At 35.0% G+C, this 144,179-nt stretch overlaps 3 protein-coding genes across 5 annotated transcripts; 2 read left to right on the top strand and 1 right to left on the bottom strand.

Annotated features, from left to right (window-relative positions):
- The first annotated feature begins 58,193 nt into the window (after window positions 1–58,193).
- Window positions 58,194–74,455, top strand: LOC149802795 (uncharacterized). Of its 2 annotated transcripts, XM_089952230.1 has the most exons (5): window positions 58,194–58,531; window positions 64,843–65,076; window positions 67,162–68,203; window positions 69,711–69,789; window positions 70,324–74,455. In XM_089952230.1, the coding sequence occupies exons 1-5, from the start codon at window positions 58,450–58,452 to the stop codon at window positions 70,345–70,347; spliced, it is 1,461 nt and encodes a 486-aa protein (XP_089808356.1). In that variant the 5' UTR covers window positions 58,194–58,449; the 3' UTR covers window positions 70,348–74,455. The 2 variants fall into 2 exon arrangements, with proteins under 2 accessions (XP_089808356.1, XP_089808357.1); XM_089952231.1 differs by lacking the exon at window positions 64,843–65,076 and having other exon boundaries at window positions 58,204–58,531.
- A 2,387-nt stretch (window positions 74,456–76,842) lies between these two features.
- On the bottom strand, window positions 76,843–95,637 carry LOC149802794 (prefoldin subunit 1-like). Of its 2 annotated transcripts, none has more exons than XM_089952228.1 (4): window positions 95,524–95,637; window positions 92,601–92,767; window positions 85,400–85,484; window positions 76,843–79,094 (listed from the first exon to the last, which is right to left on the bottom strand). In XM_089952228.1, exons 1-4 carry the CDS (start codon window positions 95,560–95,562, stop codon window positions 79,005–79,007), a joined length of 381 nt encoding a protein of 126 aa, XP_089808354.1. In that variant the 5' UTR covers window positions 95,563–95,637; the 3' UTR covers window positions 76,843–79,004. The 2 variants fall into 2 exon arrangements, with proteins under 2 accessions (XP_089808354.1, XP_089808353.1); XM_089952227.1 differs by having other exon boundaries at window positions 95,428–95,539.
- Window positions 95,638–124,444: 28,807 nt separating this feature from the next.
- LOC149802793 (uncharacterized) lies at window positions 124,445–137,679 on the top strand. Its single transcript, XM_089952226.1, has 5 exons — window positions 124,445–124,582; window positions 124,700–124,743; window positions 124,845–124,910; window positions 131,607–131,670; window positions 136,318–137,679. The coding sequence occupies exons 1-5, from the start codon at window positions 124,514–124,516 to the stop codon at window positions 137,242–137,244; spliced, it is 1,170 nt and encodes a 389-aa protein (XP_089808352.1). The 5' UTR covers window positions 124,445–124,513; the 3' UTR covers window positions 137,245–137,679.
- The last annotated feature ends 6,500 nt before the right edge of the window (window positions 137,680–144,179 follow it).

Genomic DNA, 144,179 nt, shown 5'->3' with positions numbered 1-144,179 from the left:
AAATATCACCTGAACAGGAAGGCATATTAGACAATAAAGTGAGATATGTTTACTGAAAAGATTGCTACAAAAATTGCTTTCTCTAATGTAACTGAACGTGTTACTGAGCCAGTAATATTTTTGCACCTGTAACCGTATAACTATGACTAATAGTTAACTCAGTATAGAGATGATGATATCAGATTTGAAAAACAAATACATGGTTAATCTGCACACACACACACACACACACACACACACACGTGAACGAAAGATACTTCTTGATACGTCCGCAAGAAAGGGAGTAGGGATGTATACTCCAGGAGACAGGGTCGTAGCCTGGGGAAGTCTTATGGAGGTATATATAAATGGCTATTAACTGATCATAGTTGACATATTTTCAAAACGTTACAAAAATGTCTATGAGTAATGAAAACTGGTGATCATTATAATGTTCGTAATGCGATAGTCATCATAACGTACAATCCATACACATGTGCCTGCTATACTTCTATGAACATATTCTGACAGGTTTTCACAATTTTGCCTAAATATATCAGCAAGTCTAGTTTGCTTTCATAGTTTAAAATTCTAAACATAAAAAGACTATCCAGGAATTTATTTGACTACATCTTTTTTCGGTGAATAGAGATAAGCATAATTGTTATCTTTCAGGCATATCATCTACTCGTATGAATTCGTTATATTCCTAAAGTCTTTACACAACCTTTATAGCACCTAGTAGGTATACACTTCGCTAGTCTATCCATTTACATTCAGGTCTGTTTGCCGATCATTGCGTCCTTGATGTCTGGGAAATAATATCGAATGTAGGGTGAACTGGTCTCAGTACCATATAAATTAGGGATACCAAATGATCTATATGTTTGTATCTCTAGTGATGATACATTTCGTTAATCACGGCAGCACGGCAGTCGTTGTAACTAGATTTAATTAATTAGATCATAACGGATTCAACAACTGTATATAATTGTAATGGCTCCGGCAGTGTATAATACGAATCCTGGTAAAACTAGGACCCGTTTGTAGCTGTTTGTGTGGACATTTCCTCTTCGCGGCGAGGAAAACTGCAATATAGCTCCATACAGAGGCATTAATGCGAAATAATCATGTAATACTAACACCTGCAAATATCACCTATCCAACGTTACTACATGATTATAAAATATGTTTAGGCAACGTTTGTGTATACCACTTCTCGTCCGTATCATTTTAGTGTTATAATAAATAAAATTATTTGTAATAGGTTTTTCATTTTTAGTTTTATTTTATACTCTATTTAAAACATTGCAAACAATTTTTTCTATGTATCGAAACCGCGTTTCTTCCAGCTATTAATTTAACATACCAGAAGTACCTTCCTTTATAAATATCATATCAATTTTTGTTCATTTAGTAAGACGGGACTGGCAACTAAATCAAAGGACCTGTATTTTGTCTTTGTTTGCAATGCGATGGATGATGAGAATTACATTGTATTAGAATACCTTCGTAATATGCCGTTACAGAAGAAATAAATACACTATAATGTTTGCTAGCTGAACATGCTGAAATTTTTTAAATTCCCGAATCCCATAAATTCTGCCTAAGTTAGAAAAATATTCGAAGCATTAATCGAACTTAATAATATAATGTTTGCGTCTTAAAAATACATAAAATGTCATCTTATCTCTAATTTGTTGTTTAAAGCTAGCATTATTATATATCCGTTTCACATTTAATGTTCGAATGTTAACACTAAAAAGCAATATTTGATAATCCCTTTATAGTGATGTTACGTTTTGCTTCTTCTTTCGACTGAGTTTTATTGAAGCACACAACTATGCTTGAAATATATATTAAGGCATATCGTATAAGTCACATATTGTGTACTTATGTTGAGTCATGAAATCATTTTGAGCAATAATAGTGGTATGTCACCTTATTATTCTTTTCAAGAAAGATATGGAGACATTCGCTCATCCAATTTTGTTTCAAGCACACAATATATGCTATTATATGTCTAAAGGGAATAAAATATTCTCATTTCCTAGTAATAGTGATTTTTGGCGCAGTTTCATTCCATTATGTCTTATCTTCTTTCTTTATTGCTTAAATAGCAACAAGGTTGCCACATTTTTCAACCCAGTCGCAGAACTAGCAATGAATAGAGATATAGTGGTTGGATCAGATTCAATCGCTAGATATAACTGACAGGTCGTTTCTATGGTCATCGGAGTTCAGCCTACGATGGTTGCGTAGGCGCCTAGGTGTCTGACGAGCAGCATTTTATTTTGTTACAAGTTCCATTTAATGGTTAGTGCTCATGCATAAGCTGTTAATCTACTTGTTATTTATAAACGTATGAGTTGTGAATGGTTCAAGAAAGACACAGAAATATGTTTGACCGACAGTAACAGATCAAATTTATTTAAAAATATTACATGTGAATTGAAACTTGTGCAGATTCATTATTGCGTCTTATGCGAACAAGCTGTGCAAAAATAAAAGGCGATAGGTTCTTATTAAGGTTGTGCTTATCAATAAAAAAGAAATTAACATCTGATAAAATATTACTTTTCAGAAGACTTTGAAACATACAGGGCATATATAACATTTGCCTAGATATGAAAGCTTGTGCAAATAATTCATCCTAAACTGTGCGAGTTATGAATTTCATTATCTCCTTCAATCTAGCCAATTTGGGAAACATAGAAAAAATCTACTACCCACACATTTCTATATCAGACTAAGCAGATACGGGTTAAGTACTTATTGTATTCTGAGAATGTTGGACTCCCAGGAAAACGTTCTAAAATGATCGGTGCCATTTTATCAAAATTTCGGTATATTCTAATCATCTTTCCTCCGTGTGTTGTTCGCCCCAAAATTGTTCTCAAGATAAATTCACCATATGTTCATCACTGTAAAGCAATGCGTGTTTACTCAGTCTAATTTGAGTTTTATTTACCATAATTTACGTCATGCCTTTCCAATCATGCCAACATATTTTAATTCACATGATGCATAGTGCAGTCTGAATATAATAAAGAATATGTCATTGTCATTGTCGCCTCAATGATAATCGTAGAACAAACAAGACTAGAACAAAAAGACATCTATCTTATTGACTTCCTATCAAACAATTTAAATGTAGATCCTTTTTCTGTATGTGTGATTGTTATTTGAAGTCACATATTATTGATACTAACACGGTAAATATTGTGCTAATAATCATAATTTGCAGGTAAACTATTATTTCGTGTAACATTGCGCTCGTTTTAAATAATTTTTGTTCTGTAAATTCAGCAATATGATTGACAACCAGAGACAACGAAGAAAGATCTACTCTAAAAAATGTGATTTGCCACAATAATAAGGAGGCACATAATTGGAACTTCTGTACACGTAATTATATCAAAATAAAAACAGTTTTAAAGGGGGCATTCAACGTATATGATCTTGCTGGAATGCAAAAGCAAGAAAACATGTGTACGAAGGACGAAAATGTTTAATTGATAGTATTAGAATAAGGCACGTATATTGGCAGACAATATGGAGAGAATACTTCCTTCAATCAGTTAAAAACCTATTCATGCAATGAACTGTGTAGTCATTTTTGCATTTAAGTCAGGTTGTGTATGCAAAGCGGCCAAACTTAGAACTGAACCAGACAAGCAAGCTTATGTAGCAGTTCAAAATTGTTGTTCGACGCGGCCTTGAAAATATATGTCGTATTTCACTTGCAATTATTTCACTTCTAAACTCCAGAATTTCATGGCCTAGCATAGACAGTTTAGCTATGTTTTGAACTACCATGCATATCATTATCTACTGCATATGATTTTGCCTATTTTTGTTATCTCATTTGATTGAATTTGATACCGTGATATCTGGTCCGACCAAGTGACGCTGAAAGCACTTTAAATGATTCAAATCAGTATTTTGCAACACATTCAAAAACAACGCCAGAGACATTCAAACTAAATGAATAATGAGGCTAAAAACCATTAGCTGTGTTTAAATTGAAATTCAGTTCACTTGGGATCATGGTTTTCCCCGTGAGATGTATCTTATCCAAAATGAAATGTCAATGTAAATATGCGTTGTAATAGAAATAGATTTTCGGAAGCATATAAAGGCATAATGTTTTACCATTATATGCTATTTTAACCTGAGGTGAATTAAATTATGCAGGGCAAAATTGTGATCTTAAATAATATATACAGGATTATCAATTAAATCGAAGAAAAACTGATAAAGGTGATAATGTTATTGCTTTTCCGTGTAGCTGTTACACAAAATAAGTCAACAAGATAAAACATATAGATCATTGTGATCTAAAAAGTGGCAATGATCAAGTTGAAAAAGATCAAGTGAGTACAAAAAACATAAATATTAGAGAAATACAGAGAGTGACGAGGATCACCATTTAAGAAGTCCAAACCTATTGGTGATATGAAAACCAATTTTATCAAAGGTTTATTCGTTTGCTTCGATTTAATGTACCAGCCAGTTTCTCTTTTTAAAAAATTCGTTAAGGCATTAGTTTGCTCCAAGACAGATAAATGTAATGATACCTTGGTATGAATATCAATTAGTGCTAACGCTATATAATCCCCATACATATCGTAAACAATGTGTTGATTTATAGCTTCTGTCTCTCTTTTAGTAGTAGGACCAATGGAAAGGGGTTCGCTTTCTTCAAGGCAGATATATTATTCTCATATCAAGCAGTAACTATTTAGTTTTCTTAGAGTAATTAATTCCAACAATTTTAAAGAAGGAACAGACGTCCTTTCCGATTTGTCAACGATATTTTTCTCTACAGTTAAGGTAAAACTTAGTCATCTCTTCTTTGGTAAACGCAGTATGTACTTTCATGGCCATCTTATAACCATTGACTATTCGATGGAAATTAAGTCACAGAGAAATTTATTTATCTCCTTTATATTTCAGACATTGCCGTGAAGTATGTAAAAACCAGACATATTTAAGCTGTATAACCTTTTTTGATTCACTATCAGTACTTCAGTCACTACACAATAGAACGCTGGGAAACACAGTATTGACCAATATTCAAATCAGTCCAACTGAGCTTTGTGCCTCTCACAATATCGTATTATATTGGTTACCCGGCGAGGTCGCTATTTAAGGTAATACAAGATCGTACCAAGATCCTGAAATGGCCCTATCTCTGCAAAGATCTGATCTTAAAATACACTGACTTTTAAACCTGGTATATAACCCCATCCTTAATAAGTAAATTGCAGGCATAATGGAATTATGTTGCTAATAACAGGCTCCATGTAATCAAATCTTTGATGAATGGCCTCCTTCCTACACAATTGTCCGCTGGATTGAGGTAGCCATTGCATTGATTTGCTTTTGTCATATTTTGAACGCACTTCTACATATTAAAGGACGATGATTCCCTCTAGTGCGTTTCTTACATTGAACGCTTTGCCATGAAACACTTCATGATAGAAAGCTTCGACCTCCAGCCTACAAGTTATTGTTGCTACAATGTCAAGCGCATGAAGGAACGTTTTATACCTTAAATGTGAATTGCACTTTAACTTTCATGAAGCAAGTTAACGTTTATATTAAAATAAAGTTTGTGTACAACCCCATTTCCATTTGATATGTTTATCCGATCTGTTAATCACCCTAATTTATCTTTACTTATTTAATTACAAGTTATTCAGAATATTTCCATCGCACGTTGAAAAGAAACTTTTATTAATTTTTACATTCTCATCTTTCTGTTCATGTAATTTTATTGTTCGTTAGTAACAAACCATTTTGATACATGCATTTTATCAACGAACCCTTTTAGTGGCTCTGTATAGCCTTACAGTGCTGACATTTCATTCTAGTAATACAATTTTTCATCTACAAACGATTTAAAGCAATAAACATATAACATTCTTGGCTTTGAAAGTTTATTAAAATCTCTATTCGTGCATAACTTGATCATAGTTTTCGTATAATAAAACAAAAAAAATCATCAATATAGCGTAGATAAATCTCAACATTTGCGCATCGTTCCCTTGTTGCAACAAGTTGATAACTTACGAAAGGAGTTGAAAAAATTAAAAAACATTAAAAACGAAATGCAAAACCTCAAAACAATCTTCATTCCCCGAAATAGCGTTCAATTCATATTGGAGAAGATAACTTGCAATATGTAGTTCTTGTCTCTACCGCTAAACATTATTACACTTGTTTTCCCGTCGGACATGACTAACATGACTGGTTTTGAAATCTCATTCCATTTAGCCAGTTTTAATGGTTTCCATGAAAAGTAAACATTTGCTAAAAGCCCAGTTTAGCTACACACGATACTGGCGATTGAAACAAAATATTCATACGTCCGAAGGATTATATAACCAAATATCGACAATTTACCAATTTTATCGTCACACTGGCGATATCACCTTTGGAAAAACTTTTTTCCTTTAAGGAAATGTATCTGCCTATATTTATGTTTTTACAACCAGTATTTCCATATTTTCGCCTGTTTCATTTTTGTTTTTCTTCTACCCTCCTCTCCCTTTTCACTCCAAATCTCCTTCTGTCTCTCTACTTCCTTATTATGATAAAATTCCCTTCTTTTTCTGCTCCCTTCTTCCATTCAAATAGTTCTCTCTCTTTCTCTCTCTCTCTCTCTCTCTCTCTCTCTCTCTCTCTCTCTCTCTCTCTTAACTAGGATTGAACATATCAAAAATAGGTCAGTGTTGCAGACCCTCGATCACACATCTAATTATACAATAAGACGGTAACATGTAAAAACAGTCTAGGAAACATCAGGTAATTCTGCGACAACCTTTTATCGATGCAGTAATGCAGATGTTCATCTCAACGGCACAGAATGGAGAAAGTATCATGCATAATGAACTGTTTAACATTAAAATATGTATGTATGTATGTATGTATGTATGTATGTATGTATGTATGCATGCATGCATGCATGCATGTATGCATGTATGTATGTATGTATGTATGTATGTATGTATGTATGACTGACTGACTGACTGACTGACTTTATTTCCTCTTAAAAAAGAGATTACATCAGATTAAACAAATTCATGATAATACAAGATTATAAAATAGAACAGAAAATTGACAAAAATACAATAGTAATACTGTGTCAGCTACCGTACTGACAAAACGAAATATCTCAATACCTGCAATTATGCAAATCTGCAGTCATTTGGCGGAGCAAGGCACTAATCTTTTAACAGTTGCTTGATGATGATAATATTTCGAAAAGTTAATACGTATATAGTGTTATGTGCTTAACATTAAGTTCGAGATAGTAACGAAAATGAAATGAAAAACTTATAACAGTGTAATTCTATATGTAGTTTTTTTTTCTTCATATGACGCATGTATTTATGCATATATATACTTGTTTGCGCGTATGCGTGCGTGCATGCATTTATCTATGACTGACTGTCTAAATGACTTAGTTACCTCTTCAACAAAGAGTATATCAGGTTGCTAAGATACATATTATACATATCATAGGATTATGAGACACATCATAGACGAGAACGCAAGCATGATATATACATCGTCAACTAATGCATTTACAAAATGAGATATATAAATACATAAAACCATATAGAAATCTCTTGGAAATAAACATAAACAAATACATAAACAAATACATAAACACACACACAAACATCTGTCATACAACAAAATTTGCGGATTTGACAAGAAGACTATGGCATTTAATTGTTTATTTTTAATGTTAATTTACTACTTACTTTTTATATCATGTTAGAGCATGTTAGTTGATAGTAGGGCACACATTTTATTGTAGAATGAAGCTATGCTGTTTGCGGTCACCAACATGACCCTATCTGATACGTCATCGTCAACAGACGACATGTATGTATGTGTGTATGTATGTATGTATGTATGTATGTATGATGACTGACTGACTGATGTATGATGCATGTATGTATGTATGTATGTATGTATGATGTATGTATGTATCTATGTATGTATGTATATATGTATATATGTATGTATGCATGTATGTATGTATGTATGTATGTATGTATGTATGTATGTATGTATGAATGTATGTATGTATGTATGTATGTATGTATGTATGCATGCATGCATGTATGCATGTATGTATGTATGTATGCATGCATGCATGCATGCATGTATGTATGTATGTATGCATGCATGCATGCATGCATGCATGCATGTATGTATGTATGTATGTATGCATGCATGTATGCATGTATGCATGTATGCATGTATGTAACAGAAAATTACATATGTTTAGGGCAGATATAAGGAAATATAAGAATGTAGACATAATGACATATTTCCTTCGCGAAGCGGAAACATATAGACTTGTCAAGAGTGGATTCCCATCTTTCCACTTCACTCGTGCAATATTTCGTTAGATTTTTATTTATCCATTATTTGTACTTTGCAATTTTTATATTAGTATTTCTTATTTGTACTACATGTTTTCACGGAGTTGTACTATACATATTGAACATTAAAAATGTCCAATTTAGGATTCTATAGGTAATAAACTTACCAGTCTTTTACCACATATCAATTGAACCCTAAATGTTCATCTTTGGATATTTTTAAATTCCTTGATTTTTCAATTTATAATTACGGAATTTTAATTTTTTTAAAACATTTTTCATTTCTGTATTTCTTGAATTCCTTATTTGCTTGTTTTATACATTTGGATTCTTTTGAATTTGTTACATTTGGAATGTTTCTAAAACCTTTTAACAATTTAGATAATTTTTGGAATTCGTATTTTAGGGCATTTTGTTTCTTTGGCTAATTGTATGTTTTCTATAAATATGCTCATGACTCAAAGAAAAACAATAATTGGGTACTTTTAAAATATTCATCTGATTTCCAAAAGTATGTGAATTCTTTTGTTTGTTTTAAATGGTATCAATGTACGTAATGTCTAAAAGCTTTTTTGTGCTATCGTTTTAATAATTTTCAGTTCTAAAGACCTGATCTTATTTTCATTGATTGTTTTTCGTTCTTTTTATTGTTTTTTTTTGTTTGTTTTTTTGTTTTTTTGTTTTATTGTTTGTTTATTTTTAAACGCATAGAAGGTTCCATTTTATTTTCTACCTTTCAAATATTCTATGTCATTTAAATTTGTAGTAGTATAAATGCTATTCATTATTTTAAAAATTCCTTATATCCGATTAGGATTATGTCCTTTCTCAAATTAATATATTTCCATAGATATTCTGACCACATTGACTATTGTGCGTTTTGAATTTTATCCTACCGTAAAAAGTCCACATAGATTAATATAAACCATCTGCTCTTGTTTTATTTTGCAGACTTATATGGGTGCCATTTTAATACAAGATATTTTGTATTAATATACTTAGTTTTCACTTTTGTCAAGCCGTCGAAATATATATTTTTTATTTGCTGTTAAATACTTCCATATTAAACTTTTGATAGTTGTATTAAAACATCCAACAACTACCGACTTTTGCTCAATAAACTTGTGGACAAATTTTCCCGTAATATTCTCATCCAGCCATTTTTAAAAGTTTCATAAGAAAATACATTCCTTGGTCAAACCGAAGCCTTCCATGTTTTCTTAGTTTTTTTTTTCTTCTAATTTCTTTAAGAACATATTTTATATTAGTTTCAGTTTTTATTCCGAGTGGTATTGCCCATATATATGTATTAAATGTATTAATAACGGGTACTTAATGTTGTTATTCTTTAATCTGCTTACTAAATTCCGGCATGTCAGCTAGATCAGCTTACTCATGTTGAATCTCTTTTATCTGTTATTATGCTGTCACGATTGAACTTTCGTATCACGAGTTTATATAATTCTTCAGGTAATTCTGTTATCCATTCCTCTTTTCCTTTCTTCTTTGACCTAAGAATAACCTATGCTATACCTATATGATCGATTTGATAATGAATCTTTTTCCACCTCTTACCGATAGTGTTAACCCGAAATCATTGTCTATTGTATTACGTTATATTTTACCATATTGTGATTTAAGGGTACTACTACTACAATTGTAGTCGTATTTCCGAATACGGCATTCAACTTATTGATTGCAGGGTCATTATCTAGTGGGTTTCCAGGTCACCATTATCGGTACTGGAACTGTTACACGTTGCAGAAAAGAGGTAAAAGTTTAGCGTGTATATCTATAGTAAATTCTTTGTATCGATTCAAATTACTTCCTATACATATTGAATTATTTATTATTTACCTAAATTATACATAATTAGCATCGGGTTCTTTATTGCATATATAACATGATTACATCTGTTGTATAATTAGGCTAAATTGTATCTGCATGTTGTTTTATTAGGTGTGTATTTAAACAACGATGTTCATGATCAAGTTCTAGCAATATATGTGTTGCATGTGCACCTTCTGTATATGTGAATAATATAACAGAATCACAATGCTATCTACTTAGTCTTTTTCAGAAGATTCGCAAACATTTTGCTTATCACTCACATAGTTCTTGATAATATCAAACGAAATCAGCCAGAAAAAATTAAAGCTTTTTATATTTGTGCATTTGGGATTATCGTAAATGACAAATCATTGTTTGCAATTTCCTTTAACACATGTTAATTCTTTAAATGTTGGCAAATTTATTCGAAAGTGATGATATACCTGTTTTAACACTAACCGGTGGAATGTATACAAAATCATTAGCTCCATCACCTTGTCATTGCTGACCGTGATTCAGACACCACGCTTCATTGACTAATGTTATCTATGCATCCTATATAAAAGGTATTGGACCACCGATTCATTTCCCATATAATTAAATACTAATGTATAAAAATATTGATTTCTTCATTACATTGGCACACAGACCACAAGTAATTCCATTCATTGGGTTTAGATATTATTTTCAGCCTTGAAAAACGGGTGTTTCGCAGCATGTTCTTGTGTTACTGAACATAACTTCCTGGTCGTGCTTGATAACATAGTCTCACACCATGGGTCCATATGATATTTTATCAGTGGGAATGTAATACATTATATAAAAAATAGTAAATATTGTATAGTCAACTACAGTACATAGATTCAAGTTAATATTACATTTGATCACAACTATTTTTCGAAACATTTATTATGAGGAGAGCATGCTAAATGTTTCAAAGATTTATTACTATATACTTTTTCTATGCTAAGTCTCTTTGTTTTCAAATCAGTCTAATCGTAATTTTGTTTACGAGACATCATATGTTTACTATTACTGTAATCATCTAGCTTCACTTTTAAGAACTTCTCTTGACCTATGTCTAAAAAGAAAAAAAGAAAAAAATTTTGGGATTCGTTTAAAGTTGTCGGTAAGTTAATTTCGATATCCCTGTAATATCTCACCATAAAACTTTTTCCATTTTACTCCCTTTTCTTTTCTTCTATCATTTCTCCCATTTTTCATTTTCTGTGTCTACTTTTCAAACAAACTTTTCTTACCGCTTCTTTTACTTATCACTCTTTTGCCACATAAGGCAGCGTATCACAGGTTTTTATAAATTCCAGCGACACCTAACGAAATTGTTTAAACTTAAAAGCTGCCTTGGTTTATGATATACATAAATCTCTAGAAAATTGAAATAGAGATTTAGTAAGAAAAAGTTCATAAACCGGCTCATCTGCAGACTGGCCAAATTGTTTGATTCAAAGAAGATTTTTCTAATAGTAAATACGTAAACTGCATCCTATTGTTGTATATACTAAAATATGGCTTAAAGGAAGAAGCTACTGAATTCTGATGCTGATGCGTTATCTTTTTGCTGTTTGAAATTGTCACCTTACATATGTCGAATTGCTCTCACAGCACTCATTTCAATACAGTATCGATGAAACGAATTAGGTTGGACGATATAGATTACTTACGATGCATCTTTGTAGTTGAATACTCAACACTATGATGTAAATACGTTTGTCTCGTCTCGAACATTGTTTGGTAGGAAAGTGTATAAGACAAGCTGAAAGTTAATGCCTTCGACCTACAAGCTGCATGGCATCTTTAACCCTGCAGGAAGCAGTCCTTTCAGGACTTCGACAAACTTGCAGTTTGTTCTCTCTATTAATAAGCTAAAGAGGTCACTAATGGCAAACATTTTATCTGTTAGGTACCTAGATCCATCATGATTTTTACTTGTGTAGATATAATTCTTTAAATCTTATTTTAATATTGAGTGATGATTCAAACTGCTTTGCATGTCTTTTATAAGTTCCACGTGCATGGAATTAGAGAGGACATTTTCCAAGGAAATTCGTATTTCTCTCAATAATTTTTTTGTTGAAATGAGGCTTTAACGTGATGATAATTCAATTACTATTTTACAATCAACAGAGATGACTCACGAATTGATCTTTCGCCTTTGAAACCATTTGCGTGAAAATCACAAATCACGCAAAAGGTAAATATGGACTATTAGATTTCTTTCACGTGGAATTTATAAATGATAATGTAGCATGCAACAAAAGCCAATTTGAAGTTTGATATCTTAAAAGCATTGCAAATAATAAATGATGTTAATATTAAATTGATCATATATTGCAACGTTTCACAGTAACGTAATGACAAATAACTGCAACATGAAATCATCATAACAGATTTTTTGATGTCGCTATTGACAAAATCGATACCCAACGCAGACCAAAAGGTGCTGAACTTACATTAAAATACTTTAATTTATTATATTCCAGATCATTACAATTTATATCCTGAGTGCTTAAAACCTAAACCACAGGGACAGAGAAAGTAAAGTTTAAACTGCAATTAAGCGGACCAGCGATTTTGGTAATGGCATTCTTCCCCATTAGAGGTGTCTAACTCACATTGACATGTGCCGTCATCAATTTAAAGAAACGAACAAAGGTTGGGATGACATTTTGAAAATTTGGAATCACTGAAAAACGCATTTATATGGAAAGGTTTTCTTGTATCTTTTTTTACTAGAAAGGACAACAAGGAGTAAATATGCAATTAAGGTACCTGGCAAGCGTTTATATATATTAAGCATTTCCATCGAAACGTATATTCCAAAGACTATGTACGAGATATGCGATCCCAAACTTGACCTATACCTAATATATAATTTTTTCCGATTGATCTTAAATGACATTAGAGTACTAAGGTTAACAGCCTTTGCTAAAACATAAACGAACATTAATAACACTCAACCAGGAAGAGCATCACCTTATACTGACTTGTTCTAAAATGTGTATATTTGAAATGTCTTTAATAATTACAAGCAAATTTGGGAGACCCGTCTTCAGCTAAGAATGTCTCCACGCCTCATGAACTGACTGAGTTTGTGTCATGTATTTGGATCCTGACGGTTATTTCTTACTGCGTTCGAAGTGTTTCAGGAATTGGTGAATTCTATTAGCTACTCATAACTCCAATTCTTGTTTCTATCTTAAATGAGTGGATATTTACACCAGCGCCTTATAAGAACTAAACACACCTCCACTCCATCGAAATTTGAAACCCCAGAAAAAATTTCACACTAGGAGTTTTTTACGCAACTGCTTTTCTGTTTTCCATTGTCTTAGTTTACCTTGTTCAATACGGACTTAGATGCTGATAGAGTTTCACCAATAGAGTGTAACATTGGGTCTTTACATGCGTTATTAAATAAGTGCACACTGTCACCTTCACAAATCGCGAAGTGCTTGGAAAGGTATTGTCCGCAACATTGCAGTGTATGTTTTGTCAATAAAGGTATAGTATGCAGTAAGTTTGGGTACCTATCAACTATTAAATCTGATTCAAGCAATGACCGAAACGTTTCCATATCTACACTGTTCAACTTCGACCTTTGCCATAACTATTGCGGTTTTGAGTGGATTAAGTAATACAAAAGTGATCACCTGCTTAACAAGATATGTCAAGTAGAACAGATGAACCGCAAATGATCAGAGCTCAGGAGTGATGGAATACTTTGGCAGGATGCGTGAATTTAAACGACATATCAGTAAATGCAGAGGGTTGTATTTTGAAGTAAAGTCCTCATATTTCTCGTTGAGGCTTTAAAGATTAATGAATAATGCTTGCTATAGTGTAATAAAGCAATCAATACGAGAATTCCAATCTATAGAAAAAGTTTGATAGGGTCATCAGATCCTATAGAAGTCTGGAAGATTAGTTCTTTCGCTCCTCGTTTGGTTCGGAAATTCCACTGGGACCAGCAGATGCATATAAACGATTTCAAATTGAACGGTTCTTCACGTTATAAAAGGGTGCATGATACAGACATATTTTACAAAAAACGAACGCAACAAAATATCAGCTTATTTATTAGCAGTGACTGGTAAAGTGATATAAAACTAAAATAAAAGTAACCAGAACTGAGGCATGTAATATATTGTCTTGTCGAGCACGTAAGACAATTTTATTTAACTATTTACACCTACTAGCTTTCGTTAATTAATCGCAACTATCACAGATGGTTGCAATGTCAGCCATGAGGAAAAACTGATTGCATACATTCAACAAGTTAATAATGCACTTTATTCTCTGATGGAAAATGTTCTTGTACAGTTGGAATTACCTTAGACATGTCTAGCATTTTGACCCTATGAATTCCAATGTGTTTAAGTATCTAAAACAATGTTTTGCTAACACAATATGAGAAAAGATCAGTGACGATTTGCCTGACATCTTTCTTATCTAACTTTTCAATAAAATAAAGTAGTTTGCATATCATTGAATAAATTATAAATTCAATATAGATCTCAAATATATCAATTAATTCTCTCAGAATGCCATAGTTTGATGGTAATTACTGATTGCATAACTATCTACTCTTGCGTAATTAAATATTGTAATATCTATAATTTTCGAAAAAGGTTTGTTTTACCATTTCCAGTTGCACCAATCAGCAGATAACGACTGTCAGAGTGCAAGAAGTGGTGCTTCGTTGTTGTGTGCATTTTTTATCGAGATAATCAATAATTATATCCATATAACACCTATTTATACATAAATCAAGTTTAATTTTCCTCCAAGCTATTGAACTTGTACAATTGTAAATATTTCTGCAGGATTTTCACTTGTCTGATTTTATTTCTTCACTCAAGCAAGTATGGCTTGTTGATATTAATATATAACTGGACTTGAAGGTATCAGTATTGCACTAAAAATGAATAATTTGATTGTGGTTCTGATCTTTTGCCTTCCCGATTCAACTAACTGTTTACTGTATTTCATTCTTGATCTTTCAGAATGTATATCTCAGATCCATTGCTATAAACGGCAAACAAATCAAAGGAATAACAAAAGCAGGAATGCAAAACCATACGTTTATTAATACAATAAACGAAGCGATATTGTTTTCTTTCTACGTTATCTCTTCTTGCGGATGAAGCTTATCGTTCGGGAAATCTTTATAGAAAAGGCTAGCACTGACAGAACAAGAAGAAAACGTATCCTGTTTTACCTGCAACATCATGTATATATACATGGATGAATGGATGGATGTATAGAGAGAGAGAGAGAGAGAGAGAGAGAGAGAGAGAGAGAGAGAGAGATAGATATATACATAGATAGATACATAGACAGATACATAGAATACAAATCATATGATGAGTAACAATCCTTTCGAGTGCACTGGGTCCAGAAAGGGAACACGTGTGTCAATGATTGATTAAGATAAATGCAATAAACTGACAACGAAACTGGCGAAACTAGCATCTAGCTAGCATGAGCGCTTTCGGCTCTTTAATGTGTCTTTTTCAAAGGCCAATTCAAAATATAGACAATACGAACAAGTAAAACAGAAAGACGGTTATGTTTTGCAAAACTTTACATGGAGTTTCCTACAGGATTTTTACGCAAACAAACCAGTTATGTTTGCGAAAAGAAGCTGAATCATTTTTTATAAATCCAGAAATAAAGCACTAAATGAAGTGGTATACTTGAAATAAAAATGCTGCCACTTCTTTTCGCAAACATAACCGTTTATATACATACATATATATATATATATATATATATATATATATATATATATATATATATATATATATATATATATATATATATATAAACTTTAATCCTTATTACCAACACAAGTTTTAATGTTACCAGGCTATTTATCTTGTAAACCAGAAATCCGTTGAATGAGGGCCCTCCAACGTTTAAGCTTGATTTATACGTGGCAAAGAAATCCATTAAATTTGTAGCAATATATCCACGTCACAATTTGATAAACAGATGATTTATGAATTAAATAGCTACCTAGTTTCAACAAATCCAGCAAACAAAACATAATTGAATGTCCAAATAATCGTTAAACCAATGTATGTGTTTCTTTCAGGCAAATCAAACAAGAATAATACGCTGAAGTGGACGACCGATCTGGCTGCAAACTTTGATAAAGCATTAATGAGAAAGCTCACTCAGTGCAGTGTGATGACATAAAACAGACTCAATATGGTTTAGTGAAACATGCATGAATAATGTAAGCATGTTAAAGTATATAAGTATTTGCTTTGATTGGCACATTTAGTAATTATGCGCGGGAATGCGCGGTAATTAATATGATTAGAGCTTTTATAGAGAGTATACAAATTAAAACCATACGACATTTGAGCTGAACAAGGAACACAGTTTCGTACTAAAATGGCTAAGGATTGGCTGATGATAATTTTATGAAAAGTAAGAAGGTTTAATTACGAAAACAGTGTTCATAAAATGTTTAATATGACTTTGGACAAAGTATGTTGAAGTACTTTACAAAATCAAAATAAATATTTAAACGAAAGACCTACAAAAATGATAAAATACAAGTTCTAGATGTTTAATGATGACGGATCGCTGGATGGAATGATTATGTAAATATGATATCTGAAGATAATTAAACAATGCTATTCCGTTTCTATAAAAAGCGTCATATCCAATAAATCTCATTCCAGTCTCATGCTACGCTCAGTCAAGCGTCAAATCCATTCCATCTTCAAGAAGATATGTATCAGGTTCAGTAGAACCTTCACCATCTCCAAACATACGGGTTCTCAAGCCACGATCTGCTTTGATGAAATAGTCAAATGACGGTTTAAATATGTTATGATTACGATATAAACAAGTTATCAATATAATAATGACTTAGATAATGTTTTAAAAGTTATGAATAAACAAATTGCAACAATTATAAAAAATGAAATACTGGCAGACAAGGTATTAAGATTAAGTACTTTCATGAAAATACGGATGTAATAATGGTAAACTTTGTGGGCAAAATAGACGCAGAAGAGGAATCTGATGTAAGTTTGGTAGTAAAGATGCACGTGTCTTAAATGTAACAATGTTACTGACAGTATCCTCCGTGTTCAAGATATAAAAAAGTGCCAATTAGATAAATTCGTTAACCTTGGAGCGGTTTGGAGTATAAGTTATACTCGCGTTATTTATCAATGAATCTCAAATTTGCAAACCATTTTCGGGAAGAAAATTACTAACGGTTATAAAAAGAAATAGTTTTGCGAAAAAGAGTTCCTAACTGTCAAGAAAAATAATAGTAAGAAATGTCTTCAATCAACTCTTTTTTCCACTTTTGTTTCCTGCTGACTACAACGTCCAACAACATATTCAAACAGAGAAATCATTTTTGATTCCTTGAAAGATAGTACCACCTTTGAAAAACTAGACAACAGTTTAGCTATCAATATTCATTGACGTGAAGACGGACTACAGCCATTAAAGATAGTGTATTTATACATTCAAATGTATACAAATAAACTATACGGTTTTTTTTCTGACATGCACTTATTTTATTCATAGAACACATGCTTCAAATCCTAGAATTAATTCCAAGTTAACATTGAGCAGACTACAGCGGAATACAAATACTGATAAGCTACTCGTTCTCATTTGCAACAAAACATTTCTCCTACGACAGTTTATGTGGTATTTCACAAACTTAGGTGATATGATGTCTATGCCATTATTTCTGCTGATGGAAACAAATAGAAACTGATGTATAAGATGCATAATAAACACCAAGGAAACAAATTTATTTTAGCATAGGCTACCTTAAAGTCATTGATCTATTTCAGTTTCGTAAAACTGGCCGGGTTTAGACATTTTAGCTGTACATCCATAAAATTGGATTTCAATATAACGAAAGCAATTTCAGTGAAAGAACAGTTCAGTCTTTTAATATCGATCAAATCTTGATCAAACATCATGGATTAGATCCTGTTTACTATATCACAAGCCTTGGAACGAGTTGAGATGCACTTTGAAAAGCGGCAGTCGTTGAACTGGAGCTACCAGCTTAAACTGATATAATGTAAACTCTATGGTATACAAAAAAATAAGTAATATCTAGCATTCCATTGATCATTCCAGAGCAAAATAATGGATAAAACTGTGTAACAATTTTAGTTCCTGGGTAGTAAGTGTTAGAAAATGGCTATTATTCCCCAAAAACTTTGCTTTTGTGACAAGGACAGTGATATTTTGATATTTACCTCCTTTTAACGAGAACACGGGTGTATTTGTGTGTGTCCTTTCACATCAAGAAAGACAACAAAAAAGCATATTAATCTACCTTAACATGTATTTATACTGAAGTCATACAAAAATCACCACAAAAGATTTAGAAATGAGTATGTTTCGAGATTTACAATTATACTGTACGTCACTTCCAGGAATCATCCCCCAAATGTAGCCTCCCATCATGATTTCGTTATAATGTACTTTTTAGTGGCGTTCAAAGTCCAGTATGTCCTGGTGGAAGTGCTTGCCGTGTTCCTCCGAGTACGATACCAGAAATGAATGTATCAGGATAAGCATCAAGGATAAGGATTTTGAGGGATATTCTGCAGCCCATTGTGTCGTAGTTCTTACCAGATTCTCAACCAGCTCCACTTCGCTTTCGGCATAGTAATTGCCCCAGAAGCCCCGAACAACTGGGACAAAGCTTTACCAAGCCGATTTATCCTTACTAGAAAGTTTTGGGGGGAATTCATTGCACTCCAGAATTTCCTTTATCTGTGATTCGACGAAGACACTGACTTTGACTTTTGCCTCAGACATCTTAGGGAAGAAGTCTTGAAGGTATTTTAAAGGTTGCTGACTCCGACCAATTGTTTCATAAGGCTAATTTTGATGTTTAGTGGTGGCACCAGCACCTTACAGCGGTCCACCAGTGGCTCCCACTTGACGTTGTTCCTACCCACAAAGAACTTGATCCGCTATGGCCAGTCTCGCCTGTGGTAGTGCGCCTAGGTATCCCTGCTATTCCAAAGGCAAGGAAAGCAGGGAAACTTGGTACTATAGCCTTTGAGACCTATCAGGAATTTCACCATTGTTAAGTTTCCGATGACCTCCCAGCCGAACTCATCATACTTCAAGGCATCCACCAAGGTCTTGATGCTGTTGTGATCATCTGTTAGGTGCACCGAGTGGCCCAAGGAATGAGACGGATACTTTTTCACATCTTGGAGCAGCACTGCTTTGAGGCGCGTGGATGAGCTGCCAATAAAAATGAGCAAATCAATCTGGTTACAGGGGATTCCAATTGCCTTAAACAGACTGGTCACGTTGTGGCAGAAGCAGAGCCTATCTTGACGGGTGAAGAAGCTGAATAAAAGCTTGGTGACGCTTCCTCTGATCTGTCACTTGAACTCTTTCATCCAACAAGTTCCATTGCTTGAGCCTATACGTCAAAAAGTTCGGCATTGGACTTGGTGAGACCAAGACCTCTGATCAAGTCGTTGAGGCATTTTTGGTTGGGTTATATGGGTTTCTGTCCTGAGCTCCACCTCTGAAATTGTCATATGTATCTTCCACGCTCACTGAATTGCTGCTCTCTTCTAAAGAAGGCTTTCCTTTCTCCCAAGGAGTGGACACTGATAGCTCAGGGCAGTGTGTCACCGGAGCGATGGATAAAGGAAGATCCGGATACGTGATAGCAGATGCGTTCTTGCCAGTCCGTCGTTTGGAAGTGTCAGTCATGCAGAAGTAACAGTTGCAAGTTTTAAAATTGTAAAACAATTTATATCATAAAATTCAAAGCAACAATTATCCATCTTATTTTACAAAGTTTTGTGCAGTGTCCGCAGGTGAAATAAGGTACCAATGGTTTGTCTTTGTCCCCGACAGGCATGCCGAAATATGCATTGTAGACATCACACATTTTAGCAGATGCTTCCACGGAGTACATTTTCGTTCTTGTCTTGATAAATTGTCCGTAGGTATAGCAAAATGCGGCTGCCGGATGCTTGCAGCCTCTTCATGCCATCTCCGAAACAAATGCAAATATGAATCCATTTATGCAGCTGGAACGAAACTGAACTAGTGGGCTTAAGGCCTCTGTATTTATACTACTATTTATATTACTGGAAAGTTCTAGAAAGTTCTAGAAGTTACTCCAAGTTTACTCAACACTGAATCTATCTGGAATCGTCTGACAAAATATGTAAATTTCAAAATATCACTGCCCCGGTCATAAAAGCAAATTTTGTGAAGAATAATAGCCATTTTCTATACTTTTAATGCATAAGCAATTAGTAAATAACACTTACTACCTTGGAACAAAAAAGAATGTGTTAAACGATGTAATGTTTCTTGGTAGTAACAGTTTATATGAGTAGTCCTATGATTTTAAGTTTGTTAATTGTAAAATATACAGGCCAATATTAATGATCATGCTCAGATATATATGTTTTTAAAGTTATCTGGATTATGCCAGTCAATTACATTACAGTCCGAATGTTGACAGCCCCAGAGGGAATGCAAGTCATGAGTAAATGGCTGAGTATCATTAGCCAATAAATCAGCACGCTTATTATTATAATAATATAATTCCAAATTTAATGAGTCAGAACAAGTATGTTATTCACTACGGTAACCTAAAAACCATTATGTTTATGTAGACTGTATAGACATTTAAGTTATCCTATATAAAATCTGAAGATATATCATGACTCAAAATTAGAGATACGTATTTGTTTCAATCAAGTAATTGAACGGAATTAATTTGGATCATTAATCCTATTACCCTTGTGCACATCAGCAGTTGTATGAAAATAATAAACCAATGTCTAACTCAAATATCTATATATGTACGTGTGACTATATATTTTAATTTGAAGGTATACTTATCTGGAAAGGGCGACTATCTCTTTAGTAAGCCGAGCACACACTGCTTATGATTATTATAATCTGCATAACTTTCCTTTCTCAGAGGAGTGCATGGCTGGGTAGTTGGGTGGTACGATTCTTAGTCGTTTCAAACAAAGTATAAAGTTCATTTCCGCGCAGTATCCTACATTTGCAAGTGCCAATATTCCTAAGGCAAAACTGATTAAAACATCGATAAGGAAGTTAAACTTATTATTGAGATATTTTGAATGGATTACCATTTATCAGAAAATAACGTACTTTATTGCCAACTTTTATTGCTCTATCAACCTCATTTCTTAGAACACTAATTTGCGTGCATAATGTACATAGCCTAGTTAGGTGGGATAGATATTTAGTCTGAAAACCTTTAAAAACCTATAGTTTTAAAAACATATACACATCTGAATCAGAAGAAGTATGTTATTCACACATCGTTTGCACTAGTCCAAACCACACTCACCCTGGAGCAAAGGTCAGTCCATTTTTTCTGCCTATACAGCCCTCCTCTTAGTAGAAAAAACAAGCTGACTGACTCTCCCTTTTTGGAGCAGTTTCCGAATCTCCTGGACTATGGAAATTGGATAGGTGGCAACTTGATTATTCTTGGAGATTTCAATTTTCACTTTGACTGTCCCGGAAACCCAAATACATCAAAACTCATAGAATCCATTAATGTTTTCAACCTCAAACAGTCAGTTAATCAACCCACCCATAAACATGGTCACATTTTAGACTGGATTCTTCATAGACCTGATGATAACATTCTACGGTCCTCCCTGGTATGCCATGAAATTTCATAAGATCACCTCCGCATTATATGCCATCTTGACGTATCAGTCCCTAACCCTCCACCTGTATCTGCTACTAAGAGAAACCTCCGTATGATAAATAGAACTAAACTAATGCACGACATCCAAGCTAACCTAACAACTTTCTTACTTCCTACAGCAGAACAACTCGATAAGTGCCTGCGTTCATTACTTGACAAACATGCCCCAGCTACCAAGTGCAGAGTATCAATTCAAAAGTGTTCTCCATGGTATAGCAGTGTTAGGGGCCAGCTTCGCACTGCTAATAGAGACCGCTGTAAAGCAGAGCGGCTTTGGCTCTCCACCAGATTCACTATTCATAAGCAAATCTATGAAGCCGCTAAGAAGAATGTCACAAATATAGTCCATTCAGCGAAATCAGCCCACTACACTACTAAGATCATGGAAAGTTCCAGCTGCAAAGAGCTCTTCGAGATTACTAACAAGCTAATGTCAACGAACAAATCTACACCACTTCCAACTACCTTCTCTCCAGTCGACCTTCCGGACATGTTTGCAAATGTCTTCCGTGACAAAGTACAAACCACTATAGATAATCTTGACACCACAATTTCAATTAACTCGTCGTCACCATACAGTTGGGATACAGAATTTGAGCGGCAATTATTAGCAGCATTTGAACCTGTATATATGGATTTCGTACGTACAATCCTGATGACGATTGGATCAAAGTCACGTGAACTTGATCCAATTCCAACATCACTGCTGCTTGAGTGCTTCGATTCAGTATCGCCTTCACTAACTGATAATATTAATAGCTCTCTCTCATCCGGGGAATTTCCATCATTTTTCAAAACTGCCATTGTAAAGCCTCTGCTGAAGAAACCAACACTAGACCATAACGATTTAAAGAACTACCGCCCAGTTTCTAATCTCCCATTCATATAAAAAATCTTAGAAAAGGTTGTTCTATCCCAGCTTGTATCTCATCTAAATTCAAACAGTCTTTTTAGCAATGTACAATCTGCATATCGCCCTTGCCACAGTACTGAAACTACTCTTCTAAAAGTAGTTAATGACAATCTCTCTGCGTTGGATAGCGAAAACATTACAGTCCTCACCCTCCTTGATTTGTCTGCAGCATTTGACACAACAGACCATGATATATTAATTCAACGTCTCCAGCAAGTATTTGACATTCATGATACAGCCTTACTGTGGTTCAAGTCCTAATTGGTCAACAGGACACAAATTGTATCTGCAAATGGAATACACTCCAGCCCAGTTGATCTATATTGTGGTGTTCCACAGAGGTCGGTTCTTGGACCTGTTCTCTTCATTCTGTACACTCATTCGCTCTCACCATCAAGTATCTCACCAATTGTAGGCTGATGATACCCAAATATACAAATCTAGCAACCCAGCTGAAGTTGATGCTACCATCCAAGGTGTCTAGAGGTGCTTTCTGATGCGAAATCATGGATGACATGTAACAAGCTGCAGATGAATGATGATACAACTGAGGCCATTCTGATCACAACACAAAGACTTTCTCATTCACGTCCCTTACCTCAAACAATAAATATCAGCAACACTAACATTAAATTCACGCAATCAGTACGAAACCTAGATGTTATTCTGGGCAGTACTCTCACATTGCACCAACATGTCATGAACATATGCAAGGCTGCATATCTTGAGCTGAGACGCATCAGCTCAATTCGCAAATATCTTTCAGTTGATACAACTAAAACACTTGTATGTTCATTAGTACATTCAAGACTGGACTATTGTAACTCAGTTATTTCTGGTTCATCTCAATATTTGCTCCAGAAACTTCAAAAAGTTCAAAACACAGCTACTCGGATCATACTTAGACTACCAAGATCAGAGCACACCTCCCCACTGCTCTGTCACCTACACTGGCTATCCATTCGATCCAGAATCAAATACAAAATTTATTCTCTGTGCTACATCAACATTGTCGGACTCTAGTGAACATACCTATCCGACCTCACCCATGTGTACACACCAGCAAGATACTTACGCTCCTCTTCTGACAATCGTATACTCATTATTCAAACTATGAAAACGATGTCATATGGTCAGCGTTCTTTTGCATACCAGGGTCCAGTAACGTGGAATGAATTGTCCACTGAATTTAGACACAAAGACACTGTGATCACATTCAAGAGGGTTCTCAACACTCACTTATTTCGACTGCAAGAACAAACTTAAAGACCTAATAATGTTTCCTACCTTTAATATTATCAGCATGTTTTTTAATGTATTCTAATTTCATGGTGTTTGTTTTTTAATCATATCATTACATGTTTTTTATCTCATAGGAGTTGTCTAATGTTGTAAAGATCTTAGAGCTTCTAAAGATTAGGCGCTATACAAAGTCCTCATTATTATTATTATTATTATTATTATTATTATTATTTTTATTTTTATTATATAGAGCGGCCTCTGCTTTGAGTATTGAACACTGTGCTACTTTATAATATGTCATTTGGTTTTAAGCTGTATCATCGAGTTGAGCGCATAAATCCATTTTTATTCGTTTTGTTTTTTCTTCCATTTTCTCATCATGCTCGAATACTTGACTCGAGGGAAAATTCTAAAACGCATGTCGAGACGCTTGGACTACTCCGTATCAAAGAACCAAAGAGGTAAACATCACAAATATGTCTAGTATATGTGATTGTCTGCTAGTTTTAGTAAAGATAATTTACGAGAAAACGCATGGTTCTTGGTATCTTGGCGACGAAAAAAATTGATTTATGTACTCTTGGGGAGTGTGTGATTAATGCTTACAGATATACTGGCCTTTCCTTACTCTTAATAGTGAAGGAAAGAGATAATCGGCTAATCTCCTGATACACTGAAAAGAAACGATCGATTGGTAATAAGAACAAATAAATATATACATAACCGGTCATTTACATCAGTTTCTCGCTGTCTCGCAAGTTAAGTGGATGTGTCTGAACAGCTTCTGCTAGTACTTTTCTGATGGGTGCGTTGTAAAAGGCTCTAAGTTCAACAACTTTCTTAGATGTTGATCCAGGAAATAACTGCATGATTTCTGATACGTTGAGCTACTGGTCTTGCTGAGAAAATAAAGAAAATTCAACATTATTCTCAAATGTTTTTTTTCACGAGTCTATGTCCATAGATACATTTCAAGATCGTTGCGGTGGAAGGAAGGATCTATTTTTTCCCGTTTTTGATATTTGTACATTACTTTGTTCAGTACTTACAACGTACTTTTAAATCATTTTGCGCACATGAGTGACGTTCCGTACTTTTTCACATTGTCCGTCAATCATCTCTTCTCTATAACGTTGCTTACTACTTTGCGGTAGTTCCAATAACAAGTTAGTTTCAAAGTAGGTACACTAATTACATGTGGCTTCTCGATTATAGACCGTATTCTTGCATTTTTTGCTTACCCTGTTTTTCTCCTTCAATTTGTTGACTATAATCAACAGTATCATAATTGTCATAACAAAGACGTATAAATATGGTGATGGCAGCTGCCTCGTTTAACTCTCCGCATTAAGAAATTAGTGTTAGGACTGGTTGGTATCGTGTCAGAATAACATGACTGGGTGTACATGATGATACATGTCTGCAGCTTGACGCACTAGTGCAAGACATCACTATTAACTGCCATACAGCAGACATCCTAGCGATATGACTGAAACAATTGTCAAAGCTACGTTAAAATCCACATTACACACATATACATGTCATGTATGTTAATGTAAATGACAAAAGCGGATTTATACATCAAAGATCATGGCCATACATGCAAGAAACTGGGATAAGCGAATATCATCCACACCCAGAACCATACTTAATATATTATTGCCCTTTGAACGGAGTTTCGATATGCTCCAGGCAGCTATGTATTGACCCAGTGAATGAACTCTTCACATCTCTGCGAGTGTATTCGCTACAAAATGTAGTTCTATGCATTTTATTGTTGTTCGCAATGACATATGAAAATTGATAAGTGGATTGTTTTCTTTTTGAGTTTCAATTTTTATTTATATTTATTAAATCAACATGAAACCTGGTTTTTATAAAGAAAGTGGTGTACTACAAACAAGGTTAGCTTTTAGTATACTGAACACGAACTCTCAGGCACTCAAAGTGTGGCGTGTGGAAATTAGCGTGGGATAGAAACTAAGCAAAATGAGGAACCAGCAAGAGGTAAGTAAAATATTTTAATATATTGACAGTTGCGCTAAGCCATTATTCTGCTTAATTAACATTTCTAAAGACTATTAAATTCTCTCTCTCTCTCTCTCTCTCTGTCTCTCATGTGGACGGTTTGACTTAACTTTACCATCATTTATAGGTCTGGAGACATCGTCGTATGAAACAAGCGAAAATCCCCAACGCTAGTATTTTCGTGGATTTTCGCCCGTATCTAGCTACGATAATCCAGAGAGAGAGACAGAGAGAGAGAGACATAGACAGAGAGAGAGGTTTATGAATATCATCAGCGCTTGCATTAAACACGTAAAAATATGTGTACCTCGTAAGCGACAAATTTAACTTATCGTATCGACAGGCTGTTGGAACTATGAATCATTGATATTATGAAGACTAGATAGATCCCTAGGAAAGTGTAAACATACGGTTACGATGAACCATACTCTTGTAGGTTACCTGATGTAAGTTCAGTCTTAATGTTTTCGTCCAGTGCAATTTGTTTATATTTTTCTCTTTCACTCCAGATTTTTGCATATTTCATTTAGAAAGCAGGGACTATTAATAATTATCATTATTTGGACATTTCATTTCTGAATAAGGAGTAGAAATGCGTGATTGATATATATGCCTGCAGTTGAAAGAATGTCTAAATACTCGTATTATTGTAACATGGACGGATCACAATTTGATATACCAATAGTATAAATATCGAACGTCGCCGTGACGTCACAGGGCATGATTACGTGGGGATTCCCTAGTCTGGTTGGCAGGAAGACCATAGGCTTACTCCATATTTGATTGAAGAACACCTGTTGCAAGAATTTTTAAATCTGATATAATGGTCGTGTCTTGCTGTCTTTAATTTTGCTAGTAGTAGTGTAGTAGTATTAACTTACGTTTTAAGTCAAAGGGCATACGCTTTTACCGCCTACCTAAGGATCGATATAACAGGCAGAAATGGCTTATAGTGTTTCACTGAAAAACAAACTGGATTCCAACTGAGCATGATCGAGTGTGCATGAGCCACTTTGACTTTATATCAGGTACAATAATCATCGAAGGTATGTATATAAATATACTGCTGTTTGACAGTGACGTTTATTGCAATAATCATTGATTCTCGTCACTAGTATTTCTGAAGCTGTCACGATAAATCATTATACAAAAACGTGCAATTAAAACTCTTCACAACCAATACAGCCACCCATGTTTTTGGTCAAACAAATTCCACTATGGAACCACGACAAGTTGTATCGTTTTGTCGTTGATAATGAGTAAAACAACATTAAACAATTCTGCCTCCTGCTATTTATGATGATACTCTTTTATAAACAAAGGAAATATAACATTCAATGATAAAACTTGGAAACAATTTACATTACCCTCCTCTTGTTCTACATAATGGAATTACAATGATCATGATGACGACGGTAAACGGCTAAGAAGAGATACGAGCGAACGTAGAATCGGTCAGCCACGAAACAAGGTCAAGAGGAATTGGAGGCACATATAATACATAATTTATTTGCTGCAGAAGCCCTTCTTGACTTGAGCAATACCAATAATGAGAAATTGATTCCGCCCAGTGAGAACAAGATACAAAGCTGTGACAATGATACAGGTAATATTTCCGGATAGCTTATAATAAAAACAAGTTAATGTAATATGAGAAAATACATATTTAGCTTGTAGAGAAACGCTCTTGTTAATCGTATTTATCATAGTCTGAATAGAAACAACAAAGTAACAGTAATGTTTTTGTAAATGTCCATGGCTTGATTATATTTTGATGAGCATGCAAAAATGGCTGTTATCGATTTGTTAGGTCCAAATTACTTTATGTTATGCATCCTTTATGTGCATCAAATAATTGTTATTTTCTTGCTTCACAGGTGATCGTCATGAAATTGCCTGCGAATGATTACAGAGCTTGGGATTAAAAATGAAAAAGCAATAGATAAGCTTATAAGAAGACAATTGCTCCCTGCGACAGCAGCTTAATGCTGTCACGTTTACAAACTCTTTTCTAGAGCATGAGGATAAAGATGCTAGGACAAGATTCTTTATAGGACTGCCCCACCACGTTTCCTTTGTTTTGGATGATTAAATACTTATCAGACATTCTTCCCAAGTGTAAAGCTTCGTCCTCTGCCTCAGTTCTTCTTCGGATTTTGATGAGGTTAAGACACTATTCAACCCCAGGATCTTGCATACAGATTCAGTGTGTCACAAACAGTTGTGTCAGATATTCTCTATCAGGGACTGCTACAGCTTGATAGGAACTTATGTTTTCTGGTTCAATAGTCAAATAGAGAGACAGTGCACAGCAATTTGCCCGAAGTATTCGGAGAAACATACAAAAAGTGTCGTGTTATTATTGACTGCTGCGAAATTTTCATAGAGCGGCCAGGGAACGTGATAGCACATGCAACTTCATGGTCAAATTACAAGCATAACAATACAATAAAGTTTATCGTTGCCATTACTCCAACGGGTTCCGTCACCTTGATTTCAAAAGCCTTTGGTGCCAGGACCTCAAAGTGATCACTTCGAGGTTAGGATTCCTGGATCGACTTGAGAATGGTCATCAGGTTCCGTCCGATAGAGCTTTCTTAACAGCAGAAGTTGCATCACGAAAGGCTCACTTGATCATGCCTTCTTTTACAAAGGGAAAAAACAACTAATTGCTAGGGAGGTTGAGAAAAGCAGAAGCAGTGCACGAGTGCGCATTCATGTTGAGAGTGCAACTGAGAGAATAAAAAAACTTTTGCTGTGTAAAATCGTTCTGATTTCGTTTACTCAATGCACAATCAGGAAATTATAATGTGCTCTAGTAACTCAAGAATATTTCAGAGACTAGATGGTAGCATTGTTTTTCTAACCATATGAGTGGTCTAGTTAACGTTCACTTAAAGCAATCGGATTGAAGACTATCACGCACATGTATCTGACTCCATTGTTTTCACCGTTGATAGACATCGTATTTTCCTCTATTATCTTTTATCATTTTTTATATTCTCTTTTAAATATCTTATGTATTTCATATTTGTACATTACGTGTATTTTCTAGAACCCTAATGGAATATCGATATTTAAAAGTTCTACCACAAAACGCTTCAATGCGATCACGATCCTTCAAGTAAACCTGCTACCTAATTGAGTAGTAGGTACAATGTTTGTATCTGATATTCCTTTATAAACTTTCGTTTGTTAATAGTTTAGTATCACAATAACAGCATTTCTCCTCTCCACTTATTATGTATTTTAATACAACAATAGTTCAGGCTACGATCTGTTATCGAAATGATTGAAATAAGTACGATTGATTAAATTTAACAGTTGATCATTTTTAATTATATCTTTTGGGTGTGCGAGGACTAAGTCTATGCCTAAAACAAAACAAAATATTATGCTATTTTATGATTCGCATGGAATTCAGAACTATCATAACCTTCCCTATTGTAGTGTCTTTGTCTACTGTGCGTTTTCTTGTAAGGATTGCATTGCCTACATCGTTCTAGTTTAAAATATTTTTCATTCCTCTTTGCTTGTTTTGTGTATGTACTGTAACCATTGTCTACTAAATATCCTAGTTCTATGAAAGTCCTCTCTCTCTCTCTCTCTCTCTCCTACATTTCGAACACGCAACATAATCCGTCTCTTTTATTTAGCCAATATGATCTTACAATTAGTTTTAAATATTCAAAGTAAACATGTAAATCAGCTTTTAACTGATCGTTTGAGTCCGTGTCATAGACAACGCATAATAGAAGGTTTTCACCTACAGACAATTGGTGATTCAAACAAAAACACTGAGCACACAAATCCACCATGAAACTATTCTCTTATAATAGCCTACGGAATACCTTGGATAAGTCCATAGATGTATTAAGTTGATCCAGCAGTAATCCTGTATAATTGATATGTATTTAGCTAATAAATCTATGTTCACAAAGATAATGTAATAGCAAATGTATTTTGGTGGACAAAAGCATACGATAAAAGGCAAAGATTATCAGAAGTAAAATTAGCAAACACGTCCAAAGGATAATTACAGAAAATTAGACGAAAGCAAAGCCCTCTTCCCCATCCCCCAACCTCCGGTTTTTTAAAAATTATAAATCGTGCCGATGACAGTCTGTACAATAGTTAAAAACCTACGGTACAGTCTTAAACAGTGGCGTCTCAAGCTCTGCATGCCACATCAGCAATATCAGTACAATTAGGAACAGTTTGACAATAAATATGTTATATATTTAGGTTATAAAATTCCATTACATCCAAATTATATTAATATTCCTCAATCGATATCATTCATAAATGTTTTGTTAACCTTTCAAATATATCAATGGATTAATATGAATATATCTTTCCTCCAAAAATGTTATATACTTATCCCGGCCGTTTCAGTGTTTCTGTACATCGTTTTCATTACTAAATACGTTTTCCATAAATTTATCCAAGTAATATAAAGGTATCGATGAACCTATGTGTCCTATCAACTGTTGGCTTATTGTTATGAAGCAATCAGCTGTAAAATGCAGATTTAATCAAATATAGCTTTCCTCGATTTTCGGTATGATTTTTACCTCTTAATCTAGGTCGTTTTTATAAATCGCTTGGTGAATATAATAATTAATTTATGAATGAGCAAGTGTGTGTTCTGGTTAATTAATATTCAAATTGTATTTGTTATAGTCTTGGCCTCTATATTTTCTTATTAAATAACCGTCTTCACACACCTTTTGATATATTGTCATAATATACACTTCGTTTCCACCTTCAGTGAGGCTCCACCGTTTGCGTGCTTTGGATACAAGTCCCATACACTCTGCCTTTCGCATTCTGTTTTTCACAGAAGCAGCATGTCTCAGTTAAATTGTAATATGTTTTCATATATTTATGTGAATAAGAATATTCTGTCTTAAATGTATATGCAATATTTTTCAATCTTACCAAGCGCATTATGAAATGCTTCAATGCCATCTGTTCTTCTGTAAAATATTATTTCCTATTCATTGTGTACTGATTTTATTTATAAACTCAACTCTAATGGAGTGTGTGTGACCTTTTAGTTTTTCCTGGATGTTTTCTTTTTTCTGCATAGCAGTATTTTCATTTTATCTTTGTGATACATTGATTCTTCTTTCAAAAGCTAGTGTTCGAAACTTGCAACTAGCGTTGATTTGTTTTAAATTTTACTTCTTAACCCTCCCTCTTTAATAAATATATTACGTTTTCTACATTGTTCTGATATTGTTACTGCTAAACTGAAACATTCAAGAATTAATACGGATATGTTTCTGTCCGTGACGTTTCTTTGTCAGTGATGACATAAATCTGGAACCAACTTTATTACAGCCTGGTCAAAATCTCGAACGTTGGAGTTATATGAACCACCGTAATTAAATATAATTAACAGGCCAATATGTATATGGTTTTCTACTTCACTTATTCTAACGAATTTAATTGAAGGTGTTTAACGATATAATACACATTAATCTACATTAAAATCATTATAATTATATGTAATCTCTTTTATTTATAACACATCACTATAAAATATGCTTTGTATACATTATAAATTATGATTGAAATAAATCTAATGAATTTTCTGCAGCAAGACTGGATATAAACGGTCAGGTGATACTAATGAAGAACTTATGCGGACTACTTGTGTTTTCTTATTGCCATGTATTTTTGTGAAGCTTTATCTATACCAATGGTTTAAACCATAAAAATAACAAGACTACCCAACCAACAACTTCCATGATTTCCAACCCAAATGTGCAACCATCTGATTAAAATGATAAATTATACGTTACAAAGATGTAATTGCAGTCATTCGTGCACGCTAGCACTCACCCCTTCTGCCAAAGAAAGCATATGACAGGGTTTACAAGCCAGTCTTCAGAAATTATTGATTTCCCTTCGGCAATATTTTCCACTAGATTATATTAAAGGTCAGGGTCATATAACTAGAAGGGGTCTAACTTAAAATGGATACCATTAGGATTTTGAAGGACCTAAATGCGTAGAAAGCACGAACAGTGAACGCTATAACAGCACGTGCTTACGCAAACGTAATTTTAAACAATCGATAGCCTGATTTAAGCAGCAGCTATCAATATTTTAATTTAAAAACTAATATCATATCAAGCTCCTTAGATCACGGGAATTCTCTGACAGTCTACCCTATTTACTATTATACGAATCAACAACTCTTGGCTAGCGGAAACACGGCCAGTTGTGTATTCTGTCACGGTGAAGACACTCATGAAACAAAACTTCGAGCGATCTAAAAGTGAATGCTTTCTTGAGGAAATCTAAAATCGGTGAGCAAATTATTACCTAATCACTCGCAAAAAGTTAAAATAAAGTCCTAGGACTTTATTTACTTTGGGAGTGATTAGGTAAACTTTACATATAGATAAATCCCCAACCATAATCATTTCATCTTATTACATAAGTTGTCATATGCTCAACCCGTTCAAGTATATATTTGCATGAGTGTAACCACGGCCGGTTGGTATTTATTTGCATTTATTTGCGTTCTTAAATATTCAATTATGCGAAATATCCATCTTGCATGAAGGCTTTTTTCTGTCCTAATCTGGAATGCAAAAGTTGGAAATAAAACTTAAAATGGTATGCTACTAAGCAGGGCATCCATCTCAGGCGTTTTGGTTCAAATGACCGGCCCACGATAAAACATTCGCTGATCTTTATCCAGTAAATTTGGAGAGTTGTCGCCTGGACATCTTACATAAAATTAGCCCAAATGTCACTAAATCGCTACAATGTCACCTTTAAATATAAGTCATATCTCCTCTACAATCCAGAGGACCTAAAGCTAAACAAACCGACAAAAGCTACGAAAGTTATTGCACTTGTTGGCATGGCAAAACCCTACTCATCGTGTGACGCGAAACATTGTGTCCAATCGCACTTTCGTAAATGCACGGCGAATCAGCTACGGTGAGAAGCTGTGTTTAGTTTCTATTAAGGACAATATCTCTTTGTGCCAGAGCCGAACATATCCTTCTGACATCCTTCACTATACTCATACACATGAGCCTTGCTTACTGACCCTGTAAAATGACAAATGTAATAGGAGATGATGTTTGGAGTTCGCTGCTTGCAAAGTAAGATTTAAACAACTAATTTACTGAATAATATCGTATAATATGTCATTGTTTGTTCTCTGCACACATGCTAAATCTATTATATTTCTTTGTAGCTCATTATTTGTGTTTGTTGGATAATACTTCCACAGCACTTGTCGGATGCTTTCTGCATTCTGCAGTTCGGAATGCTCGACTGCAAAGCACATAAATCATAAATTATATAATTCTTCTAACATGTACTACGCGACAACATATTAACTGTCCTAATAAATCTCACCTAGATTAAACACTCTGTATTTAATAGTCTGAATCACTAGCAGAGGATATTCCGTGATTGGGACAAGTGGAGGACTGGAAAATAACACGCCAGTAATGACTTACGAGACATAGCCCAGAGCTGTATCGTGTTTTAGAGGTGCATCGTTTATCGACTTTTTGTCGTTGGGCTATATATATATGGCGTTTGATAATGTGCCTGCTTTTGTTGTACGTCATTGATTACATTCTTGTTCATTTTAAGTATTTAAAAGGGGTATGAACCATTATGTAATTAGCAGTGTTCACTTATAAATTTTCCAACCCACCCTTTAATTATTAACCTTAGTACTAAATGTTTTCTTTTAAAAACGTCTCCAAACTATCGATATTGCTCAGTGCTAAAAACTATTATAATGACTGAAGCACTTGCCTTTTAGTGTCAATATTTTCTACAATACATTATCTAACCTCATTTATGGCGTATTGCTGTTTCTAATGGGTCAGCGTTCCTCCATTATTTCAATTCCTAAGGGACTCTGGTGTTTGCTCGTCATTCCATCTATCGATCAAAAGTGCCATATTAGCAGCATGATACGATTATGACTTGTCTCCTGAGGTACGTTTGATCCTATCCATTTAAACGAAATTCCTGAAAATAGGGACAATTTTAAATATTTAATACAAACGCTCTAAAATTCATAAAAAATAAAGTGATCTCTTTCCAACAGTCAACTACCGATCGATTTAATTGACACGAACTCTTACTCATCTCTGCCGCTGAAAGAATATTGTGTAAACGTTTAATGTCCATGGGGCTAAACATCAATAATTGGTTTTATGTTCTACCGTTCATTTTCACTCTGCAGTTTAAAACAAGAGAATTAAATAAATGTGAATATACTTTAAAATATTTAGCCTCATAATTTGACCGGGTTACAATAGTTCAAATAGTGATAGACGATAAAACAACTAATCCAATTTAGGTAAAAACAATTTGCAACACTTGTCTTTTTGCACGTGTCCCAATGCTAATATTACACTAGTTCAACATTAAAACCTTCAATCATATCTCTTGACATGAATAGACAAATTGATTTTCATATCAACATTAAATCATTCAAATATTCCTCCCTTAGATTTGATTTTGACTTTTATTGCGATTTGAATTCATCCGACTCTCCTACTGCAATTTAACAGCATGACAGATTCATCTTAATTGCTTTCGAAATTAAATGTAATGACAAGAAAAAGGTAAGGGGTAATGCAATTTATACAGAAGAACTTTACATTATACATGAATTTGCTATGATTTTATGCAGTGTAAAGTTCGCAAATGGTTTCTAAGCAAATCAAAGATTTCACCTTTGGCATTACGATAAAGCACTGTACTGCGTTTGAATCGAATAGAATATCTTAAAGCTTCAAAGCAGAATAATACCAGATCACAGAGACAATGTAGAGTTGAAAGAGTACCACTTCCATCTTCGGTGTTTCTTGTTAAAATGCATTTGTTGGTCTTTCTTCAGGTCATGTCAAAAAAGTTGATACTGAAAGTTACTGAAACTTACACATGACAAAATATAACTCAGAAATAACAAGACATATGTTTAAGAAATAGGTAATGGATGTTTGTTCTTAAAACTCCTGATGACAGCAAAGACTTTTAAACTAGCGTCAAGACCAAAGAATATCATTTGGAATTGACATTCCATGCATCATCATAGACTTCCAATCTATGTTTTCTCTCCGTGTTTGTCTGGGTATGTATCTCGGAATGTGCATGCGTGTGCTTGTCTGTCTGGGATATATAAGATAATCTTTAAAATCTGCTTAACGTATTTAGCTGTTCAATTCAGTCACATTTAAAAATTAAAGCCTAGTATTCGTATTGGACATTCACACAAATGTATTCATACTTTTCAAGTACAATTGCTGTAATAGTAGCATAACTATATTTGCTACATGATACAGTGGGCAATGATGTGAAGAGTTCTCTCCCTCCATAAATACACAATTTTCTGTAGCCAATAATAATTTATATGTATTTGTTTCTAGTACATATAAAATACATATAGAGTAATAGCGCTGTATCTTTTATAACTTTTCGTTTCATTGTAATTCCTTTTTATATAAGTTTAACAAAACATATAGCATTGTTTTGGGGTGCTTTGAATCGTTTTTCATATACTTTGTTTATATCTGTCACCAGCAGGATATCACCATAGTACAATAAATGTTGTGTCTATTTCGTGTTCCTGTGTCATTTATCCTTCCGATGAGACTTGGTCTTGCTAGAAATGTTAACATGTAATATTCGCGCCGTTACCATCACCTTCTCTTTTGCCTCTCTCTCTCTCCCTATATATATATATATATATATATATATATATATATATATATATATATATATATATATATATACATATATATATAGATATACATATACATATATATACATATACATAAACATAGATACATATATATACATGTATGTATATATTTATGTATATATGTATATACATATATCTATACGCATATATATAGATACATATATAAAGATATATATATATAGACATATATACATATATATACACACACATATATATATACATATATATATACATACATACATATATATATACATATATATAGATATATATAGATATACATATACATATATATACATATATAAACATATATAGATACATATAGATATATAGATATATATATATATATATATATATATATATATATATATATATATATATATATATATATATATATAAGTTTTCTTGGCTTCCGAAGAATGTCATCTGTATTTTATTTGTGGTTGGACATACAGAATAGGACATTACGTGACTGTGTTTTATGTTTGACGCAAAGATACTGATACGTCTTCTTGTTACTTCCTGAACCATCAAAATATGCAACTCAAGGGGAGATATCACAAGCTAAAGATATTGGTAGAAATATAATAAGTAAATTGTCTGCAGGGATTTCAAATAACTCTCGACGATTATCCAGAGTAACCTCAATATGCGTTTTTACAATCTCCGATGCTCACATACGTCATCAATAATTTGCTCTAAATGGTCAACAGATTACCCAGCCAATGATAGTTGATATATGTGTCCACTAGAAACCATCCCGGTGTTTTCCCGCTGGTCAAATTATGTTGTTTCATCAATAGAGCGCCGAATGCATGAACAGATTTAATTGTGAACAAATACAGAACGGCAAATTTTCTTTTGACGGAATGGCCTTGACACCTGGACGTCAGCCCGTATGAGACAAAAATATGTCCATGGGTGATCATCTGGTATTACATTTGTTCTGTCCTGAGAAATACTAAAGAGAGTTATCTCGGGTTGTCACTGCATAGACACTCATGTAATCGTATGGGATAATTAAGGATAGTCACCACCAATCACATGGGCGTCTCGTGACTGATTACGTGCGCTCGCTGAAAAATTATGACGAATGTCACGGTGCATATGGAGTGAAGGATCAGGAACTAAACAAAATTATAAGCGTGTATGCCTGCGTTCAGACTAGGTTTGGTGCGATAAATACTTCAATATATCGCAGAACCATCAAGAAAGACCTTGTAATAACATGGATAGTAGATATCTAAATTTCTTAACGACGACAAACCCGCGATTATTTTTTATATGAACAATTCAGATTCATTCAAGAAAAATTCAAATAAGCCAGTTACTTTGTGTTGTATCATCCGGAGGATATCCGCAAATATAGTATATATCTGCCAATGTCAAGTACAACAACGATACAGACTTGTGTTAAACGACATGTTGCACATTCATGTCAAAGAGGTTAAACAGTATTGGAATCACCTGATTGGCGTCTCGGTTACACAATTACTGCACACAACTTACACGAACTAGCAATATCACATCCTAAGCGTGTTTTTATGGTCGACTACCATATCGAAATGTCAAATTTAGCATATCTCGCTTTGTCTCGTGGTCGAATACATGTCAAAATTTTCTAAAGTTGTTCTTGACCACCATGACTCCCTCCTCTTTGATGACAACGTCATTGCTAAGTTAATCTAGCAGCAAATTCGTACGCTAATCGCAAAATATATTGCATCGTACAAACATACATAGATGAAAAACACAAACTTGTGTGTGGTCTAACAATCGATGATGGTATTATGTTGTTGCGTCATCAAATATTTTCATAGTGTAAAATTCAACGTTGAAATTACATAGGAAACTCCAGGCAGTTTACGATGGAACACATTAATACTCAGCGAGGTCATCGATATGATAATGTCGTTCTGACAACTCTAGACTGTAACCGTGGTATAGGTTTTCAAAATAAACTTTGCTTTAACTGTAATTCCTGAATGACAAAAGCCATGTTGATGCCAATATTGCCCTGGTGTATTACTACTACAAGTCATGGGTGAGAGTTTATGCGTGATCAAGCTTCAGTTAGGGTCATTAATTTTTCTTTGAGTTCTTAAAAGAAGCAATCAATATCGCGTGCGTAATATTTTAATGAAGAAGCACGAAAAATGATTCTCCAGGACTATGTTAAATGCGTTTAAACTCGCTGCATTAAAAGAAAATGGCATATATCACTAGAAAAAATTAAACCATTCTAGCCAGATCTCTAATTTAGATGGATTCACAGGGAGTCAACCTTTCAAGAATAAAGCAAATAAAAAAGACAAGAAATTTACAGATTTTCTAATTGAAACTACCAAAAGGTAACCCGAATTAAATGCTGAAGATGTAATAAGCATTTGGGCACACATAAAAACACACCAGCAACGATATGTATCACTCATGTCTACCTTGATTCATGGCTAGAATTATTTTATTCATATCTCTCAGAACTGGTAATAAATCTGAAGCAGTAATCAACAAACAACAACAGACAATTACTTGGCACGACATCATGAATCGAGGCACATATATAAGTCTCATGTTGGAAATCCTTGATGAAATGTACGACAGCAAATGATATAAAATATAGATATAAATTGCTTTGCGCAATGACCAAGCATTACAACGACGTGTGGCAAACACAGCACCAAATAGCACCCGGATGTTATTGATGAGTTCAACTAGGCCAGGATTCAACGCGATTGTTAATCCGGTGATGAAAGCTCCACAGGGAAATAGAGGTTCCACGCACACTTGAAAATGTACTTGCATCGTTGCTGGTGTATTACAGTTGATCAAAGAACCGATTAAGGCCATCCTAGGGTATATTTGAGAACAACTTGGCTTCCATCGTTGTCTAAAACCACTAGATGTGATCATGGTGTATTGCAAGATTTGACTAGAATCAATCAACGATCAACTTCGACGAAGAATCAAGGGTATTACTGACGCCTAATCTAAGGTGGCGATATGAGTCCACGCATCTATGGCAAACTCCGCGTAGCTGACGTATCAATCAGAATAGTTCTGGGCTGGCCTAAAGACATAAACGAGTTAACTGATAAACGCGTACTCAGAGGTGGTTACAAAAATCGCCCCCGGTATTGTCTAGATTCAGCTTACGTGTGAAAAGTTATCAGAGTGACCACCATGCACGATTCGGCATCAAAAGATATATTTTGCACATGCTTCACCTGGACGTGTCTCGAGTAATTTTATATTTTTCACGCCAACGACGCCAGTGTATCTAAGATGTAATAATTCAAGAACAGCTCGACTACGTTTCGCATTTATGGATCAACGTTGACATCTAATTCATCTTCAAGGAGAAATACACAGGCTCGATTGTATATTCGTGCCACCGCTGAAACTAAAACGAGAAAAATATTTTATAACCTAACAATGGTGCACGAGAAAGTTAAGTGTCATTCACTCATACAATGGAAAATGGCCATGGCGACGTTATTGCTTGATGGTTCAGTTGCTAAATTTGTTCCGTTAGCAAAACAAGCTGACGCGCCTGTCATCTGTGAATTCACGAACGAAATACAAAACTAATCACATTACAGCAAGACGTTTTCGGTTCTGCTTGGTCGTTGAAAGACATTACCAATAGCAGAACAGCCGATCATAATCAGTACATTAACGTCAATGTTAACCAGGATAATGTAACTCCTCATGCTGATCCAAAACCACTGCGTGGGCGGCTGGAACGCAACGCCTAGCTAAAGATCCACCCGCAATCCTACCTTCACTTTATTTGTCTCCAACCTTCTATTTTACAAAATTGTTTTTAAAAATCTAGACTAGTTATTATTCGACAACTATTTTCATAAACGTACTATGACACCAGCAAGAAATATTTTCAAAGAAATACTAAATCGCACACATTCTAAATGTTGTCAAAAGCTACCATAATATTTTATCCCAGATGAATTGCGTAGAAATCCAAGGCAACTCACTTATAGGTCACTTATACTAATGCCTGTTTTTCCCACACGTCATCCTCGACTACACCTAAATCAGACCAGACAAAAGCATTAATTACAAACTACAAACCCCAGCTAATAAAAACAATCGAACCTAGATATTTCATCAATCAGACTCGGATATTTGCCCATCAGACCTAGATCTTCACTGCTAAAATGCTGATCTCCCGCAATCAGGCTCCGAAGACCAATACTAAAACTTGAATATACAACAATCAGACATAGACATTCAATCTTACAGTATATTTAGTATCAAATCCTTAAAACAACGTAATAAGTGCTACTTAGCTAGTGCTTGCTTTTTCCCACCGTACATCAACATTTGTCAGCATTTCAGATCAATACAAACCAGCAATTACAAAACACAACAACTGAAAGACAGTTAGAGACAAATCTTCAAGACAGAATTAGATAACAAACACTCAGACGTAGATAATGAATACGGATATCCAGAAAATAGATTTAGACTAATAAAGCTTAGATTACTTAACTTAGAAATTATAGCTCAAACCACTAAAATGTATGGGTGACCAGTTTGAAGGAAAACGTACGCCACGGCCATGCACGATGTCACTATCACTATCTCAATATTCTTCATGTCATAACAAAGCTGGGTTGTCATTTTAATTCTAACACTATTAGACAGTGGACAATTGAGATGAAAAGTTTGAGGTGAATAAATAATGAACTTCAGATTTTACAAAATCAAATAAATAAAGGACTTCAGAGTTAACAAAACACAAAACGAAAAACAAAAACACTAACAAGCTGCTTTATATATGTCCATTTAATCGGTATGACAAATTAAATCTTATGCTTTTACCTTTAGCATGTTACCCAAAACTATGGAATTAACGAGATAACAATTTATTACACATTACAACAGTTTTACAAACACAAAACAAAACATTAAGCAGTTTGTGTAAATACATATTATATGTTGATAATGAAGATTCAGACAATATCTACAGGGCACGGTGAAATATACATTTTTGGAAAAATCAGTTAAACTCAGCAGTATGGGCGGCAACGATGTTATGTGGAATATATTATCGGTTTTTTAGCAGGCTAAAAGTATACTAGTGTTAGGAAGAAATTGTATTGGAAGAAATTAATATATTGACGCTAATGGTCCTGAAGAACATATCTATACATCTTCGGCTTAGGGAATATATACCTGCTTATGTGCTAAGTGCTTCAAAGTATAACTATCGTTGCGGATTTGGAAAAGCTGAATACTGGAGAACTTAGTATGCTCATAAAATTAGTGCATTATCTACGGTGAAATCTATTTCACCTGGTCATAACATAGGTTGGACTTATTTCATTCTGCGAGTTTGCAATTGACGAACAGGCGAAGGGAAATTTTTGCTAAAGTATCATAAGAGTTTATGAGATAAATAGTTTAGGTGCTCAAGTACATATAGAAAAAATATTACAGTTTGTTCTGCTGTTCAAGAAAACATAAAATAGGATCGGAAAAATATAGTTAAAATTCAGAAGCTAGATTCTTCTATGTAGTTGGAGATAATGGTATTTTTATATTCAGAGGTATGGTAATTTAAACATGCAACATATTAGGCTATGACAAGAATTTACACATGTCATCACACAAATTTCATCAAGGAACAATAATATTATCAAGATCGACATGATGAAGAAAAGAAACTCAGCAACTGAAAAACAGTGCCAGAATTCGCCAAATGATAGAGAAAACATTGGTAATAATAACATATGTTAATTGATTTGTCACATTGGATGAATGCTTTTCTTTTCTTTCTGCATTGTTCATTTACGATGAATTTGTACGACGACAGTTCTTATTTTCAACGTGAGTTTAAAATAGTGATATCTGAATGTTAGTTGAAACGGCTTGAATAACTGTTACGGAAAATTGTAATGTCATTATATTAAAGACGGTGTATATTGTTAATCTGTAATATACAAAACAATAGGGTCAGCGCGTGTATTAGCCGAGTACGGAAGAATCTTCGTGGATGTTATGGCAGACAATTGGCCATATGAGTCCACGAGTTGAATACCCGCGGAAATTAGTGAACGCCTTATTCCTCATTTATGTAATATTGTCTTGATTATGTATACCCCCTGATTTGCTTTTACAGCTCCTGCTCGTAAAATGATCCCAAGACAGGATCGTCCTTGATAGCATCCCCGGTTTAGTCTTTCATAGGTATGCTCCAAGCATATTTGCTAATAAAATAACAATGACATTTAGCAAGCCATTATATCTATCGTTTTCACATGCGAGCTCTAGCAGGTTGACCAGGTCTGTTTCATGGATATCGTTAACTACTTTGCAATGACTCTGCAGTGAGGACAGTTTCTTTTCTGGCAGGTACATGCAGCTTGTCTTGAAACACCGTGGTTTGACGCCATTTCCAAGCTTGTACCTGGCTCCGATGACCCCATGGACCAACGTCTTGTCAATCCGTTCGGTTGATTCATTTGGTTATATCGTCTTGAGCTCCTGGTGAGTTATTTGGGTGGTCTTTGTAGCAAATATTGTTCCGCATCGCTGCTGCGTCAACTTGAGTGTACGTCAGTTAGCCGCTAGTGATTCTCATCAAGCCGGAATTAAAACAGGCTATTGGGCCATTTGTATTTATGCCCATGCGGTCTCCAGCAGAGTCTGGGTGCTGGTTATTTACAGATCAAGCATGTGTCTAAGGATATCACAAGGCAGGCAACACTTACACACTCGTTGGATTTTGTTTCCTTGTAAACTGGCTACGTAGTCGCACTCTTAGCTCATGCTTCTCTTCCACTAATAGCTGTAATGGATTTGTCCGTCGGGCTGATCAGCGCAGCCACAATGTGTTCTTACAAATACTGAATTTTCCCAGAATGTCATGCATGTAGACTTGATTATACTGAGCCTGTTAGTCATCTGGAAAATAGTTTCATCGATGTTTAGTTTTGGCTCTGCAGTGTAGAAAATACAAGACAAACATAGCCTTATACTTGTGTTTACACAAATAGCGCTTGAGTCAGAGAAAATAACATCATATCGTTTTCTCCCGTTGGTCGCTGCGTGAATTTCACCAGGATGTTAAGTGGGGCTAGTCCGCAGTCTTGTGAGCTGATACAGTGGACGTAGTACGGCCCGCAGGTTATGCTGTCACATTGCTGTCTCTAAAGGGCTTTCGTGTACTTAAGATAAATCATGGGCAGCCTCTTGCATCTCTTTTCGTTGGATGGTCTTGCGTAATCTTAGTCTATGCTGTATTTTAATCGTGGGCAAATCCACCAGGAGTATACGTGATATTCAATGAGTGCTGTTTGACATCAAGAAAGACATCAACAACTCTTATGTATATTTGATTTAATTTATATTCGATTTAATTTTATTGTCAGCTGGTAATGTTTTAAAAAACATTTATTTTATTTTAAAAAATTACGTGTCAAAATAATGCATTTTTATCTACTAGGAATTTTATATGTTCTCAGAAAATAGTTTGACCTTGACTCTTTAGTTATAAACTCCTTAAGCTTACATAGGTCCCAAAATTGATTCAGAAATTCAGTGTGAGAAGTAAACAACCTATTATTTTTATATTATTGCTAGAGTAAAATTATTGGTTTTTGTCATGGTAATACTGGGGCTATGTGCTTTTAGACGTAAATACGTCTCGAAGATTATAGAAAAATGACCCTAATCCGGGAATTTGTTTTGCGTTGCGAGTTACTGTATGATTATTGTTTATATAACTTTTTCTCAGTATGGGCTTAAAACACTTGATGTCACGGTGTTCGTTTGTTTGTGACCAGTTTGATGCATTGCATTGAAATGTTTATTCGAATTATTTGGATTCTAAATGATAATTCTTTTACCTGGAAAAATTTGAGTGCTCATACAGAATTTTTGGACAAAGATATTTCATTATTTCAAACACCAAATTTGTTGTTAGTGAATAACACAGAACTGTAGACCTTACAACACCACAAGGGATACATTAAACGACATCGCCTTCTATCTTCGATTTTTTTAAGAACATTTCATTAATAGGACTTCTAAAATTTAATTCGTGGATTATTCATGGATTATTTTTGGATTTGTTTCTTTTAACCGTAAATTTTTTTTTTCATTTTTACAGTATTTTTCAGACTAAATAAATCATTTTTTAATTTTTTTAGCTTGTTGTTTTCACCTTTTCTGTTGTTACTGTTTATTCGAGCCTAAACACGTAACACAACGTTGATCCATACGCCAAGGAGAAACACTGGCAAAATCAAGGCATTACAATAGGAACGAGAGCTGCTAGAAAACGATCCATCTAGTGAAAAAGCTTTCCAGCAGTGTCATTTATAACTATCTCATGGTGATAATTACGAAACATCAGCTGCTACAGGAAGCCTTGAACACGTTCGAGCCAGTCAAATTGTTTTGCAATGATCAAGTGTCAAACGATCCTGGAAAAATTATTTAAGATATCCTGAAACCGATCATCATAAAGCTTCACCGGATCATCGTTGACTTGTTGACTAAAACAACTATAATTCGGCCAAGAATACAAAGTGACAAAAGGAAACAATCAACACGGCCACGTGTCCATGCAAAATAAAAATACTACGGAAGAAAAAAGGTTAAAACGATCATAGACCCAAACGTTAAAGGCTTTAGATAATCTGGTTGTACTACGGGAATATGTATGTGAATATGAGGTTATGTACTTCAAGGACAGACCAGTAATTTCAGATCCCTAAAGAACTAGAATCAAACCTACAAGTCAAAACAAATTTTCAATGAAATACGAATTTGTGACTTACACGAAAATACTATAATAAATACGTTCCTGCCTGGGCGGCGACCGATTTTAAAGGACAACGTTAATAAAAGAACTTCACTCATCACTTAGTTGACGACATTATGCATGAGATAAATCCGATGGTTGCGATGCGATACCAAAAGCGATACGACAACAAATATTGCGGCCAGCATTAAATTTATCCTTGACGAAGTCGTGAAGCGATGTATTTCTTTTCACCGCCTCAAACACTCTTCCGATCAGCCGCTGAAGGACTCGAGCTCAAATAAAATCTTTACTCAATGATCAAGGAGGTATGTATGCTCCTTGGCGATGATGTAGCCTGGCTTCAACACAGATTGCACCAACTTTCTGACTTCGCCAAGCAATCTTATGGTGACGGTAGCGACACCAACTCTGTTCGAAGAGTAGTTCTCTGGCAGAATACGCCATGTTGCCTCAGTATATTGTAAGTCTTTTGTATCATCGATGTGTCAAATGAGGATATGATATGTTATTGCAATTTAGAAAATTTGAACCATACGGCGTTGAATTTCGAAAACCATGTCACGCTCGGCGATTGAATGCCATGTGCACGAGGTGTTGCGATTATAATTAAAAATTGTTGTTCCTGGCTTGATAAATTATTTGTGTCTGCCACATGACGAGATGAATCAAAGTTTGTTCTGCCACAAAAACGTAAAATATTCATTTGTTGCTGTTGACTGATTATTTCAAGACCGTCTCGGCCATTGTAGGTTATGTTTCCGTTGATATGAACAAAGTGAAATTTGTATATTCACTTTCAACAAGTCTGTAATTAAAACATTAACTAGGGCATAACTAATATTGTCAAAAACAGCATCGGTGAAGGTTTTCTTTGTTTATTCTATCACGTACAAGGTCGGCCTCATTAGTCTCGTGGTTACTGTAAATTGGATGTGCTTGCCAGCTTTCCATGAATATACCAATACAATATTCTCGCGAACAGCGCATGTTATAACATCACGGTACCAAATTAGCATGACTGTGTGAAACACAGCAGCAAACAACGTGTATGGCAGAACAGCCGTAGTCTCCTTCCCATGGTATTTCTCAGCTACTTCATTAAGAACTTCGTAAACACTCGAAGACCACTTATCTTTATACATGTCGCAAACTGAAAAAGTCGGAATTCCGATATCGACTTAATCTTTTTGATAGCCACAAACATCTCTCTAATGTAACTCATATTTAGGTTAAATCCTCAACCGTCACATTCTGAAGAAGTCGTCTGCTAGTAACCTATTGACATCTGGCAATGAAACGTCTAGCCCTAACAAATCCTGGGGAAGATAGTACTCTGACCATTTTCTACTGCGCTGAAAATAGGTATTTGGGGTCAAGGAAGAAAACATCGTTCCTAGAGATCATGTTCTAATCTCAGCTGGACTGTAATCCTGAAATAACTCTTACGTACATGCAATTACCAGCAAAATTGCCGTTTAAAACTCTTGCGGTATAATATCTTATCACAGACTCGAATAGTGTTCCCCATAGAAAGAGCTTGTCTCTACTCGATTTCGTCCGCGTTGACAAACGGACAATAGCCCATAATTGCAGCTATCTCTGAAGTGCCCTAGTTTTGTTTTTGTGAGCAAATACCACTTTGAGGTATTCTGCTTATCGTTAATGTTCACAGACTGTTTCATAAACTGCTCGAGATTCATTATTATCATATGTAGTTAGTGAAACATCAAAACGCTGTCCGTAAACTTGCATTACGACAGGGACATTAGTAGAATGGACACCGTACTGCCCCCACTATGATAACTCAGTGGTCGTCGACGTGTTTTTTTTTTTATAAACATTGCTCATCGCCGATGACACGTTTATCTTCTTCATAATCAGGTATAAAGCTATATATATATATATATATATATATATATATATATATATATATATATATATATATATATATATATATATATATATATATATATATATATATATATATACTTTGATACTATGTACGCTGTATCAAAGATATACCACAAGATGTCTAAATTTTTCATTAAAAGAAAGGTAGGCTTGTCGAGTAGTATATCACTGATACAGCGTAAGTACTATACATATTTTAATTATATCACATACATATACACATAAGTGCACTTTGAATGAAGTTATGATATACTTCGGGCAACTGTGTATTGACCGAGTAAATCAACTCCTCTCATCCCTGCGAGTAATTTTTCTTGTTGTATACAATCACATATGAAAACTGGTAAGTTGATGTGGTTTTTTTTGTTTAAGTTTCTATTTTCAGTCAGTTTAATTAAATCAATATAAAATACACGCATTATTTAAACGTAAAATATGGTTTCTAATGAAGAAAACAGAGAGCTACAAACACGGTTAGGTTCTTATACACTGAACCTGAACTGTCAGGCATTCTCTCTCTCTCTCTCTCTCTCTCTCTCTCTCTCATCATTCACAGGTCCAGAGACATCGTCATATGACACAAACGAAAATCCCCAACGCTCGTATTTTTATGCGTTTGCGCTCGAACCAGCTAGGATAATTCAGATATTTATGTATTATATATATATATATATATATATATATATATATATATATATATATATATATATATATATATATAACAGAAAGGAGAGATGGAGAAGCAAAATAGAAAGGCAATCTACGTTTCTTTTGAGTAGATATAAACAAATATTTGCACACGACGTTTCCAATTCACTCTTTTAAAACGATCGTACATATCCTCTGTCTATATGAAGGAAAGATACTTATGTAAACCACGAGTGTTCATTGGTTAAGGCATTGGATTCGCATCTGGAATGGGTGCGTTTTTTATTTCCGCCATCGCATCAGCCCGTATATATTATCGTGGTGTATATTATCGTGGTGTCTCGTCCAGCATGACGCTTTCCCCGACAGTACATAACCTTATTGTTTTGAATTAAAACCAAACCGTAATAAGTACAAGATGACGTTTAAAACACAATGCAGTACTAATATGATACGACTAAATGAGTGAAAATAAAACTGGTTATCTTTTTTCTACTTATTTTGTTTGACTAATATAGTTTTCTTCACCTCTTACTAAATGCAAAGTCTACAGGAGATCCAGCATGAGTGAACTTACGTTGACAACATTTTAGTAAGTCTCTTTGACTACCCATAACATTGAATATAGGTTAAAAGTACAAGGTAAATATAAAGTACAGAAAAAATCTAGATTTACGTTGACAACATTTCCGCAAGTCTATTTGACTACCCATACAATTGAATATATGTGAAAAGTACAGGATCAATCTTAACTTTTCACCCTTACTCGCATTCGAATCAAAAGGATATACATTTTGCAATGGCTTGTATTTGAGATTGTTTTCCTTTTTATCACCATCATAAACAATATTATACAAGATTAATTATACGTGATGCTGAACTCGATTTTATAATTGCTAATAGAACGAATAGAAACACATTTATAAGTCTAAGTAATATTAATTTATCAGACGGAACTAAATTAGGTACAATTGTAAATTATACTGATGGTGAGTCACCGCAATTTACTCATTTAAGATCTTCAATGCTTGCGTACGTTTTGATAAATTTATTATCGATGATAAATAGAGTGTCTGAGTTTACTGTCAGAGTCGCTATGAATTCATTTTATATCAATAAAAAATACAGGATTGCTAGAACAACTACATATCGGCACTTATGCATTATGGGGTGAATGGAGAATAAAACAAGAAAATATACTTAATTATTCTGAATCCGACGACGTTGAAATTAAGGATATTATTATTATTATTATAGTGGAGAAATTAAGTAATTTACGAGACATCACACCAAGTCAGAATAGCAAATTTGGTAAAACCGGGAAGCATCCTAAAATTGCAAATATTATTAAGTCTGTAAATGCCGAAATGGGCGATGAAATAATAATTCAATCAATATTTCAATCAATAAGCGAAGCTGGAAAACATTTTCATATTAGCTCACTTTCGGTAAAATATGTCAGAGATAATATTACCAGATCGGCCTCGGATTCAGCCAATGTGGGTATGTGAGAAAGCTTGCAAGTAGCTTCTCGTGGGTCGGTCTTTCTTTTCGGGGTTTTCCCGGGTTCTTCCTCCACCATTATTACTGGCCGCCATGTATAGCCTATCGTGTGCTGAAAAATGGCGTTAAACCCTACAACAACAACAACCAGATCGGTCTTTTTCGAAGATATATAAACATAAATAATGTTTTATTATTGTTGAAGGGAGATAACTATGTCAAGCGTATCTTTCTCAAGTAGAGTAATTAAGTAATTATCTCGCTTGTTACCCCGTAATTGAAAGCATTTTTTGTCATCGTAACTAATTTTATACAAATATACAATAATTTAACCATCTGTGTTATAATTAATATCTGTGAAGTAATATAATTTTGTAATTGTTCGAATTATTGAAAGGATATTTAAATCTTATAATTTAGTCTCCCTTAACAAAGACAAGGTAGAAAATCAATCGCCCACTTGTAATACTTTATTTATTTTTAGATCTCTTAATTATACAGAAATAATTATATTTTAAACCTGACTCAGTAAAAGGCAGAAAAATATACAAAACGTGATTATTTTAATATGATAAGTTCTGAAAAATGGAAAATAAATCCACGCCGTTCTTATTATAATAATAATTTGTAGGAATCCAGTATAGCTAACTTTATAATAATTTCTCAAACATATATCACTAAGGATGGAATATAGCGCAGTGGTAGCGTGGCTGATTCTCATACTCGAGGTTTGGCGTTCCAACCCCGTAGCTGACAAACTGTCAACGGTGACGATATTTCGCGATATTTCATTAAGAAAGTGGTGCCTTCAGCCATAAAGGGGTTTCATGTACACCTCATCACGTCAAAAATTACGTGTTGAGTGCGTTTTTACACTCTCCCCAAAGTTTGATATGGGGGTGTGCATGAAGTTAAAAGGCTAGGACAACCCTCAGCAGCTCTAAAATTTAGTTTCATTTAGGGATTCGCTGGGGTGGTGTCTATGCAAGAATTTATGGAGCCTCCAAAAATAAACAGCGTGATATGAGCTCTCAATCTCACTGAAGGGTACCCCACAAAAAAAATGACAAAAAAAAAGCCTCGTGGGGTGCCAATAACACCATAAGAAAGATCGCATAAAAGGACCAAATGGAAAGGCAAAAAGGCAAATATGAAGGGACCCATGAATGATAACCGCGCTACGGTTTATTTTTGTTAAAAAAAATGATAGATATAATGAACTTTGAAAATATTAATATTATTATTTCTGCAATTAAAAAATTAAAACTTGACGGTATAATAAGAGATGTTGATCCTGAAAAAATTACTTGTGATTTTGAATCATTACTAACACGAATATTCGAGGATAGATTTACACTATCGGCTGAGTATAGATTCATGAAACTCACCCAGCAGTCTATGTTGCAATCATTGGCTACGGTTATAGATACAGGAGTTAAATATTTCGAATTTCTCTCACCGCGATTTAAAAAATTAGATCAGAATTAACTCACGAATACGAAACAAGAAAGATTGTTAACATACGCGTGTGGCAGTTAAGAAACACTATGTCAGATCGTAAAAATGAGAACGTTGTCTTTAGTGATTGTGAAAGTTCTATCAGTGACTGTAATAACAATGTCACTAAGGGGGATTGTGAAAGTAAAAGCGAAAGTGATGAAAATGAAAGTTATGGCAACTGGGGTCCCATGCGTGGCTAGTGATTGTGAAAGTGAAAGTTAATATTTATTCCGATGTTTTTATTCTAAAATATTTATTCAGATTATAATATTTATTCTTGACTGTGTCAAGGAATTCAAATATATTTTTTATTCTACCTGATTATTTTTATAATATACTTTTTTTCCTGTTTTTTTATGAGATTTTCATATTTTTTAATCTGATTGATTTTCATTTTTTTAAAATAGCTATTCCCCATTAAATTATAAAATCTGACTGATTTTCATTATTTTTAGTGTATATTATCCATCAATTTGATGGAATTGTTTGATGATCTGAACAATTATGGGTAATATATACCCATGAATTTGATGAAATCAGATTTTTATTGAGAATTTGATAATATTTTTAAGCCCATCAAATTCAATACAAGAATGTGCATTATTAAGAATTTGATCTATATCACACGTTATCGTAATAATATGTTCTCGCTGCAGTTCATTTAATTGTTCTTGCGTCAACAAAAATGTTTCATTACCGTACTCATCAATAATTATTTTAACACTAAATTGTTCTGCCCTGACTGGGGGCAGTGTCAATATTGTTTTAACGGCATTTTCAAGTACATCTGTGTTGTGTTTAAAAACTTTCAAAAGTTGGAACATTATATAATACCTCTTGATTAAATAATTAATTTGTAAAACACCAACTTCGACTTTACAGAAATATCTTTATGATAAAAATTCGTTAAGATTTTACGTAGAGATTTATATTCAAATTTGTATTTCTTATATCAAGTAACCGTCCCGATTGGTCAGTATGACAATGCAGATAACCGGATTAATGGGTTCTTGTACCATCAAATATCCAGGAAGTACCTGAGGTGTAAATGTATATAAAATATATCCTTGCTGAGCCTGACTGGATTTTTCAAAATCTATTTGATAGCTGCCATCAATTCCATCACATACAAGATTAACTGTGATTGCTGAAATTATATTAATAATTCCTGGTGAAATATGACGGCCTTCACATACGGATCATTGTTATGTCTGAGAATTAATGCTGGCGGATTTATTTTTTCTATGATTCAACATTTTTTTGGAAAATATTCATCGATGAAATCGCTGATTGATTTGTATTAGTTTGTCGGTGTTAAATCCAGGAAATGTAAATGTTGGTAAATCTGCCTCTGACAGCGGATTTGTTGTAGTTGAAAATTTGTTAAGAAATAGTTGTTTAAATGTAGAGCTATTAACATATCTACCTTTTGACTTAATTACCACCTGCATAATAATATGATGAGCAATTTCTAGGTCAAATGTAACCTGGTTCAATAGTTCTATTTGTTTGATAATTTCTTCTTTTGTTTTTGCAAACGTTACGTGAAAAAGATAATCAGTAAATAATTGTCGTAATTTGTCTCGATATTGTTTATGATCACGATTAATATCATCAAAAGTAAACTTGATGTCAACAAAAATATGCGGTCTTTTAGGTGTTTCGTACACCCATCATATATCATCAAAGTAGGAGTCTAATTCACCACCGTCGGGTTAGCTTCTATTTCCTTCCATAGCGGATTATTTTTATAATTTGGAGCATTCCCCCAATATGATCGTTTATCTGATACATAATCGGATCGTTCTGGTTGAGGTATTGCAGTAGGTATTGCTGGCGGGATTTCCAGCCAACCAAACACAGATCGGATTGATAATTGATATATATCTACATCATAATCTAGAGAGTTTATTCCTATCGCAGCTGATTATGTTGGTTCGTGAATAGTAATAGCTATTTTGGATTCATTTGATCGGATATTTCGCCAGCTGTAACATACTCGTAATTGTGCTAGCGCTATTTCTTTAGCTGGAATTGCAGTTCGAAAGTTAACGTCGGTTTTTTGTCTTTGTTTAGAAGACGATCTTCCGTAAATATCAAACATTATATTTTAAGATCAGTTTTAAGATCACTTGTGTACTCGTGCACGACTTTATGATGTGCATCGGAAGATTTTATATAGCGTCGAATACAGCAATTACTTCACGGCCGCATATTGGCGGATCTGTCATTGTCTGTGTCGGTAATGTTGAATATCAGACTCTAGTTTTTAATGTGTTTACTTAATTTAAAAATTATTTTTGTGAAGCCAATCCAGACGAATCGAAATAAATAATTACACGTGGATTAATCGCGTATGAAACTCAATGAGTACCTGGACGAGAACTTTTATTGAGATTAATGATATCGGTTTCAATATTATTTGGTTGTTTTGGTAATTTGACACGCATAAAATCACCTCTGAAATGTTTTATATTATTTTTTAGCAGCATCAAGTAAATTAAAATTTGACATAGGAAGAATCAGAGAAGTGTTTCTGGATATCTCAGACCTTTTCCGTACCAATGAGGGGCTTCTGACAATCTTATACCCCTTCCCTTTTTTAGAAGTCTTTATTCATTCTCCTTTTGCTTTCTTTAATGCCATTCCAGCAGCGGTTTAAACAGCTACAAGTGCAGCTGAATTTGCTACAGCTGGGGCTGCAGTGGCTATTAAGGCTGGTATAGCTGCAAGAAGTGTAAATATACCACCCGTTTTAATTGGGTCTTTAACTGCAAAAGCCGATAGATTACGTCTAAAACCATTTTTTGAATGTTTGGCGTCATTGAAGTGTCTGAGTTAATGTTCTGACAACGATAGATTGTTTTGACCACCTGTGATCTGACTATTTTTGTGATATTTTGATTCCACGGGTCTTTGCTGAATTTGATTAAAGCTTTTTAATCTGACCAGAGTCAAACTGACACTAATAAAAAATGACATTTATAATATCATGAGCCATTTAATTACAGGTTTCCTACAGGAGCATCGATAACTCTCATTCGTCCACCAACACCTTCAAGTAACATTGCTTTATCTGAGAGCATAACAGCGATTGCTTTATAACCATCAGGAATAATTGGTGGACCAGGTATTCTTAGTGGTGATGTGTTACGCAAGCTCTTAAGTGTATACCAACTACAGTGTGCCTGCGTAAGTCTAAATGTTACAACGAAAAGTAATATATTGAATAGAGCGTTGTAAAATCACGCTGATATATCTGTAAAACAGAATCAAAATTCTGATCAGGCCCAATGAATGTCATCATGATAAGCACGTGCTACATGATTGTGATTAGAGCTCAGTAATACTTCTTCGGATGGTTAATAATGTCCATTTATCCTTAAAGAAACTTCATTAACTCCAAGCTTGTCAAATACCATTGGATTACGTGTTTGTGTGGTTTCTCGTGCATTTTCCTGAAATGCAACAAATATATGCCGTGGTGCTGAAACACCCTGCTGTGATGCTATATCCCATGTAAATAAACCAGTAACTTCACTTGAAATACTGTATGTGGTCATCGTCAACCATGACAATGTTGATTTACCACCTTGACTCATAAAAGAGAGTAACCGTTGTTCTTCATCGATTGATGGAGTCATTACTGGCATCCACAACGAAAGTTTTGTTATTCTTACTATACATTCACGAACTGCGTCGGGTCGCCAGGTTGCATCACTGTCGTTGTCTTTTCTAACAAGTATAACCGTATGCTTGGCTCCGAAAATAACCTTTCTGACATGTCTACAAAATCCAAATATGTGATAGTGGAATCACACATGAAAATTCTTCTTCATCATTTAACATTGATCTACGTGTTGCAAATCATAAGTTGTAATTTTCTTTCATTGATGCAACTGCTGGTGTAGCAACATTATTTGCAACGTTTCCTACATCACCTATGGTTACGTTTTTGTCTTATGGATGATCAGATGTATCCTTCGCAAACATCATTGACGGGCCAGCTGATCTTGAGTTATCATCGATGTATCTTGCAAGGCCAATTATCGTCGTGGCAATATTAAAGTTTTCCAGGCATGATTCAGTGTGTTTTCCATCAACCATGTATACGGCACTTTTAAATAACACCATAATACCATTTTAACAAAACCAGGTCGATCACCAGTTCCGATTCCTCTGCCATCTACTTGTAAAAGTCTACCTTCTACTTCAATAAATGCTTCAGTGGGTAAGAAATATCGGCTTGTACCTTGAACTTGAAGTTCGAGTAGTTTACGCTGATTTGGCTCTCGTGCGTCATAAGAATAATATTGATAATCGCGTACAGATTCATCTTTGAGCACTGGCGCATCTGTCTAATACCGGATCAGATACACGTTTAAACATTTTATTATAATTGCTATCGTCTAACACGAAGACCACTTCCTACTATTAAACTTGCAGTTATTATTTTATTTTTTTTGGCGTGGGTACACAGCCAACTCTGCTAGTTTTTGATTTGCAGCTTGATTGATTATTTAACTCACATTTGCAAGCATAATTTCAGTGCTGGGTAATTTTACTGGTTGTGGTTTTCGTCGTATTAAACGTGCTAGTCCATCCTTGATTACCGAGAGCGCTTTACTAGCAACATCACCAACAGCCCCAATACGTTTATCACGATCAAAATCGATAGCTTTCATTCCTAGTTGCTTTAAAATCGGTATTGCTTTTGGGGCTATCCTTCTAAATAAACCCTGAATAGCATCACTGAGTCCATCTCCGTAGATCGCTTTGTATGTTGGTAAACGCGAATGTATCACCCTGACCATTACAGGTCCACGTTGAGCATTATGTATGATCATATTATTGTACTGTCACTGATTTTAATTACTTTCAATCACTATGATAATCATCAACAATTTCATCAATGAGAGACAGATAAACATTAATATAAATGATACCACCTGTAAATAATCGTTGACAAATATCAGCTGTTTCATTATTAATTTCTGGAGAATTATTACCAGCTCGTTTTCAGTGAATCAGAATTTCTGATCGTTCAATATCGGCAAGGACGTTGCTGGGACATGGAGTAATAAGACCACTTCCAGTTTTTGGACCAAAATATTTATAATAAGTTTCATCAATTATTTCTTCTACAGTAGGTTCTCGTTCTTCCTCACTTGTTGTTTTATCTGCTTCCTTCTCCAATTTTCCTGAGACTAATTTCCATTTTGCGTATTTCTTACTTGGTGAAGAACGTAAGTAATTCCTTCGTCAAATTTATCCAAATTCCAAATCCTCTTCTCTTTGTTTTCTTTCCAGTTCAATCTCTTTAATTCTCGACTTCATTTCTTTTTCTCTTTGTTTCTTTGATTGTTTGGCTTCTTCAAGTTGCAACTTCATTTCTTCTTCATTTTGTCTCCTTTCCAGAATCGAATGTCTAATACGCTCATCTACTATCTGGTTAAAAGTGTTAAAATTATTAACATCTTTATTACATTTGATTTGCTGAATACCAGCAGAGAAACGATATATATCCCTAATCCAATTGGCAGCTTTTAATGTTTTAACATATTCGGGTTTTACATATTTCTCTCTATTACGATATTCAAACGGAGCTATATCAAGTATTTTGCTTGGGTTTTGGATATCGGCAATACCGTCCGGCGTAAATTTATCCATAATGTTAGTTTTCACGTTTGGCAGAGATTGTGGTTGAACTTCGGGTTGTGGTTGAGGAGGTAGCTGGGATGGTGGTTGAGCTGCTTGAAGAAGGCCAGCAATATAAACAGGCAATGTCTCAAGTGCTTTTTGAACCTCCTCAGTTGCTGTAACAATTTTCTTGGTTGGTTCGATAATTGGTTTGAATAACTGTTCTGCACCTTCTGCAAACTTCACCTGAGACTCCTGACGCGCTTGTTGTTGCTGCTTGACAGCATCACAGACGGGGAAACATTTCTTAATTGCCTCTAGTCGCTCTCGAGCTAATCTAGCTGTGCGAGATTCCATAGCTGACATACAATCACACAATATTATTGTATACCATTAAATGATTTAATTACACATTAATAGCAGCAGAGAGGGTGCGACCACAAATGAGTGTCACGGTGGGCAAACAAACACATTATACAAGTTTGGAAAAACACAAACGACATAGAGTAAGAAAATAAACTAGCCCAATTAGAGAAACTCTCGGTTTTAGTTAGACTGTTCGGTTTGATGTTATTGACCTTTTGTTTTCATTTTTCGTAGAAAGAAAGCTTTATTTTTCGAAAATGGACCTTCCCCCTTTCTGCTCCGGGCAGTCAAGGGTAAGGGTACCGGAAGTACCAAAGAGAAACAAGAGGCGGACATTAATTGACAAATGAGTAACAGAGATAACATTGAAAGGAAACACTCTCACTTAAGACATTTAATTTCATATGATGTTTAGTAATTGGCAACTGTGAATAGGTCATTGGTTGTATTTGTTCGAAAGATATTGCGATAAGAAATTTGTAGATGAATTTATTTAATACAATTGATATATTTTATTAGATTGTTATACTTTTGACCTTGAGTTATTTTAACACCTAGACCGTATACATTGCTGACTGGACGCACAGAGCTATTTTAATTCTAATTTTCAACCTTCTCCGGCATTAGAAATAATACCTATGAGGCACGTGAAATTAATTTTGAATCATATGGATATTATTTGACATGCGCATTTTACAGTCTTTACTTTTCTTAATCTGTTTCTTGTTGTTGCCATTTTTAGATGTATCTAACGCAAAACGTTGACGATGCGAGAGGAACAGATAATAACAGGGACTACCAGGTCTGAAAATAGTAACCATGTGTTTTGTGTTGGTGAATTGGTGGAGTGACTATGACTGGCACTGCAATCCTCTGCACTTTATGGCAAGTTAACCTCGTGTGGCAGAAAATCACATCTTGTCCGAATGCTGTCAAATCCACACCTGTGCGGTAAATCTTGCAAAGTACTTGTTTGCAAACTATTGATGAATTTAATAAAACCTTTAACAAACCCAAAAAAAGAAATGACACATGAGCATGTCCAGATTTAGCTTATATATATATATATATATATATATATATATATATATATATATATATATATATATATATATATATATAGATAGATAGATAGATAGATAGATAGATAGATAGATACATGTATATATAATATGTTAATTACCCGTTCAAGGACGAGAATAAAACTGTAAAGAAAATAAACACAATGGGATGAGCGAGTTTAAACAAAAGAAGATAAAGATTGACCCAAAATATGTTGTAAGAAATTTGAGATGCCGTCGCGATTTTCCAACTCGCGACCTCTTGTTTGGGAACCAGACGGGAGTGATAAAAGAAAGCTTCAACATAAAATGCAACAAACATATAACAAATTGGGATGAGCGAGTTTAAAAGAAACTTTGAACATAGAATTACAAAAAGGTATTTTTTGTTAAAATTTAATTCTGTCGCAAGTTTCGAACTCGCGACCTCTTGTTTGGCAAGCGGGGCACACGGGAAGATAGAATGACAAATGTATCTGTTTATGTGTAAGACGATGATGATGTTTGTGTGTGCGTGTGCGTGTGTGTGATTACTGCCTAATTATGAAATACATGTTCCGTATGGATGATACAGACTCGTCACTAAAATGTTACATTTTCGATTAGCATCAAAAGGGGTATGCCCAAAATGGCTACTGCAATGTGTCCTTGGACAAGACGCTTTAATCAGCAATACATAACCTTCATGTGCTGCCGTAAAATGCTAAACATGCACAACAGGAAGTTTGAAAGCCCCTTTGTTATTAACCTGACTGAATAAATGTAAATAAAAACGGGTAGCTTTGTCAAACTCTTGCAGACGATTTGTGTTGATCTGGTTTCACAAATAAAGGCAGTTAGTGTCACTTATACCTTGATAAACACAAGTACGCGTCATATTGTGGGTGCCGCTTATAAAATTCCAGGAGAGCGACTAAACAGTGGATTGGTCGATAAGGTCAGAAGAAATACGCATATCCTGCAATGACTCATTTTTACGCCTGTTGATTCAAAGAAGTTTTAAAAGAGTATCATTTTGCTGAAAATGACATAGAATTGATTGAATCGTGTATATTTAACCTGTCAGTTTATCTGAACTATATACACTCTGTGCGGAAAGAACATTTACATGGAGCTCCGCGTTACCTGGATATTGATCGCCACGTGTGTTATTCTCACAGTACAATGTGGAATAGCAGCCAACACAACAGGTACGATTAGTGATTTAGTACACGTATTGAAGGTACTTTGTCAAATACATTTAGTGCAAGTTTCAGAAGCTGTATCAGTCATTTTGCTATCTACCCGTGTTCTTTGACAGTTAATAGCGAAATAAGATCCGTAAATAACAGACACAATGCCTTTCATAAAGATTAGGTCACATGATCCCACCTGTGGTCACTCTGTCCTTTTCATACAAGCGTATAAGCTCATCGCCTTTATAAGAACAAAAAATAAGAGACACATGACTATTCAGATATCTCTTCGGGGCGTGGTTGAGCTGGTGTATTCTATTTAAAGACGTGTAGTATAGGGAGGAAGTAAACTATGGAATGGAGTTGAATTTTATGCAAACATCCAAATATTTGTATAGTACCCTCTTGAGTTTTATGTTCCTGTTTTATAATTTGTCATAATTTATTTACTTTAAGTTACGAAAGAGTGTTGAAGAAGATACGTTTACTTAAATACGAAGTACATCCCTTTTGACATTTTCTTCTCTGGTTTGTTGAATTCGTGGTTTACAGGAGGAATCGTATGTATGTATGTATGTATGTATGTAAGCATGCATGTATGTAAGCATGCATGTATTTATGTACGTACGTGTGTGTGCGTGTGTGTGTGTGTGTGTGTGTGTGGTTAATTGGCACATTAGTACAATCCTGGCTATATTGTGCCTAGTAAGTTATGATATTCCACAGAAGACATACCAAACAATGGTAACAGCAAAGAAGAGTAAACTCTTTTAAATATACGGGGGTGGGGCTTGTAAACTGCACTATTTCCAAAATAGCTAAAGCATATATCGGATGGAACATCATCACAAGATGCACGTCAGGACACAAGTTCTGCCTCTATTTGTAGCCTCATGTGATATGCAAATATTGGCATGGACGCATCAAGCTTATTTTACGTCCCCGAGCCGACAAAGGAAATAGGGCGTGGGTGGTTGAACTTATTATAACTCCTCTCAACCCCGTGTATATTGTATACAAACCCCAACTTGGAGTTCTTTGTATAACTTGACGATGTAAGTTGGTCTTATTTGTCAGCATTAGAATATCCAAAATTGCACATTTTGCTTCTTGGACAATGTTTGATGCATGAAAATATAAAATGATCACCATACATTGTAAGGAATCTCAAATATCCGGTAAATGGATATATAGCTTGATTGGCTGATTTATGAAAACAGTTTACAATTAATAAGTATGCGGCTCACAGATCCGTAGCAGAAAAATAGGAAAATTATACTCAAGGGCATCTGCATGTACATATGACATGTATGATCCTTCTCCCCCTCCCTCATATTACATTATGTATGTCATACCTTATACTGATAGTGGTTGCCATGTCAGTTATTATCTTGTCATAATACACTATGAATGTCAGATTTCTAATGGCTATATATTTCATTTCATTTATGAACCCCGTCCTTCGCATTATAAATATAGGACCTTATACTGACTATGGATTTCATATCATGACTCCCTCCTCATTATACCATACACTGGCTGATTTTTTGATATCTTAAATGTCTTCAACAGAGGAGTCAAACATGAATTTGTTTAGCGATTTTGATATAAGATATCCATGTACAGAAGCCAACTAAATGTGATCGAATGTTGTTGGTCTTTTATCTTTCCATTCACTTTAATCAGGGTTTATGTTGTTAGAGCTGCGATACAATCCTTGGATTTATTTCCAGTAATTCCCCAGGTAATATGTAAACACAAAGTTCGTTTCAACCTGATTTCATTGATTAGATAGCTTTTGTACCAATTTCATTCTGACCAGCATGTAAAATGTCCTTGAACAGTGTATTCCGTCTAACTTTTAACTTGTTAAAACGTGCGTGTATTCTCACAATGGGGCATATTTCAGATATTTCGAATTCGAGGTATGAACGTTAACGTTGATAATACAATTTGCATTATATTTGCTAAATATAGTATGTATAGGTTATTGCATTTGTATGGGAAAATATGAACGAGATTTTTTTTCTAAGTAATACTGCACTACCTTTGGAATGCAGTATTAGTAAAACAAAACGAGTTCATATTTTCCCATACAAATGCAGTAACCTTTTTAATTATATACTCATTTCGTTTTCCTACCGATGGTTTACTATTAAAGGAATACACTAGAAGAAACAAAGTAATTTAAATTACACCGTATTTAAAAATAAATACACAATCATAGCTTCATCAATGCATATTAACAACATTAATGAGCACACAGCACCGCCCTGCGACCTTTGAATTTCGTTGCGCGCTTAACTATAGTTTTTAAAAGAATTCTCAATTTAGTCTACTTAAAACTGATATTTAAAGTCATATTTTGAATGAATTAGTATTGAAGAAAAACTTTCATGTGACCTAGAATTGGTGGATTTTTGTTTGTTTGTTTTTTGGGTGGGATAGGGGTTGTATCCGACACAGTTATGCTTTTATGCGTATGATGGACTGGATTTATTGTCATTTTAGCGTATTAAGGAGACGTGATTGCAGTTGGAAATGTAGTCGAAATTACAGCACAGTTTTGGTGTATATCAGGTTTTCCATGACATGGTTTATGTGATTCGGATTTGCAGAACTAAGAAAGTACATTTTAGGAAATTCAAGACACATAAATGTAAGTTAATGTGTTAATTCACATCGTGAACTAAAGATAACATATACCCTGTTAGTCTTGTATGGTCACTGTTGGAGGGACCCCAGCTATGACATGTGTCATACATTGCATGTCTTCTATAGATAGCCTAACATTGTATCAGAATAGTTAAACGGGGATAACAATCTGATTAGAATCAGATCTCCACTATCCTACGTGAAGGGCAATGGATATACGACTTTAATAAGATTAACGGGGAAAATTGCAAAGCAGCTATTGTGCAACCGTCCATTTAGCCAGCAGAAATAATACGTTTTCGTCGTCTGTACTTGTTAGCATTGAGGCTCTTAGTTTCCTACCAAAACCTTCAGTTGCATTTTTTCTCGAATTTAGTGTTTTGACTGACTTGTAAAACGGTACGTCTGGGATAGTTATGCAGTAGCCCTTGGCCTCATAATATTGTTTTTCTGTGCTATTTTTACAGACCCTATAGAGCACTGTTCATAGTCTGAACCATTCTGTTTGCGAAAATATTCCTCATAAATAACTGTATAAATATTCAGTATTTTCAATTATTGCGTCTCTCACGTTTGTTGTTAACTTTGCGAATATCACATTCATTCGTCTGCATGTTTAAAAGTGTGAACTTGTCCACGTCGCTAATTTTATTGTCTCTACGCTTAGATGAGCGAAACAGTTCGTTTAGTTCTTCCACAAACAAATCTAGTAAACCAAAAGCCCAAACTTGTACAAAATGAGCGTAAATTGTTTGTTTACAAAGTAGTTTCTAATACACTATGCTATGTTTAGACTCACTTGCCGTCCTGTATGAAAAGAATAGGCTAAAGTGACCCCATTCACTACTTCTGTGTGATGTATCCCTGGTAGGGGCAATAAGGGAGACTAAGCCGTCTCAGGCTCCTACATTTTAAGCGTCTCTAGGGCATAATTTTAGCAATCTATGTGTACAGAATTTTTAGGGAACATTCTTGTAGCTGTAGATACACGTTGATTTAGTGGGTAGCGGGTACGTATCAGCTCCGCCTCGCCATCACCCCACCTCCCTCACTCTGTTTTTCTTTGGGTGGGGGCGGTGTGTGTTCACTAGTCCCCCACCCACCCACATATACACTAATTCCTCAATCTGGATGTATGCATGTTTGTTTTTTCGGATTGTTCGTGACATTACAAGGTCGGTTTACCGACAATATATAGATAAATTATGTAGTTGAAACCACTGATTACAATACTTCTACGCTGTAAATAACTATTATTTTCTTGGGGGGATGGGGCGAGTGGTCTAAAGCGCTTTCAGTTACGGATCACTGCCATCTCACTTCCGTCTGCGTGGGTTCGAGTATAGAATTCGGCCAATGTGGGTATGTGAGACAGCTTGCCAGTATTCTTCCCGGGGTTTCCCCGGGTTCTTCCTCCACCATTAATACTGGACGCCATGAATATCCTATTGTGTGCTGAAAAATGGCGTTAAACCCCACTGAAACAACAACTTGTCTGGGGCCTCTCTTGGCAGAGTGATCTTAGGCGCCCTTCTTTACAGATTACCGACAGCTCACCTCGGAGTGCGTCGGTTCGAGTCTCAGACTCGGACAACGTATGAATGCCAGAAAGCTTGCCTGTGGGTCGGTTGTTCTTCCCAATGTTCACTCGGATTCGTCCTCTACTAAACGTATAATATGCTTGTATGAGCATATCTATCAATGTATCATATGCTGAAAAATGGTGTTAATTCCATAACAGCAACAACAAAGGCAACTTACTTGTCAGACCCTAATGTGTGTGTATGTGTGTGTGAGAGAGAGAGAGAGAGATAGATTTAACGTAGCTTTAATAATGTGAGTCATATCGCTACGATATCTGCAGCAATGGCAGTTTACAGTGATTCTAGCGCTGTGACATAATATGCCACCCAGTCACATTAACCTGACACCAGGCCGACCAGTCCTAATACTAACCTCTTAATGCTGAGCGCCAAGCAAGGCACCTGTTAGTACCATTGCTATAAGTCTTTCTGATGTGACTCAGCCGGAGTTCGAACGCGCGACCTCCCGCATCTGAGGCGGGCGCTCTAACCACATAGGCCACCAGAACAGTCTTAGATGGTAATGATGTTAAACATAAAATAGGAAGCAGTTAATTTGGTTTTCGGTCAGATGAAACCTGGCTTGTCTATTATCAGGTCATAGTTTTAGTCCTCGTGGCATCAACGCCATATTGCTTTATTCATGTTGGAAATTGTTATGAACTAATGTTCTCTTTTAACAACAAGGCGCAGTTGAAGTAAATGCAAACAAAACTAGAGTTTTAACTGTATACTTGTTTGTCTGTTTTTATATATGAAAATATTTCTCTCGACCAATCGCACCGGTGTCTAGTGTTTAAAGCGTCCGCCTCGGATGCGGAAGGTCGTGGGTTCGATTCCCGGCCGAGTCATACCAAAGACTTAGAAAAATGGTACTAACAGCTGCCTCGCTTGGCGCTCAGCATTAAGAGGGTAGTGTTAGGACTGGTCTGCCTGTTGTCAGGATAATGTGACTGGGTGGGACATCATGCTACATGTCTGCTAGACATCGCAATAAACTTCCACACGGCAGACATCGTAGCGATATGACTGAAAAATTGTTAAAGCTACGTTAAAAGTCCAAATCACACACACACACACACACACACACACGACCAACATTCTTATATATAATGTATCTAACTCTGCACTTCTTTACGCAATGAACCTACGGAGATTTTTTATTGTTTTCATTTTATTCATTAGCTGACACATGCACTATGGCGTCGGCAAACGCACATTATAAATGAACATCTTAATCACGAAACTGTTTCAACGACTTGCCAAAGTCTGTTCTAAACCCGGCTTCATCCTGTTACCCTGCACGATAATATTTTTTTCTCGATATTTAATATAATCACTCATTGGTATACAGGATGTATGTACCTGACTATTAATTTATATATGCCTCGATGCCTGTCAATAGCATCCGGAGTGATAGTGTATTAGATGAGAGCTACCTGTTTGGTGACTGTTACGCTCGGATACTCTAAAAAATTATCTTACCCGTATGATAATTTTCTTTAACAACGTATGATAATTTCATACTATATCATCACGCATCCTCGTGTGTGTTCCAATTACAGTATTTTCTTCTCCGTCTGATGTCATAATTATCAAATAATTAAGTTCCCGCTTTCTAAAATCAAGCTGCCCCATTGAGACGACTGCTCATACGTTTAACAGAACAAAAGCAACATCCGAAATAGCATTAATAACAATGTTAATCGTACAGAACATTTTCTCCTTCAAAGGCTTTAATTGTTGATGCTGCTAATTTCCTTGTTATTGTTTTTTCAAGTGTCATTCGTATTCTTCTTGTTAGAAGTTTTCGGTTTTTCAATACATTATGAATGAAAGGAAAGAAATCTTTTTCAACAATTTTGTTTATGTTCAGATACTATTCAAATTGTGAACTATGCCATTGCTTTGATTAATGTAAATATACGACTTGCACATTGTTTTCCACCAAAGAGACCGCATAGCATTAGGCAAGGAAGGATAAGTTCGTCTAATGAAGGAATCGTCTCGATTGTTGCCTAACTGCTGTGTGCTTTGATACGCGTTGTTCAACTCAAGTACACAATACAGTCTCGTTCTATGTTACAGAAAGTCATCTCAGCACTGAAACGTCATCACACAGTATCTCAGTACATGCGTCAGAGGAGCTACTGTCGACATCAGCAGCAACAAAAATAATAACAGTGCCATTAGCTACAAACACAACAGTGACAACAACACTAACAATAAGCCACGGTTCGACCAGCTCGCCTTCAACAACACAACATGGTCCAACCGTAGCGCAATCGTCGACATCAGCTAACACATCCAAAACAGACAACGGTGATAACAATACTGAATCTTTCACATCATCATCGACAGAGTCACAAAAAAAACCATAAATTCTTCAACTGATATTTTAAATAAAGAAAACACCATGTTCATTAACTAATTCATTTAGCACGTTTTTGTTGCTGTGTAATACATAAACATGAAGTACAAACTATTCCTTGACCTAGGGGTTCGATAAGTTTGTTGTTCTTGTAGGGTTCAACGCGATTGTCAGCACAAGATAGGCTATATATGCCGGTCATTATAACTAGTGGAGGAAGAGCCATGGAAAACCCCGGGAAGAACCACCGACCCACGATAAGCTACTGGCAAGCTTTCTCACGTACCCACGTTAGCCGAGCCTGAGACTCAAAACCACCCTGACAGAGGTGATATAGCAGTGATCCTGAACGGTAAGCACTTTAGACCACTCGGCCAATCGGTGTCCCCTCGATAAGTTTGGTAATGTGCGAAAGATCGGGTCATTATCAAGGTTTGTGTTTTCATGCAAGATGATTCTTTGGGACTCAGTAGGAAAAAATATTTTAAGATTCCTTCTCCTTGTATTTAAGCTGAAACTCCACACCTATTGCACCAAATCTGACCATTTTCTTAGTTTTGATACCTGAATTAATAAGACCTATGCTTTCCTGACTGATTTCAGATTAATTGTTTTGCTGACAGTGATATTTTTAGTAGTTAATATTCTGTTGACTGCGGATTCGCGAAGATAGTCACGAGATGCTTGTTGAGTTTGTTTTACAAGCAACGAATAAAGAGTGCAATCTATATAGTAAGTGTACAGTGTGGCATGATTGACTAACCTTGTCATAATTCATAAGAAGAGAAGATTCGTTGATTTCAGCTCTCGCCGATCCTAAATCTGTTTCAGTTGTCATGTTTTAAGGATAATTATTTCAGTTAATTAAACTTAATGAAGGACAGCGTAATTATCAATGAGATGTGTTCGTGCGATAACGTCAAAAAATATGGGAACACACCCGTTTATGTTAGACAGACTCTTCCTGGTATATAACTTCTGTTTCATCATATAGTCATATAACGTGAGGCACGTAACTTTTATATTCCAATAGTATGTAAGCGTTGATCATCTGACTCTGCTAGCTCACGTCCGATAGGAACATAAACGACAAATTCATAAAACCGTGGCCTGGACGAAAATATTTATTTTATTTCATTATCTTGAACTATTTATTCATGTGGACCAGAAAAAAAAAACAAATGTTTAAAATGTTAAAGTGACTTTATATGTGCGGCAAAAATACTCATTTGTGGACACATTTTTGGCATAAGTTAGAGAATTAACAGTTCGGCATATACAGCTTTAACTCGTGAGACAACTGGTTGCAAATTAAACTTGCAACAAATAGAACCAGTTGTGAGTAACATATCTTCACAAGAAATAGAGTTTTTCAGGGCGGTCCGTCAATAAAGGCGAACTAAGCGGTTGCCTAGGGTACCAATTTAAATGGGTCCACACATTTTAGGAGAGGGTTTAGAGGCGGAGACGGGCACCGATTGCATGGTTCGCCCATGGCGACAGTTGCTGGCAGCTATTCTATACGGCCTCGGGAGTTGTTTCCAAAATAATTTATACGTGTGAGATCGAATAATTTTGTTCGCCGACCAGAATATCATAATTGACGTTAAGCCTAAATTTGGTAATATCGTTGCCCGATAGCGATGACAGCTAATGAGATTAACAAAACAACAAGCAGCATCTTAAATAGTAGCAATAAAAGGCTTAATCATTCTGGACTTTTTCTTTTTCTAATGTTTTAATTGTTGCTGCTGCTGTTTCCCTTATTCTTGGTCTTTTCCCCGTGTTATTCGTATTTCACTTGGTAGACGTTTACATTTTACCCATATATTATGAATAAAAAGAAACATTTTTTTCTCAATTTTTCTTTCTGTTCAGATAGTATGAAAATTGTGAACTATGCCTTTACCTTTAAGACTTTAATAAATGTAAATGTACGACTTGTAAAGTATTTTCCACTTTAGAGACTCTAGAGCATTAAGCAAAGAATGATAGTTCATTTCAAGTAAACAAGTTAACCCCATTCTATATTTCAGAAAGTCATCTCAGCACTGAAATGTCATCAAACAGTTTCTCAATACATATATCAGGCATGGTTCAGACATCATTAGCAGCAGACACAACAACAGCAACAACAACACCAGTGACGTCAGCGACAGGTACAACAGTGACAGCAACAACAATCAGTTCCCCTTCAACAAACCAGCTTAGTTCGACAATAGCGGAATCATCAACATCAACTAAAACATCTTACACGGTCAATGGGAATAATAAGACTGAATCTTCGACTACAACATCGACTGTGTCACACAACACCAACAATTTTTCAACTGTCATATTTAGTACTGAAAGCACAACATCATTTCCATCGATTACTGTTTCCACATCTACGTTTTCCTCTATTTCACCTTCTTTTTCATCAACAATCCCAATAATCAAAAGCTCAGCTCAACTTTTAACGTCTAGTGCACATACTTTCAATGGTACACATGCGGAAATTTCGACCTCAATTTCTACAAGTGTAACTAATGACTCGTTGTCTTCAATTTCAAAATCGAATGCCGCTCCATCCAGTACAACGTCGTCTCTTCCAACAATAGGCACAACGATCTCTACACCTACGTCCTCGACAATGTCTTCTACAAAAATGGCAACCTTACCGTCCAGTACAGTAACGTCTTCTATTCCAACAATGAGCACAACGATCACTACAACGATTTCTACACTTACGTCCTCGACAACGTTTTCTACAACAATAACAACCCTACCGCTCATTACAACAACGCCTGCTTCAACAATGAGCACAACGAGCTCTAAAACTACGTCCATGACACCCTCTTCTTCGCCAACCAACAGCATGCCGTTTACGACATCATCTGCAAGAACAAGTGAACAAACGATACACCCTACTCCCAAATCAAGCACCACGCAGAAACATTCTTCAGTAGAGCCGACCGGCGAATCCTTTCGTGGTCCAGAAGAGTCAGGTCTCTCTTCAGGCGGAAAGGCAGCGCTCGGAATTTGTATCCCACTTTTGATCCTGTTGATAGCTGGAGCAACCTTCTATTTCTACAGAAGGTAAGGCGGTTATATGTTAAAGGAATGTACTAACACAGTGTGGCGAGATTTCCATATTTCGATCAATTCAAGACATACATAGTTGTCTGATGTAAATATAAAATTTCTAATCACGTGTCATAAAATAAAGAATCAAAGTAGAGGCAAAAGCTTTTGAAAATCTAATAATTGTATCATAAACTCAACTAGAAGCACGGGTTGTATGTTTGAAAGTGGTGATTTAAGTGCAACGACAAATCCCTAGATCGTCGTCGAAAATCAAGACAAGATGTTTTTGAGGTTATCTCCATCAAAACAAGATTTCACAAAGGAGTGGAAGAAACTTATCATGGGTTTAACCATTTTCTTTTTTCATTTCTTTCTTCCCCTCTTCATTTGTAACTCAAGGCAATTCAGTGATTCATTCATATTTGCCAATAATCCTATCAAAATTCATACTTAAATGGCAAATCTAATTTTGCTTTATCCATGTGCAGGTAGCTGTTATTTTCCCCTTTGTTTTCCTTTGCTAAACAACTTTCACTGTCTAAAATCATCATCAAGCACGATGCAGAAAAGTCTGGTTCAAATATTTTTTGAAGTTAGTTTATTTAGAATCACATATAGTACTGTTATTAATAACAATTCAAAACCAAACAAAAATAATTTCCTGTAATCTGACTGACTAAATGGTCAGAGTTGTAATTGATTAATAGTTGTATCATCTTCACGTGCCCAAACGATGGTGATATATAATGCCAACAGCATCCCTGAGGTGTAACATCTGTTCGTCAGTGTTCTGTTTGCATGCATGCATTTCTGCATCATATATCACATATTAAAAATTAGACACAATAAATGTTTATTTCATTTTATCTGCAAGACTGTTCATATATCTTTTATTCCGTGTTCCATATTTTCGAATAAAATGTGAGTTTTAAGACTTAATTTTTTTGGAAAAAGTACATTGTTAGTTTATTCTGCTCTAATTTTATGATTTTTACGTTTTCGATTCATACCAGTATAATATCTAAAGCTAGAAAACACCTCTTTGCTTTTAAGTTTTGCTATAGATTTTTCATAGGGTTCAAACTCCATCAAGTGTTGTTGTCTCACTTCTGTAAGTTCCCGCCAAGAAAAAGAAAGTAAGAAATCAACTCCATTGATTTAACTATCGTCTGATAAAACTATTACTGAGCTATGATTTTAGTCAACACAGGGATCTATGAACCCCAGAAAAATGATGTTCAGACTAGCCTTCAACCTTGGTGATTATTTTGTTACTGTTTTTTTGTATGCTTGTTTTATTAAGTTTTCTAGTTCTGGTCTTGCAAAACCTCATCAGAAGTGAATTATTGTATAATATCACAACACACATTGATTCATTGCATACGTTTGATAAATGTTCATTATATAAATATATATATATATATATATATATATATATATATATATATATATATATATATATATATATATATATATATATATATATATATATATTGTATTAAATGCTTATATTTTTCAGACAAAGACTGCGAGGAAACTGGCACATATCATCCATATCATACCAAAAATGGTCCCACAGTAGTGATGCTGATGCAGAAGTAAATAAACGCCCCCAGCCAACTCTCTCTCTGTCTCTCTCTCTCTCTCTCTCTCGTTCATGTGTGTGTGTGTGTGTGTGTGTGTGTGTGTGTGTTTTATTTGCAGTTAATTTTCTGACAATGGCGATACACAACATATTTTTGATAGAATACGTGTTGGTGGTGGTAACAGAAAAAAAGCAGGACATTAAGTGGCTCCTTCCGCTTGCTTTTTCTTGAAGACTCGTTTTGGGCTATTTAAAAATGTTTATGTTGAATGAGCAGCACATAAAATGACTTTTCCTGCAGGGGGTCACGTCAAAAGGAGTTTTATTATTAATAAAGGATTTTCTAGCTACCGTTTCTTTCTTTTCCTGATTTTTTTATAATTTTGTTTTGGTTGAAGATTTTAATTTGGAAGAAACTAGAAATTTAGATGGTAGACTGAGAGGTTGGAAACAGTCGTGTGTGCAATATCACAGAAACATAGATATACATGATACTTTATTTATATGCCGAATTTTATGTTGAGTGTTTTGTTTTGTTTTGTTTCAGAATGTCATGATTAATCACCGATAAGACAAGATTCATCCAGCTCACATATTTAACAACTTGTAACGGACTGAATCACAGAATGTGCAAGACAATACTACACTTTAATTGTGACTAACGGCTGTTGGATGAAAACAATAAATGATTTTGATCTGATCATCAGAAAAGACTATATCGATTGAAGAAAAACTAAAACCTACATGGATGCACAGTAAATAGTGTTAACTCTTCGTACAGATTCATTACAGCGTTATCGGCATGTTACACAAAAGAGGACTTCATGTGTAAAGTACAAAGACAGTAAAAGTTTCAATATATGCATTCTTTTATATGCGTTCAGACAAGAAAGAAAGAAAAAAAGTCTTTCATATTGCCATTTTCCAAGCCTCACATGATCTGTATTTTAAGAACTTTATAGGTAAATATCAGTATGGTCAATTTAAATAAAAATTATCCAAAAATGAACAAAGATTTACTGATTAAACAGACATCACTTATATGCAATTGACTTTATGAGAAAATATATTTACAAATATTGTCGACATGATGTGTGTTCAGACGTTTTCATCTATGTGGTACCAAAACTCGATACAGATAACCACGAGAACTCGGGAGAGAAGAAAGGCAGTGTGCGTCATTGTTTGTGTCAGCAAATATAAATTTCAGGCTACTTTGCAGCATTTTGTACCAAAGAACAGCACATACATCTCAGTTTTCAAAAACAATTTTGTCGTCTGCCATGCTCTTGGGTGGTTGAGTTATATTAAAAAATAAAGGGTTTGGATATTTTAGTTTTCTTTAAAGATTCTTCTCTTCAAAACAAGTTGAACATTTTATAAAAAAAGTTTCTGTTCCATTTTGCAAAATCATAATCGAACATTTGGTCATATAATATTTCCGTCCAATCTTATAATGTTTCGATACGTCATCACACCAATACCCAAGAGCAGCAGGACAGACTGACTGACGAAGCGATTGGACCACGCTGAGCTTTCTTTTACTATTGTTCACTTCCATGACAGCCAAAACAGGCAGGCCTCTACTTGTAAAATGGTTTGCTTCGACCTTACCTCCCAACAACAATGAAATGAAAAGCTTGGTATGTAGAATATGCCTAGCTCTTTTGTGTAGTTTGTTATGTCTCTCTCAAGACATAAGGGCCAATGTAAAATTGAATTTCAAACCCCGTTAAAAACATGGCCAATGTTCTTTTTTCAACAGATGCGGGTTACTTTTCAATTATTTAATACTAATTTACCCAAAAATGACCAGTTGTACAATTAGCCGTCTACAGATTGAATACTGAACCATTTGGCCAAATCTCACAACTGCAATATCATTCGCTGTACACTGGAAAATTTAGCCCATGTTTACTACGTTTGGTTACGGTTGTCTCCTGTTTGGATGGAGGATGCTGGCGTTAACGTTTCTGGAGCTTTTGATCATCAGTTGCGATAGAAAAGCAAAATGACATAATTTTTAACTGTCTGCCTCAAAAATGTATGTATTAATTAGACATCGCTTACTGTCAAAGTGAAGACATATTTCTACAAATTCGTTAGTCCGTGCATCATTTAGATGAATTAAAGAAAAATGTAATTTAGAGTGCTTTACTTTATACTTTGACTTTCTTTAGCACATTGTTATATATAATGATTCAGAAATGGAACGATATCTTTGCAAAAGCACGGACGAACTACATTCTTGACCCTGCATCTTAAATATGAACAACCGTATTCAACCAACTTTTGTCCAATATACAAGGAGTGACTCTCAGTCACGTCAGCAGCGAATACTTCCCAGTATGTATTAATATAATATTATTTGCTGCAAATTTGCTGGGGGGGGGGGGTGCGTAGTGGGGGTGAAGAACTATTTAAAGGAGGAATCTACTAACGAGATATAAATTTCGTACTGTTATTATATATCGTCAGCATTTTTATTACATTAACAGCACAAGAAAGAAACCTAGAAACAATATGTAACCATTCTCATATTTTATGCCGCCAATTTTTTTCAGGAAAAATGGCAAAATTGTCGTAATAAACATCAAATATGCTTTACCACTGTGCATATATGAAACAAATCTTTAACTTGTTATGGGTATATTCTTTGATTTCCATTGTAAACACTATTTGCGAAATACTTATTGATGTTTCCATGTCCCTATTTGGGTTCATAAGATGTCGTACCGCTGCCTTAGAAATAATAGCCGCAAAATTAGCATAAGTCTGTTGCAGTACCATTCCTTCGCAAACAAACGTAATGAGACTGGATAAACGTTTTTTACTGTATATTGTCCTCTTAAAGATGTGTCTACCCAAACGGTTCCCATTTCCAACGTGTGCATTTTGATTCGTCCCACAAATACCTTGTAATAATGCACATCACCCGTATGCCGAGTGACTGCATAACGGAAGATATGTATAAAAATGGTCTTTATGATATGATGTCAAAACTTTTCATCTCGCTGGTGCCAAATAATATTCCAGATAAGCACGTGAACTCTAGGGAGAGCAGTTGTAACGTCCTTGATTGTATATGCCAGCAAATATCACTATTAAAGCATTTTGCAAAAGGACATGATTTGGTATTCACAGTCTGGCCTTAAGTAAGTTTCCATGTATAATAACATCTTTCCTTTCATACCCTATCCTACACAAAACGAATAAGAACAATTATTTGGGAACTAAGCGATGTATGTTAATTGATGAGATATTTAGGTCCTCAACAAAAAGCAGAGACTGGAAAATTAACCGATTTAAAGTCAGATATTTAAATCCAATTAAGAGCAGAAACAAGAGTAATCACCTAACCTGTTTTGAAACGCATATATTATAACATTAAAGAGAGAATATGTCCTCAGCTTCTTAAAAAATTAATAATAGAAACACTTTCTCAACACTCCCACATGTAAACACTCACCTATAGCAACTCTATGCAGTACCTGCTGGCCATTGGTCAAGATCAAAACATCCTTGAACTATACTGTACTAGATATGCGGGGACTGACACAAGTACGATACATAAAGACGTCGTGCAAACTAATCGATTCACCTCATGCGTACCTTTAAATAATACATTAATATTTCACTTAAATAATTTTGAAATGAAAACGAGTGCCTAGTGTGAGATTTTTGGTTCAAATTTGTGGTGCTTCCTTTGTGTAATAAAGAGAAACAAATTATTGAATGTTCCGGATTAATTCAAGCAGTCCTGAATGTTCCGATGTACCACAATGATATAATCCAGAATGTCTTTGAATGAGTTCTCCATAATCACAAAGTAGTGTTTTAGTCCAATAAGTCTGAGTACTTTGTAGTTCCCATGAATAATGTAAATAAATAATTCGTCTTAAATTATTCCTGAACACAACTATAAACTTTGATCAAAGATTCCAAAAGGCTGAAATTAAACAGAAATAAATAATTGTTTACCAGATCCCCATTATATACAAATTTCACTTGATCTGCGACGTAATAGATTACTGTGGGGAGAAGAAAAAAACTCTAAATTGTACACAAGGTCAGGTTTTAAACTCAAAGTTTCCTCCTGAACAGTTATGTGTATGTTATTGACTTTTAATAACCCAAGTTCTTCTGTTTTTGTTTGTTGTCTATGTTACTGTCATTCTCTTCCTTAGGTCATTTTCCGTCTGACCTATGGAAAATGCTTCACACTTCACACACATTAAAGCACAGACCACGATTCTTGAATTGCAATTCATGTCATGTTCTTAGGTTTTTGTTTGATGTCTGTGTATTCTAATTCTCTTCCTTAGTTCATTTTTTGCCTGACCTGTGTAAAAGGCATCACAAATAAATAATGCATAAATCATTTATTTTTGCATTAATATGTGTGAATTCAATGCATTTAATTTTATGTATAAGTATGGTATATATATATATGATTTAATTTTATGTACAAGTATGGTATATATATATATATATATATATATATATATATGTAGGAACGTTGTTAACATCTCGCCACAAAAACAATGATGTAAATAATATTACAATGTCAAATTGTTTATTTATAAAACTATTAAAAAGAAATGATGTATTCACCTTTAGAGCATCCATAAAGATGATGCAAAAGTGATCAAAAGAATAAAGCATAGATATTTTTCTGATCTTCTGTTACATTACATAATTTTTCTATGTATTATCTGAAAATGGATAGACTAAATTTGTCATTCATATATATATATATATATATATATATTTATACTGTATATGTATGTATATGTGTGTGCAAGCCAGAATATAAATAAGGAAACAATTTTATTAGTCAATGACCTTGACCTTCTGAACCACAAATCAATTAGTTTATCTGTCTCTTGTAGACCAAGCTACTTGCCGAAATTGGAAATGTAATATGTGAAGCAGAACTCCTGTTATTGCAGTGCAACACATTTCCTTCGACCTTTATGAACCCCAAATAAAGACTGTTCTTTGTCCATTATAGAGCAGCCAACACTAAAATTTTAGTGAAGGACTGTAAAGGAGAATGCAAGTCTTGATATGGAAATCTAACTGTTAATAGACTATTGGTCAGACGGACATCACTGTAACATTTTCCCATGCTCCCCGTTTTAAAGCATGGTTGTGAAAAATGTAAGGCTTGGTATACAAAATTTTAGGCTTGGTGCACTCACATGATCTTATGATCTACATCCAATAATTAAAACGAGATCTGACTAATGTTTGTTTCACCTTGCAAAATTCATGGCAGGGGAACAAAACTGAAAGAGAGGTTTAGGAAACAAGTCAGAAAAATTAGAACCTAAATAAATATAAAGCTTGAGATACAAAAGACTCGTGATTCTGTCATTGTAACCAAGAAAATTATTAAGCATATTAACCAATTGGGCAAAGGATTTAAAAATTGGTTTGTAATGATCAATTCTGTTGTTAATGGTAGCAGTTGTAAGGACACAGTTGTGGCGATAACACATGTATACGTTTATATCACCATTGGTTCCATTTTATCATAAGCAAATACTAATATCCCTCATACTACATGTAGTCTTAATTATAAGATGGTTTTAAGTTTTTTCTTTTCTTTATTTCAATAGAGAAGTGACTAAAAATTTCATAAACTGTTTTGAGAAAAATATTTTAAAAATTATGCTTTCATTTGATTACCATTTTCTGTTTAAATAAGTCTGTACAGTTTGAAGTATTAAATAAATGCCGTTTACCTCTGTTATACTAAATTCACTTTGATTTTATTTTGAAAAAGAGACACCAAATACCTTAAAATACCTTAGGGGGATACACAAACACATAAAATCCTTTATAAAATTTTGGCTTAATAGGGGGACTCATCAAAGGTTACTAGCTAACATAACTAGGAGCTTGAGAGGGGCTGAGGTAAGTATATCTTGCATGTAATCCACAATCCAATAATAATTTGGCTCTACACTTATGTACTTCTTAAAGCATAGTAGGTACAAGATAAAGGTGTATGCATCTGCAATAGACACAATGGAGAGAATGTTGGCATACTGCTAAAAGTATAAAAGTTGTAGAACATGAAGAGCTATACCTTGTGTTATTGCTGTTTGTGGCTTTATATATCAAATTTGTCTTTATGTATCAGTCAAATATATATTCAGTCTCAAAAGTCATACATTTTGTTTCTTCGACATGTATCATGTATATTTGCACCGTTTGTTGCATGTATTATGTTAATGTTGTAACAGTCCATTTTAAATGATATATTAATATTTATCCTGGATTATATGCAGCACAAAAAAAGTCAGTAATTCTCAAAAGCGCATTATAATAAAATAACTCGGAATCCGAACTAAGGTATCACGGAAAAATTTGGTTACAGATCATGCTAGTGTAATAAATGTTCTATAATGAGGGAGAGAGAGATTTTTTTATATTAGTTTACATCAAGTTTCGGGGGGGGGGGGCCAAGTGGCTCAGTGGTCAAAGGCGCTCTCCGTTATGGATCACTGCCATCTCACCTCTGTCTGCGCCAGTTCAAGTCTCAGATTCAGCCAATGTGGGTGTGTGAGAAAACTTGCCAATAGCTTCTCATGGGTTGGTGGTTCTTTCTGCGTTTTCCCGGGTTCTTCCTCCACCATTAATACTGGCCACCATGTATAGCCTATCGTGTGCTGAGAAATGGTGTTAAACCCTACAACAACAACAATTACAAGCTTCTGGTGAAAGTTTCATTACATTTAATTTCCATGTAACAGATGCCATTGCTTCACATGACCTCCTTTTTCTCTCCAAACTCTTTGGACTTGCCCAAAGACAAGAACCTGATAAACTTGATACAGCCTGAGGTAAATTTGATCTTGTCCTGGTTGTCAGTCAAGTGGATTTGTCATTTCCTGCATCCCTAGAGCTAGACATATTCATAATAAAACTTGTCCACTGGCAGGGATCTCCTAGGAATTTTCTAAAGCATCAGGGTAAGTGCATGACTGCATCACAAAATGTTTCAAAACCAAGTGTTATCCTATTAGTGAACAAATCAATGAAATAAGGCAGAACATATATTTTCATAACATTCTTTATTTCCCAAATTTATATCATATTTTCATGCCAGATCTCATTAGCTTTTTTCAATTTAAATACATGGTAATATCAAATTTTTCTGGGTTTTCTTTGGGGATGAAATTCTAACTGCCCTGAATCAAAACTTTATATAAAAAATATGTTTGTGTCCTTTGCGATACTTACTTTGGAAGAGAAGTTAATTATAACAAGAGTAGCAAGGGGCATAAATAATCTAAAGTAGCCTAGACCAATAATTCAGGATCCATGTTGGAATATCTGGGTGAAATTAGTTCTCTATCCAACCAGAATAGGACAAAGGCAGTCAAAATAGGGAGAAGAGAGTGTAGAAACGTAAAAAAATGTATAATGTTCACTCATTCAGGGTTTATACAGAATTCTGAATGATAAATTCAAAGACTTTTCTCAAACTTTCAAAGACCACAAACATAGATTTCCAAGACCTATTTTCACTAACATTTTGTATATAAGTTATGTTATTTAAGAAAACAACGAATGCAAAATACTACAAATGAAACTGAATGGGTCAGTAAAAGAAAGAAACCAGGAAAACTCGACTACATCTGAATCTAGCAACATTGGACAATTTTATTTGTGATTATGGAAAGAAATTAAAATGTTTTGGTTTATTTCAATTATAAAAGACTTTTAAGGACCTCAGGATAATCTGCTCAATTTTTCCAAACTTTTAAGGCCTTGAAAATGCTACCTCATTTTTCACAAACTGTCAAAAACCTTCAAAGACCATATGAACTGTGTCATTTCTTCAGGTGTCATTTATGAATTTTCATTAGGAACTGCATAAACTGCTATGTAATTTCTGGCACTAAAGTCAGGAACAAAAGACAATGACTATGTAATATGGTAATTATGCTGGATTATCTTAATTGTATACCTAATTATACACCCAAAAAGTGATAAAAACAGTGTCACTCAGGTGATAAAGATTAGAATTTGATGACATGACTGTTTATAAGAATAACACTCAAAGGATAGTGGGAAACAAAAGTATATTGGCACTGGTGCATTGAATATTGGTGGGTTCAAAAGCATCATGGGGTAAAATGATAGTATATCAGAACTGCAATGGTAAATGGGCCTGTGGAGAACACTGACGGGGGTAAAAACAACATCATTACACGAAATAAAAGAAACGGCGATTCAGAATGATACAAGATACACCTTGACCAGGTTCCATACAAACATATCATGCCTACAACCATGTATTTGCCAGTAAGATTAAACTTTCACAATGAAGTTTAGCTGTATACAACATTTGCTAATTTAAATTAAAGTGGATCATTGTGGTGTGGTTCAGAATGATGCAAGAAACACCTCAACCATGTTACATGAACATAATACGCCTATAGCTAGCGATATGAGTGGAAGAGAAAACATCTACACTGGGGTAACCTTAATTAAAAAATTATTTTTGTGAAAACAAGGCAGGTCACTGTGTCCTAATTTCACCCTGACAGGTTCATACCAACAGGAGGGATGATCCTAAGTTCCATGAAGGACTACTTCATAAAGCTGGCAGGATTATCAATAAAACAAAACTTTTATACTATTAATCAGACTGATAAGTGCAATTAATGTATACATCTGGCAGCAGTAGCAGCAAAATAAAGTTTTATACCATTAACCTGAATGGTAAATTCCATGAGGAACCAATGCATAGCTGGCAGTATTATTGGTAAATTGAAACTTTATCAACCTCATTTTGGATATTATCAATAATGCCATTAGTAAAGACATAAGCTCTGTTGTATTTCAAACTGGTGAGATAATGAGATCACAGATTTTTAGAACAATGATATATTTCAAGAAAATCAACATTCAGAGAGATTTATGATACTATCAGTCTTTGAAATGGTGTTAGCCTGCAATTCAACACAGAAACTTTAATGTAAACATGCAACAAAGACCTTTCCATTTTGAATGAGTAAGACATAAATGCCAACATTGCATGGAAAAAAAGCTGTGACTTTCATATACACTCTTCTGATGAAAAAGAAATATGGTAAAAGAACCCACAACATTTAAAGGTACTTACATCATTTTTAATGGCATGATTGTAGAAGTTTACAACAAAGAAACTGTAAATTGATATAGTAAAAAGCTGAACACAATATTTTATCACTGTCGGCTTTGCTGTTTTGACAACACAAGATCTCTCAAACTGGTTTCACTTTCCTTTATACTTCGTTCCAAATACGCCTTAGTATTCTGCAAAAGATAAAGGTACAATCATTTATCTTTTAGTTAAATCTCAGTTCAAATTTTGAGGATATTTAGTTTTGCCTTTGAATACAAAACTTTTCATTGGAAAAAAAACGAAAGCACATGCCTGTAGGTATAAAAGAAATCTTACTATTGCTAAAATCACAGATTACATCACATCATCTCAAAATTCATCCAGAAAATATCAATATAAAATGTCCACTGTTCAGATATAAATTGTCAGCTCCTCAGACATTATCAAGATAAATAATTAATACAAACAACTGTTCATATTTATAAATGATAAATCAAAATGGATCTTCCGTCCTGATCCACTCCATGCGATCTGATTTCAAATTTCTGTTTATTTCAGATATTCTGCACCTAGATGCTGGACAAACTGAGTTTATTAATTAGTAACACAATTGATATAATATGTAACATTTTACAGTGTTGAACAGAGTTCAGTGATGCAACAATGGGCTGAAAAAGAGAAGCACTCCATAAACACAGGAAAGAAGGAGCTAAAGAGTTATCTACCTTGCCCATATTCAAATGTACTGTATAAACACCAGAAAAGAGGAAGCTATACAGAGTTGTCTACCTTGCCGCTATTCAAATATCTGCTTCTTCAAAAATGCAGCAAATAATAAACAATGTCCATCTCAGATACCCCATTCACTATGAAATGCCCAATTCCCTATGAAATACTCCATTCATTGTGAAATACCCCACAAATATTTGTGAAGATTTCATTGGTGAATGAAGTGTTCAATGCTGAGATAAAACTGACTATATAAATGAAAATTTAAAACAATTCAAGTCAATGAAAATCCACTGCAAATTACAAGGAATGATGTCGCACTTGCTCATTCTATCCATTTTCCAAAACTACCTCAATCATAAGAATTTGAAATTACATCACAGGTACACTTCTGAATGCAAAGAATACTACTTTTATATGCATAAGCATCATCACTATACACAATTATAAGTGTCTGCAAAAATGGAGATCAATGCTAATGCATAGTCAATGGGGATTGAAAACAAGATTGATGTGACCATCTTTGGTGGTGTTGATCTGCATGTTTCATGATGAGTACAGCTACGATACTACAAAAATTACATAACAATACATGTAAAAGTGCCCGATAAATGAAGCTAACTTTTTATGTAAAAATGTAAAGTTGGCAATGAAGGTTATTAAAATGACACTGCTTAAAAAGTGATACATCATTTTAAGGCTAAATTTAAAATATCCTGTTTAATTAACTGCAAAAGAATACTTCAATATACAATTCCGTGCAAATATTAACTACAGACCTCAAAGGGATGGATGCTCTCCTGTTCGAAAAGAATTTCCAGGAATTCAACAAAAAAATTGTCTTCTTTTTCTTGAGTGTTGAAACCATCTCGGACATTCCTGAGAAATAAGCTTTCCTAATTAGCCAATCTTGCAGACATACTGGACGTATGATTATTACCATATTCATTTACAACAAACTAGACATGATTTCAACTCTTGGTGAAAACCGCTTGTCAAAATAACCATCCATTCGGGAGGTGTAGTGATACCACGATTTTTTCTGATGGCCGTTGTGACAGCAATATTGAAATAAGACTGGACTATTTGCAAGATTTTCATGTTGGCTGCCATGGTTGCCACATTCACCCACAGTGAATGTCAGATTAGCATAATTTTGGATCTATAGCAACTAGACAACAAACAAAGCCTTCTGATGAAAATTCCATTTCAATTTGACTTTCCATTTAGGAGGACTAGTGAATGCAAGTTTTCAAGATGTCTACTATGGTGGCCATATCTAAGGTCAAATTGGCACCAATTTTATTTATGACCAACTAGATATCAAAATTTGTCTTTTGGTGAAAGAAAGATATGGATAGACTTTCCATTTAGAAGCAGTATCAATAAAAGCAATTCAAGATGACTTTTATGGCCAAATGAGCATCATTTTCATTTAGAACCACAGGAAAGTTGCTGTCCCGGACTACCTCTTTTAGGAAAGCTGGAGTCCCAGTCCTAAAATTAGGAGTCCCAATAACGATACAATTTCTCCTTTGCAATAATAAAGAGCATTATGCAAGTACTGTTGGGTCATCAATATTATGTATGTCATTGAATCGCTAACCCTCATTCATTGTGAAATATTTGGTACCATATATAATCAGTTATGAGTCCAAATGCAAAACTGCACAGACCCAGATCTCCCATCACATAATGCACCAGAAGAACTGGGTCTGCACAGTTTGTATGGAGTAATCAGAAGAACAAACAGCATAGACCTGTATCTGCAGGTGCGATATGCTACAGCTGATCACTATATTTGTTGTTTGCAGTATGATTGGACTTACAAGAGAGTGTAAACAATATTATATTAATTTATTATAAAGGAATGAAAATTAAAACAATTGAAAACAGTGATTGCGATGTTACAACTAGAGGGAATCTAAATCAGATGTGTTTTGAAAATAAAAATTGAATAAAGAAATGGAAAAGCAGAAAATTGCTTTGAAAATCACAGAAAATTAGCATCTGTACGGTAACTTGTAATTATATGAACATCGAAGTTTATATTTTCGTCATTAAGGATATTTTATGTATATAATTAATTGGTCATAAGATGAATCCAACTGCAAACTACACAGATCCAGATCTGCCATCACAGGAATCAAGAAAGAGATTAGTTTTTCATCCATATTAATTTATTTAATTACCTTTCAAATAAAAAATGACAGGGAACATCAAGCAAAACATATTGTTTTCATCACATGATTTGAAACAGTAATGATTATTCTCAACATTCAAATTCCATATGATTTCAGCTTTGATAACATCATTTTGGCATATGTACTTCAAAGTTGGCTGACAATGGCGGCTTAACTGTCTTTCTAAAGACATTGTTGAAAAGATAAAGTACTATTTACTTAAAAAGCTTGATGGCTGAGACTGTTTTAGTAAATCCTTGTGCTTTATTGCCTTTTACATTACTGGAAATGACTTTCCCTCCAAAAGCAGCAAGTTTGAAGCTTTTTCTTACAAACAGTGCAAATTGTTTTGTGTTTATTTTCACTGGAATCTTTTATGAACCATGATTTTACATCTCAAATCATTAGTCCATAAAAGATCACTTCCAGCATTGCTTGAGTGAGGGCCATTCCATTAAAACATTTATGGGACCCAGGGAAGGCAATTTTAAAGTGGGGTACTCACCCATAGATAATATTTATAAATTTTTTATCATTTTAAAATGAACTCTGTTCCCTGGCATGTATTTTTAAAAAACTGCCTTCCCTTGGTACAGTGCATGTTTGAATGGATCAGCCCTGATAAAAGTTCAAAAGACTTAAAAAGGTGTCAAATTATATATCTATGTATCAATTCTGCACCAGTAACACTGCAACAACTCTAATAACTGTGACAAAATCTTCACAGAAAAAGATGGTTAACTGGAAATTGGATCGAACATGCATGCACAATCCAACAAAACTGCCAGTTTGTGAGTTACTTCCCTTTATTCACTTACTGAGAGTTTTAGACCAATGGTAGTTACCATCATACCGATTGACAAACTGACATTTTAAAAAAAAAATTTAATGAAAACATAGCAAAGAAAAAACTTAACTCCATTTCCACCAATTTCACAAACTTTGACAAAACTTTGAACAAAAGGCCATTTTTCATTAACATAAAATGACCACCTGAAATTTCACATGTGAACCCTGAAATTACACAACACTGAAAAAAGCTGACTTTTTAAATGATGATTTATGACGATTAACACTGGAGTTCATATCCCTTTGATGAACAAAAGTGTCACAAAATCTTTTCATTATTTTTCTAAATATGGCATATGATAAAATGCAAGTATTCCAAATAATGCAGAATGATTTAAAATATTACGTATAAAAAGTAAGCTAAAAGTTGCTTATCAAAGCAAGGGTTTCAAAGCACATACACGTATCATTGGTCTTTTGATCTAAATAATCATTAAGCACTGGCAATTAATTCACTAGTGGTTTAATCTCCTTTTAAGCTAAGATCTCACCTTTGCAGCTTCACTTAGGCTTTTTACAATCAAATGAACTTTGTTTGACAGTCCGTACACTACATAACTAATGCTTGATTTTTTAGGAACAGACTAAATAAAACAGAGGTTCACCAACATAAAAAAAACTGAGGACTCGTATGTTGGAATGTCAAGATTCCAAAATAAAATGCATGCACACATTTTCACAGATTTCAGTGTCATGGAGAAGCCTGGCCAAACATATATCGTGCTTAGTCTACTGGTGAAAACCCCATATGGATATGACTTTCAGTTTACGAAGAGCAGCAATAACAAGATTTTCAAAATGGCTGCCTTGTGGCCATAATGGAAATAGGATCAGTACAATTGTCATTTTAAGAACAATCAAACAGCATAAAATGTATTCCAGTCAAATACCCATGTTGATATTATTACTCTCCATTCTGAAGTAGCAATATTTTCAAGATAGTTACTGTGGTAGTCATACTGGATAACAGATTAGCATAATTTTCATTTAGAACCAACTAGAGATAAAAAAATCTTTTAGTGAAATCCCCCATGTTGATATGACCCTCTATTGTGGAGTGGCAATAACACAAATTTCCAGATGGATGCTGTGGCAGCCATATTTTTGATGCCCAAGTGCAACAATTTTCATTTAGGATCATGTAGACACCATAAACCTTCTGCTGAAACCACATGTTGATATGCCATTCTGTTCTGGAGAAATAGCAATAACAAGATTTTCAAGATGACTGTCATATTAGACTTCAGATTAGCACTATTTTGACCTAGCACAACTAAACACAATAAGAAGTCTTTTAATGAAAACCCAGTGTTGATTCAACCATTCATTCTGTAGAACTAATAATAATTTTCAGAATGGCCACTGTAGCTATACTGAATGCCTGCTGCACCATTTTCATCTATGACAAACTAGGCATGATGCCGAATGCGCATAAATTTTAAAAATAGCAATAACAAACGTGTGCTAATGGATGGGAGGACAATGGATGACTGAAAACAGGTCATCCCATAAGCTCTTCTGCTCTATGACCAGTTGAGCAAATAATGTACTAATTTAGGCTCTAGCATTTTTTATTGTTATTTCTGAATTCTTTGCATGTTTGACTGTGTCTAAGTTCTTCTAATTTAAATACTGCTTTATATTTGACCAAATAAATGCACATGAAAGTCTTAAGATGCAGGATACAGTTAAATAACCTCTGAACAATAATCCAATATTATGAAAAAGAACAAAATAAGTCAAAACCGCCCTGGTGGCCTGGTGGTTAGAGTGTCCGCCTCGGATGCATTGGGTCATGGGTTCAATCCCTGACCGAGTCATACCAAAGACTCACAAAAATGGTACTAACAGATGCCTCACTTAAAGCTCAGTATTAAGAGGTTAGTGTTAGACTGGTCGGCCTGGTGTCAAGATAATGTAACTGGGTGGGACATCATGCTACTACATGTTTGTGGTATGATGCCCCAGTGCTAGACAACACCATAAAATGTCCCACTGCAGACATTGTAGCAGTATGACTGAAAAATTGTTAAAGCTACATTAAAAATCCAAATCACACACATACACACACAAAATAAGTCAAGTGAAAAGAAATACCATATATACTTGCTTACAAGTCAAGCTGCAAACAACAAAGATCCAGATCTGCTGTAGCATAATGCGCCTGCATATGTGGGTCTCTGTTGTTCCACTGATTACTCCTAACAAACTGCACAGATCCTGATCAGCTAGCACTTTATGCGATGACAGATCTGGGTCTGTACAGTTTGCAGTTGGACTGGTCTTATAATTGAGTATAGACGGTATTTGCAAAGTAAAGTATTTTCAAACTGATCCACATTCTCAGGTATTTTAAATGTAGAATGAATAATGACATGTATTGTCTATGCTAGCAATACAATGCAACCTCTCTTCACAAGCCATCTAAGTAATGAAACAAAACTTGTCTGTTTTTGGAGGCAGCTTTTTCACAAAGAAAAATTATATGTTGAAAATAAGAGCTGAGCAAATTATACACTGGTTGGATGTAAGATGTGTTCAAGGATGGTGACATAGGAGAAAGGATGGGCTGTATCCTAAGTGGTACATATAAATACATTCTTTTTCGATACTGACACAAGAACCATATGTCATCAGATATTTGCTGTTAATTTATAGCAATCAATATACTGATGTAACCTGTAACACATCCAATTGCAGATAAATGTTTTATCATCAGCTAACAAAATACTTACTTCTATTGTTTTAATTTTTTCCTCTGCAGCTTTTATTTTCTTGTCAAGTGTAGTCCTTGCCTCAGATATTGGTGCGAGTACAAACCTGATAAAAGAGGAAGAACTTACAAACATTGTTACATAATTATCTACAGCTAGCACTGCTACACATCAATTGTTAGCTAAACTCTTAAAAATCAATAGACTCATTTAAAATTTAATTAAAATCTTTATATTGTACCTCAAGAACATTTGGATATAATAGTTTCATTACTACTGGCATGATATAGAATCTTTATCACAATTAATCACTGACATTCTTTTGCTATGAAAACAAATCACTTTTTTCAAATCTAACCACTCAAAGTTAAAATGTCAATTTCCATATTATTGTTTAACACTTTTGAAATGGATGATGTCTAACTGTGGTAAATTCAGGAAACAAGCAGGGATCGTCCTGGGCTTCGCCAATGTCGCAAATTGCGATTTTTTTTCCTTATTGGCGACAAAAATATCCCATCTGGCGATTTTTTTGGCGACAGACTTTTTGGTTATTTAATTTGTACATACAATCATGGATTTGGACTGAATAAATTTAAAGCCAGAACGAAAGGAAGCCACAAACTTGACTAAGTAATGCATTGGAATCAATCTGTTAAACAAACGATCCTTTGTTCTTATTGACAACCCCATCTTTACAGTGCATTGTTACATCATAATCTGCTTATGCTGACATCTGGGCTGAGTACTGTATGCTGTGATACAGTCATTCATGCTACCGCACTATACCTACAACTGACCGACTTCTGAAGACGCGAATAGAACAGATACAATTAATTGAATGACTAATCCTTCTGTTTTTTTTGTTTTTTTTTACATATACCAATACAATAGTTTTGTTGAACCTTCATAGAAAACTGATAACCTTTGAAGTACCGACTACTGCGTATATATACAAAGCAAATGGAAAAAATCTCAATCACAATTATATCTGTCGCCAGTGCAGCATTTTACTCATTGATCTTTTCCTTTTGCCATCAATCCCGTGTTACGGCTGCAGAGACTTAAACTCCGCAACAAAAAATAGCTAAAAAGAAAACAGTTTTGCATAATTAATAATAATTATTTATTTCTCAAAATACAGGAGTGAAAGAATACCTAAATAGGGTGTGAATTTATGCTTATATATACGGTACAATATTGCCAAGTGTTGACTCATGTAAGTTTCATTCGTGGGAATGGAGATCCTATTTTGTTTGTTGAGAAAATTTATACAGCATTCAGTGATCATTCTTGGGATTTAGGAAGCAATTCACTACAAGCTTTGTGAAGTTAGCCATAAGGGTGTGGGGGGGGGGGGTTGCTGAGAGACTACTGGTGTCACCTGTCAGCACTTTAGACTGTGAATGTGGATTCAGTAAGATGAACCTCATAAAAACTGACATCAGAAATAAACTCTGCATCTCATCTCTCGAGAATTTAATAAGAATCAGCATGTACAGATGTGAAAAATTAGACTTTGAAACTGCGTTCAACAAGTGGGCAGCCCTAAAATCGCGACGTATCTTCATGTAACACTTTGTAACATTTTGTTAATGCTTGTTGTAATTAGAGTATTAACCAACCCATCTTTTGTAATTTTCATTGCCTGTTACATTAACAGACTAAATTAACACTTGAAAAAATGTACACTACTTGTTCTGGCGACACTTTTTGAAAATTGGCGACAAAATATTGAGGTTGGCGATTTTTTTGGCGACAGCTTTTTAAAAGCCAGGAGCATCCCTGAACAAGAAAATCAAACAGCTGCTAGTATGAATGCTCTTTTTAATGAGACATTAATATAAATGCAAAAATCATGTGATCTTGAAAATTATCCTCTATTTGCCAAGATTTCTTCAAAAAGAAAGTTTCAAATTTGGACACTGTTGGAGGAAAAAGAGTTTATTTTTTTCATTTCTTACCTCCTTTTATCAAATGAATTTACATATTTTCACTTTATAATATCATATTGTAACTGATAATAATACCCACAGAACATGAGAAATTATCTGAAACTGAGCAATTATTATAATTTGGTCTTATAGTACTTCATGTTTACATTTATTTAGAGGGGTTTATCTTCCTAATGTTCATGAGTAACTCTTTATGCTACATTTTTAAAACTTTACATTTCATTAGCCCTCTGTTTCCATCATTATTGTGGTAAAGTGCTGTTAAATAGACTCATATGAAAACTGTACATGTTATTTGTCGATATCTCACTTGAAAATTCTTCCTACAGCATGTTATATAACTGTACCTTGCTTGAAAACTGTCCCTATTGCATAGTATATGACAATATCTCACTTGACCAATCTCCCTATTGCATGTTAATTGTTATATGTATATATCTCCATGTAGGATGACCAAGTACTTGAAAGCTCTCCCACTGCATGCTTTGTCATTATAAAACTAAAGCATAAAGCTTGTACATACAATTTTAACATGGTTGGCACTGACAGCAATGATGTTGCTACACAAGAAATTAAGAAATGCATTGCTGGATATTGAGTTCAACAGATTCGCCTGGACCTCCCCACCAAAAAATGACATTTACAGTGACCGATAGAGAATTTTTGCATTTTCAAACTAAGTCTATAATTATGTATGTATAGGATTTAATGACATGTCAGCACAGTCCTGGTTATATAGCACAGAAACAAATGAACATTTCTGAAAATTTAACATGAAAAATTGCAAGCACATCCATTTACAAAAACCTTCTAAATAAATGTAAAACTGAAGTCCTCGAAAACAAAATGCAAAGATCTTAATAAGGTTGTAAAAACACTGACATTAAGTGTATTGGTGCAAACTTTTGTGGATAATTTCACAGTACATTCTATCGTGGTCAGTGTGTCACATAATCATTAAGATAGACATATGGGCTAGGCTGACAATAACTTGGCAGCATATAATAGTTAATTTCTCGTTTGGAGGCATAAGTGAATTTTAATTAGAGTCTATTCAATAACGATGAGATAGGTCATTTAGTGAGAAATGACAAAGCTAGGGCAAACCAGAGCCAACATTTTGGGAAATCTTGGGCCATTTGAAAAAAGTGTCATAAAATGATATTTTTCAGAATAGATATTAATAAAAGCAGTCTTGAGAGAGTCAGCATTATGACTGTGTCGACTGACATGGTTCAGCTAGTAACTTACAGCCTATGACAGGGTGTAATTGTCTATCTAAGAGGTCTGATTATGTCATGGTTCCAGTAGAAATGCGAGGAACAGCAAGAAAAAAATTTAATTAATGGTAATGGGGTGATAACATCATGGTTGATGATCTCCTAGATAATGATAACCAAAACACCATAGGGAGTGGGGATCTCACATCATCCCACCCCTGACACTAAGAATTGCTAAAAACGTCAAAAATAAAAAGCCTTCCAAATGAACATAAATACTGTTACTTACAAGATGTAAGAGAAAACATAAAAAATGCCAAAGTTCTTTAAAATGTATAAAAAATTAAAGTTGCAAAAAATGTAAAATCCTTACAATTGATGCTTCCTGATAAGGTCACTAGCAGACGATATTCTGTCCATTTTACATGGACATTGGGCAACCTGACAGTTTCTCCTATATGCGATCACCAAAATGTACCATTTTTAACAAGACACAATGAAGTAAAGCCAATGTATAAATCACAAATACAGATACTAACAGAAATCTTGATTTGCATTATATATGTAATTTTTGTAAAAGTATCAATGAATTTGTTTCAACTTCCAATCACCATAAAAAGTCAACTGTAAATCTGTCTGCTGACAACAAATATGGTGGCTGAATACATCATTTGGGAAATATCTATACAGGATCAATTTTTTATACATAAACCACATTCTTGGCCAAACTGATATTTTCCAGCTGAACATCAAAAAAAAGCTACTAGATCCAGGTGATAAAAAAATTCTGTCTCGCAGTTTGGAAGTTGATACTCTTAAAAAGACTATACTCCACTGTCAGTAAACAATGGCATGGTACACACTCCAGGAGGTATGCATGGATGCCAAGGTTCACTCTCCAGGTGGTAAGAGTGGGTGAGGTATGTGTCCTATAAATGAGCAACACAACAGAACCTCATTTCTGTAATTTGTTCTAAAATCCAATCATCCTTCTGAAACATCATATCAAATATATCACTCTTCCTCAATCAGGCTGATGACATCCAGGATCCAAAATTATCTCATCCCCTGGGGATTGCATCTAGGATCCATAACTATCTCATCCCCTGAGGGTTGCATCCAGGATCCAAAATCACTATCATCTACTCATTTTCCTACAATATCAAACCGTGGCCCCTAGTGGCCAAGTGGTCTAAAGCGCTCTCCGTTACGGATCATTGCCATCTCATCTCTGTCTGCGTGGGTTCGAGTCTCGGATTCAGCCAATGTGGATATGTGAGAAACCTTGCCAGTAGCTTCTCATGGGTTGGTGGTTCTTTCCGGGCTTTTCCCGGGTTCTTCCTCCACCACTAATACTGGCCGCCATGTATAGCCTATCGTGTGCTGAAAAATGGCATTAAACCTACAACTACTACTACAATATCATACAAAATATTGGCATGAAACAATATACCAGTGCTACATATTGATACATATCATGATACACAAATAACACTAAGAGAATATAAATACACATCTAAAGAACAAATGAATGAAGAGGCCAGTGACTAATTATTATTCATGGTCATCAAAAATTAAAAATAACTTTATACAGTAAGCACTGTTTTGTCTTGATTTTTCCCCTGTAGTATCAGTGTTCCCAAATGGCAACATTAATCATGCATATGTAAATCATTTCACTCCTAACCAAATATGACCAGCCCTCCACAACCTATGCAGATGGATTTTAGGTTACAAAGAAAAGCTGACGGACAGACAGATTCACTGATGAATATGGTTTATCAGAATGTATCTACAAATGTGAGAATATGACAATATCAGATTCTTACTTATAAATGACTCTTAAGTATACGGTTTATGCGGGTAACAGATTTCAATTCAATCTCAACCTAGTATCATCAATACAAACACCAAACTGAAAAAGAACACTATCCATGATATACCATGACTGTACAACAGATTACACCAAACTACAATTTTCTGATAATTTCCAAGTCTGCATACACCTGGTCAATTTTCGTTCAAAACAGTGTAACCATTGTAATTTAAACTTTATTTCTTTTCATATTATTAAAAGAAACTGAGCAAAGTTATTGTCACATAATATTAACATTAATTTTCTTTAATAAAATCACTGTATTACTTTACTGTCTATATATTATTCATCCACTTTTAAATATTTTTCTCTGATGCTGGAAGAATTATTGGGGAAATATTAATTTCATATTCTCAAGTCCCTACAGTTTGCAAATTTTTAATAAGAAATATTTTATGAACTACATATTATAGGACAAAAATTAATTATGGTTTGAAGGTATATGAAAATTCAGTGTGAATATCACTGTACTTTACAAGAGAGTTTATTATTAGTACTCTAAGTACTCCCCATACACTTCTACATGCTTTCTCAGTCTGATTATCCAAGTATCCAAAGCAATTTTGTATTCATTTGGTGTGCTGCTCAAACAATGGAAAACTGCACTGTCTTCAAACTGCATGGTAGCTTTCAAATCATCTGCTTCTCTGTGATTCCCTGATAACCGGATCCGGCCAAACCTCATTCTGAGCTAAATCAGGACAGTAAAAAGGGAGGGCAAAGTTTGCATCCTGTCCTCACTCAGAAAGTCTGTCATCATAGTAGATTTATGTGCTGTTACATTCTTATGAAGCAGATGGATACCTCAGATACTGGTGTATGACGGGTGGTTCCAGTGTTCAACAACTCTTGGCTACACCCTGGAGACATCAAAATGAACAGTGACACTAGTCAGACACAGAAACCTGGATGAACAGGCAATTTAACTGGCATTTTAAAAAATTCTGAATAAAATTGTCTTGACAATTTTACTTTGTCAAGTTATCTGTGGTCTCTGCTCATTTTCTCCAATCTAAACTTTACTATTTCCTCCAAAATTGTGTTCAAATAAGTAAATTCATGTTCCATCACCAGTGATAATCTCAACCTGGTCACTCCTTTCATATCTGGCAAGCATCCATTTGGCAATTTCAACCTTAAAACTGTTTTTGATCAGCTATCAACAAAATCAGGGCCCATCTTGCACATACCTTTCAGAGCTTCAAATGATTCTTCAATATCTCCAATACAGTTCATGAATTAAAGCCCTGTGACAAGAGAAATATCATTCTTCACTGTGTATCCAGCATAGCCATGGACTGACTCTACACAGCAACCACTGTGTATCAAGCATAGCCATGGACTGACTCTTCACAGCAACCACTGTGTATCCAGCATAGCCATGGACTGACTCTACACAGCAACCACTGTGTATCAAGCATAGCCATGGACTGACTCTACACAGCAACCACTTGCTGCTCAATTATCACAGACACGAGTCATCTTCCATGGATTTGTGACCAGCATTAAAATGAAACCACATCAAAATTGTAGAATATGACAAAAGAATTACATCTCAGAACTCTATCCATGTGTGCCTTGATAGTCAGAGAGTGCCCAAAAAGTAGCTGGGTTTAACAAACTGCTCTTTGTTTAGAAGCAGAATTATCTGTCCTTTGACAATTTTGTGTCCCTGTCATCTACCTATGTTATATCACATGCATATATCTACAGGTATCCATCATGCTGTGTGTGCAGCTGTAAGTCATTTTATAGAGCATTATTCTATATATTGATCAGTATTAAATGTACTGACTGTTTCAAAGAAACAAAAAGTATAATAAAACTTTTAAGAACTTCACAAAAATCCCTAAAATATAACACATCAATCTATAAAAAAGATAACATTATAATCTTGATGTATAATATAGGAAAATTCAATCATCTAATCCTGCAAAGGAAACAATAGCTGACAGCAATTAGCATCTTAACTTAATGAAAACTAAAAGTGGTTAAGGCAACTGCTTAGCACCACAAAGACACTGGATTTAAAAAAGCTTCTGCACTTATGGTTATATGTTTTTTCCAAAATATTTAGACCTTTTACCTTAACCATACCAATCTAATTCCTACAAGATGCTAAACAATCAAATATGTATTAAGAAAGATAACAACAACAGTATAAAAATTACATTCTGCCAATTCCTTCGTAAACTTTGGTGTGCTCTGGTATTGCAGAGAGTTCCTTGTCTACAAGTTTAGAATGCTGAATATTTCTTTTGAGTGTTTCGATCTGAGCATCCGACACTTTCAACTGCTGTGTTGTCAGAATCATCTTCATCTGCATGTCTTGGAAAGCCTGCAAAATATTTGTAAAACAACATTATATTTATCTCCATCAAAATAAAGATTCTGGTGAACCATTATTGTACTCAATTTGCAAGATGCTGAAATTTATGGCCATGAGCTATCTCAAGTGGGTGAATGGATGGATGGATGGATGGATGGGTGGATAGAGGGTGGGTGGATGGATAATAATGTATGGATGTTATGTATATGTATGTATACAATCCAAGTTTTACAGTGCCAAGTAGTTTATGCATCCCAAAAGAGATACATGGGTAAAATCCTATAAATACAAGGCCACATTTTTAATATAAACCCTTTTAAAAAACCCAAAACCTTTTTAGCATGCATATTATCATGGAATGCAACCCAAGTTAAAAAACAAAGATAACCTCCAATTAGTTGCCTACAAGACACCATAATGTTAGCCTAAGCTACCTGATTCTAGAGAATGTTATAGCCAATGAAAGTAGATCTTCAGAGAAAACATTAAATTATGTCCAAAGGAACAAAACTATAACCAAAAGCCCCCAAATAAAATCCAAATGTAACAAATTTAAGAACGGGTAACAAAATACTTGTTTGTGATGTAATCAAATTTCAAATGCAATCCAATCAATAATTTTAGAAACAAAATATATATAATCTGCCTATATTCATTGATGCAAAATTGACTGTAAAAAGATCAGTTTAACTACACAAATTTAAAATACCCATTCAAAAAAACTAACACATATACATCATTCCTCCAGTCAGCAGCATTTTAAATGGAATTTGTCTGCATCCAAATTTTATTGTAAGCTCTGATAAAGTATAAAGAGGAACACAAATCACTTAATGTGGCTTATACTGTTTGTCTAAAAAACATTTCCATGACCGCTCCGGTTGCCTAGTTGTTACAGTGTCTGCCTTGGATGCGGGAGGTCATGGGTTATGATCCCTGGGCAATATCATACCAAAGACTTACAATAATGGTACTAACAGATGCCTCACTTGGAGTTGAGCGTTAAGAGATTAGTGTTAGGACTGGTCGGCATGGTGTCAGGATAATGAGACTGGGTGGGACATCATGCCACATGTCTGCGGCATGATGCCCCAGTGCTAGACATCACTATAAACTGCCACAATGCAGACATCATAGCGACATGACTGAAATTTTTTTAAAGCTACATTAAAAATCCAAATCACATCACATCACATTTCCAGGAATTCAAGATAAGACCATTTCCTTTTAACTGTTGAGTGTTGAAACCATCCCTGACAAATTAGTGCAATGTTATTAAAACCTGCAACTGTATGAAAGATGAGTACCACTTTCGTTTAGGAGAAACTTGGCACCAAGCTTTTGGTGATTGTCATATCGACATCATTTTCATTCAATACCAATTAGACACCACAAGAAGTATTCTGGTGACTTTCTAATTGGAGGCACAGCAACAATAGATTTTTACAAATGGATGCCATGGCAGTCCTATCTGAGGTCAAATTGACACAGTTTTCATTCAAGTCCAACTAAATATCATAATTAATCTTCTTGGGAAAACCCCATTGAATATGATATTCCATTTATGAAGAGTTGCAATAAGAAGATTTTCAAGATGTCTGCAATGTTGTATACCAATGTCATTTATTACTATTCTTTCATCATTAGAAGCCTTCTAGTGAAAAAACATGTCGATATGATTTTACTTCTTGAAGGAGTAGCAATAAGGCCAATGTGGCAGTCATACTGCACAAATTTATTTAAGACCAACCAGATGTTACATCAAGTCTTTGGTAAAAACCCTTTCCAAGAATGACCTTCTCTACAGGAAGAATAGCAATCAGGCATGATTATGGCCATGTCAAGCAGTAGTGTGGGAAAACTATTTGGCATTCCTTAAAGGTATGATAGTAAGCCAAACTTCGGATATTCAAAGTCTGACCTAAAACATCAGTACCAAATTTATTATGCGAAGCAAAATGTAGCCTGAAATATTGGCATTTCTACTTAAATAAGTCATACAAGAGAGGAGAGAAGTGTCCTCCCTTGTAGTTTTTATATAGTACATGTATGACAAGTAAATTGTAAGCAACAATATATGCCCCTGTGTGTAGGACTACATTTCCTCTCGAACCAATTTGTGTGCAATGTGCAAATGTTGTTCTTATCAGTCACTAACAAAATTTGCTGAATGTACCACATCACTACTTTAAAAGCATTCCCAAGAAAGACCGGAATTAAAAGTGATTTCGTTGACTGATTTGCGAGGGTGCCCCTTCAATCTAAACTGAACATATGAACGTTGTTTAAACCTAACATCTTGTTTCAAGGACGGTTAACCGCTTTAAGTCAGATAGCTTTTTTAACAAATGATTTTCTTCCTTCCAAACTTTAGTTAGATTATAAGAATGGTGAAATTTATGATTAATGGTGGCATTGTGGCTTTCAAAACGCCTGCATGACCACGTTGACATACATAATGTTAAAGAACAGGACAAAACTTTTCATTTCGCAACTGCTAATAGTATCGAGCGGCTCTTCGCATGATTACTACTCTAGTGATATGTTCTAAAAGTCTGTTTTGTAGTTCATACACGTGATACTGGTATGAAATTTAATTCGTCATAGTTTTTCGCTTTCTTGAATACATTACTCAAGTTGGCTTATGATCTATCAAGGCAACAACATACTTCACAGCCGATGGTTTCTGCAATCATTTTTGAGTCTTGTCTATACATTAAAGCAACATATTATTTCTACATATAAAATCAACGCTGGATTTTTACTTTTTTAAGTTCCATGTCAACCGGTAAATTGTTTGCCATGTTTGCTGTTGAATGTACTCTTCTGTGAAGAACTCTAAGAAGCAAGGGAACTAACTCTTTCCACGCCTCATCATAATATGCTATGGTGTCGCTACAGTCGACCGTTAACAAGATTTCCGAGTTGGCAACAGACCTTTTTGTAAATTGGCCACTGCAAATTTCTTAACTTAAGACTATAGTATGACCTTTTCATTTAGTATTGTGTAATAATTAAATCTGGCTCATTAACGGCTTGGGACATCACATAGTCTCCAGAGGTCATCCATGAAGGTGGTTTCGTCACTCGACTAGAACGTCGTGGTGCTGGAACAGGCAAGGAACTCTTCTCTGTTCGTAACTCATCAGTAACTACTACGTTACTTGGGCTCTCAATGCTGGTGTGACCTGGTACTGCAGAGTCATTATCAATGTCGATCACAGTGTCTTCTGGATTCATAGTTCCAGACTGTTCAGCAGTATGACCACTGTGCTCATCATCATCAACTGCACTAGCTGAAACTAACTCTCCTCCCACACTGGGATCACCATCATCTTAGTTTGAAGAAGTTTCATCATCCACTCTAAAACTCTCACTGGAGGGGTCTGTAATTGAATTTTCGCCGGCTAAATCATATTCAACACTGTTCCTGACAGATATATCTCCCGTATCAACCGTTTTGGAACCACCAGATACACCAATCAGTTCATTATCACTTGGAAGATAAAGCGATACAGAGTTTTTTCATCCTGGTCTGAATCTGTTTCCCTGATATTATTCTTGGGAGAGTTTCTGGTCTTGGATGTCGCAGACTTGAAAGCTTGTTTCTCTTGCTTACGATTATTATTATTTGACTGAATTGGCAAGGCACCAATAGGAAGCAGCAAATTTCTATGAAGAGTGCATTTGGGTCCTTTGCCATCTTCCGATCGTACAACATATACTGGGATATCCGGGTTTTGTTGGGATTCCACAATGTAAACATTAGTCTCCCAGCGATCAGCAATTTTGTGTTTTCCATCCAATTCCACTATCTTCACAAGAACCCTATTCCCAGGCTGAAGAGTTGCAGCTATTGCTTTCATGTCATATGCCCTCTTCTGTTTTTTCTTGAGAATTTTGCCGCAAGACATGTGGCTCGTTTGCACGATTCTTCCAATCGGTTCCGAAGAGATTCAATATAAATATACAAATTGCCTGATCCACTACCCTTATCTAATCCAAAATGCGAGGTCAATAGCTAGACGTGGCTCTCTTCCAAACATCAGAAAGAATGGAGTTTAGCCTGTAGACTCATGGCGCGAACAATTATATGCATGAACCAATGGTCCTAGATAGCTCTTCCAATCACGTTTCTGATCTGGGTTGAGAGTTCCCAAGATATCTAGCAGTGTCCTGTTCCATCGCTCACTCATACCATTGCGCATTGGATGATAGGGTGTTGTGCGAGACTTCTTTGTTCCAGTAATTTGACATAATTCCTTGACAATCTTACTTTCAAAGTTTGCACCCTGGTCTGAATGTAAACGCTGGGGCATACCATAATGCACTATACAACTATTAAACAGAGCCTCAGCTGTAGTCCTGGCTGTCTGGTTTCTTGTCGGAATGGCCTGTGCATACCTGTTAAAGTGATCTGTAATAACCAGTATATTTTGGTAGCCTCCTTTGGACGTCTCACGAGTCAGAAATCGATGCAAGCGAGTTCCAATGGCTGTGTGGTCACTATGTTGACGAGTGGTGCTCGAACATTCGTTGACGATTTTCTAAGCATGCAACGACGGCATTTTTGGATCTATACTTCCACGTCTTTATTCATAAATGGGCAATATAATCTATCCCTTAGGAGAGAAAGCGTATTGTCTCGGCCTAAATGACCGCAATCATCATGTAAGTAGTGCATAGCCTCCTCACGGTGAGACTTGGGAAGTACCAGCTGTAGTTGATCATGATCATCTGCACTTGTCCTCCGGTATAGCACACCTCTTCGCAAGCATAAATTGTCAATAGTCCGAAATAATACTAAATGATTTCTTCCAGTAAGTAGGGACTGTCGATTAGGCTTTCCTTTATCTCGTACATCCTTTACCTAGTCCCTTATAACATGATCCTTGGACTGAGCAACTCTCCAATCTATATCTGTCATTGCGGCAATTCCAGAACCAGAGTCAATGTCGTCAACAACGTCTGCAGACAGACAAAGACTTTCAACAAATGGTTGGGCACTAGCTAAATTACGGAGAGTGTGCAAGGTCTCTCTGGTAATAGTCTTCATATCCTTGGTGATGCTCCTGCTCTCTATACATGGCAACCGAGATAGACCATCCGAGTCCGAATTCCTCGAACCGGCCTTGTAAATGATGTCAAAGATGTAAGTGGCTAGAGCAACAAACCATGGATGCACAGTAGCATCAAGTTTGGCTGATGTAAGAATACACGTGAGCGGATTGTTGTCAGTGTACACAGTAAAGTACTGTCCATAAAGCTAATCATTGAATTTCTCAGTCATTGCCCATTTTAATGCTAGGAATTCCAGTCGATGTGCTGAATAATTTCGCTCACGTTTTGTTAACCCTCTGCTGGCAAAGCTGATTACTCGCTTAATACCATCTTGAATCTGATACAGAACCGCACCAAGGCCGTGTTGACTGGCATCTGTGTGCTGCTCGAAAGGTTGCCCAGTGTCAACGTAGCCTAGAATAGGTGGTGAAGAAATATCATCCTTCAGCTGTTGAAACGCTTTCTCCTGCTCTGGTCCCCACTTCCATGATATGTGTTGAATTTTCTTCTGACGCTTACCCGCTTTATTGCGATTACTTGGCATTAATTCTGATAATGGTCTAGCTATCTTTGAGAAGTTCTTCACAAACTTGCACTTCTTTGTGGACAACTTCAAACCACACTCCCTACGCCTTGTTAGGACCTTTTCCATACTTGTTAAATGTTCTTCATAGGTTTTACCAAAAATGATGATATCATCTAAATAGATCACGCAGATGGTCAAAAGCATATCTCCGAGGCACTCTTCCATCAATCTCTGATACGTAGCTGGTGCATTGCAAAGCCCCATGGGTAGTCTCTCAAACTCGTAGAAACCTAGTGGACCCACTGTAAAGGCTGTCTTCTCCTTATGAGATTCATCTAATTCAATTTGATGATACCCCTACTTCATATCCAGCACTGTAAAATATTTAGATCCAGCCAAACAGTCCAAGATATCTTCTATCCTGGGCAAGGCATAGGAATCCTTGATTGTCATCTTATCCAACTGCCGAAAATCAACGCACAAGCGAAGTTTTCCATCCTTCTTCCTCGCTAAAGTAACACTGCTGGCCCAAGGAATCACACCGCTAGCAAGTAACTGGTGAAGGTGATCTTTCACCATCACCGTACATGGAAGGGGGTATCCGACGGCATCTCTGATTAAAAAGTGTTTCGTCGATCAGATTGATGCGATGCCTTACAGCTGCCGTAAATCCCAAATCTGTTTCACTTCTGGAAAAGATGTCTTCGAATTTCTTTATAAGATCTATTCCTTTTTGCTGCTCATCTTTGGACACTTTATCCGAAGTAATGTCCATCTGACGGAGGTCATCTACTCGCTCCCTTCCAACCACATCTGCTGAGATATCAGCCACAGATACTGGTTGCAACTCACACAAAATAACTCTAGGCGGAATACTACATGTCCTGGCAGTCACGTTTGACACATTAACTTCTATCAGGCCATTCCTTGTGTAGTTGTAAGTCACCAAGCCTAGAGAAATATCTAAGTCTTCATTTACTGTGGACATCACTGAATTTAAATTTTCAACCGAAATTGTGAGAGGGGCTTATCTTAAGCGTGTATTGGCCAGCCATTACGTTTGGGTATTTTAACCTGAATGTTATTGAAGAGTGTAGATTATTTTCGTATAAAATGATTTCCCTGTATTGATTATAATAGAAATTATAAATGTTGGAGGGGTATACAGCTCTAGAAAAGAAATGTACTTTTCTGGCTATAAAAATATTTGTTTGCAGTAAAATAGTTCCAACGAGCTAATGCTTATTATGTACTGCAATTCCGTCTTTTTTAAAAATTGTCGATGTTAATATGTCTGTTCACCGTCTTAGATAAGCTCTGAATATTTCTGTAAATTTCAGTAACTTTGGAAGTTACATCCTTTAGAGTATATGCAAGAGTGCCAATCCTTTGCATGAATAATAACATCTGATAAGGGGAAAAAATAAAAGCACTGTTCAAATCTAGTAACAGGTGTTAATGGTATAAATGGAATGACTTCTGGCAACCAAGATTTACTAAGACTCAACTGGGATATTTCAAACTTAAGGCGGCCCATTTGATTAACCAAAACCATCTCTGCTTTTATATTCCTTATTTATTAATGTTTATATTTCTTTTCCGAGTATCACGTTGCACAAAGAACTTTTAAAATTCCTGTTTCACAGAACCATTCAAGTACGGTCCTGACAGTTACTCCCGTATATCAGAATTAAAAAAAAAAAACAAAACAACTTATGTCTGTTTAAACTCCATGTGAACTTGATGTGTAATTGTTATGATGACGCATTCTGCATAAATGTTTACCTTTATGAGAACGTTACATTACCTACAGTGAATGTATTCAACGAATTAGTCTTGTTTCTGTCTCAAAATACAATTAAATATGTGTTCTTTGAAAGAGGTGTTATGTCTATTTAATTTGTATTGTGCGATTGACCTTATTCATAACGAAGGTTAAGAGTTTGGGTCAACCTAATGTTTTGTGCAAACAACGTATTGCATAGTTATTCTTTGTCTATGATTGTAGATTGTAAATTAAGATTATTATCACTTGTAGGTAAATATGTTTATGCGGCCTTTTGATCTTGGATGATTATGAAGGGATTTTTTTTAAGAATACGATGGAAAAATGACCATCATCCTGGTTCTGTTATTGTGTCTTGGTTCTTGATTAAAAAGTGAGAGGTAAAAAGATATTAATTTTACCTGTCCTTAAATTCAGTTGTGATCAGATTTAATTTCAGATGATTTTTTTAAAATTTAACTTATTCACTGGATTATATCAGTATGATACATCAAGACTTCGCACATCAACACTTTTCCAGGGTATTGGTACATCACGCTATTAATATCTTAATTCATTCTGAGCACCACTGGAATTCACTCAGAATACTCAATACTTTAGGATTTGTGGTAGAACATTTAGAACTCTAGGATGTGATTCACAGTAATGTAGTTTCTTTTTAAACTATTCCCGTTTTATTCTCTTTTAATGCTCAACAAATAAATTATTTATTGAATTTGACTAACTATTTTTTTCCTCACTTTTCTATTATTTTTTATTAAGAACATACAGTCGTAAAGGATGGAAATTAAGCTTTTCATGAATGTTTCATGTAAAAGAATGTTGCTGTCCCAGTGTCGTAATACTCGTCAAATTTCAGTTTTGTTTAAATAATTGTCATATACCGGGAAGAAATAAAAGTTCCTTCAACCCAACTTCGTTGTGCTTTGGACTCTAAATACGTTTAGGGACTAACATATGATAAAACCATATACATCATATTGACGGCTTCACACACACACACACACACACGCACGCGCGCGCGCGCACGCTTACACAATGAACTTGGCCATTCGCATGACTATGCATAATTCACAACCATTCTTTATACAACTGAATGGGGGGAAAAAACTATATTTATTTTAGAAAAAAAAATCAAATGCTGTAGGGATATCATATTAGTAGAGTAGTTTGAAAATAATATTTTAGCTCAAGTTTCTTTTTTTATATTTGCGATAGAATTATAATTAGTATTGATTATTAAAATAGAAGTCTTGTCAGTATAGTTCATGAGCAATTATTAATTATAATGTTGGGGTCATATATGTGTAAATATGTTATTTTTTTTTTCGCATGTCATGAATAAGATATTTAATTGAAAGTGTACTTTGTCAACCAATCAAATAGTTTTCTCTAAATAATGATAGTTTTTGAAATCTCTTCATAACTATCATGATCAGACATAATGTTTGAATAAGTATAGACAATTGATTTTTTTTTATTCCTATGCATTTTAAAAAGGTGCGAATTGTGTAACTATGTCTGTCTGTGACCCATTGGTCATTTATTATATTTCCTGCACTGATGAAGATAGACTTGAAACATTCGGATATGAGTAAGGGATGTCTTTAGTTGTGTACAATGGTTTTAAACCTTTTTATGACCCTTGGGGTATGACCAGGGGGTGGGGATGATATTTTTAAAGTGTTTTGTGCAATAGTCAAGGTCAGGGTTTTAACATATTTTACGAGTTTTTGGGGGGTTACATGTTCTGGTATTGCCACTGAAGTGACCCTTAGGGGATGTTGCCCCTATTTTCCCCTACACCAACCTTTTGGCTGGATGATAATTTGTAAATTTGCATTTAAGAATTTTACGGTGTGATGCTGCCTCTTCTTGACTATCAAGGTCAAATGTCATGGTTACATTTACTTTTAGTGTGCTGGATGTAACTATGAAACTAACAGGACCAATGGTATGAATATTGGTCAGCATTTACATATATGTAAGATACGAGTGTCAAATTTTCACTTTCAGAGTTCTCACACATAAAGACTTGATGTTATCTTTTAGCTCTTTGACTGACCTATTTGTAAGGCCATGTTTCAGGACAATATAATTGTTTGTGTGTCCAAATGTCACCCAGAAGCTGTTCAGTTGTTACGAATAATGGAATAAAACATTTTAAATATCCTGTAAAATCATTGGCTGGGAGTGTATATCATGGGTATCTATAGCACAGTCCTATCTGCAATATCAAATTCGCATGTGAAGCTTACTCAACTTTTTATATTAGACTTGCAAATCTAAAGGCTAAAATCACAACTTCTAAACGTGTCATTGAATTTTCATTCCATTATCATCAAGGTTAAGATCGATTACCAACATTATTGCTTTGTATTTCACGGTTCTAGCTCAGAAATTCTCAAGGATAGTAATAAAGAGATCAAACTTTGTATATTCATACATGACCAATGGTCATATCATAGAACACATGTTTCTGATCCAAGTTTCAAGGTCAGGGTCATTGTTCAGGTTACAGTGTAGCTCAGAACTAATGAAGATATTTTTTTATATAAAACGTCAGCCTTTTATATATTTTACCTGACAATGTCTCACAAATTGTGTAGTCATACAATCCACTCACGATTTAAAAGTCGAAAACAAGGGATAAGTCAGTGATTTGTTTCCTTAACCAGGATGTCAAATTTTAACCATATCCGATATTTCTGATGAAATGTTACCAAGCTTCACAAATTTATCATGCAGCTGGCCGGCTTCTAGATTAACAGTCAAGGTCACTGGTAGCGGAAATGTCACGAGGTGGGCATATACTGTACTGTGTGGCTCTCTTGTAAGTCTACGCCTTATGGGCGTATCCCATCTCGTTATGTTGGTGCCACCCCCAAGATCAAAGTCGTAGACGATTATTGTGTATTGTATAGGCTTTTCACATCAACCCATAATATACTGATGTGAAATTGCGGGTGTTATGAGTAGGTGAATCGTAGCCTCCATAGTTGTGGAATTTGCTTACACAAGGCTTTATTAGTATATGGTTAATAATGCATAATGAGTAAAACATGCAGACATGCTGTTTTTCCAAAGATTTCCTTCTTTGAATAACTTTCTTTAAGTTCAGTGATACACAACGTTTGGTACCAAACAACTCTCCGCATGTACAGTTTCAAATAGTCTATGAATCTTGGTACTCCATTTGCTGTGAACTTCAAAGAAAGTAAGAGATGATAAACACAGTAAGTACCATACGTTATTCATTTATCATTTGTCCTACGGGGCCCCGAGTGGCCGAGTGGTCTAAAGCGCTCTCCGTTATGGATCACTGCCCTCTCACCTTTGTCTGCGTGGGTTCCAGTCTCGGATTCGGACAATGTGGGTATGTGAGAAAACTTGCCAGGAGCTTCTCGTGGGTCGGTGGTTCTTTCCGGGGTTTTCCCGGGTTCTTCCTCCACCAATAATACTGGCCGCCATGTATAGCCTATCGTGTGCTGAAAAATGGCGTTAAACCCCACAACAACAACAACAATCATTTGTCCTACAAGAACTTAGGAAATGATATAATCTTAGCTGCCATAACAACCAGATAGTTTGACATCGTAAGAAATAGTTGCATTTGGTCAGACTTTTCTATCAGACTTTTGGTAATGTCTTGTGTTTCATGCTTCCATAACAATTATTCAGCCTCCAGAGCAACAAGGTAGAGAATATATTTTCACCTCTCCCCCTACTCAACCCCCCCCCCCCCCCAAAAAAAAACCCTGGTCAAATGTTAATCAAAGAAATCAATGTTAATCAAAGAAATAAGGAAATAATTACATGATAAAAAAGAAAGGTTTTTCTTGGTCTCGATGGGAGAGAAACGTCGTTTATATATCTTCTCCCAACCTATTGCATTTAAAGTTATCAAATGTTCAGGAAATGCTCCATGTGGCACGTTCTGGTCAGTTTTGTTTCTTTGAGTTTCCATTGCAACAATTTTCCTTTTACATCAACCAGGTGGAAGCATTTTTATATTTTACAAACAACAATGTAATTTAAATAAAACTTTAATAAGATAATTGAATAAACTTAGTTTATACACTAGTTTTATCTGTGGAGGATTATAAACTAAGTTTAATGCACTGCATCTGGCACACATGTGCACACGATGGGGCACAACACACCGCACGAGGCTTGCATACAAGCACTCGATAAGCCACCACACTAGGGGAGTGAATGCAGTATACCGTATCGCTAGGTGCACATCATACATCGCACACTCGTGAGGAAGCATCCACGCCACGACTACGTGGTGCTCGGCACTGACGGTACTTACCTCGCCCCTTAAAAATACGTACTATACAGAGCGCACGGCACCATACACAGGACGAGACGTATACGGCGTCGCGCAGCGCCCCGCCCCATTTGCGCGCGCGCGCGCGCACACACACACACACACACACACACACACAAGCACGATGAGACAGACTTTCATGCGGGATGCAACGCAATGCACGAATCTAACACGTGTCTAAATTTTAACTCGATAACTTTGAAATTAGTTTAGCACCGTCCCTGCTATTATTTGTATTGCTCATACAATTTACTTTAGTAACATACATCTGAAAAGATGCAGGGTATTGCAAAGTTTATTGTTTGTTACAGATGAAAAATATCTTCTTTAGATAGCATATAGCGCGCATCCCAAGATACAGGATGGGATACATGATTAGATGAAAGAAATGTATAACAAAGATGATAGCTGACGTAGTTGTACTTCGTTCCAAGCAGGAATAAATATATGTCCATTTTGTAAAGGCTCTTATGACCTAGCACTGGTGTCCTAAACCACAATCAAAAATAGATTGATGAAGGCAGGGCCGACAAGAAGGGGTGGGGGTCAACCTGTGATATATCCCAGGGGACCGGGCCGAGCAACACTTTTTAATTTTATAAAAGAAATGTTTTGTTTGGAAAAGAACTCAGAGAGGCTTGTGTGTTTCTTACCCCAGGGCCCGTAATCGATCTGCACGGCCCTGGATGAAAGTCGAATGTATGGGCATGGGGTACACAAAAACTTACTCGCTAGGCAAACGGAATTAAACACTTAGCTGTGTGCACAAACCAACTGGATTTAAAATGCATGGTATATGCAAGAAATTATAAACTGGCACCTATAGCAAACAGAGAGAGAGAGAGAGAGAGAGAGAGAGAATTATTAATGTACACCAAACAGAACGGAAAGTGTTATTCCTGGATTCTATTGGAGAAAGCTTGGTAAGAGTAGGCAGATTTAATATTTAATACAAATAATACTATCATCCACGTTAGAGAATTTTTTTACGGAGATTCGAACCAATGTATGTGGGTAAACGGTACCCATTGCATTGCCTCGGTGTTTAAACCCCAGGGCCCGTAATCCATATTCCATCGCGACTAAGCACACAACAAGTGATGCAACTGATTCGGTGTTATATGTACGTGTGTGTTGCCGAAAAAATGGAATGACTACCTATCTACACAGTCATTCCGCATTGTTAAGAAAGAAATTAATATATATAGGATTAATTATAGAGAAATCTTGATATGAACCAGACAGAACGGAAAGTCCTATCCCTGGATTATATTGGAGAATGCTTGATAATAGATAGGTAGATAAAATATTTAACATAAATAATACTATCATACATATTAGGAGTAGTTTGGACCGTCATGGGTTCAAGTCATGTGTTTTGGAGCTCCCAGTTTTTCATCAAATTGGATGGTAAAATGTGATTGTATTCATTGATACATGTTGTGGATATATTCTTGAAGTGATCAGTTGTATTGTGGTGTAATTACTATTTTTGGAAGTTTTCTTTCAAGTATTAATTTTGTGTTTTTAATATTTCTTAGTCATATATTCATTGAACCCATTTGTACCAGGAGTACCAGGAGTACGGACAATTATAACTCACTTATAGCTCACTTATTGTTCAGTTCTATATTTGGTTTGTTTAAGCCTTAATGGATTTAGTGAGTGCAAGTAAGAGCTAATCTGGGCTAAACACATGACTTGGTATAGGCTCTCTTGATAACTGCTAACTCATGTTCATCTAAAGAGTGTGAGCTCTTTCAGAATCTATATTGCATGAGAAAGTTAGATAAAAGTTGACAATATGGCTGAAATGAAAATATACTACCAACAATAAATAAAAACAAAATAAATAAATAAATAAATACTTGAATGTTTTGGGAGATTTTCATTAGAAAAGAACAAAAATGCTCTCTCAGCAGGATATTATAGATGATGTGGACATTGAGAGAAAGTCTCAAAATAGTTTTGATGTTGCTCAAGACATGTTAGATAATGAAAATGAGGACAACACCAATTCAAGGCCGGATTTAAACTTATCAGAGATGGATGATATGGGGAAACCGAAGGGAAATCTGAGAAACATTGAAAATGTCACTGATGCTGATACCAAAGATGATACCAATGATGATGCTCTATTTGTCTCACAGACATCGCAAGCAGAACAAGATTCAGATGTAGACGAAATTAATGAAGGCATATACATGCAAATCAAAACCAAATTTGGAACTCTTAATAGAAGTGCCTTCAAAAAAAGATTGAAATCAACACTTGATGTCAAAGGTCTCAGGGATTCTAGGCAAGCTCTCTTTGATCTAGCAAAAAGGAAGAGATATGATTGTCCTGATGGTCGATTAGTAGAACGTTTACCTCGAACAAATAGTGCTCCTGTGGAGGATAAGTTATCGGAAGATATTTATATTATATTCCATTTCATTGAAGGAGAAAATAATTACAGTGACATGAAAGCATGTATATCTAAATGGGCATTGAAACATAATTCTGAAACAAGATCATCCCAGCGTATAAACTCAATTCGCAGTGATTGTATATCACAAAGTCCGAAAGCTCCGGTCAATGATAGCGCCTTACAAAGAACTGATGAAGATGCTGATAGAATGAGCACAATATTTGCGCAGATAGCGATAATGAATGATAAGTTTGAAGAAAAATTCTCCAGATTGGAAAACCAGTTGGGTGATATTATCACACGGACAGAAAATGAGATCCTAAACTTAAAGTCAGACTTAGTGGAAACTACGAAGAAACTCAAAGAGGCGAACTCTCATATAGAACAACTGAAATTAAAGGAAGAAAAACTAATCAATGATAATAGAGGAATGTATTTCCAGATGTCATCAATGGCAACCCGGGAAAATGAGATTAAAGAATTATCTTCTCATGTACATCAACATCTAGATGTGATCATGAAAAAGATTAACTGTATTGAGGGAAAGTTAGACACAATTTGTACAAGACACAAACTTTTATTCAATCAGTCTAACAAAGGAAGTGATAGAAACGTAGACTTGCAAATGAAAGAAAATCATGGAAATCATGAACTATCAGCATACAAGGAGAGTAGACATGTTATCTCTCCATCTATTGATCAAGAAAATGTAGTACATGGACAAAAAAAAATACATAAAGAGCCTGCTAGAGCTCTTCCAGTAAATTTGCTTAGCAATGGTCCCGCTATGTTTACATTGAAAGATTTCCCGCCACTTTCACGGAATGATCGGACTAACATAACGGAAAATGTGAATCATAATCAGCGCACAGAAATAACATCTCACAATGCAAGTACATCAACCTACAATCAGCAAAAGAAATTAAGATATGAAGATAGAGCTAACATAAATATAAATGAAAACATAAATAAAGATCAAATAGGGCACAACAAATCACCAAATGATCAAAGAATGATTCCGAATGACGAGGAGAGACAAAAAAAGGAAGATACATCGTATAGACATATTGAGACAATTATTACCAGACCCAATCAAAGGAATATAGAACCGGATGTGTTTGAACCAGTTGTAAGAAACAAAATAAGACGCATTCTGCTATCAAATGTCAAATCGAGAAAAAATATAGATGTAGTAAGGACAGCTGTTGCAACTCAGTGCAAGGAGGAAGGTGTGACAGTAACATTCGTCCGCCTCATAAAGGAACGACCCCACTGGGATGGATCAAATATATATACATTTCGACTAAATGTACTGGATAAAGATTTTGAACTGATGATGAATAATGAATCATTTTGGAGTTCTGGAATAAAATGTAGGGAATGGATAACAAACAGAAAATGGAGAGAAGGCTACTTACTTGATGAAACGCATGAGAATTACAAAATATATTCCTAATGAGCATAACCATATGACTAGTAATTGCTTCTTAATTATAATTATGATCATTATTTCAACATGGAATGTACGTGGTATAATGTCTAGCACGCAGAAATTAATTGAATTGTTACCAGACACAGATATATTTGTTATCACTGAACATTGGCTTTGTACAAAGAATCTAACGTATTTAGATAAATTACATGATGATTTCAAAGTAGTTGCGCTACCTACTGAAGAGATACAACAATGCTATAGAGGTAGTGGCGGGGTTGCCGTATTTTATAGATCATCACTATGCAAAGCAAGCACCTTACAAAATGAGTTCCCAAATATTATGGCGGTGAAAATCTTAGTGAGAGACTTGGAACCTATAATTTTGATTGCAACCTACTTTCCCTCGACAACTAGAACTGATGATGCATATGACAAATTTTGTGAAAATGTTTTTGATGTGTATGATAGGTATTCTGCTGAAAATATATGCATAATTACGGGCGACATGAATGCAGATCTTGTGTGTAAAAATCCATCAAGAAGAGATCTTGCTCTCAAAAAAAGAATAGAACAGAGAAACATAGTTGCTACGCTGGTGATAAAACCACATGAACATTACATCACGTATAGATCAAAAGACATGTCACGAACGTCCACACTTGATTATATATTAATACCTGAAATAATTAGAGGTGCTGTAAAAAGACACATAGTAAATGACAAAATCGATTTCTCAATATCGGATCACCTACCTATTACAGCGGCACTTGCAAAAGATATACTGAAGGAAAATAAAAAGACATGTGTATCTCCAAGAATGAAATGGAACTTGGCAAATCCATTAGAAATGAGCATGTATAAATCTGATGTTAGTGCATTCTTGAATTTCACCTATGAGTGTAAAAAGGTAGAAGATATAGAGAAGTATAATGAATTGATAACTAAGAGTGTAATAACTGCATCAGACCGATATATTCCAAAGTCCGAATTCAAATCGCACTTGAAACCATATTGGAAGAAAAGTGGGCTTGAAAATTTACATCAGAATATGAGAAAAGCGCGCGGAGAATGGATCAAAGCAGGAATAAATAGAAGCACAGAGTGTAGCATCAAAAGAAGATACAAGGACGCGAAAAGAAAGTTTAGAAAGAAACATAGGCAAGAGAAAAAGGTATATAAAGAGTGTATATTTGAGGAGATAGAAAAGAGTGCAGAAATGGGAATAGACGAATTCTATGCAGTCATACGGGAAAATAGAAAAGATAAATCGGACATTGGTAATATTGCATTTCGAGGAGTAGAATCTAATACTTTGGATGAATGTGTCAATCTATGGAAACTATATTTTTCTGAATTAAGTGGTACAACAGATGAGGAACATAATGATTGTGTCAAAATGAAGAATATGTACGAAGAAAGCAAACTAGAGAATGATAACATAAAATGTAATAATATTACAGAGGAAGAAGTGTTGCAGCATATCAAGTCTCTAAAAACAAAAAAATCACCAGGCATTGATTGCATATCGAATGAACACTTAAAGTATGGTGGAAAATATTTAATCAGACATTTAACTGCCCTTTTTAATTACATGATCCAGTATGAGTATTTGCCTAATGTATATAGATGTGGGATGATTATACCGATATACAAACAAAATGGTAAAGGTAAAAAGGATCCATTGAATTATCGTGGTATAACATTGACATCTTGTCTGGGAAAATTGTTTGAAAAAATATTGATGACTAGAATTCAAAAGTATTTAGACAAAATAAGCTTTCCACATCCTTATCAATTTGGATTTCGTAAGGAGGCTGGATCTATCTCCGCTGCTTTTACTCTTCAAGAATGTTTGATGTACTTTAATAATCATAACTCTAATGTATATGCTGTTTTTCTGGATAACGAAAAGGCATTCGATAGACTGTGGCATTGTGGACTATTAAAAAAACTAAAAATATTAGGAATTAATGCAAAAATATGGAGAATAATCGCCCATTCCTACACACAGTCAAGTGCCTGTGTAGCGTGTAGAGGATGTATATCTAACACATTTCCATTACGGAGAGGCGTTGGTCAAGGGCGTGTAATGTCGGCTTTTTTATTTCTCGTGTACATAAATGACCTATTGAATGAGCTAGTAATGACTAATTGCGGGATAACAGTGAATCAGATGAACATACCTGGCATGCTTTTGGCAGACGACACTACTCTACTAAGCTCTACGCTGAATGGATTGCAAATACTCGTGAATACAGCTTATCAGTATGCACAGAAGTGGAAATTGAAATATAACTCTAACAAGAGTAATTGGATGATATTTAGTAAAAGAAAGGAAGTGTACTCATCAAATGGAATTACTCTGGGATCACAGAATATTCCTAGAGCAAAAAAAGTGAAATATGCAGGAGTTACCTTTTCGCAATCAATGAAAACTAATGATCGTATAATCTATTCCTACGATAAAGCTAAACGTGTAACAAACTCACTATACTCAACTGGATTAAATGCAAATGGAATGAATCCTATAGTCTCTGTGAAAGTCTGGGAAAGAGTTATATTGCCATCTGCTTTGTATGGCTCAGAACTCTGGTTTAATATGTCATATCAGGGCATTGAATCAATGGAGAAAATACAACGATATTTCGCCCGGAGAGTACAAGGTTTCCCTCAAAGATCGCCTACTGGATCTACGACATCGTGCTTGGGGATGATATCAATGGAAGCTCGCATAGATAAGCAAAAACTCGTATTCCTTGGTCGCATGTGTAGAACATCAGCAAATTTAACGGCTAAAAAGGTTTTCCTCTGGGCTGTTGGAAATTTTATTTTTGACCCCCAACATAGCTACAACTCTTTTATATAGGATGTAAATACTGTACTAAAAAAGTATGATTTAGAAGACTATCTCAACGACTTTATTTTCACTGGAAAATTTCCAGACAAAATAACATGGAAAAACTTAATTGGGACAAGAATACAGATATTAGAGGAGAGAAAACATGAAATGAGTATCAGAAATCCATCAGAGGGATTTGGTAGATTTTTAAAAATTAATCCAGGATTAAAAATGCATCATCTATGGAAAATAGCTTACACTGACTCAAGCAGAAAAATGGAATATGGGACATTAATTCGTATTGGAGGAATGCAAGCAAGACCTGGACTGTGTCCCCTATGTGGCAAAATGAGTCATGACCGTATTTTGCACATTTCGATGAATTGTGCCTTAACCTCAGACGACAGAAACCACTTGATGGAAAGTCTATTTTCGTATATGCCTCCAGTGATTTACCGTGATTTCTGTGATCAGATCGATGATGTTATACTGATTATACTACTTGGTGGTTTAAATGATATATCAGAAAGTTTAGAATTTGAGGCATGGTTAAATATGATCAGACTATCTACCAAGTATTTCATTAAGACAAAGGATATTATATATTCGATTCAATAGAGAACTCACTCAAAATATAAGGAAAGAAATACTTGTACTGGATTGCAAAGAGAGTAGGAAACTATTTTTGTTGTGAGGATACATTTTCAAATGTTTTATCGTATATATATCTCTATCTAGATTAGTAATGATTTTAATTTATTTATTCGTTTGCTATTGGAAATAATTCAATAAGTAACGAATCTACTATTTTTGTGATTCTATGTATTTAAATGCATTTCTTTTTTGTCTTAAAATCTTCAGAAAATGGAGGAATAAAAGAATATCATCATCTCACCTTTGTCTGCGTGGGTTCCAGTCTCGGATTCGGACAATGTGGGTATGTGAGAAAACTTGCCAGGAGCTTCTCGTGGGTCGGTGGTTCTTTCCGGGGTTTTCCCGGGTTCTTCCTCCACCAATAATACTGGCCGCCATGTATAGCCTATCGTGTGCTGAAAAATGGCGTTAAACCCCACAACAACAACAACAATCATTTGTCCTACAAGAACTTAGGAAATGATATAATCTTAGCTGCCATAACAACCAGATAGTTTGACATCGTAAGAAATAGTTGCATTTGGTCAGACTTTTCTATCAGACTTTTGGTAATGTCTTGTGTTTCATGCTTCCATAACAATTATTCAGCCTCCAGAGCAACAAGGTAGAGAATATATTTTCACCTCTCCCCCTACTCAACCCCCCCCCCCCCAAAAAAAACCCTGGTCAAATGTTAATCAAAGAAATCAATGTTAATCAAAGAAATAAGGAAATAATTACATGATAAAAAAGAAAGGTTTTTCTTGGTCTCGATGGGAGAGAAACGTCGTTTATATATCTTCTCCCAACCTATTGCATTTAAAGTTATCAAATGTTCAGGAAATGCTCCATGTGGCACGTTCTGGTCAGTTTTGTTTCTTTGAGTTTCCATTGCAACAATTTTCCTTTTACATCAACCAGGTGGAAGCATTTTTATATTTTACAAACAACAATGTAATTTAAATAAAACTTTAATAAGATAATTGAATAAACTTAGTTTATACACTAGTTTTATCTGTGGAGGATTATAAACTAAGTTTAATGCACTGCATCTGGCACACATGTGCACACGATGGGGCACAACACACCGCACGAGGCTTGCATACAAGCACTCGATAAGCCACCACACTAGGGGAGTGAATGCAGTATACCGTATCGCTAGGTGCACATCATACATCGCACACTCGTGAGGAAGCATCCACGCCACGACTACGTGGTGCTCGGCACTGACGGTACTTACCTCGCCCCTTAAAAATACGTACTATACAGAGCGCACGGCACCATACACAGGACGAGACGTATACGGCGTCGCGCAGCGCCCCGCCCCATTTGCGCGCGCGCGCACACACACACACACACACACACACACACACAAGCACGATGAGACAGACTTTCATGCGGGATGCAACGCAATGCACGAACCTAACACGTGTCTAAATTTTAACTCGATAACTTTGAAATTAGTTTAGCACCGTCCCTGCTATTATTTGTATTGCTCATACAATTTACTTTAGTAACATACATCTGAAAAGATGCAGGGTATTGCAAAGTTTATTGTTTGTTACAGATGAAAAATATCTTCTTTAGATAGCATATAGCGCGCATCCCAAGATACAGGATGGGATACATGATTAGATGAAAGAAATGTATAACAAAGATGATAGGTGACGTAGTTGTACTTCGTTCCAAGCAGGAATAAATATATGTCCATTTTGTAAAGGCTCTTATGACCTAGCACTGGTGTCCTAAACCACAATCAAAAATAGATTGATGAAGGCAGGGCCGACAAGAAGGGGTGGGGGTCAACCTGTGATATATCCCAGGGGACCGGGCCGAGCAACACTTTTTAATTTTATAAAAGAAATGTTTTGTTTGGAAAAGAACTCAGAGAGGCTTGTGTGTTTCTTACCCCAGGGCCCGTAATCGATCTGCACGGCCCTGGATGAAAGTCGAATGTATGGGCATGGGGTACACAAAAACTTACTCGCTAGGCAAACGGAATTAAACACTTAGCTGTGTGCACAAACCAACTGGATTTAAAATGCATGGTATATGCAAGAAATTATAAACTGGCACCTATAGCAAACAGAGAGAGAGAGAGAGAGAGAGAGAGAGAGAGAATTATTAATGTACACCAAACAGAACGGAAAGTGTTATTCCTGGATTCTATTGGAGAAAGCTTGGTAAGAGTAGGCAGATTTAATATTTAATACAAATAATACTATCATCCACGTTAGAGAATTTTTTTACGGAGATTCGAACCAATGTATGTGGGTAAACGGTACCCATTGCATTGCCTCGGTGTTTAAACCCCAGGGCCCGTAATCCATATTCCATCACGACTAAGCACACAACAAGTGATGCAACTGATTCGGTGTTATATGTACGTGTGTGTTGCCGAAAAAATGGAATGACTACCTATCTACACAGTCATTCCGCATTGTTAAGAAAGAAATTAACATATATAGGATTAATTATAGAGAAATCTTGATATGAACCAGACAGAACGGAAAGTCCTATCCCTGGATTATATTGGAGAATGCTTGATAATAGATAGGTAGATAAAATATTTAACATAAATAATACTATCATACATATTAGAGAATTTTTCATTCGTACACTACGAATATTCGAACCCAGGTCCGCGGGTAAACGGTACCCATCGCCTTGCATGCACACACCAGTCCATATTCCATTACGACTAAGCACACATCAACGATTAATAATCTCATTAATTCAGGTATATAAAAAAATTATTTAGTGCAATCGATTTTAAAAATGCATTCTAAATTTAAGACAGTTGTTACGGTTGACATTGTAAAAATGTGTATTAGAAGTAGGATAATCAGTGTAATGAAATCCGTGTACACCACTGTGGGTAAAAGTTACTACTGCTACTGCTACTACTACTACTACTACTACTAATAATAATAATAATGATGATAATAATAATCTTTCATTTGAATTTTACTCTTAGATTTGCGTACGGCAAGGATTATGTTTACCACCATTTTTATTTTCAGTGTTTAATAATGCTGTAGACACATTTTGGTATTGAAAGTATTGAAAAGCGTATTGATGGTATCGATATTGATATTATAAAAGTATTCCTAATGTATATTGGAGATATTTTAATTTGTTTTTCAAACAAGTAGTGATAGTTCACAAATGGGACAATGTGCACTGAAATAATAATAACGGAAATGAAAATTAAACATAAGTGTATCTTAGGCTATATATATGATAACTTTTAGAGGATGGGAAATATACCTAAATTGTTCAATTAATTTTTCATGCAGAATTTCTATTAAATCAACAACAAAAAAATAACAGATGTGTGGCGTGACGGGTTGTTATGCCACCACTGCGGCAGGTGTGATATGGTTGTGGTGGGGTGCTCCCTATATTTTATTTAAATTATTACAGAAGTCCCACCCAGGCTCGATTTTGGTTGGAAGTTAAATAAGTGAAAGATAGATGTAAAGCTACTAGCACCCAGTCAGCAGTGCCGACGGTTCAGTGACAGAATATACAAAAAGGTGAAATTCAACGAATAACAATTTAATGACAATTCAGTACTCAAATGATTAAAATTCCCCAAGTACTCCCCTTCCGCTCGACCCTGTGATAGCCTATTGCATCTCTTGATTAGTAGTGTGAGATAACTTTCCACCTGTCCTTGTATTCTACTGATCTGTGTATTCTTCTCTCCTATTCCTCCATTTCCTTATCCTCTTCCTCCCGACGTTCTCCAAATTCCTTCTCTTCCTCGACTTCTCTATATTCCTCCTCCTTCTCCACTTTCTCCTCCTCGACTCCTTTTCCTCCTCCTCCACCTTATATACACCTTCTCTCCACAGACTAGACTTTGGTCGACTTCGTCTGCTCTGCTAGTCTCACTTCCGTCTTCACCTCATCGAAACTCAACACTTAACTAAACCAGAAGTTCTGTCCCACAGAAAGCTTCCTGTGAAAACATAAGGACGGAACAATATTTTCCTTAGCCCTCTCGTCTCACACAATACCCAGCCTATCATCTGATAACGACTATTAAATTTCTTCGGTCACGCATTCATTCACATCGATATGCTCACACGCTCTTGTATGGTAAAAGCACCGTATCAATTATTTCACATACATACATCAACAATATTCTGAAAAAAATCGAGCAAATAACTTAGAATTTCCGCTCAAAGTTTTACCGCCAACTTACAAGTGGCTTCCTTGGAGTAACACTGTATTGCTCCTCAATCTTTCACTGTGAGACAACACTCTTGAAATATAAAGGGTAACTAAATAGCATAGGAATAAAAACAATGAAAATAGAAAGTTTAAAGTATTAAGAGGAAAACAGGGACCTTCACGTGGATAAAGGACTGTGCATAGACGTCGCAGGGCTATATCACAAGGCGCTTCGCGAAGTGGACAGGCCTGCGAAAGAGTATCAGAAAAACGCACATGAAGTAATTAAAAAATCGAACAAAAACACGGGGACTAATAAGTTACCCTCTATTAACCAACTAACAATTCTCTAAACCATTTTGGAACTTCTTTTAGATTATAAATTAAATAATAGAGAGGAGGCCTAACTCGAATCGGGAGAAACACAAATAAATAAAGTGCGGACCCCGACTCGAATACAGCCTGCCTCATTCTGGAAATAGATTTTAATGCGAGAAACGCCACACCATAGCCACTCACATAAAACAATAAGTTTTATTTTGATTTCAACTTGTAGTACCCCGTTCCTCTCGCCAAAATTCTAAATTGCAAATAATATAAAAAATATCTTAATTTGTACCAGGACAAACAAATGATTTTAAAAAGTCCATATAAAAATATATATTAAGACAACTGGGAAAAATTGGACTTATAGTTTTGCTGTCCCTACATACAGACCATATAGCATACACACACTATAGCATTGATACACACAGAGTACACGGGACATAGGAGATCTTCGGCAAAGATCACCAAAAATCAAGGATAAGAAATCTTAAAATGGGGATGAGACCCATGTTTCGGACTATTAACCTTTAGAAAACACTAGAACTCAATAAATACCCCGTCAAAATTTAGTTATAAACTAAAATTTTGATCAAAATTCTTTATAAAAAAATTTAAACAAGCACACACATCGTGGAGGATACATAAATACATGAAAACACTTTATTTATTTGGTTAAGTGGAGAGTGGTATCTGTCTGGCCCCCCCCCCCCCAAAAAAAAAAACGAACAAATTTGTTTATATTTTTATACAAAAAATCTAATGTCGTGTTGATCCAAGATGCCGGATTTTCTCTCTGATCACAGTAACCTTACGTAAGAGATTAACTAAAGCCTGCGGCAATGTTTAGACATCAAAACATGACTTGTAATAATACCATATAATAATACCATAGTTAGTACACGACTTACGAATTGAAGCTGAGCAAACGTGACAAGTTTACAGGAAATTAACGAGTTTTTAGAAACAAGATGTAACTAACGTTCATCTATTCCTGTAAGTAGTAAAGCAACGTTTGTAAGACATATTTGATCCATACCTATAAACAAAACTATACGTAGAAACGTAATGAAACTTGTTATGCTTAATACTCAGCAGAAGTGTAGAAAACTCGGAAAAATAGGAGAAAACTTTTTCTTTTTCATCCAAGTGCCCCCTCCCCATATGTAACTCACCTTATTTTGCATCTTTGGATACTATACTTTCAGAATCACCGTATATAACCAGTAACAAATAAAACAAGGTGTGTAACGCGTCGAAATTTGAAAAACAGCGCATGAAAGGGACATACATAGCATCCCAAGGGGAAATGTACTGGCAATATATGTTTACACGGAAAGCTAGAAGAAAAAACTGGCAAAGCTACGTTCAGGTAAGTAGCTAATGTACCGTCGTTCCCAGCATACATAAGCGGCAGAGATCCAATGTACTGTAATAGAACGGTTTAATTTTTTTGTGTGCAAAAGTAAGGATTTACAGGGTTGATTACAGTGCAAAACTGAAAATGGAAATCATGATAGTGCATTCTCTATGAGCAATTTTGTTAAAACTAAGCTTTTCTATTTGTAAAAACAATCTGACCTTTTCAAGAAAGTGGTATAAGTAAAACTGAAACGTGCTTAACGCAAGGCAATAGAGCTACCTTCATATTTGTTTTAAAAAGAAGAATGATACATTAAAGTCAGCCAGTATTACAATCTTCAAGAAGTTTTGAAGTAATTAAATCAATAATCAAAAGAGCCATGCCATAACCAGAATCAACTGCAGGAATCATATGTTATGGCCAGATTTGGAGGAAATACGTTTTAAACAAAATATATTGAATCCCTAAATCTGATAAGCGAAAAAAAATCATTTCGAATATATGACGCAACTTCTGTTTCTTGAAACAGTTAGGTTTTTATTATAAAAATAACTGCCAAGGTGTTGTACAAGAAAACCACATAATGGGCATTGGAATAACAGATGCATAGTTATATGAAACGTTTTTTCTTCATTGTGGTTCATATAACTTTGTCAAGTCACGTCCCCAGCAGCAAAAACTCCATTATCACGCAATATTAACTTGACAAACGTGCTGACATTTTTCAACAGTGTAAAATGTGTACCAATAAACTATTCTCGATAGTTTATAAATACCATGTTCTTGAATAATTAAAACTGTACACGTAGTTCAGGCTGGGTATGTAATACGGAACTTTTAGTTGTGCGATACGTAGACAAAACTACATATGTGTGTTTTGTTCCGAGTGGGTGGAAAGCACGAGTTGGACACGGAGAAGGGATGTATAGGCCCATTCTCACTACATACGACTGCATTTCTTAAAACTACAAACTCGTGTTGGCATTTTATAAAAATGATTTAAACTGTATAGCAATAAATCATTTCGCATATTTTATAAGTGGACTACTATTTTTCAAGTTGTATAAGAAGTTCCAGGATGGATTTGCAAAACGAAAATTGTAGGCGTGCGATACGGAATTATAGACTTAACATCTGTATGGCCCGCCAAATCAGCCTTTTAAGATTAAATGTGTATGTAATGAAATTATATCTGCAAATGGGCCATTAACTGGTGACAAATACAAACATTTTATAAATATAAAGTTAATTTATTTAACGATTTTGTAATGAATAATGAAAGTTTGGTGTTCTTATGATTTGAGTAGTAGCACGATTCCTCAGATACTGTCGATTATTACTTACTACCGACGTACTTGTAGAGTGATACAACAACCGTGGTATCTACCACACGAAACAAAATACCGCGATACACCGGCATATCAGTAATACCACGCAACTTATATATATATATATATATATATATATATATATATATATATATATATATATATGTATGTATGTATCTATCTCTCTATGTACGTCTGTCTGTCTGTCTGTGTGTTTGTGTGTGTACGTGAAAGTGTGCGTGTGTGTGTACGCTGTATCACTAATATACCGCATGATATATAAAACATCTCGTACGGATGAACTGAGACAATGAATCGTAATAGGGTCGAGGAGAGGTATATGATGAAAGAATTTGATGCTTACTTTTTATTCATATTTCCTAGTATTGTTCTTGTTTTAATACCGGTCTGCTGATGTATTTAATGTTGTGTTTAAATGTAATTTCAAAGCAATCATTTATTTAAATTATTTATTGGAATTACAAAGTGATGGTCTGGAATTTAACAACATTTCGGGATTATTGTGCATTCATTGAGTGGAGTTTTGAGAACACTATTTTGATACATCAAGACTGTTGGCTTTTCATCTTATTCAAGGATATTGGTACATCAGCACATTCAAGACCTGCGGTTTATTCGGAACGCTTTATTCTTCTGGCATTGTGATAGAACGTTAAGGATCATTTTGGATTTATTTTGTAATGCTTTAACTTCCTCTCAAGCTTTCCTTTTACAATTTAAAGAATTAAAGCATTTGTTAAATTTAACATAACTTGTTAGGTTTTCTACTTTCTGTTACTTATGTTAAGACCATAGAGTCGTACCATTTACGATGATTTTTAAGGAAAGTGATTATTGTCATTCTCTCTCGTGTTTTTTGTTTTTGTTTTATGCAGTACTTAGGAAAGTGGGTTTGTTTATATGGAGGATCCCCCATAATTATATGCGTGTATTTCTAATCTTCCTTGATGCATTATTGTAATTGGCTGCTTGCAAGTGCAGTTTCATAATTATATCATGTACAGTGTATTCTTCACCGATGCATGTACGTGGGATTATTGTAAATGGCTGCTTGCAAATGCTACATTCATAATTCTAGTCACCAATTTTCTATTCTTCATTAGTGCAAGCTCTAAGTGGTTGCTTGCAAGTGCTTAAATCTACTTTCCTTCTGCATCATTGTATCTTGCAATTTGCCAACTGCTGAACTGATTCTGTAGTTTTTCGTATGGCAAACACTGTGTCAGATATTAAATTTTCTGTATATTCTGTTCATAAACTTTCCATATTACAATTACATTATTCCAGCTGCTGTTCTCATACAGATTTGGCATTGAAACAATGTAAATACTAAGTTTTATCAGTATTGTCTTTGTTGTCCAACTCGTGTCTCCATCTGTTGTGATAATGACATACTAGAGATTAGCATGGCATTATAACAACAGATGGCGTTCTAAATTTGTTAAGTTTTTCCCTTACCAGAAATAATTAATGCTCCCTACGGACCGCCACGGCATTCATTTTGTGTCGATAACCAGTGTAACTCTTTCAGTCCACCCTTTTTAAAGTGAACGTTAGCAACGAAGGTTTAATCGTTCTCTAAAACCATGTGGTTTCTCGAAGATCTAAATGATTTATAGCACCTCACGAAAACAAAAACGTATACAATACAGCAGGGTGTTCGTTCTTCTTCAACCCCAGTTTGACCCACTTAAGTATTTACTTTCATCGTTTAAGAAATCTACTTCTTAGTGATACCTCTCTTTACTTTGGAAACATTAGTTATATTAGTTAAGTAAATATCAGAAATGACAATGATATATTACCTCGTACTCTTCCTAACGAGCTTTCATTAGACGATCCCTGGTTGTAAGGATCATATTGTACGTCACCCATTTTGACGCACCTCACAGACGTTTATCTCTCCCTGTGATATTGTGCATAAGCTATGGCGAAAATAATATATTTCAGAGCAACATCAATATCACATTTAAAATAAAGTTTATAGGTAAAATTACATTAAAAGAATTAAGCATTAACAATGCAAATTAATTATTGGAAAATAATATTACACTAAATCTAATTCTTCTATAATCGCAAGTAAACATTTTTATCAAATTTAAAATTTCATCTCGGGTTCATACATATAATAGTTTTATCAAGGGAAGGTCAAAGCATCAAACATAACAAATTAGGGAATAAAATATATTTCTTTTAATGGCTTTTTTGCTCAGAGCAAGTGCGAAATTTTTTTTCTTATTGCCTGCAAGAAACAAATTCTCCAAAAAGCGAGCATTTTTGTAGAGCGTATATATTGAATTCAGTAATGGAATATTTGCTGGGATTAATTCTTGAAAATGTTACTAGGGAATATAACCATACTGTTTTTGAGGCATAATTTACAAATGCATGTGGTACAGAAAAGGAAATGCGTATCGGCCAATCCAGAATTTAGAGTTTAATGTTTTAATTCCTCAGAATTTGAAATTATAAGTGTACGTCCAATCCAAAAGCCTAATTGTGTGAAAAGCTTGTTCATGTTTTATTCGCGTGAAACTGAAAAAGAAAAAGGATCGGCAAATAAATCTATAAGAACAATATAACAGGACAATCCATGTATTTGTTCTTATAATTGCCTTCCTGTATGATAATTTTTGTTTTATACTTATGCATTGTACAATATTGTTTTTATGAATGCCGGAACGTTAAATATTTATTTTTCTCTAATATTTCCTATGAAAAGTTTAACACATGACTGTATATAGTCTTTATTTATTTATTGTGCTTTATTGCATAGTTGTATTGTGCTTATATTTTTGTGTCTCGACAATATTATCTTATATTTTAAACAGGATCAAATAATGATGAAATCACAAACAAATGAAGATGTGGGGGGTGGGGTGGGGATGGATGAGTAGCCTTAAAATCTTTAAAAGTTTTTTAAACAATTATGTGTTGGCGGGTCTTGCCATTTTAACAGAAAATAATCACATCTGTAGAAGATACATGTAAACATTTGTATTAATCTTTTTAACTACTACACTAATTTCATTTCCAAATGTATCAAGAAAGTTTGGTACTTTATTGTAGCAGTAATAATAAAAACAAATTGAGCTGGTAACTGGTAACAGTAGCAAAGCTACTTATATTCAGTATGTTATATTTTTATAAGTGCTACCAAAGGAGTCTGATGTTTTATCAGTGAGGTACCATACAGCCATCGTATATGTACTATAAATATCGCTTCATATATAGATTAATACGATTTTAAATAATTAAAAAATTCGTTTCCAGTTTGATATACGTGAAAATAAAGCATCTCATAATTGTATGGAAATGCTCTTTATGTTTAGATATATAAAATATATTTCATACTGTTTTAATTTATTTTCTTATATAATGAAATAAGTTCATATTTTTGCGGCATATAACTTTGCTACAGTATATGCTTTGAATGTGATGTCCTTGTTTCAAGTCATTGGCTCTTGCTATTGTATTGGAATGTGGAGATTTAAAATGAAATTGGAGATATGAGATACTTGTCAGGACAACTAGTGACAATACTTGTTGGCTATTGCATAATCATCCATGCCATACATATATAATAATTCTGTATAATTTGAATCTCTCTCTCTCTCTCTCTCTCTCTCTCTCTCTCTCTCAGGTTAACAGTAAAAGATAATTTCATAGGGATGAGATAATACACATAATCTTCGTCTCTATAATGTACTCTCTCTCTCTCTCTCTCTCTCTCTTTCTCTCGATCGATCGAATAAACAGAAAAGAGAAAGTATGACCTTGCTTTGCAATTATCTGCAATTTGAGGTCTTTACTGATACAAAAAGCAGAATTTGCACTGCACTCTAAAATAATAAATAGGCTCTAAATTGATAACATTGTGAATGAGAATATATAAACAAATTAGGACCGTAAACCTTGCTTGTAAGTGGCTACCCTATTCTGCCACCATGCGCTAACGGTAAATTACACCCACAAAATGTTCAAATAAAAATGAGGTGGAAAGGGTCAGAGGAAATATAACATTTTTTAAATACATCTAATTGTATACAATTTGATAAATTTAATTTGTTTTATGCTTCCTGCAGGCCACCTCTCTTCCGAATGTTAATACTCTGAGAAATTAGCTGACTGTAATGCGGTAATATAATTTGAATGATATTTCAAATAAGACGCCCAAACATGTCGTAAAGTGGTATAACCTCTTGTTGCTAGGTTCAAGGGAGTAGCAATATTGTAAGGACTTGACGTGTCACGGCGACGTCTATTGTCATATTGAGGCATTATTTTATGCTGACTTCCGTGATGCTAATTTGCAATGTGCTTGATGCTACATTATAATCATTAGTTTAGAAGGTGCAGTCTGTGTAATTTGTGATATAGCAGGTATATAAATAAAATATTAAAACTTTGTAATATCTGACATAGCATTTGCCATACGACAAACTAAACAATCAATTCAGTAGTTGTCAAATTGCAAGATAAAATGACGCAGAATGAAAGCAGATCTAATTATTTGCAAGTAGCCATTTACAGCTTGCATCTATGAAGACTAGAAAATTCATGACTAGAATTATGAATGTAGCACTTGCAAGTAGCCATTTACAATAACGCAGTAGGAAAGTAGGACTTTCAAACTGCCACGTACAGTTTGCATCAATGAAGAATACGCTATACATGGATATAATTATGAAAGTAACACTTGCAAGTAGCCATTTACAATAATGCATCAAGGAAGATTAGAAAATACATGAATATAATTATGGCGGCAGTCCCTCTCCATAGTTTTGTTTTGTTTTTCTTTTATTTTTCCATTTTGTTTGGAGAAGTGATTGTACTTGTTATTATCCAGTTGCAGCGAGTAGAGAAATAATATGTGTATTGGTTTTATTTTTGTTTTTGTTTTCTTCCTTTTATCTTTTTATAAAGTATTGGTGATGTGTCCATACCCTAACAAGTCCTTACGTCTGATAAAATTCATTGTGGTATAGCGCTGTCGTACTCATGTGTTCATATACCCATCTCCTAATATCAGTATATCATTATTCTTTCATTTATTATTATTATTATTACAAATAAATTCAATTCAGGAGCAAAACAACAACCGAATCTTGAAACAAAGATGCTTGATGGCATTGCTTGCATTTTTTTTGTATTTGAAACACGTTTAATTTCTTTCAATAGTAATTTTAAATAATTATGAAAAAAATATTAGGTCATTCCCTAGCTAAATTACAGTGTGTTTACTGATACGATACAGAAAGCTACATTTGAAGATTGTAAAAAAAAATAGAACAACAAACACAAAATGTTTATTTTATCACCAAATTTGTTAAAATTTGCCCCGTGAAACAGAATAACTTCAAAAGGCGGAGTTTCTTCCGGCTATCATCCAATACTTCAACGTATGCTAATTTAGATATGACGTTCTGTGTGATATTATGGGATGTTCTTTATGTACACATAGTGGTCGTGAATGCGTAGTGCATAGAGTTTAGGCGGTGAAACTCCATTAATATGGAGTTGCCGAACATGGGAGAACGTGTATTTGCAGCAGAATGCATCCAGAAAAAGAGAATTAGAAAGGTATAGGATACAGTTATTTTAACCAGCTGATTTTGCGTTTGTGTGTCTTTGTCACGGTTCGTGTGTACATGCGTGCTGTATGTACTATAGAGCTCACTCCCGCTTTTCTTTTCACAGGGGAAGGTTGAATATTTTGTGAAGTGGAAGGGATGGTCACCAAAGTGAGTACTGTTTCTAATATGCCTTTTTGTTGCATTATTTCCGATATCATGCACAGCCAAACGTTTTGTTTTTCTACATGCTGGTTATGTTTTGTTTGCAGATACAATACGTGGGAACCTGAGGGAAATATCCTGGATACCCGGCTGATCAAGTTGTTCAATCGAAGGTAGGTTCTTAATCTGTTTTATGCTCACTTAAATTACATCCTACCATTTTGTAGATCCGTTGGGTACTTGTTACATGCAAATCACCATTATAGCAAAAGTTAACATCGCCTGTCCCCCCCCCCCCCCCCCGTCTCATACGAATTAATTTGGAATCGGTAAATTAATATGTGACACCTGTGTTCGTCTCTTATCCATCACCAGAGTGGTTAATCATAGCCTATATATCAGTCTATTGACCCTTATCTTTAAACTTGCATTTAAGTCGGTCTGAAATATACTCTTGACTGGCAGCAACATGATCATTGAGCTTGGTTTGTGGATTTGCCCGAATGAGCACAGATGTCACCTGTTATGGTTGTGGTACCTTGGATGGCGGAATGGACTGAGGTGTTCACTTTACCAATCACTGGCATCTCACATCATTGTGTAGGACTTTGAAAACGGAAGAATATGGTCTATGACCACTTTACCCCCCATCCACCCGCAAAACCTCAAGACTTGTGTGCCAATTTCGACAACCGTGAGGCTGGAACCAGAACTAAGTACTGGATGCAGAGACATTTGATAGAGATATATGACTTGTACAAGTTTTGTTTTATGGTCTATATAGATTTTACATTCAAGTCAATCTGGTATTGAGGGTTATTCATGTGCTACATCATTTTCCTGATTTTATATCTTTTTTTTTATAGCTCTTTTGGTTATATACCAGCAGAATCTTTTTGCCCGTCATCCATCCAGCCATTGGCTCCAGTTTTTTTAAAATCACAACTCATTGCTGCACCTATACTAAATTGAGGGTTGCCATGAAATTTCACACATGTTGATCCCATGATTTGGTCTTAACACATTAACCGCTGGATATTTTTGTCGTTTTCATCTGAAATTCGAGTAGGAAACACATTTTGAAAGCTATTTCTGAATACATCCTAAAACACCAACTTCCAGGTGATCTTCCAATAACATACTGCCTAGTTCTGTTAGAAACATCATTTTTCATTGGCTATTTGGCTCACGCCTGAGGAAAAGGGTAAAAGTTGGAGTTATTTTTATTTTTTTGCTTAACAGATCCATTATTTTCGCATCGAGACCACTCTTTATTCCAGATGCCCATCTTATCCTACTTTTTGCAAAGGTTCATCTGTCTGTTTGCAGTTAATACCGGTCTGCCTTAGATCTGAGACCAAAATGTCTAAAATCCAGACAAAAATTGGATTCCAACCACGGGCAAATTTTGGGTAGAAAAAAGTCGGATCCAAAAAATGAGGTTTTTTTCCTTTGTATTTTGTAGTGCAACTTGAAATTCCAGATTATTTGGTATTATTGTAGAGCTACATCTACCTTTCTATAATGCCACCCACTTTAGTGTATCATACATGACCTTGATGCTGCAGAGCTCGGCAGTGGGCTACTACCTCCTGCCACTTAAACTCATCACCAGGGGTTAATGTGATAAATGAACATTTTGCTGCTTGGACATCCACTATGGCCACCAGTGGCCTGAGTGATAATGGTGCAGAACACACATACATTATGGTCACCAAAGCAACTATCTTCAAATTCTTGTTATTGCAACTTCTCTTAAGCAAAATGTTGTATTGTGGGTTTTTTAACAGAAAACCTTTTATGATGTCTAGTCTGAGCAATATGAAAATTGTTTGGATCAAAAGTCCAGTATGTCCATCACAGTGGCCATCTTCAAAACCTTGCTATCTGTACACCTCCCAGTGTTTCCCATTACACTTATTTGTACTTCAGAGACCCCCAGATTTTTTATTTGTCCCCCAGTTTTGATTCCCAAGTTTGATTTTTACTCAGTCTGCCCCTCCAGTTTTGACACCAATGAGATTTTTTTACTCTCAGTTATGCACCTCTGAGGGATACACTGACTTCCTGAATGGATGGTCATATCAGCGTCTGGGTTTTCATGGAAAGATTTTCTATGATGTCAGATTAATTCTAAGTGAAAATAATGTTAAATATGGCCACCACATAGGCCATCTTGAAATTCTTATTGGTACTCCTCCTGAATGAAAGTCATATTGCCATTTGGTTTTGAACAGAAGACTTCTTATGATGTCTAGTTTCTCACAAATGAAAATGGTGGTACATGAAAATCTAATACAGTTGCCAGAGTGGCTGTCTTGAAAATTTTGCTATTGCTACTTCTGCTGCATGGACAATTATATCACAATGGTTGTTGTTGGTTTTGGTTTAATGCCATTTCTCAGAGCAAGATAGGTTTACATGACAGCCACTGTGGTGGAGTATGAACCCAGGTAAACCCTGGAAAGAACTACCAACTTACTGGAAACTATTGGCCAGCTTTCTCACATATCCACTCTGGCATAGCCCAAGACTCAAACCCATAAGGGCAGAGGTGAGATGGCAGGGATTGGTAAATATGACCACTCTAGACGACTCGTCTGCCTGCATTGACATGGGGTTTTTACTGAAAGATTTATGCATGTTATGTTGTCTAGTTTCTCTAAAATTAACATGGTGCCACTAAGACATAAAGCATGGTCATCTCAGAGGCGATCTTGATAATTTTACAGTTACTACTTGTACATGAAGGAATGGTCATATCAACATCAGGTTTTCAATGGAACAATTAAGATTTGCAGTGGGTCACAAATAAAAATGATATGTAGATAACTGCCTCAATCACCATCATGAAATTCTGATCACTACTTCTAGATGGCTGGTCATATCCATGTGCTTTTACTAAAATACTTATGACGTATAGTTGGTCCTTAAAGAAAAAAATGGTGCCAACTTGCAGTTGATTATCAGTCATCATGGCAGCCATTTTGAAAAACATAAGATAAATCAGCATTTGGATTTTACCAGACGTCGTCTTCTTCTGTCATGTTGGTTCTCAATTAGAATGGTGCTGAATTGACAACCAATATGATCACCATGATCGCCATTTCTCCTGATGGTATATTTTTGGTCCTACAGGTAAACTACCAATTTTCTGGCACACTTGGTTCCAAAGCTTTGCTGGATTAAGTTTTGCCTGACCAACCGAGGTCACACATTGCTAGTATAATGCAGTTTCGTCTGCATTATCAGACACGATTTATCTCCATTTTAAAGCGGAATTCTGCTTTTCTTCTGACCTGAATCAGACTTTTATTGTTTTAGTCCATTTTTTCTATCATCTCCGATCTGGGTTTTTAAAAATGGTCTGTCCAGTCCCATTCCGCAATGACCCTAAATTATTTGTTCCATATATTAGTTAGCACACAACTCTCGTAAAGAGTATTCTGATTTGTCAAAGGTTTAAATTCATCCAGTGAATCTTCATGTAATGGAAACTGATGGCTATGGAAAGAAGAAGCATGCTTGCAGAATATGATGTGTCAAGTTGTTGAGAGAGACCATGACATGAAAGTTTAGATAAGTTTTAAAAAATCTATGGAAATGGGAATGGCTGGAGCAAAATGTTAACAGAAATTTAGTTGGACAGTTTATAAGAAAACTGAATGCTAGAGGACTGGCATTTTGTGACCTCTGCAAGAAAGATCTGAATTACGGTAATAATGGTTGGAAGAGTTTGGAACAGCACCCTCAAAAGAAGCAGCATATGGAAAAATTGAAGCTCAGAAGGCATCTGGAAAAAGTGCAGTTGATTACGATAAGAAGAAAGATTTCTTGCATGAGAGAACAGATGTAGCATTCTGTCAGAATATGCGTACTGCATGTCGCCAATACAAACACTGTCTTGAAAGGAAAAAGGCTGTCTTTGAGAAGGAAAAGAAACAATGGCACATTGAGTCAAAAAATTCAGTGGTGACAAAAAGGAAGGCTAAAAAAGAATCTTTGCCAAAGCTGCAGAAAGAGCTTGACTGGCAAATCAACAGGTTGTATCCATTTGAGAAAAAGACAATTGAATGTTTGGCATTATTTGTATGTAGTTGATGTATTTGGGTGTTTATTTTACAGATTTGTTATGAAAGAGAGAAGTGTAATATATTTGCTGCAAAACTTGACAAATTATTGTGACTTAATTATGATATGAACACTGACATGCACATGAAATAACCTCAGCATCAATAGTATTGGAGAACAAATTCATGTTACTATAAATATTATGAAATTATTGAAGTCAGGTTGAACCTTTTTGGAAAGTTTATTAGATTTCAAATGATTTTTTTGGTTTATTTTATAACCATAAGTTGCACCAGGAGCAGCTTTTTATGAGTATAAAATGTGTTTTTGGCTGGACCCCTGGATCAGGAGCACTGCCCCTCGAGTTCTTGCTGGGGGAGGACGCTCCAAAGCCCCTTAAAATTTTGTCAGTTTTTTTGTGGAAGACCAAACTCATGTCTGCATTATACACCTGCTTGGGACTGAGGTGCTTTTCAACTGCAAGCTTCTAAAATTCATCCACATACTTGGCAGCTCCTTTTGTGGTCTGCATACTGTTTTTCTCCACACACTTTATGCAAGGAAATTCCATGTGTTACATGTTTAGGCTTGAGAAAACAGTAACACAAGAAAGAGTGAAAACAAGCTTTGAAAAATACAATAATTTATTTTCCTGGAAAAATTCTGTAAAAATTGTAACAATATGAACTTACGGTTTTAAGAATCAAAAGCAAAAATAATCCAAGAATAATCCACGAATAAAATTTCTGAAGTCCTAATAATACAATGTTCCAGTGATTTCAAGTGCTATTCCCGAAAGAGAATCCAAGATGGAAGATGATGACGTATGCTGTAATCTGTAGTGTTGAAGTCTACAGTTCCTTGTAGAAATAAGAATTATCACTCCGGGTTTTGGAAATCCAAATAAATTTTATAAGAGCTGCCTTTGCTCAGGAATTTCATATGAGCACACATATTTTCCAAGTAATTTTAAATAACTCCAAACAGCACAAACAACTTCCAGTGTAAAGAAAAATCCCAGCTACTACTGAGAATATCTCTCCAAAACAAAGGTTATATCATATTCTAAAACACAAAAAGGGGGTCACGTGATCATGTTCCAGAACCTCATTGAATATTTATACTTGTTAAAGATCACATACACCCAGTGTGGCCCAGACAAAAACCAATCATTTTACTCTAAGAAATAAAATATATAAAAAAAATTGTTTACATCTTAAATACGTATTCCCATCATGACCTCTACAACAACCAATCATTTTAAAATAAAAATAGAACTTATTTGCGAGGTTGCTACTAATTTTGAATCAAGGCCAGGATCTAGGTCAACACCTGGTGTTTACTAAAACAGTCAAGGTTAAACTACTTTCTGAAAAAGGTATAATCTCTAGTAAATAAATTTATATTACAATAGCATGTAATGAAAATTAATTTAAAAAAAACAACAACTGACAAACAATTAAATCAGATATATATTAGATCAAATAGAATTAAATCAAATATACATAACACTTTGATGCTTTTTGAAGCCATCCTTCACTGTAGTCACACTCATGTTCTACTTCAAGTTCATTATGAAACAGTAAAGCCTGGTCGTTTACCATTCTGCCAGGCAAGTCCAGTCCATCACTTCTTGAAACCGTTCCATCATAACTTGATCATGCTCAGTACTCTCATCTTTCATAGTTTTGCTAAGTTCATTTGCTTCTAGGAATCACTGTCTGAATAGAATTTCAATATTTTGTCCCTTTGCTTCTTTATATTGTAAAAAAGTTGATGAACCAATACCATATGTGATCTTGAATGTGATTGGCTGGACATTTTAACACTCTTGAAAGCCAGTTAGATCTATTACCATGAAGATCTTCGATGACATTTAAGAGCAATTAATTGTGCATATTAATTACACTTTCATCTTTGGAGAGAATGTTTTGTCAGGATATAGTAAAATTGGTAGAGTCAGTAGGATATTAAGTTTAGAAGATAGTTCACATAGAATGTGTTCTTTTAGTACCACATAAGCCTGCTTTGTTTAATTGTTAATTTATGCAAGCAAAGTAAGCGATATACGGTCTTGGTCCTTTTGTGTAATGTTTTAAAATTTCATCAGTGCACTTTCAAGTTTCAGAAACCACAGTAGTAGTACTTAAAACCATGAGGATTAATTTCTTGTTTTACAAATTTGAATTGGGATCAAACATTGGATAAAAGGAGCAAATCTTGTGGTTCAGTATTGTATGAGCGTACGGTGTGACAACAAAGCATATGAATTTTATTACTTTATAATTTTTCCCATAAAATAGTGGAGATTATTATGTTTGTGGTGCCTTGGATGGCAGAGTAGTCTGAAGTGTTCGCTTTACCAATCACTGGCTTCTCACATCAGGCCTCATGGGTTAGAGTTTTGGACTTGGCTAATGTGGGCGTGTGAGAAGGCATGCCAGTACTATCTCATTGGTCAGCAGTTCTTCTCAAGATTTTTCCAGGTTCTTCCTCACCACTTACATTGGCCGCAATGTATAACCTATCATGTACTGAAAAATGGCATTATATCCAAGACGGCAGCAATACCTGTAGTTTTCTTAGGAGAAGCCTGTATTGTAATCAACCTTTTCAGATGTGCTTGCAATTCTGTTAATATAGTTTGATGTAGAGACTTAGGAAGTGTGAATCGATTTTAAAATTTTTCATTCTTCCCAGTGGGGCTGAGGTTGGTTGGGGTTGGTAAAAAAATAATTGAGAAGAATATCGAGATAATTCATTATTATTATTATTATTATTATTTTTATTGATTCCAGTCTCGAAGCTAAAGATGGGCTCCCCAAGAAGCGTGGACCAAAACCAAAGAAACAACGCTTACAGGTAAGTTTTTAGCTGATACAGATGTACTTTTGTGTGGTCTAATATTGGAAATCAAAACTCTATAGAGTCACAGTTCCATGGTAGCCACTAATTATGATCAAATATTACTGCTTCATGATTTCTGACACATTAAAGCACCATGTCACAGGAGATTTTGTGACTGTTTACAGGCAGCAACGAAACTAAACCATTTACATTGTGTAAAAGTTGTAGTTTTACCTGATCCTCCTAAAATACTTCGTGGAATTGCCATGTAACTTTACAAACACATTCATCCAAAGGTTTTGTTATTCCTACATGATTATAGTATTTCTTGGACATCCATTATGTCCACAGCAGTGGCCATCATGAAAATCTTATCACTTTTTTTCCTGAACATATGGTTATATGTACTGACTGTATTTTTTTCCCCATTGAAAGACTTTAAAAAGTCTTGTTGGTGCAAAGGAAGATGTGCCAATCTGATATCTTGCATGGCCGGCACAGCAGTCATATTGAAAACCTTGGGACTATACATGGGTTGAATATTTGGGCAAAATGACATATGCAACCAGAATAGAGCATAGTGGGTGAAAATAGGGTGAATGATGTGTAGAAAGCCTAAATTGTTTAATGTTCAAAATATCACTTTATGTTTTTGCATATTTTAATGTCATTCAAAAACTGATGAGATAATATTTTAAACTTGGGGAAAATATTAACGCATCAGTGAATATAGGTTGCAATTGAAAGTAGCTAAGTTTCCATGGTAGTAGTTATATTTTCATACATTTGTCAGATGAAATATTGGATAAAATTATTAATTTTATTGGTAATGAACCAGTATACTTCGTCGGAGTTATAATTTGCTTCAGATATGGCTTCACCAGTTTCACTTTGTTTCTTTCAAGGATCATGGGCAAATGTTTGTCATGAATTATGTAGAGTAGGAAGATTATATCTGACATTTATGATCAAATTAAGACCAAATTTTTTTTCAAAGCATAAAACACTTATTCTTACTATCTTCCTCTTTGAAGGTAAAATGTGCACAAAAGTTTGACATTTACATTGGTGAAGGCAGAGAAAAAGCTGGCATACCCCACCCTCACTACCGTCTAAACATGAGAGCAAAACAGCTGTTATATCTCCTATAGTAGGTTTTTAGTACAGTTAGCTGGTAAAAATTGTGTCCTAGAAAGACTTAAAATTCAGGAGCTCCTAGGGATTTTGTCCCTTGCCAATCTCTATGGGTTCTATTACATAGACTACTCATGTACTTCTTTACACCTCCCTCCCTCTCCACCAATGAGATTTCTGGATCTGCCAATGGCTTGATTTGATTAGTATTACATTGAACTGAAACAAAACAGCTTCCACAAAGCCAGATTATAAGCTGAAATAAAATAAGTGATAATCAGAAACATAATTTATCCCGGAGTAATAAATATGATCTTTCTTTCAAACACTGTGGGCAGAATTCATCATCAGATATATTGAGGAACAGAATTTGAAAACATTTAAATCTGCCATCAGCAGTGTAGTTTTCTTCAGAATCTGAAAACCATTCCCCTTTGGCTGATGATTGAATGCTGTCTCGAAATTAACGTTGTCTGAACATGAATCCTAGGATACATGTGTATATCATATAGTGCTGGAAGGCATAAAAAGAAGCAAAGCAAAACTGAAACATGGAACAAGGCAGCATAGTTCCATCAGCAAAAACCATCATGTTTTAAATTCTGGAGACATGAGATGATAGTGTTCATCTCAAAAATCATTTGGGCTTTAAAAATTTTTGGCAGTTGGAACATGTCACTTTCAGTCAGTTAAATTGTTTAAGCATCCATCATAAATTTTTTTTTTTAATGATTTCATTAAAATATACATAATTCAACAGTTGTGTTAATGTGTTAATAATTTGTTTTAAATGGCATTAATGAAAATGTTTTATTGCTGGATGCTGAAAAGTTCACCATTTCATTGTGTCTCCAGTGTTATGTTCGTCTTTTATTTAAAAATTTTTTTTACACACATACACACACAGACCTTGCTTTATTCTATCTTTCATATGTAAAGTACATCCAAATTTTAAGTTTTTTCAGTGTTTGTTTAATATTTTAGCTGTTTAAAGTAAAACATGAAATTCTTGTTATTTTGGTACACTTTGTAATGAAATTGATTTATCAAATGGAAAATTATGAATTATGTCATGAAACAAATTGATATTAGCACATTTGGGACAAATTATATTTTTGTGCAGTGAGCCTTGGTTTGGTCATGAAACTGTTTCACTAAATTTTTTTTTTTACACACATACACACACAGACCTTGCTTTATTCTATCTTTCATATGTAAAGTACATCCAAATTATAAGTTTTTTCAGTGTTTGTTTAATATTTTAGCTGTTTAAAGTAAAACATGAAATTCTTGTTATTTTGGTACACTTTGTAATGAAATTGATTTATCAAATGGAAAATTATGAATTATGTCATGAATCAAATTGATATTAGCACATTTGGGACAAATTATATTTTTGTGCAGTGAGCCTTGGTTTGGTCATGAAACTGTTTCACTAAATTGTCAAGGAGAAAATGATTGCATGTGTGAACTTTAATCTACATTTTATACTTGCATAGATTGACATTGTACTTACTTATGACTTATGTAGATTATCAAAAACTTGTTAAAAAAACCAGTGATGCAAGTTCCCTTCAGATAAGCATGTATCACTTTTAAATTGGAACAAGTTATTTTTGTAAGGATGCAATATGTACCTGGATCTGAATGAAAGCATTGTTCATTTGTCCTCCAATATGGCACCATAGTGGCCATCTTGAAAGTCTTGTTTTCATTATTCCTTTGACATGAATGATGGCATTGACTTATGCTTTTCACTGAAACATTAATTGCAATATTTAATTGGTTCTGAATAAAAATGGAGCAGACATGAAGTTCAGCACATCCACACTTTGGTAAAAAACTAGACCAAAGTTCATTGCTTGTATGTTTGTACCTTTTTGTGCTCATGAACACTGTTACTTGTAAATATTCAAATGAAATTTTACCAGACATTGTATTAGGTTGCTTTCCAATTCCAAAGATCAAGTTGATAATCAGCACTTTAATATTGGTTTTAAGGTTAAAGTTCCTGACTTTGGTTTTTAGTTGTACTTGCTTGTGAGAATTTGGTTGCTTCTGATTAGTACTTTGAATAATGCCAGTTAAATAATTCATTATTTTATTTTTCAGAAACAATATATACAGATTTAATTAAATTGATCACATTAACATATCTTGACAGTGAGATAAGTTGAATGATTTCTACACATGATATCAGTTTCAATGTATGTGGCCAGAAAAATTGGTAGGCTCTTGGAGGTACAATGTAATTTGGACATGTTAGAAAATGTGGGGTGAGTTTCTCATGAATATCAGAGATGGTTTCAATACTCATTAGTTAAAAAGAAGTGATGCTTTTTCCTTGTATTCCTGGAAATCCATTTTACCAGTAGTTTATTTTATTTGAGAGACTATTTTTTTTAATAATATTTGGACATTTGGTATGTACAATATGTATTGGCTTTCAGTGTATCGTGTTTCAATAAATTTAACATTCAAAAAGAGGTAGAAGTTGCAGATATGTGCATGTACCAGGTTTATTTTTGCGTGGTACTCCTTGTGTAAAATAGGTATTACTGGAAGGAAAAAGTGTCACCTGGTAATGGTACTTGCCAGTTTGTTATAATATTTTGAACTTGTATGGACTTCATAAAACTGAGAAATAACAGCCATTGTTTTACAATGCATATGTATTAAATAGTAGCAGAGTGTGGTTATGAACATATTCTTGTTAGTGCTTATCTTGCAAGCGGTATGCACATAGAATATATTTCCAATAACATTACCAGCCTCCATATTCACTTCCCTAGAAATGACTGTCAACTGATCGCTCCAGTAGCCCATTGGTTAGAGCATCCGCCTCAGATGCAGGAGGTCGTGGGTTTGATCCCCGGTCGAGTCATACCAAAGACATACAAAAATGGTACTAACAGCTGCCTCACTTGGCACTCAGCATTAAGAGGTTAGTGTTTGGACCGGTTGGCCTGGTGTCAGGATAATGTGACTGGGTGGGACATCATGCTACATGTTTGCGTCATGATACCCCAGTGCTAGACATCACTATAAAATGCCAGACTGCAGACATTGTAGTGACATGATTGAAAAATTGTTAAAGCTACGTAAAAAATCCAAATGACACACACACACTCACTGTCAACTAAAATCTGGGTACTTTTTTTGTGTGAAAGGTAAAATAGAACTGATTAAATTTAAAAAAATTTTTTTTATTAACAGTCTTCAAGTCTTTGATGTTTAATCAACACTTTCTAGATAAACATGTATGAACAAAAGTATATGCTGTATACCAGTCAGATAAAATACACATCTAGAGTACTCTATCCTTCGGTAATAATTACACAATAGAACCTTCTTGGACATTAATTTCATTGGATGTAGATAGGAATGACACAAAACACATTTGATACAGGATTCATTCACTGTTTTTCACTGAAATCCAAAACTATCTTACAGCAATGTATATTTGATTTTAATAATATTCTAGTTCCGTCACTTATCTCGGTTGATTTTTTTTCTTCTCCAACATAGCCTAGCACATCGAATGACCCAGATGACTCCTCAGACATGGAAGTAGAGAGTCCCAGTAAGCGAAAACCTGAAAGCCTTGAGAATGTGTCTGACACTGGGGAGGAGAGTGAAAGCACTTCTGATATCTCTAGGACTGATGATAACTCCTCTGCCAGTGATGAAGAGTCACCTCATGGAAAATCAAGAGATCAGTATTCTCCAAATGACAGTAACACTGGTGATTTGACTTCAGATACTGCAACCCCACCACCTCCTGTTTTAACACCAGTCAAAAGAGGTCCAGGGCGACCTCCAAAGAATTCTTTATCAGCCATTCACAGTCGTCCACTGGGGAGGGGGCGTGGTGGAAGAGGCATTGGTCGTGTGTTGCAGAGGGGAAGAGGAAGAGCAGTGCGTGGAGTTAACAGAGGCCCAGGTAAGGGCATGGGCAGAGGGTTTAGAGGAATAGGTCGTGGCATGCGGGGGCGTGGAATAAGAGGAGGTCGTGGTAAAAGAGGAAGCAACCTTCTTAGGATAAAAATGGGTACACCAAGTGGCAAAGGGCGTCCCAAGAAAATTCTCATAAAGGATAAACTATCCAAAGGACAAGAAAGAGTTGATTCGAACACCCTGCAAAGCTCAGCTCAAAGACATTTGTTAGGAAGTGAAAAAAATGATGAGGAATCAAAGCGGTTGTCAACTGGTTCCTCAGATAGTACCGATGTTTCAGAGAATGGAAGAAATGGAGCTGAAAATGACAGCAGTGACAAAGAAACAAGTGTTATAGAACCAACAATTGATCTGCGCAGCTATTGGTGTCCTCCACCTGAAATGAAAGCGGTTTATGATAAAGTGTGTATCACAGATGTTCCACTTGATGCAGGAACTATTACGATCAGAGAATGTCCAATTGGTACAGGCTTCTTCAATTCATTAACAAAGCATTGAGATATCCTTTAAATCTGTCATTCATTACAAAAGTAGAGAGTCTGTTCAACTAAATGCCTGAAGGCAATAGCTTTTCAGCTTCTTTTCTGAGGGGTGGGATGGGCGGGCTAAGGAAGCTTTGCATTCATGTGCATCCCTAGCCAAATGCCTACTCATAAAAGCCCAGGAAGCTTTACTTTTGAACAGCGAGGAAAATGTATTTGATTTACATTCCTGCATCTATCTGTTATAGCCATTTCAGTTTGATTTTCCTTGGTAAACTGCATGCATAACCATAAGTAAATTGCCAAAAAATTTGCACAACTGCTATTTTAAATTCTTTCTTCCAGTTATTGCATGCGAACAAAAGTCATGGCAAGTTTGTTTTTCTCTCATATTGACAGTCCTCCCACGATTTTGAGAATCGTCATTTGAAATAAAAAAGAATTTGATACAGTAATTGCCATTCTTTATTTAGAAAAAGCTAGGATTCAGGCAGTTCTTATTTATACATTATCTTAGGTTCTCCTGATTTAAAACATGTTTGTACTTGATTGTAAATTTTGTTTGCTTGCGCCTTTGTAAACTACTTATTAAAATGAATGCACAGTAAATGAACATGCTTAGGCCATTCTTTTGTTATGAAATATAATTTAATTTTGTACAGATTAATACATATATATTCTGAGAAGAAATGTAGATTCTTAAACTCACAAGTAGACAGAATTTGACATTGCTTTGATAGACATAAACATAGTTCATATAATAATGTCTGCTGAAAAAAGAAATAGCTTTATCAGTAGTAAGTTGGAATATGTACTATTTTAGCTTGCCTGCAAGAAAAATCATGGAGATATGTCACACCTCAGTTACAATTGTTGTATTTACATTTGTTTTTATCATCGATGATCATGCAAAAACATTATTGAGGACTTAGGGTTTGCTGACATATCTCCTGTGCATTTTACCTGTTCAGTTGTAAAAGGTACTGGTTATCTCTCTGCAACCAGAACACCACATCATTGAGTCTGTAAGTAGTGATTGTGGCCCAACTGCAAACTGCACAGACCCATTTCTGCCATAACATAATGTGCCATCAGATCTGGGTCTGTGCAGTCTGTTAGTTGTAATCAGCAGAAAATGCAACATAGACCCTGATCTGCAGGATCTTTGTTTATTGCTTTTTTACTTGACTTTTAAGCAAGTATATACAGTATGTTACAGGGCTTGAAATTAACACTAATCCATTATCCCACAGTTAGAGATTTTGCTGACAGATGACTTGAACACAGCTATCACTAACCTGCTGGAGCAGTGAAAGTTACTGCCAGTTACTATCTTAACTGTTAGAAGTAATATGAGTTTGCATTTTCTTTAAAAGGTAAAATCTGTTTATTGAGTACCTACCAACATCCTGCACCTGATGAGGTACAATAAATGCTCACCACAAATGGACAGGCTTAAAACCATTAATATACTTGTCAAGTAAATTAGTCTGATTATCGTCTAAACAGTCTTCACATGTAGGACTGGTTCTCTGTGCATTTTATCCACGCACTTATTTCATTATTGAAGAAAACAGCAGATGTTTGGGTCTCATTCTACTATTGACAAAATGGAAGGGTACTAGGACAAAATGGTATGGACAAAATGTTAAGTGAACATAATGGTATTGGAAAAATTGGTATGGATAAAATGGTACTAGGATTAAATGGTATAGACAAAATGGTACAACTACAATTTTATTAATACGAATGTAAAAAAAACAGACAAGTTTTTACTAAATAACATTAATAGGCTGCTATTGTGGACTGACCATGGATGATTTATAATAATTACCTATACAAACAATTTTTATTAAACTTTTGCCATCGGAAATATATTCTGAAAAGCTTGAATTGCAACCAATTCAAAATCAAAATACAATAGTAACTGGATCTAAACCTGCATGCAAGGTGAGAATTTCTTGAAGGAGTTGTTGACATGCTTGTTCTTTTTTTTTTTTTTTGGATAGTAATGCATATACTGCAGGAAAAACATCGCCATTGAAAAAACCATGTATCGTGTAGAGTTGATTGTATCCACTTGGGCTGACTCGAAATGTGCCATTGGCAAACCAATGTTGGCATCTCAAAAGGAAATCCAGATCATCGTCTGCTGAAAAAAATATGTTGTCTCAATTGACACGGATGAATGGGTGGTTGCTCTGTGTCTGAGAATAAACCATAATGTCTTGTTGATCATTCGGTCCAGCCATTTGACAATGCCTTCGTACATCTCGTGATAAGATTGATTGTTTTGTAAGTAGATGAGTGGTTGCAACTGCAACACTCAGCAATTCATTGTGAACAATCGATCGTGTTGCTTCTTCGGTTGTTTCTGCTTTCCTTTTCATGTTGGCACGATCTGTTTTCAACCTCGACTTGCCCATGAGTTACTGTGTGATTATGAACTTCACCTTTAAGAATGATTACATTCGCTTGTGTATGAATTCATTCCTTGCATGTTCTTTCACAAGGCCAGAGCTCCTTGCCATCACTGCCATCGGTGTTCTTGGTAAATAAATAACCTTGAAATACAAGCTTGTGAGTCCCTTTTTGAGAAGTAACATATTCTAACATGATAAAAAGATTTAACAAGTTTAATAATTAAATAATCAAGACAATAAAGTCCTCTTAAAGTGGTATGCAACTGTTTTCAGTTTTAGATTCAAACTACAAAAATTAAGGCACCCCAGACGTTAGCGCGCAGTTCACTTTGATACTTTGATCGATAAACTCTATATGCCATACAGTACTGTTATACTCAGTCCGCAATTTAGTTTATTCTACTCTAAACTGTCAACTTTGTACAACGCCAGACTGGCTATATTTTAGGTTCAATGCGCGCAGTTCAGAAAATGTTTTTAGTTGTCTGATTTAAAAATGATACCAACATAAACTCTATCTCAGATGATATGAAGAACCATTGTCCATTAGTTTATGTATGGGTTGAATGCACAGGTATATTGACATAAATTGCTTTTAGGTCATGGAAGGCTGATTTTGTCGATTCAAAATTATTGCGAACTTTTTCAGTGATTAAAATTGCATTGAATTACTATTTGGTATCGTTGCATTTTGTAGATTTGGCATAAGTTATTAGCATTTTCACTCGAGTTTTTTTATAAAATGCAATTAACATTTCCGAAGTTACACGAATATAATAAAAATCATTTGTATTGGTATCTTTTTCAGTTAGTTTATGGATGCATGAATATTGTAATATGTGTATAAAAATGAAATTTTATTATGATTTTAGGTAATTATTATTTTCATTAGCGAGCGAAATTCTAATATATGTTCCATTTTATCCCGTTTTTTCCAATACCATTTTGTCTGTAACATTTTATCCATACCATTTTCTCAATACCATTTAATCCTAGTACCATTTTGTCTGTGCCATTTTGTCCTCACCATTTTATCCATACCAATTTGTCCAATACCATTATGTCCACTTAACATTTTGTCCGTACCATTTTGTCTGCCACCATTTTGTCCGGCCACCAATGGAAGAGGGCCTGTTCACTGACTTGGTGAATAATCCTGAACCAAACCAATGTGTTTAATATTTATATAATTGATAAATATTCGTTGCAGTGTGCAGTGATATGTAAATGTGTGAGTATTGTGAGGTACACGGCTGCCACTGAATCATCAGAAATTAGATGATTGATGAGAGACCATGATTGCAAATGTTGTCAGATAAGAGACGAATGACGTACTAGAAATGATGGGAAAATGAACACAAATGAGTGAAATATATTTGAGAAGAGGCAGTGAGGTTGTGTACTTTCTGCACTGAGTATTCGGAGAAATAAGAAAGTGTACAGGGTTCTTCATAAGTCTTCTTGAAGAAATACAATTGTTATTGTTTTGAATTGATCTTTAGGAATAGCAAATGTTGAATGAGAAACTGAACTGGCTTCTGTTTGGTTTTAACATGGTCGGTGAAATTTAGGCAGAATCAGTAAAAAAAAAATTGTATTGTTGATCCGGTGGGTTAGTGGAAACAAATCCTGTTTTTGAGCTCTGATATTAAAAGTTTGTGTTGTGTTCAGATAAATACTTGTGCTGTAATCAGCACTGGGAAAATCCAGTGCCTGGACTCGTGGGACAAAATGAAAAACTTGCAGGACAAGTGTTCATCTCTTTGCGAGAAAAGTGTTGGTCTATTATGCAGATATGGCTGAAGAACTGATAGATACTTGTCTGGACTGCATTGTTTCATTGTAAAGCTCTTTGCTAGTTGAATCTTAGAGGAATTCATTTTTTTTTTTCTTCATAGAAAATCAGCTTCACCTGTGAAAACCATTTTAGTGTTTCACTTCAATTTAAGGTCCTGCAAAGCTGTCCAGATGTGCACTGATGATGAATACATAAAATCATTTTCATTATGAATTGCTTCCTTTATATAAAATTGAAAAACCCTGGAATATATGCTATTTTTAATCCCGTCATAAAGGAGATCATATTATGGGATAATATCCATCTATCGCTTACCAATTTCATTGTTACAGGCAGGCTGTGCCCTTGTTGGATTTTCACAAAATGTATGCCAAAGAGATTTAATTTGCCAAAAGTGTTAGAAAAAAATACCATATATAGCAGAACTTTGGTACATCAGTAAAGAATTGTAATGTCATTATGTCCTATAATATTGGTTAAAGGAAGAAAAAGAAAATGATTCAGGCCAATAACATTTGTTCTCTTACATACCTGGACCAAACTTTGAATCACTGGCACATTGGGTAAAGAAGAAGTTTATGAATTTTTGGGGTTAAAATGTCAGAGGTCACATATGTATGTTACAGGTCAAGGTCAGTTATAACTGTTTCTAGACAATAATGTTAGTTCTGCTTCATACACCTGGACCAAGCTTTTTTGTATGGCTTGTATGAATTGTAAGCAAAGAGCCAGTTTTGGTGTGGAATGGTCAAGGAGAAGACATTGATTAAAAGAACAAAACTGTTTTCTGCACAAAATATTTGTTTTGCATCACAGACCTGTATCAAACATTGTGGAAAACTTGCACATAGGGCAAGGAATTGTTATTGTGTCAAGATTTTCAGGGTCACATGCACTGTGACCATAACAGAACCAACCTTTATGAATGACTTGCATTTGATATATGAATGGAGCTTTTGGGGTCAAAAAGGTCAAGGGCATAGTGACTAAAGGATTTTTTTTTTATTTCCACACAATACCACTTGCTCTGTATCACAAAGACTAAACTTGGAAGATTGCTAGCTCTTGGAGTAATCTTTAAGTCTCTTGATTTGAGATTTAAAATACACTCTGGTAAAAAAAAAATGAAAATGGTTTTTGCAAAATATTCAGTTTTTGACTGTGTACTTCAGCAAAGTTGGAGATGACAACCATTTGGTAAGAAAAAATCTGATCCATTTGAGGTTGAAGTCACTGGGTTTGCAGAATAATTTTTGTTCTACAGCAGGTATCTTGACCAAACTTTATGAATGCCTTGTAGTTAATGTAATAAAGAAGCCTATTGATTTGGAGGGTTTAAAGGTCAAAGGTTACAGTCATAGTAAGTCAGATTAGAAATGGTATCTGTGCAGCAGGTTTACTTAGATAATTCAAGACAGCATGCCATTACCTATAGTTCAAGTCACAGATCCATTGGTCAGTAATCTCCAGAGTAAACCATGCCCTATTTTTGCCCAGATAGAAGATTATGGTATAATGAAAGGCCATTCAATTTACCATTCATGGTACACTTCATACTGGATGGTCAGACAATATGACATTCATGGTACACTTGATACAGATGGTCATACAGTATGCCAAGTATAGTACACTTGATACTCGATGGTCATTCAATACGCCATTCATGGTACACTTGATACTGGATGGTCAGACAATATGACATTCATGGTACACTTGATACGGATGGTCAGACAATATGCCATTCATGGTACAGTTGATACTGGATTGTCATACAGTATGCCATTCATGGTACACTTGATATGGATGGGCATACAGTATAACATTAATGGTATGCTTGATACTGGATTGTCAAACAATATGCCATTCATGGTACACTTGATACTGGATTGTCAGACAATATGCCATTCATGGTACAGTTCATACTGGATGGTCATACAATATGTCATTCATGGTACATTTGTTCTGCAGTTACTTTTGATACTGGATTGTCAGACAATATGACATTCATGGTACACTTGATACAGAAGGTCATACAGTGTGCCATGTATGGTACACTTGATACTGGATGGTCATTCAATATGCCATTCATGGTACACTTGATACTGGATGGTCAGACAATATGACATTCATGGTACACTTGATATGGATAGTCAGACAATATGCCATTCATGGTATACTTGATACTGGATGGTCATACAATATGCCATTCATGGTACACTTGATACTGGATTGTCAGACAATATGCCATTCATGGTACAGTTGATACTGGATGGTCATACAATATGCCATTCATGGTACACTTGATCTGCAGTTAATGAACTGGTATCTTCATGATGATGTACAGACCTTTGCCTAATGCCTTTTGCATCTGTTTGGGAAGGACAAACAATTAAAATGGGGCAGGAAGTTAATAGGTACTAAATATGCATTGAACAGGAACATATTTGAGGGTAATTAAACTTGAAAGAGAGAAATTATTTTATATAAGCATTAATACACACTTTTATGTGTATGAGGGTTAATACACTTTTATACCAAAAGAAAGATTGTATATGAGGGCTAATTGACTTTTATCGGGAGAAAACCTTGTATTTGAGGATTAATTGACTTTTATAGGGACAAAATAATCTCTGAGAATTCTTTGACTTTTATAGGGAGAAACATTGTATATGAGGATTACTAGACTTTTAAAGGGAGAATATATTATATATGAGGTATTTTTTATTTTTT

Source organism: Sinohyriopsis cumingii, chromosome 3 (genome assembly GCF_028554795.1).
Source record: "Sinohyriopsis cumingii isolate HCF-2022 chromosome 3, ASM2855479v2, whole genome shotgun sequence".
Taxonomy (NCBI): domain Eukaryota; kingdom Metazoa; phylum Mollusca; class Bivalvia; order Unionida; family Unionidae; genus Sinohyriopsis; species Sinohyriopsis cumingii.
The sequence above is the reverse complement of the archived record's forward strand: the minus strand, read 5'-3'. Positions and strand labels throughout refer to the sequence as shown.

Coding starts and splice junctions, on each gene's coding strand:
- LOC149802795 (XM_089952230.1), top strand. CDS start 58,450: ATGGAGCTCCGCGTTACCTGGATATTGATCGCCACGTGTGTTATTCTC. Junction 65,077..67,161: donor CACATCCAAAACAGACAACG/GTGATAACAATA, acceptor TCTATATTTCAG/AAAGTCATCTCAGCACTGAA. Junction 69,790..70,323: donor GTAGTGATGCTGATGCAGAA/GTAAATAAACGC, acceptor GTTTTGTTTCAG/AATGTCATGATTAATCACCG.
- LOC149802794 (XM_089952227.1), bottom strand. CDS start 95,475: ATGTATAGACAAGACTCAAAAATGATTGCAGAAACCATCGGCTGTGAA. Junction 92,768..95,427: donor CAGAAACCATCGGCTGTGAA/GTATGTTGTTGC, acceptor AATATTTTGCAG/GCTTTCCAAGACATGCAGAT. Junction 79,095..85,399: donor AAAAAATTAAAACAATAGAA/GTAAGTATTTTG, acceptor TATCTTTTGCAG/AATACTAAGGCGTATTTGGA.
- LOC149802793 (XM_089952226.1), top strand. CDS start 124,514: ATGGAGTTGCCGAACATGGGAGAACGTGTATTTGCAGCAGAATGCATC. Junction 124,744..124,844: donor TGGAAGGGATGGTCACCAAA/GTGAGTACTGTT, acceptor TTTTGTTTGCAG/ATACAATACGTGGGAACCTG. Junction 124,911..131,606: donor ATCAAGTTGTTCAATCGAAG/GTAGGTTCTTAA, acceptor TATTGATTCCAG/TCTCGAAGCTAAAGATGGGC.